Source organism: Aedes aegypti, chromosome 2 (genome assembly GCF_002204515.2).
Source record: "Aedes aegypti strain LVP_AGWG chromosome 2, AaegL5.0 Primary Assembly, whole genome shotgun sequence".
Lineage (NCBI taxonomy): Eukaryota > Metazoa > Arthropoda > Insecta > Diptera > Culicidae > Aedes > Aedes aegypti.
Window position 1 is genome coordinate 109,526,500 of NC_035108.1, and position 144,179 is coordinate 109,670,678.

General features: G+C 38.0%; 1 protein-coding gene, 3 long non-coding RNA genes and 1 pseudogene across 5 annotated transcripts; 2 read left to right on the forward strand and 3 right to left on the reverse strand.

The window, feature by feature from the left end:
- The first annotated feature begins 3,533 nt into the window (after positions 1-3,533).
- On the forward strand, positions 3,534-99,725 carry LOC5564737 (probable cytochrome P450 301a1, mitochondrial). Of its 2 annotated transcripts, none has more exons than XM_001649033.3 (7): positions 3,534-3,866; positions 45,266-45,681; positions 59,397-59,547; positions 70,378-70,490; positions 98,301-98,696; positions 98,757-99,171; positions 99,236-99,725. In XM_001649033.3, exons 2-7 carry the CDS (start codon positions 45,332-45,334, stop codon positions 99,557-99,559), a joined length of 1,749 nt encoding a protein of 582 aa, XP_001649083.3. In that variant the 5' UTR covers positions 3,534-3,866; positions 45,266-45,331; the 3' UTR covers positions 99,560-99,725. The 2 variants fall into 2 exon arrangements, with proteins under 2 accessions (XP_001649083.3, XP_021697602.1); XM_021841910.1 differs by lacking the exon at positions 3,534-3,866 and adding an exon at positions 45,134-45,151.
- On the reverse strand, positions 69,230-70,170 carry LOC110675907. Its single transcript, XR_002499904.1, has 2 exons — positions 69,983-70,170; positions 69,230-69,915 (listed from the first exon to the last, which is right to left on the reverse strand). It is a non-coding gene; the product is annotated as an uncharacterized LOC110675907 (long non-coding RNA).
- On the reverse strand, positions 91,466-92,556 carry LOC110675906. Its single transcript, XR_002499903.1, has 2 exons — positions 91,937-92,556; positions 91,466-91,878 (listed from the first exon to the last, which is right to left on the reverse strand). It is a non-coding gene; the product is annotated as an uncharacterized LOC110675906 (long non-coding RNA).
- On the reverse strand, positions 99,600-100,140 carry LOC5564739. The gene is made up of 2 exons (XR_002499905.1): positions 99,885-100,140; positions 99,600-99,826 (listed from the first exon to the last, which is right to left on the reverse strand). It is a non-coding gene; the product is annotated as an uncharacterized LOC5564739 (long non-coding RNA).
- A 38,468-nt stretch (positions 100,141-138,608) lies between these two features.
- LOC110676992 lies at positions 138,609-138,944 on the forward strand (annotated as a pseudogene).
- The last annotated feature ends 5,235 nt before the right edge of the window (positions 138,945-144,179 follow it).

Sequence of the window (144,179 nt, forward strand, 5' to 3'; positions counted from 1 at the left end):
TCAGCCAGATGGTAGATCAGCTGACTGACAAGTTGATCGGAAGGTAGCCGATACTCACTGCAGGAGACTTAAATGCCTGGGCTGTGGTGTTGGACAGCAGAGCGACTAACGCAAGAAGATATATTCTCTAGGAAGCTTTAGCGAAGCTAGATGTACGATTGTGCAATGAAGGCTCTGTTAGCACATTTCGGAGAAACGGAAGGGAATCCATCATTGACGTTACGTTTTGCAGTCCTGCACTGTCGTCGGCGACTATTAACTGGAGAATTTGTGAGGGGTACACCCTAAGCGACCATTAAGTGATTCGCTATCGCATCCATTAACGGAACCCTGCGCCAACAATGGGAAGAAAAACTAGCGAGCGGAAGTGGAAGAGGAAAGCCTTTAATAAGGAACTCTTCATTAAAGCACTTCGTCAAGGCAGCGATAACGAGGATGTCGACACCACCGAGCTAACACAAAGATGGTAACGGCATGAGACGCAACTATGCGAAAACAAGAGCCGCGACCAGCCTACTGGTGGAATGCCACGCTCAGCACGCTTCACGCTGCTTGCCTCAGAGCCAGAAGCCAGGCTCAGAGAGCAGGGACGGAATTGGAGAGATGGGAGCGAATGATGCCTTTTAGAGAAGCTAAGACTGCACTCAAGCGGCATATCAAGCTTAATAAATCTAATTGCTACAAGGAGCTGTGCCGAGATGCAGACACCAATCCGTGTGGTAATACGTATCGAGTCGTTATGGCAAAGATCAAGGGGTCTTCGACACCAGCTGAAATGGGCCCAGACAAGCTGAAGTTGATCGTGGAGGGTCTCTCCCCGAACCACGATCCAACGTGGTCACGATAGATGTGAAAAACGCATTCAACAGCGCCATCGCCGCAGCACTGCGCAGAATGACTATCTGTTGAAGATTCTGAATAACTACTTCCAGAGCAGAATCCTGGTGTACGAAACAAACGAAAGACAGAAGTCAATGCTAGTGACAGTGGGCGTCCCTCAAGGTTCCATTCTCGGTCAAACTATTTGGAATGGGATGTACGACGGAGTCTTAACACTGTGGTTACCCAGGAAGGTGAAGATAGTTGGTTTTGCGGATGATGTGTCAAACGGTGATGGGCGAGTCGCTGGAAGAAGTGAAGATGTCAGTTATGGACACAATCGACGCAATTGAGGACTGGATGAACGGAGTAAAACTGCATCTAGCTGACCATAAAACAAAGGTACTGCTAGCAATTGCAAGGCGGTTCAGCAGATGGAGGTCAACTTCGGAAGGTATGTAATTGCACCGAAGCGCGTGTTGAAGCACCTGGGAGTAATGATCGACGATCGGCTGAATTTTAACAGCCACGTTGATTACGCATGCGAAAAGTCAGAGAAGGCAATGAACGCAATGCCAAACTTAGACGGTCCAAGCAGCAGTACGAGGCGTCTGGTAGCTAATGTCGCGTCATCGATACTGAGGAATGGAGTTCCTGCTTGGGGCAAGGCGCTGGAAATGAAGCGGAATCACGGAAAGCTGAACAGAGTGTTGCGGTTGATGGCATTTCGAGTTGCGAGTGCTTGTGAAAAAAGTTATTATGCATTGACTATTCGGAAATTTTGCCCAATTTTATTATTATTGTTATTTCTTACATGTTAATCAACGTTACCTTGCCAATTGATTTTCATTGAATAACTATTCTCATTGACCGGATTGTTTCGCGGTCTTCGGCAATATTCTTCATCGTAAAAATACCTATCAAAGTCTGTGCTCAGAATTTTATAAATGTGAATGGACGACCTCTGGCGATTTTTCTTTGCAAAAGTAAGCTTCCCTATAGTAAATCCCGAACAAACTTTGAACGGCTGCAAAATATGGTTTCACCGATCGAGCTGAAATTTCGCACAGTTGTTATGGAACCCAAATGCAATCCAAAGTGGACTGGAGCGAGAATCTGAATTTTGTTCTGCACTAATGTCCATGTGGATTTTTTAATATGTAATATGTTTATGATCCATGAATCAATTTTATTAAAATGGTATTTTTCGTCATTGTAAAAAATGTTGTATTCAACTCGTTGCAAAACTCGATTTTTTCAGCACAAACTTGAAGATTTGCCTAAGTATTTTATCGATCCTGAAAATCTATCTTCGCATTACTGATATCAGGTGCAATTTTCATAAGCATTGTTTCGATTTTGAGCAAAACCACTGGAATTAAAAAATTATAAAACAATGATGGTTTATTACTCCTAACGAAACCTTTAAGGATGACATTTAAGGTCTTTGGAAAATAGGCTACCTACCTACCTGAGACTTTGGAGAACAAAGAATTCCCCAAGATTTTTTCATGGTGTACAGTATGGCCCATAAAAAATGCGAAAATTGTTTGAACGTGAATATAGCATCCACAAGCGTTAGTTTCATTGTTTTTGATAGTGAATTGTCGTATTTTTCTTACTGTCCTAGATAATGTTATAAAGCAAATAAGTTCAAAGGTTTTGTCCGCCCAAAGCTAGAAACAGCGTCTGATTGTCGTATACTCTGGTGATAAACTTTCCACCATAAAAAATCACACTCTATTGTTGAAAATTTTAGTTTGTTTGGTATCAGAGGATGGAGGAGTTCTTAGAGAACGTGTTTTTCATGATCACAATAAAATATTTTGTTGGGGTAATAGTTTTGAGGGCATTTGCGTCTTATAGGTTTGATATGCCTTTATTTTTTGTTAAGGTTGAATAAAAAACAAATACAGAGGCCTATAACAGATTTTTGAGGAAAATTTTTTTTGCATCGGTTAGAGACAACTTATATCAATACTAGCTCATAGGTTTTAAGCAAAACGGAGCCGCTTATCACACTTATATGAAGGTTCAATCAAAGCTCTGCAAAATCAGCCATTTTTTCGAAAATATGTTTAAGTCTCCAATTACCCAGGTATGAACCCATTCTGTCATTTGATATGGGCGTTTGCTGGAGACAAGGCCTGTGAAGAATCCCATGCCATCGTTGATGTTTTAGAAGCTTTCATCACACAGATATTGAACTCGACGTCCGCATGATAAAATTTGAAGGTATGCTTCCAATTCCTCTCTGGTAAGGTGAAAGTAACAGATAAAAATCATATCCAAAGCGAAAAACTGAGTCTAAATAGATTAAACAATACAAGTAATGAATAATATTTATGTTTTATTCACATTTTCTATGTAAAAACTACCATAAAACATGATAAGACGATTTTCGCATTTTTTTATGGGCCATACTGTAAGTAATTGATTTACAAAAATACATGCCGGAGTCAATCTTGAAAAAAAAAACAAGATTATTTTTCAACACACGGCAGTGAAGTTAATTTTTTTTCATAGTCACCCTTCTGACTACGCCTACGCCCAGCATCCATCCATCCGATTCGCATGAGAAAAAAAGCCATCATCTATCGATTGATTCGGGCAGCGCAGACCAGTGGAAGGAGAGGAGAAGGCCTCCAACCAGCGAAAAAGTCGAGGTGCGCCGCCGAAGCCGGATTTCTTGCATCAACCGAGCGGCAGTGGACCACCACGATCAAGCCTGCCAAGTTCAACGCGGTTCAGTCTTAGCTCAGCGTTCGTCTCGGTCGGTACCATTCAGTTGTACGGGGTTTTCTCGCGGTTTTCAAGTGTTCAACCAGCTCAATAAACGGGGTTCATTCAAGTTTTTTAGTGTCTTGTGTGTGTCTCGGTGTTCCTTTTCCTTTCTGTCCGGTGGAACTGGCCGCGAGTTGGTTTCTCTTGTAGGCCTCCGTTACGAAGCGCGCGTGTTTCCAGTGTGTTGATTCGGATCTTCAAGTTCTTCAACTACTACTTCTTCTTCTTCTTCGTAGTCGTCGTCATCTTCGACATCTCGATTGGTTAGTGTTTTGCTAAATCGCCTTTTTTCTAAGCATCAAGATTTTTTTTCTAATATTTCGGTGAGTGGAAGTTAATGAGCAAGTACCTAGCCATGGGCATAGGGTGCGCGGTTGAACACGTTCAGAGCGAGTTATCCAAGTCGACAAGTGATTCCATAGGCTCGAATGTGGAAGCAGCAGAAGAAAGGGGTGGCGACGTGGAAAAATAGTTTCGATTGACCCCGTTTGGGACAGCAGCGGAAAAAGGAATTGCTTTTTTATTATGGATTGTGAAACTGCGCTACGCTGATTATAGCGGCGATCGCACATTTGGATTTGGTTGATTCGTACGTGCAAAAGTGATATCTCCCCGCGAGGTGCTCTCGACAGGTGAACGCTGGATTTGTGTGATCGTGTTGCGGTTCAATTGAAAAGCGAAAATGAAGTGGAAATTATAATTCATCGCGTGAAAGTTTGGTATCACAAAACATGTTTGCCGGAATAACGAAAGAAATGCTGAATCAAACATGTGTTACGACAACTTAGAAAATGGTTGGGATAAGATTAATGCACTGAAATCTCCATTCACGTAAATTGAATTTTATTTACTTGTCAATGGAAATTCTTCCCTCAAAGTTCGGTTTGTATACGTAAATTGACATTCAATAGACTAAAATGAGTATATTGTGCGACAAAGTTGTAGAACAATATCAACTGTATGTTGATTTATCTTGGTTTTCTAGATCAGCCACGGATTCCGTGAAAACAGGTCTTCATATCTGAAAGCTCAACCTGTGATCTCTCGAAGATTTATGTACGAAATTTATACCCATAAAGGCAAATAAAAATATGTCTCGAGATCAACGACCGTTCAAGTTTATACAAAAATTCCTTTGAGCATAGGCCATCAGATCCACAAGCGCGACCGTTCAATGATCTCTCAGAGGGTTAACAACAAGGTTGATGGCTTCAAGTCCCTCAAAGGCGTTGATGTACCTTAAATCCCTACAAAAGAAGAGGAACGAGTTATCTTTCAGAACCTTGAGAACAAGTACAATACTTGGGCAGCCTCATATAATCATATCCTACCAACTTTTCAGTAAGTCGGTCTTTCAAGATCATCCAATACACTATAACCTCAATTTACGAACTAGATCGGGGGTGCGTAAATTTAGTTGGTGCGTAAATTGAATCAGTGCGAAACGAGGGAGCTCAGTTCGTAAAACGAGGTTTTGCCGTTTGGAGTCTACTTGCATGAAATTAATTTATATTGTTTAGAAAAAATATACTCTTTTAGCACCATTAACATAGTATTAATACATTGGGTTCTAAATCAGGCTAGAATGTATGCAAGTTAAGGTCTTCCAAGGACTCTTTGGAGTTTGGGCATATGATTCTACATGCGTTAACGGAGATCAATTTATCATTTCTATGTTGAAGAATGTCTCACAATACTGCACCCTAGAAGATTGTTATATTTTTAAGAAACGTTTGTATTGTCTGATCCAAGTTTTGGTAATTAAGTGAGTACAACAGGTGTTCTAGTTCATCCAAAAACTTCCTGGAATATATACCTGCAATGCACTGGCATATTTAGCGATCCTTTGATGTTGTTTTCATATGGCACAGGCCCCAGGTAACAATTTGAAGCTGCTCAAACGCTTTTATAGCTAATTCAATTCAGCCTTTGTTTGAACAAAAGCTGTTCATAGCCTGCATTCACTGTTGTTCAGCTGTTAAACATCTAATTCTGGCGATTTTATTCAGCCTGAAGCTTAATTGAAGCTATATAGAAGGCTCAATAAAGGTCTAGCATGCACTTATTCAGGCCTCTTTCAATAACCATAATTCTATTTTTAGAACAGATGGCAGCCTTCGAAAGCTTAACGATCGCTTATTCATCCATTATTCAACAATTAACCAAAAAAAAATGAAAAAGTATTTACAGGTTTATAGTTTTGGGTTTTATCAACACAACTAACAATTTCAAACACATAGTGTAGAAAAGTGCTGGAATTTAAGGATGAAGCTTAGTAAATATGTGTCATTGAGATTTGAACTGGGATTCGCTGATTTATAACCACTTACCTTGACATCTGCTCCACATGAGACTGTGTGAACATCATCAACAGCAAGGGACTAACATATTGTTTTGTCTGAATAAGGGCTATTTTAAAGGCTGCATTGAGGCTGAAGAAGTGATAACAGCGCTATGCAAAAACACTTGAGTTAGCTGTCAAAGTGTGTTGTGATTTTTGTTTGAGAATAGAGACCTAGGTAATTTTTAATTTCTGTTGTTCAATTGTTGTCAATGCAAGTTGGTAATGATTTCGATTCCGCACAGTTAGTTAAAAATGTTACGAAGAAATCTGCGTCATCGAGTGTAGTGTTCTTTCTTGTTGACAAATGATAGGCCCGTGTGCGTTTACAGCATGTCTGCTTCGGGATGTGAAGATTTTGAAACAGATTATAATTATTAATTTAGTGTTCGACCCAATGTAGGTATATATTTCGGTATGTCTATTTTTATCACCATACAGGTGAACAATTTTTCTACAATGGCTGTTGATTTGATTAAAGCTTTAAATAACCTTTGATCAATATCATTCAGGTTGGCTGAACAAAAGTTAAAACTGTAGATGAAAAATAGTTTGTTCAACTCAATATTCAGCTTTGAGTATACTGCTGAATAAGAGTGTTTAATAAGCTTTTCTTCAAATTATTGTTCAGCTGTCACGGTGTTCAGCCTTTTACACCATTGATCAGCCAATATTCAGCAAATACTCTTGCTGTTCAGCTTTCATTGTTACTTGGGGCCCCTATCTATTCATAGTAGTAAAATGAGTATTTTTATAATTTGTGCCGATGTTCTTGGTCCTCCCAGGACTCTATTGAATATAGGCCTTGGGATCTACGATTGTAATAAGAGATTGGAAGTTAGTTTTGTGGGCTTCGTGGCCGTGCGGTTAGTGTTACCCAGCACTTAGCCCCAGCGTGTCAAGGGGCGTGGGTTCGATTCCCGCTTCAGTCCGGAAAACTTTTCGTCAGAAATGTATTTCGACTGTACCACTGGGCGTTGCATGCTAGTCCGTTGTCTAGTGTGGTGCTTCCTTCAAATGGCAAATCGTCCACTGGAAGCATTAACGTGTCAGTGTCTTTTAAATACTCCACAGGCCCCTAACCATTCATGTGAGTAAACGGTGTATTGTAATAATTTGGGCGGATGTCCTAGGTCCTCCAAGGGCTTTGAATATAGGCCCTGTGGATCTACAAGCGTAACCAATTATCAATAGATGCTTTTTTGATATGGCACAGGTCCTTATCTATATGTAGCAGTAAAATGAGTATTGTTATAATTTGTACCGATATCCTAAGTCCTCCAAAGACTTCATTGAATATAGGCAGTGCCGTATTTGGGCTTCGGGAGGCCCGGGTCAGATCTCATAAAGGGGGCCCTTTATAAAAAATTCCACAAACTAACGTATTGAATTTGAGTTTTGAACGAGATGGTCCAAACATATGAGGGTCCTAAATTCAAAGTAATGTAACTGACATTTTCGTTAGTGAGCTTACATTGAAAAAAAGGTGTTTTGAGGTGATTTTTCCGTCCAAAGGGAGAAATATTATAATTCTTAGGAGATTGGCTCTTTTTTGGTTTAATAATTTGAATACAATGAAAAATAGCTAAAAATCTTCAAAGCCATTTTTCTCTAAACTTTTTTTTATTCTTTTCAATACAAGTTTCTATTCTCTGAAAAAAAAACAAAGTATTTACAGTACTTGCACAGTGCACAAGGCCGATTGATCTGAAAATTGAACAGCACGTTGGGAAAAAAAACTTCGAATTTGATTTTTAAATGAATCATCAAACTCTATGCAAAAGTATCTAAGTTTCTAAAATCCACTCATTTTGACTCATTTTGTGGTTTTTTTTTCGGTCAAACGTAGTGAAAGCGGAATAGTTATTTAATTTCCAACGTTTCGGCTCGTGGTTGGATAAAAAAATAACTTCCCTGAGGAAGACTCCAACCACGAGCCGAAACGTTGAATGTTAAATAACTTTTCCGCTTTCACTACGTTTAACCTAAACAAGCCACAAAAAGGGTTATATATGAGATGTAGTTCAAATTTCAGGTCAATCGGTTTGTTAGGAGGTTTTAAACAGTTCCCTAAACTTGACCAATTTTGTATGAAAGTCGGCCATCATGTACTTTATTCTTGGCAGTACTGTATATTCTATCAATTATATTCAAAGTTTACTACAAGCCTTTACTGAATTCAAATAAGTTTCTTCTACTATGGAATATAAAATAGAAAAGAATTTGAAAATAATCACAAAAGAAATGTTTTTGATAGAATTGTAAATAAGTTTAAATGTTAAAGTTCTGATAGGAACCAGATAAACCCTGCAAAAACGTTCAATTCAAATATTTTTTGAGAACTAACTAGAAAAAATTTCGAAGATTTTGGCTATGTTTTTTTTTCGTAATATATTGAAGGATAACAATTTACCAAACTGTGAGATTAAGCAATGAAAAAAAAAATAAACTAAAATATTGGAAAGTTGACTTTGACTTTAAAATCATTTGTCCGAATTGCTAAAGAGACTTCATTGTAAGGTATTGCAAAATGTTTTTTGTTCTTAATTTTGATTCCTCGGGGGGCCTCCTTCACCGAGGGGCCCGGGGCATTTGCCCCCTTTCACCCCCCCAAATCCGGGCCTGAATATAGGCCTTTGAATCTACCCAAGTAACCATAAGCACTAATAATAAGCCCTTAATCAGCATCATAGATGCGTACATGCATTATAATAGCACCACAAATGCTTACAGACCTTATAACAGCACTTCCGCTGCATAGAAACCCTATTACAGCATCATTAATGCTTCTAAGCCTGATGCCTACAGGCATCAAATAAGCACTATATTGGCTTTATATTCGAATACAGGGCATGTTTAAATGCCATCCAGTGTTTTGACAGATATACCACGTGCTTTGTTTTTGCATATAATGGTAAGAGGGAGTCAAACATAAATCTTCTCACTACTACAATTGCAGGTTTTATGACGGGGAAAAGTGATGGTTTAAATTGGTCACTTTTCTTTCCAATACTATTCACCTTATGTGGCCGTAGGAGCAAAGGAGCAGGACAACAACTCAACAATACGGGTGTCGCAGGTTCGAGACGCAAAATGAGGAATTTCATCATCATAAAACGAGGATCAAAATGTGGCAGTTGCAAGTCCTCAGAAGGATGAAAACTACCAAAACGAATATGTCTGATACGGAGAAGTACTTTTATTACATTTTTTGCATACTATTAGAGGTTTCCGGTTTCATTCATTCATTTATTTACCTCGTGTACCAGTTGCTTGGCCGCATACGCGACAGTTCTCTGGCTGCGTACGCGAAAGCACAAAATATTCGCCCTAAAAACCTGGCGAAAACAACTGACGTTTCTCACGTGGTCTTATATCAGCATTAGTGATGCAGAGAAGCACGATTATATCTTGGCACTATAATGGCACGCTATTTCGCCTTTTCTGGCATTATAATAACATTATATGCGTATATAAAACTGACATGCATCAAATGATTACCCTATATGCGCATATAATGCTGTTACCGTGCCGCATTATCGTGCTTACTGGTTACTTGGGTACAAACGTGATCAATGGTCTATAGGTAGTTTTTTAATATGGCACAATATCTTAACCATTCATTTAAGTCAACGGAATATTTTATTGATTTATACGGATGTTTTTGGTGCTCCAAGGACTCCAGCCTTTGGATCTACGGCCATAATAAGTGATTAGAAGACAGTTTTCAAATACTCCAAAGGCCCCTTACCATTCCTGTGGGAAACGGTGTATTGTATAAATTTGTGAGGAGGTCCTTGGTCCTCTAAGATATCTATCGAATATGGGCATTAGGATATACAAGCGTAATCAATCATCAATAAATAGTTCTTCAATATTGCAAAGGCCTCTTACTATCCATATTAGCAAACGAGGTGTTGTATTGAGTTGTGTCGATGTTTTTGAACTTCCGAGGACTCCACGATATATAGGCCTGAGTATCTTCAAACTTAAGTAGTTGTACATTGATGATACTTATTTATAGCATAAAATCTAAACTCTTAATATAAGCAAATGGATCAATGTACTGATGTTCATGAATTTCCTACGTTTAACAAGTGACATCAATTGTATTTGCGTAAAAACAGGCTTCGTTGATTGAGATTTTGGTGAATTGAATTTAAAAATGGCGTCAGACATCGACTTTCGTCAACAATATTCTCCAAACGTAGGTCGGCAACTTGGATTCCAAAATTGCGTCGGACATCGATTTTTGTCATCCCCTCGTCGTGCCCGTCGTTAGGAGGGACATTCCGATCAATGTTACAAATGTATGTTATAAATAAAAAAAACTATGTTATTGCTAATAAAAGTGCGCATTTGCATCAAATTGAGTCGGTGTCTTCAGCGGGGTTATTCATCGCAGTAGAAAGAATAAGTGCTCTGAAGACACCAACATGATTCGATGCAATCTCGCACTTCTATTCGCCTCTTCGCACTTATGAAGCCGCACTTCGCAGTCCAGTTGTGAAAGAAATACACAATAAATGGCTGATAATGTTGATGAATATTTAAAGTAGACCAAACACAGTAAAAATATTTTAGTTTCAACATAGCGTAAACAAAAGAAGATGGTAAAAGTAAACCAAATTCATCTCTTGATATAGCATCACGTTTAATTTTCAACTAAAGATGCTTGAATGTTAAATGATCGCGTAAATTTAAAGTGAATTCGATTGACAAATAATGGATTGGTTTTTGAAACTATGGTTCATTTTGATGCTCTAAATATTGAACTTTGCACGAATTTTTTTAGATTATATTGAAATTGTTAATTTGCTACACAGTTCAAACGAAACGTGTAAATTTTTTAGACATATAATGCACATAATTGAAGCGTGGAATATCATTGATATTTACATGATATGTCATGTAAACTTCAATTATACAGTATCGGACATATAAAATGCACCAAAGCCGTTTTTCCATACAAAATGGTCAACTTCAGCGAGCTATATCTCTGTCGTTTCTCAACCGATTTTTCTCATTTCTTCTGTGACGAACTACAAATTACCTCAATTTTTGATAACCATTGAAAAAGTTGTGTGGAAACTATTGATTCAAAAGTTACAGATAGGTTGAATTTTGACATAAAAAATGCACCAAGACGAAAAGTAATGTATCAGACAAACTATGCGTCGTATCCTTTCGGTGTCTTCAGTGCATTTGGTCCTTATCACGCAATGAACAAATGCGCTGAAGACACCGAAAGGATACGACGGATAGTTTGTCTGATACATTACTTTTCGTCTTGGTGCATTTTTTATGTCAAAATTCAACCTATCTGTAACTTTTGAATCAATAGTTTCCACACAACTTTTACGATAATTTTTGAAAATTTAGGAAATTTGTAGTTCGTCACAGAAAAAATGAGAAAAATCGGTTGAGAAACGACGGAGATATAGCTCGCTGAAGTTGACCATTTTGTATGGAGAAACGGCTTTGGTGCATTTTATATGTCCGATACTGTATGTCATGTAATCCAGCAGGATTCTGTGGGGTTATATGACATATACCATATTTTTACATGATTTCAGATTTAAATTTACATGAAGTCATCGCATGATGGAGTTTACATGACGTGTAATCTTCATTATTTTTAACAGTGTAGATACAATTTGCACACTCACTAAAATCAGCAGGCGCATGCTTCGAAAACTATTTATGACGTATCAAAATAGTTCAAGCAGTCAAATAGATTGAATCAAAATTTTTTCATTGTTAAGTTTGTTTGAAAGCAATCAGCATTGATGTAAAAATTATCCACCGTATTGCCAGCCAAACCCTACTAACAGATTTCTTTTCCCGACATATCTCGAAAACTTATTCATATAGACTCAAGTCGAAAAAGAATACAAACTTACTCTATCGATCTTACGTGTTTTGCAGACGAAATTCTACACGCTTCGCTCTGAACCAACTCGATTTTCACTTTTAGAAGTTTAATTTTCGGATTTACAAAACGACGAAAGTAAGATTTTCAACTTTCGCAACCTAACCACTACTTTCGCCGCCCCGCTGTATGGAGAGACAAAGTGACTTAACCACGAATCGAAACAAAACACTACTTGAGTCGATTTTACACTGGTAGAAGAACGTCGCAAGTAACTGAATAAAACGGCTTATCAGGTGATTCATTTTAAAACAGTTTTAGGCTAGCAAAAAACGATGCAAATGTTCATTTTACCTGCACTATGTGGGTAAAATGAACAGCTGTTGGTGGTAAAATGAACACCATGCAAAAAACGTGAGCAAAACGAATATTTTTGAAAATTTTTATTGCGTTCCCGAAAATATATCCGTCAAGGGTTGTAAACCATTCAAAAAGAAATCCATAGGTCTTAGATTTGACATCATACCATAACGATATTCACCTCACTGAAAAATCTCAAGACCTTCGAGCTAAAAGTTATGTCAGTTTCAATTTTCACACTTGGTTTTCTAAAATCTTTTCGTTGATAGTTTCACTTCAATTGACCTCCGTATCAACCCGAACTCTTCGATTTATGCTCTAAATCATCCGTGCGTGATAAAAATTCATTGAAATTTGTTTTCTTTCGGTAAAAGGCACGGTGTTCATTTTAGCACCACTTCCCCTACTAATCGTGGAGGATTTCCACAAAATTTCATTTTTTTCGGTACGGTGTCTAAAACATTAAAAATGGAGGTGAGATTGGGTCAAGGAAGAACGATGGTGAATGACATCACAAGTCTATTTTTTGTCGTTTTACGGTACCATGTGTAGGGTCGATGTACCAATAGCCGCATAGCTAAGAACAAATATTCGTAAAAAATCGAAAAATAACGCTAGCGTCATTATTTTTACATCATCTGAAAGCTTTTTATCTTGGTTTTGTGGGAAAAATATGAAAACTACGATGTATTTATTATCGCTTGTGCCACTATAGGAATACATGTGCCTATAGTAGCACTATTTCTAATTTCTGTTCCACTAGCATCACAGCGTTGGCTAAATACTAATCAAAACCGTATTTTTACAAAGCTTATATATTTTTCCTTCAAAGTGTGGATCAAAAGCTTACGTTTGATGTAAAAAATGTTCTTAATTCATTAATTTTTTTGTATAATAAAAAATAGTTTCTCTCAGTAGTGCTACTATAGGAACAATTGGTTTACTATAGGCGCAAGGGAGCTCAAATTTTAAGCAAAACTAATTATTTCGATCATTTTTTGAATAAAATCAAGCTGTGTATCAATGGTACTTAGATAAATAGCTCCTGACCTTCATGTCAAAAAATATTTTGAAAATATTTATAGCAAAACGGCCGTAAAAAGCCACTAGTGCGACTATAGGGGACTGTCCACTAAGGGAACACTGACCCTACTCTTTCTTCATTTAGATGTGTTTATTCTTTCTAAATACAGCATCGCTGAAACATCAAACAAGTCTGGTTGAGGATTCTGTGCATTGAATAACATTGCAACGCATTTTGACAACTTCTCAAACCAGCAACTGTTTTTCGTGTGCAACATCATCGTAATATTTTATCAAATGGATTTTTTTTAAATTTAATTATTTATTAGTGTTTTCATATCATAGAGACATCGCACGGAAGTACAAATGAGTTGGATTGCTTAAATTATGATTATGAACGTCAACATCTGCCTAAAATTTATTGATCGTGAAATGTCGCACCGAAATTTAACTGTTTGCGAAGGTTTCAAATAATCACTGTTTCTGCAAACCTTTGGGGAAACTGAGTAGACTTTATGGCAATAGGAATGGGACTTTGAAGACAATTTAAGGGGAAAAACAAAAACAATTGTGTAAACTTAACGATAAGAGCTGGGTTTGCATATATTTTCTCATAGCTCTTAAGTTGTTTGCTATAATCGTTCTTTAAAGTGAGTTTATCATACTTGTGAAACATCTTAGATGTCTTTTCGTCTTGTTTGCATCGTATTTCATCAATATTTTTTAGCTGTGAATGGTTTTACAATCATATTCTCAAAAATAATTACAGTGACCCATTGTCACCCCCTCTATGGGCGGCGCAATGAAATAAATATTTTTCTATAATTTGTTGGACAGTTGTGAAAGTACGGTTAAAGTACATACACATCAAATTTGAAGTTTATTGGAGTTAAATTGTGAAAGTTATTCAATAAATAAATCGTACATATCCTCTTTTGACCCATTCTTACCCCCAACGACGGTAGTTTCAAAATGATAGAATTATCGTCTTCGGAATCAGATCCGTTTCAGCAGATTCAGGACGTAATCGATTAGCGATTCGGCATACGTCCTAATGGAAGAACTTTCAACAACTTAATCTTAGTTAACCGTTATCTCAACACTTCATTTAGAGGTTTTAATTCTGCACCAGACACTGAAGCATTCTTCCGATGGCGTTTCCGGAAATGTACGGATTGCATTCCTAGAAAAAGTGAATTTGGTTTACCGGTGGGTAAGTCAGTTATGTTGGGAGTCATGTACAAATTATGTCACACTCCAAGTGGGGAGGGGGTCAAGCCAAGCGTGGCAGTTCTTACAAAAATTGTTGGAGGGCTCATACGAAAAGCGAGTCAAAAACGATGGGGGGGGGGGGGGAATTGAACGTGGCATAGTTTGTGTTCCATCGCTTATGCTTATCGTTCGCACTAAATCAAAATAAAGACGAAATAGGTTAGTATCGAAGCATGCTGTAAAACTGTAATGTGAGTTTAAATGTGTGGTGTGCAAATCCTCACTGTGCAAAAATTGTAAAATTCTCAATATGTGCATAAGATGGTTCTCTTTAAGTCGAGTCTAGTACAAGACAAACTCTAGTGGAATTAAATGGTATAGTAATAAATTCGGTGTTTTCATCTACTTATAGGTATTCTACTAAACAGCTCGAAGATTTATTATTTTCATCAAAGTTTATTATACTTTCGAAGCGGAAATAGTTATTTAGGAAACAAGTAGCAAAATGATGATTTTTTAGCACGAGTTGTACATTTATCCAACGAGGCTCGCCGAGTTGGATAAATACAACGAGTGCTGAAAAAAATCGAGTTTTGCAACGAGTTGCCTACAACATTTTTTGCTATTTCAAAAAATGCTATTTCAGCTGGATGAACTCGAAAAGCACAAACAACCATTTCAAGAGAACCCACATGGGCACACATCCATGCGTTGTATCAATTCAGTACTTTTCAATCACGTAGGCTGTGATACAGTATAGTACCTACCCATGAATGTCACAAGTTTTCACGCTCCCATCGATATCAGGTAAGACAGCACAGCACAAATGTTGGACTATTCGATTCCAAATCAGAATCGCCAGCCTGTGTGGGGTCGTCCATAAATCACATGGTCATTCATGGGGAGAGGGAGGGTCTGGCCAATGATCACGATTCATACGAATTTTATAAATTTGTATATGGACAAATGGCCGCGAGGGGGGAGGGTGGTGGCCTGGAATCCTAAAAAACTGATCACGTGGTTAATGGACAGCCCCTGTCGAAATCAGATCACACAAAGAATCTAGAATCAGATGCAATTATTCTTATTCTGCGCGGCATGTGAGGCGAGACGAGTCGAATGAGGGACAATTGTCGACTCGCTCCCATTGGATTAACATTAGTCGCCTCACATCACCCGAGGTGAGAACGACTCGTCTCGACTTACACGCCGCGCAAATAAGCACAAATGGCATGGAGAGACTAGGTTGTTCGGTTGATGCCTACCAAAACAGTACTGAAAAGTGCTACTTTTCAGCACCGAAAAGAGAATTGAAAAAATCGGTTTAATCGTTCAATTTCAATCAAGTTATGTCTGAAATTAAAGTTCAAGTTCTATTTAGCATGTTTGATGGATTAGATTACAAAAAAATTAGATAAATTGTACTTAAAATTTCATGTAAACATCAATAAAAACAGTGTTTTATACAACTTTGGCGACCTGTAGCTTAAAATTGTGACGTGCTGGATCATTTCTAATAATGGCATCAGATTCAGCAACTCCAAATCTACTAGATACACATAATTTGATCCTTGAGACACGCAAAAATGTCATTTTTGTTACGCTGTGTAATTTCCTTTGTGTTTATTCTCTGAATCGATCCCTTGAAATCGCTTGATGCAATATTCCATCGTCAAAAACATCGATTCCAGGACAGCTAAAATGATCTGTATCAATGATGCAACACTTTACATAAAATGATCATAGGAGCAATGAAATGCGAGGATTTGAATTTATCATTAGAAAATGAAATATGCCAAGGTATGCTTTTTAAATCTCTCTTATGCAATGATGATTTCGGAAGACTGGTCTAAATCAAGCTGAGACGATCATTTAATTACTTCCAGAGCAACACTACTTATTTGCAATAGAACATAATAGCCTGGATTACTTTGATATATTATTCCCAGCAGGATTTCCACTGTTGCCTGCCGAACATTTGATGTAGCATGTAAAATGCAATGTAATGCTAAATAACAATTTATCCTGACGTCCTATCAAAACGTGGTTTTCGGCAAAGTTGTAGCTAGGAAGATTTTACTTTAGGAGAGTAAGTGAACTTTTCCATATAATATAATGACGCAGAGCTATCAGAATATTAGGAACAAAAATAAATGGTCCTTTCCATAGTAATTTCCATACAATCTACAAACACCTGTGCACAGCTAAATTTCCTCTAAATCATTTCAAACTTTAGGAATTTGGTATTGGCCATAATAGGGTCCTACAATGTTTAATGAAATCTTGTTTTAATTTAATAACACGAAAGAGCATGTTACTGCAGCTATTTTAGCTATTTTTCCCGCCTAAATATCGGTTATATCATATTTATACATTAATTTAAAATTTTGGTCCATACATGAACCATGACACTTTGGATCATGTTTGACGTTCGCTTAGTCGACAAAAACACCACAGAGCTTTTGGTTTTAACTCAGGGGTTGTTCCTATCTGACATATCGGAAGGGACACGGAAAAAACATACACCCGAAATTTGAGTTTAAGGCAAGGGGTGTGACAAAACCTAAAGAAACATAAAAAAAATGTTTTTTGGACTTAAACAAACGAAAAACATTGAAAAATAGAGTAAACATGTGTTTTTGGCCTAAAATTAAGCGTTTGGCACTAAAATTGGGTGAGGGCTTTAGGACCCTATTAACATCGTTTAAGCATAGTCGAGCGAAAGATCATAAAGATTGAAGGCAACACATATATTTAATTTACATCGTATGAACACTTTTAACACAAACAAGCTCCATACAAATTGCAATACTCGACGCCCATTGAGTACACAGTGGCATTTGATACGATCTCTCTGACAGGCAGTGAGTGCGCGTTAAATCAACTCCGAGTAGTTTTAAGTAGCGACCGAAGATTTCCCAACGCTCCATGCGTCTTCTCGGCTAACATATGCCCAGATAGAGTCCAATGTTGGCCAACAAGAAATAACAATCAACATAAACCACAAGGTAAAAACACCTTTTTGTCGGGGCTGGGTTTCAGTCAGTTTGATTGCGAGAAAGCCGATGTTAGGCTTTGCAAGATGCGTTTTTTTTCTTGCTCCGAGGGATAGTCATCATCACCATCCAATGGTTGGCAGCGATCATCATCGTTAAACCATCAAATCCACGCCCGGTTTGGACCATGAGGCCATTTGTCAAACTCAGCTCGGAGATTATACATCCGAAAACATCACACTGCATTGTGAATAGAGAGGGACGTATGGGTAGAGCCAACATGTAGCATTTGGTTGAAGGAAAAAAAGTTGATGGAGATGAAACCGATTTATTTTGATTTTAGTCTTACCGTAGTCATTACCGGACAGCTATTAATTCAGTGACTCGACAAAGTCACAAGTTTTTGATCGGTGTAAGTTGATGGAGCATTTTCATTTCTTTTCTTAAGGTTGTTGAACTCATTTCCGACTGGACGTATGGCTAATTTTAATTGTGAGGAACTTCATGATTTTTTTTCGGTGAAGTCTCCCATATTGAATAGTGGATCATAACAGATTTTGTTACCCAGTAGGCACACTTTCTATTACAAAACGTGTCATAATTTTGACTTTATTTCACTTATTTAGATAACACCTAAACGAATAACACTGAATCAACATTTTCACGCCAAAATCCTCGGTTCGTGGCCGCATCTCTCCAAACTCGGTTCAGCCCCCCGCTCGCCAAATCGATACGCACTTGATCCGCCCACCTAGCTCACTGCGCTCCACGCCTTCTTGTATCAACCGGATCCGAAGCGAACACCATCTTTGCACGGTTGCTGTCCGCCATTCTTGCAACATGCCCTGCCCATCGTATCCTTCCAGCTTTGGCCACCTTCTGGACTGGGTTCGCCGAAGAGTTGGTCGAGCTCGTGGTTCATCCTTCGCCGCCACACACTGTTTTCGTCCTAAGCGCTCGACGTTCGAAGACTCCAAGTCCTCCTCGAGCATCGTCCACGTCTTATGAGCGTTTTGTACATGCTACATTTGGTGCGGATGTGAATCTTTTTTGACCGCAGCTTCTTGTGGAGGTCCACTGATGATGTGCCTCCGTATTTCACGGCAAACGTTATTGCCAGCCGACAGCAAGGATCTAATTCGTCGACCACTTCGAATCTATCCGCGTCTATCGTAGCACTGCTACCTAGGCGAGCCCTGTCGCGTTCGGCCCCACCAGCTTGCATGTTCTTTGACTTAGTCGCATCCACCACCAGTCCAACTTTCGCTGCCTCGCGTGTCAGGCTTGTGTACAGGTCTGCCACCTTTTCAAATGTTCGGCCGACGATGTCCATATCATCCGCGAAGCAAACAAATTGACTGGGTCTTGTAAAAATCCTACCCCGGCTCTTCACATAACACCTTCTAGCGCAACATTGAACAACAAGCACGAAAGTCCACCACCTTGTCGTAGTCCATGGCGGGATCCAAACGAACTGGAATGTTCGCCTGAAACCTTCACACAATTTTGCACACCTTCCATCGTCGCTCTTATCAGTCCCGTGAGCTTCCCGGGAAAGCTGTTCTCGTCCATGATTTTCCATAGTTCTACGCGTTCGAAACTATCGTAAGCCGCCTTGAAATCGATGAAAAGATGTTGCGTTATGTCCTGGTATTCACGACATTTTTGGAAGATTTGCCGTACAGTTAGGAACTGTTCCATTGTCGATCGGCCGTCAACAAAGCCAACTTGATAACTGATTTGCTTACTCACTCAAGATGGCTGAAGATAATCTGGGATAGCACTTCTCGACCAGTAGATTACAACAGAGTTGTAACTAGGGACGTTCCGATACTTTCGATATATTGGAATATCGATATTTTACTTTCGATATTCGATATTTTGGTATCGATATTTCCTATTCAATATATCGGTGATATCGATATTTCCTTCCGATATATCGTAAACTAATATATTGAAAACAAATGTAGGGTTTTCTAATGCTAAGCTAGCATAAGCATTAAACATTAGTAGGTGGAACAGCCCTAGACCGCTCTATGAGGGTTGCCTCTTTCTCGTCAGTTACCATAGACAAAGGTTTGAGACAAATCTGCCTCTTAGACGAAATTGACGGATCCTTCAGCAGCAGGCCATGTCCTGAGGTATGGGAAAGGGTAATTGACCGGATACCTATTTACACCCAGCAGAAAACTCGCCTGATGTTTACACAAAATCTGCATCCATAAAAATTGTTTAGCGATTTATCATTCTCTAAAACACTAGCGTTGTCGAGAATTTCAGAGACCTCTAAATGCTCTTAGTCAAAAACAATTGTATGATTTTCTCTAAATATAATTTATTTCTTGTGTAAATACAAGAAGCAAATTAGATTTTAAGAAAACCCAAAGCAGTTTCCGTTTGAAATGTACTAGAATGTATGTTAACAGAAGATATATGTGTAAATATCGATCAAAAGAGCAATAACTTTGAGTATTCAATGTTTTTTTTTTTGATAAGTTTTAGGAAACAAAACGACAGGTCCCTAAGTGATATAGCAATTTTGCTCCATTGAAATATATCATATGATATTCCGATATATCGATGTTTTGAATCAATATATCGGTGGTATCGATACTTTGTTTCGATAATCGTATCGAATCAAATATCGATACTTCGCAATATCGGAACGTCCCTAGTTGTAACCGATTTTGTTACTTGGTTAGCGCGTTGTTTCTAACAAAATATATTATAGTTTTGGCTGGTTAGTAGTTAAAATAAACAAAAATTATAGCACAATTTCCTCTACACTTAACAAAATTGATACAAAATATGTTATAATTTAAACAAAAATGTAACTCATTATGTTTATAATCAAACCAAAATATAACTCATTTTGTTATTTTCCTCAACTGAATTATAAGAAATTTTGTTATGAGCGATAGCATTCTATTTTTTACAAATTGTTTTATAATGTTTAAAATTGAAACAAATTTGGAACAGCCTTTGTTATAATAGCTGATTTTGTTTGACTTATGTTATAATTTCCACCATCAACTCAAAGTGCTTCTAAAAAAAGGAAACAAAAATTGTTATTTGTAATAAATCTTGATATAATTGTTGCTTTTCTTGTTGATGGGGCATATGACCCCTTGCTTCCATTCCTCCGGCATCTGTTCCGTTTCCCAAATTCTGACAATCAGCCGGTGCAGATAGGTGGCCAATCTCTCCGGGCCCATTTTGATGAGTTCAGCTCCAATACCATCCTTACCAGCGGCCTTGTTATTCTTGAGCTTGTTGATGGCATTCTTAACATCCCTAAATGTGGAAACAGATTAGTTTTCTTAATGTGCCTTGCTGATGTAGTCACTTCCTCTGCTGTCGTGACCCTCTGCGCCTGTATTCTCCGTGACATTCAGGGGTTCATCGTAGTGCTGCTTCCACCTTTCAATCACCTCACGTCCGTCCGTCTAGATGCTTCCATCCTTATCCCAACACATTTCGGCTCGCGGCACGAAACCTTTTCGGGATGCTTCTCGTAGAACTTTCGCGTTTCTTGTGAACGATGCAGCTGTTCCATTTCTTCACATTCCGCTTCTTCCAGGCGGCGCTTTTTGTCCCGGAATAGGCGGGTTTGCTTCTTTCGTTTCCTTATATATCGCTCCACGTTTTGTCGCGTTCCTTGCTGCAGCATTGCAGCCCGCGCTGCATCCTTCTCCTACAAAACCTGCCTGCATTCTTCGTTGAACCAATCGTTACATGTCCTCCTTTCCACGTACCTGACGATGCTCTCGGCTGCGTTCTTGATGGCTGCTTTTTTATTGCTCCAGCAGTTCTGAAGAGGAGCTTCGTCAAGCTCGCCCTTTTCTGGCAACGCTACCTCGAAATGCTGCGCGTATGCGGCGGCGACCTTCGGTTGGGCCAGTCGCACTAGGTTATACAGAGGCGGGCGTCGATACCGTACATTGTGGATGACGGATAGTTTTGAGCGCAGTTTCACCATCACTAGATTGTGATCAGAGTCAATGTTAGCGCCACGATAGGTTCTGATGTTGGTTATATCGGAAAAGTGCCGTCCATCGATCAAAACGTGGTCGATTTGCGATTCTGTCTGCTAAGGTGATCTCCAGGTGTACCGATACGGGAGGTTATGCTGGAAGCAGGTGCTACGAATGGCCATTTTTATTGGAGGCAGCGAAATCTATCAGTCATAGGCCGTTCTCGTTCGTCAGCCGGTGGGCGCTGAACTTTCCAATCGTCGGTCTGAACTCCTCCTGCTGGCCAACCTGAGCGTTCAAATCTCCTATGATGATCTTGTTGTCGTGGCTTGGGCAGCGGACGTACACGCGTTCGAGCAACACGAAAATGCATCCTTGGCATCATCAGTGCTTCCGGAGTGAGGGCTATGCACGTTTATGATGCTGAAGTTAAAAAACCGACCTTTAATCCACAACTTGCATATTCTTTCGTTGATCGGCCACCACCCGATCACGTGCCTGTGCATATCACCCATCGCTATAAAAGCTGTTCCCAGCTCGTGTGTGTTGCCGCAGCTCTGGTAGATGGTATGGTTAGTAACGTGGTCCTTTTTCGCAAAGTGTTTAGCTTTTCGGTAGTTGTTTAACTTCCACTCGGCTGGTTAGCCGTAAACCACGATTCATAATTAAAAACAAGTAATACTAAACAAGTTAAAACAAACAATTTTAACGGCACACCTAACAGCTAACAGTTAGACTTTGCGAAGAAATTAATATTTACACTAATATCAGCTAATTTATGCCTATCAGATGCATTTGAAGTCACTGTTGGCCTTAAGTGTTCGGAATATGAGTCAAAACGGTACTACAATCATCCTCAAGTTTTTGTGAGAAATCTTCTAGGAGTTTTTTTGCGTATTCCAGAAATTTCCCAAATAATACTTTGATTACCAATTTTTATGAATGTAACACGAAAATGCTTAGTGAATCTGATCACAATTTTCTATTTTCATTAAATTACTTTCGAGGTAGCAACAAAAAAAAAACTCTAAATGGATTTCACCAGGAATACTGGAATTGTTCCAAAAACTACTAAATTAAATCCTTCAGATTTTATTTATGTTCAAGGAATGTCTGGATAGAATCCTAGAAGAATCTCTGAAGAAACTTTTGTAGCAATTATCTGAGAAACCCCTTTCAGGAATGACCTCCTGCAAGGATCTCTAAAGTCAGTTGAGGACACTTGAAGAAAACTTGGTGAATTGTTTGGAAACCACATGATGAAATATTTGTAGTAATTCATGAAATATTTTGTTTTTAATGCTCAGGCAGAAACCCTGAACATGTTCCTTTACAAATTATTAGGACAAAAGGAAGAAAAATCCCTGGAAGTATCGCTGGTTAAACCCCTATAGATTTTTCATTAAATCGGAGATGAACTCCTTAAAGATTCAGTGGAATAATTCCCAAGAAATTACTTGAGAAATTATTGACATGAACTACTAGAGCCAAACTTGAAGTAAGTCATGGAGGAACTCCTAGCGAAATCAAGACAAAAAATTTCAATAAGTACACGTGCAAGTATTTCTTCGTGTATCTCTGAAAAAAATCTCAGAAATCATTACTGAAAAAAATTGTAGAAGGATTCCTGGAATAACCCCGGAAGATTTTTTTCTGAAAAAATAACAAGGTTTAGAGAGATCCGGAGGAATTTTCGTACCAATTATGAATTTATAGGTTGCGCTAGTTTATGAACATGTAATAATACAGTCAACTCTCCCTAACTCGATATTCAAGGGATCATCGAGTTGGGGAGGTATTGAGTTACAGAACACAAAACCAGTGCAAATGCGATTCAAGGGACCATCGAGATAGCCATGAAAACCAACTTTTACTATGGTTCTCTAACTCGATATCGAGATACGGAATATCGAGTAAGGGAGAGTTAACTGTATTAACAAAAGACATTTATTGAGAATTCGAGATTTTTGCAAAGCTGCTTGTAGCAGTAGCTTTGCGAAAATTCAAAATCTCAAATTCTCATTTCTCATGCTTGAGATATCCACGCTTGGGTAGTGACTCACGCAACTCAACAGCCAAAAAAATCATGAATGAGTTGGTTCATCCGTTTGGCTCATTCGCTTGCATTTCCACAGTTTTTAATTTTTCACGTGAAGCAGTTATTCTTTGTTTTTTTTTTCTGTTAGAAATATAACGAGCCTTTTTTATTTTGATGGGATGATCATGAGCCAGTGATTTTGCATAAACATTTCATGCGTGAGTTTTGTAAGGCAGATCTCAAATGATTTTGCTCTTGCGGGAGAACTCTATGATTAAGATTTTAGTGGCTGTACGCTGGCTACAAGATGATATTATGTACTATCGCTTTCAGTGGTTTTCAAAACCTTTTGCAGCATAGTTATAAAGCCAACATTATATGACTTTAAAAGGAACTTCATTGTATGATTCTATGCTTCTATTGAACCACTTTCCGTTGCTGAATGATTTGTGTATATTACAGTCACAATAAAACAAAATAATGTATCATATTTTGACATCATAAAGGCTACTACCAAGTCACTCGACTGTCGCTTGCCTTGTCATAATTCACCTTATTTATCCATTTTGAACCGGTCCTTTCTTCTAGAATTGCAGAGCAACCAATGACATCGCGGTGTAATGACGCAAAGAGCTGAATCAAATTGAAGAAAATGGTGGAATTTCTGAATCACACCGCAACTGCCAAATTTTTAAAATAGCTGTTTAGTCAACAGAAAAAAGTGAATAATAACTAAATTGTCTTCGGTTTGCATTTCCATTGTCGTCATCTATTTCTTGACAGAACAGTATGATGCTGTGGCAAAACTAATGCTTTTTTATCTAAAGCACAAGAGCTGCAGTTGGGCTTGTTTCCAATCTTGTTTTGTTTTGATCTTGATGGAAAATACCTATTTGCATAGACTGAATTATTTTTCCACATCGTAAAAGATAGGATGAACGAAATTTCTAGTTGGATCACCATTCATCTAGAAGAGTTGGCTTAAACGCGGTTACTATAAATGCTACATTGCTTTATTTATACGCAGGGCCGTATTTACGGGGGCTCCAAGGGGGCCATGGCCCCCGGGCCCCCACATTTTAGGGGTCCCCACAGAATACGACAAAATTGATCATTTTTTATCATTTAAGAATCACTATAAAAAGCGATGAATGTTGCCAACTTTTGAACTCACACCAAAAGATTTGAGAATTGGAGGTTTCTAATTTAAATTAGAGTGTAATCCTTTGGCTTACAATCTAAATATTTTTAGGCTTATCTGTAGTATGCAGTGTATTAACCCTATTCAGTTGTTGCTTGTTTCTAAGTCTTTTGTTTAGAATTATTTTACATAAATGTGCAAATTTATTTTGAAGATCTTGAAGGGGGTATTCTTCGTAAAAGTTGAAGCCATAATTACAAGGAATGTATAAAGAATAAAAAACAAATTTACTTGCACGAGTATTTTGTAACAATTGTAATTTCAGCGCCATTTTTAACCTTCCAGTCGTCGCGCAGTTTGTCACAGTCAAAACCATCACGCTGCTGTTGTGAATGAAAAGTGTAGTTTTTTCCATCAGTGTAGTACAAAATACAACAGTTCGAAGACAGAAGTGTCAACTTGCGTAGAAAATTACGTCACGTTTATGGTCTTGTCTTGTTTTGAAATCAAATTATTGCGCTAAAAACTGAATTATCATCAGGAACCACAAACTTTGAGTGCTGCTTACTTTCAATTAACATTTTGATTTCTTTACAAAATAAATTTTAGTTGGTCTAAATTACCCCTGTATATCTGTTTATCCGGGGTAGGTTAGACCTGCCAAAACAAACAATGGAATTATGAAAAATATCCACAAGTTTCAATCATTATCATTCTGACTAGTATATAAAAATTCAAACAAACAATATTTTGAAAAAGGATTCTTCAATTACTACGTAATAATTTGAGTGTAAATTAGGTGTCTCTTCATACAATTAACAATATTGTGATGTTTTCAAAACATGATGTTCAAATTTAGCCAAAACGAAGTTAAAGCTTTTGGTGAATTAAAATAATGATATGGATTCTTCTGTTCAGTCATACTTCACTAAACTTTTCTTTTTTTACTTACTGTTAACAGTTATTCCACCCAATAAGTTGTTTTCCGACAAACATAACTGTAATAACAAGGCATTTTTATAATTGCGGTCGTAGTTTATAGTTTTCCAATTCTATTCTTAGTAAAAAAAACTCATAAAAGTGAATGTTTACCATTTCATGCTCCTCTTAACGCTTTTAAATATACAATTTAAGCTAATCTTAAGTAGGATGTGCATTTCATCTAATGATTTTTTTCAAAAACGTTACATATTTTATGATTGATATGTTATTACATCAAATACGTGTCCAATATGGAATTTTAAGATTGATAATTCAGTTTATTAGTAACCATGAATATTTTGAGGTGAATTATTAAATTGAATCGAAATGGTCCCACTTTGTCTCAAGAAGCGGGGTAACTGAGTCTTCAAACTTTTTTCTACAGTTTCAATATTTCATAGCCATAACTTTCCATTAAAGCAAGCACCATCATGCTGCCGTAAGGTGAACTATTTGAAAAATATATCCAGCTTTTTACGCTAGCCATAAAAGTACAGGGGGTGAATTGGATTTGATGTTTCTTGCCTATAATTTTTATGACTCGATCTTAAAAGGCTGTGGCTTAAGATTGTTGATTGAACTGTCAAGAATTTTCACTATGGACCAATGCACGAGTTCATTATTTGACTTTTGAGCGGTGCCGTGTTATTTATGTGACCATGGCAACTAGTGAATACGGCACCGCTCAAACGTCAAATTGGTGAACTCGTGCATCGGTCCATGGATCAATGCACGAGTTCACTAATTTGACGTTTGAGCAGTGCCGAATTCACTCGTTCCCATGGTCACGTAAATAACACGGCACCGCTAAAACGTCAAATAGTGAAATCGTGCATAGGTCCATTTACATTTGTTTCGTGTAGCTAGGGAGCTTCAATATCTGAATTTAAACATTTTCTTTAAATAACTGCATTTCATTTTAGGAATCCGAGGAGAGCAATGTGGAGCAATGTTAAAAGTTTGGAACGAGTAAATACAGCATTAGCAACAACAATAATCTTCACAGTTATAGGCATGTTCGGAATAATACTATATAACATGGTTCATTTAAGTTGAAGCGTCTACACCGAGGTCTACACTAAATGGTGTGCAACGAAGCCAATACGGTTCCGTCCACAATTTTGCTGGTCTTTTATTTGAGATAGCCATTTGTAAACTTCTCAAGTATTCTGCGAATAATAGGAGCCAGCAAAAATCTATTCAAAACCAAATTATCCATTATTTCACAAATACTAGGCAAATGCGTTTTGAAATGTACAAAAACGTATAAGCGTCGTGATGAATGTACTTTATAAGCCAGTACATGCTTGGTTATGCTATGACAAAGCTTAAATTTAGGCCCAATCAGAACATTATTGGAATCATCATTTAGAAGCGAGAAGTTCTTCTTCTTCTTTTCTGGCGTTACGTCCCCACTGGGACAGAGCCTGCTTCTTAGCTTAGTGTTCTTATGAGCACTTCCACAGTTATTAACTGAGAGCTTACTATGCCAATGATCATTTTTGCATGCGTATATCGTGTGGCAGGTACGAAGATACTCTATGCCCTGGGAAGTCGAGAAAATTTCCAACCCGAAAAGATCCTCGACCGGTGGGATTCGAACCCACGACCCTCAGCTTGGTCTTGCTGAATAGCTGCGCGTTTACCACTACGGCTATCTGGGCGAGAAGTAATAAGGTTGATTATAGGGCCATTGTGGGAAAGAGAGGGAGGGAATTGTGTACCGTTTTGATTCATATTACGGACACTTAAGGACTCAGGGAAATATAACCCAGCATAGACCATACAAAATAAATTATTCTGTACGATTCCTTAGCGCTATCGAGCGTCGGAAGCCCTTTACTTTCGAACGGTGGGTGAAGAATTCGCTTCCGCAACTTCAATAATTTTAAATAAATCAAAATGTGTGGCCTTTTCATGATTCTTATTCCGGAAGCTTCCTCACTTTTGCATCATATTCCGGACACTTTGAATCGAATTCCGGACAGCTCATGATAATCATTAATGGAACAGTCAAATCATCAATCGAAATCGTTAAACCACCAAAGAGACATCTAAGGTAGTTGGGCATTATAAATTTTCAAAGATATTTATGGAAAAAGTTGACTAAAACGAGCCTTGAAATTGAGAACTTTTGAACAGCAAAAATTGAAACATTTCGCGTGAAATGTTTCTCATACAAAGTAGAGTGTCCGGAATTTGAAGCTGTCCGTAATATAAATCAAAACAGTAGGTGTTCCCCACAGTAAGGCTTAGTTTAAAAAAAAAACAGCAGTGCATCATCGTCGAACAAAAGTGATCAGCAATCGACATGACTGCGACATATCCATGTTCAGGTGAGAAATCAAACACTTTCTAAACCTTTGTCCTCTAAACTCTGCACTGAAAAAAATCCGTGGAAAGTCGTTCCAAATAAATCATTGCAGCAATTTGTCAAGAATGAATCCTTTTGACGTTTTGATATCAGCGTAAAATATTTTCAATACCAGTAAGCTTGCTTTGATCCTGCCATAAAACAATTAAGGTACAGTGGGGGAAGTGTATCAGTGGGGTAAGTGGATCATTTGTCCATATTAAGCATAAATACTTGAAAATGTTGAATGTTTTCGCACCATTGATTCGTTTTAGGTTATATTCTTACGTCCACACTGATACTATTGCAAAACTGGTACTATACATACATTAACACAAGCAAACTTGTTAGCCACAAAAATCAATTAATTTCAAAATTGTTTTCTATCAATCAAAAATCCATTGTATCTCAGTCTAAAATCAAATACTATTAGTTTTTTCAACACATGGTGAGCATTTTAGCTCTAATTGTGTGAATCACAATGAAAAATATGTGATTTTTATGAATAAATACAGATATATTGGACATGGTACACTTACCCCTACTTTTTCATGGGGTGAGGTAAGTGGATCACGTATTATTATCATATGTTGGCAGACTACAAACAAGAAATTAAATAAGTTTTAATATCCGCAAATGTTGTTTTCCTTTAACTTTTTTCATTCCTAGCTTAAATTTGTCAGAGTGATCATAGACAATTTGAGTTAATCCACCTTAAAGTTTTTTTTTGATCTTTCTGGTATAAAAAAACATAATAGAATTAATATTGCAAAATTCAAATAAAACTTTTCATGGTTTATAGTAGCTAAATTGCGAAAAAGGCAAAATATACAAATTTTCCAATTGAAAGTATATTATTGTACCTTATTTGGCCATATTAATTGTTCTAGACAGATGATAAAATTAAATTTAAAAATAGAATAAAAAGATTTTAGTTTGTTGAACACAAGTGAATGTTAATAATATTTTTAAACTACGAATGTTTTTCGAAAACATCGTTAGGAATAATCCTACAATACTTCTGTGCAACTGATGAGTATAAAATAGATGAATTTTCTCCAAATTATTCTAGATGCAGTTTTTTTTTGTTCGAATTAGTGTGAACTAATGTTTAAATATTTTCCATAACATTTCGATAAAATTAAGATGCTTTTTAATTTAAAAAGTATCATAATGTAACATAAATAGCACTAATAACAAGAACAAGTAATATCATTTATACTATACATAATTACTCCACATTTGCTTTGAGAATAGATTTTATTTTATTGGTGATCCACTTACCCCACCATGGTGGGGCAAGTGGATCATTTGGCGCAAATTTTCAAGTCCCTCGCACTCAATATATAACAATCAAAAAAATCAAAATCAATGATGATTTGAAGTATATTAGTCCATCATTTGTCATCCACAGAAAAAAGTTTGAATTACTTTATTAACTTTAGCTGTAAATAACAATGAAGTTGACTATTGATTTTTCTGTATCCACTTACCCCACGGTACCTTATAGTGTTGGCAAGAGAAGTCAGAAAGGGGTGATTGAGATTTTATGGCATGCAATCGTAAAAAGCTGGATAAGTATTGAACAATTTGTCTGAACTGCTAGTTTTAGGTCCCTTTTGCCCCGTAGTACATTACTGTTTTCAAGCTTTCCAACACTATTTTTAAGCGATATTTCCATCTCATAATATATTGAAACTCGTAAAAGATTTGAAGATTGATTGCTGAAAAACTTTAAAACTGTTCTTCTGAAGAGCAAGTTTTTGTCACTCACATCCATTGATCCCAACTTGCGCTTCTGAGGGTTGTCAGAAGTCTAAACACAACTTTTATTAATTAAAACCCTATCCAGAACATGGAGTATTAAAGTTATAAGACAAATTACCAAAGAGAACATACTATACCATAAAAAAAATTCTGAAGAAAGGCCCCCACAAGACTCTGGCCCAGGGCCCCTACATTTGTAAATTCGGCCCTGTTTATACGGCATAACTATACACTTCAAAGCATTTTATAGACTGAGCCAACTAGGCAGGTTTTGTCTGCAAAAAAATTTTCGTGGATGCTACGAGGATAAAACAACCATGACCATGGATTTATGGACAATAATTTAAAGCACCCTATTTGTTATTCATAAAACTTAAATTGTTACTTGGACAAGTAACAATTTAAGTTTTATTAATTACTACTGTTATCGAAAATTGTGTGAGACTTGGCAAAACAAACTTTTAATTAATTACTTTGAAAGTGCTTATACAACACTAAGCTAAGGAAGCATGCTCTATTCCAATTGGGACGTAATGCCTAAAAGATCTTTAATATGAAAAAGAGTTTATTGGGAAGAATAATTGGGAGTGCTCTGGAAAGCCTAAGCAAGACGGTTCATTTTTTTTTTGGGTTGTCAGAGTAGTTTTTGTCGCGCGTTTTGCTGGGCAGAGTGTTCTGAGGGGGTCCAAGTAATCGAGTTCGTTCTGTGCGCCTCTTCGAAGTCATTTAATATGTACATCAGCTAGTAGTGCGCTTAGTGTTGATGGAGATGAAATTGGTTTGTGATTGCTTCAAGGATGGATTAAAAGTTGGTGAGCTCGTTTCATGCTTTTTTCTTCTTTATTTGTTTTTTTTTCTTTCAAATGGGCAACATATAAAAACATATGCTTTCGTCCTGATAACGGTAAGAATTTAGCGTTTATGTAGTTGTTCAACAAACTTGGAACAGTTCATCACTCCAAGTGTCGGCATTAATTATCTCTCATTTTTTTTCGTATTTACTGAAAATATGTTTATTAGCATGTGTGTCTAATCACTTATCAAAGTGAATCCTGTGACCCAACGATCTTCCCCACTAACAAATATCCCTTCCAGTAACCTTTGTGGAGATGCAGAGGTAAAGATGACCTTCAAATAGCAAAGGTTACGCACTAATATTCCTTTCCCCAATCCCACCTGGCTGCAAGGTTGTGGCCGGCGCCTTTATTGACCCTGTATAAAAAGAGGTACTGAATTATGCACTCTGAAGAAGATTATGGCCTATCGAAGCCGAACTTCACACGAAGTTGATTCTTTATGCATCTTCACTGACTTAAGTCTAAGCTATGTTAAGATTATGAAAACGTTGTATTAATTCATCTTCGCCTTTTATAGTTACATATGCACTGAAGAAACTTAGGTGCAGTCTTGCATGTTAACCAGTCCTACTCGAATTGCGGTAACCTTGCATGTGCACAATCACTTTATCCACCACGATCCCACTGATCATTCAGAATATATGATGCAAAACAGCTCGCTCAAGCCATTCTCCAGCATATGATACCCGATACCCCTTGATGAGTGTTTTCAATCCATTCTACGTGCATTTTCAAAACAGCTCATTGACGATCGCTCTTCTGCGATCATTCAACACCGCATGGCAGTGCCTACCTACTTACTTGCTGGTTAAAGTGCATTCACAATTTCCAGCCCATACGGTGCTCGGTGCATATCTTCAACAGGTGTAGCAACCAGCACCAAAAATGTATGTCGAAAGCATCTCTCCGCCCGCCTCGAAGTGAAACCACATATCGCACACGTCATCTCGATTAAACTCGAACATTAAAAATAGGAACCGTGAACCGGGGGAAATTTATTAGCATTTCCGAACTTTCTGTTTTATCATCCTACTGATTACTGATATTGTTGAGCTCACTTCTAAAATATTAATAATTTGTGAATCTCTTTCAGTCAACGTAATTGATTTTTTGATAAAATAACATTCAACAATTAAGAGTAAATTCACAGTTAAATTATCAAATTCTAGGCAATTCCAGCCTAAGAAATGTTGATGTTGTAAGGTTTTGAAGTTTTCTTGTAAACGCCGAACAACTTTGGCGAAAGACTATCCTCATGATTTGTTTCCATTGCGAACCATTTCTAATTTGTCTGGCCTAATAACACCCTCTCAAAAAGATGGGAATGAGTCAATTTTCATACGTTCCCTATTCAGCGACAAACGAATTTCAAATATTTTTTCAGCATTTAAAAATGCATTATCTATAAATGTATTCTTATATTTAGAAGAACTGAGGTCTTAGGTACGTTTTAAAACACTTGGTCCAGTTTGGCTAAACACCGACCATTTCAAGTCAAATTACAAAAGGTTCAATCAATCAGACTTCATGCATTTTTTTTTGCCCAATCTCACCTCTAACGACGGTACTTCAGATGATAAGCTCGGCGGAACCCACCGACGATGACGCCGATGACCGACATGTTTCACTCACCCTTTTTTCCGATCGACCCGCAATTCTATTGTTCCCCATTCGTGTGGACTTCGTGGCGATCATTCGACGCAAAACCGGCATGCAGCAATGCTATGTGGCGGAAAGGCACTTTTCATTTTTACCCACCGCAACCTTGACTTTAAATTGCTTCACGGGCATGTGGAGCTGTGTATTGTGCTGTGCAGTGGCATGATTTTGCGGGACGCCATATCTGCATCACACCACATATTGATCGGTATAATAGGATTGGACTCCGCGCGATTAATCCCCCCTCCCCCTCATCGCTGTCACATGGCGCGTCGAAATCTCACTCGTGGATCTCGCTCATTGACGGACGGTTCGAGTTCGAAGACCTTGGGACTGCGCTGCGATCCAACGTCAGCCAACTCAGCTATGTTAACGAGAAATGTGATGCAAAAAGAGCGAAAGTACCGATCAATTGTGTAGCTGTTGTGGCTTTGTACGAAACCAGTTTTGCCGATCTTCGGTGCGTGTGTTGGAGTTTGGGTGTCCATGATCAATGGAAGAGTTGTTCTTGAGATCGCCACTATCCCATTCGGCCTACAATGGAATGTTAAAAAATATCGTTAACCGGTTTGCAATTGTGAATGTACATTAGTGGGCTTGCCACAAACCGAATAGAGTACAAGTTGGTAATTCATGGTAGGTAGGTACTTACAAATACCATTCACGAACTGTGACTCTTAGTCGAATGTTTAGTGGACATTGTCGATTTTTTTTTACGTTAACTACGTCTTACGGCAATACACTGGGTGTCAATTGAAAATCTAAAATGTTGCGACCGTCACGATATTATGTTAGAGTTTGAACTAAAGGAAGGCTGCAACTATGAAAATCGACTTAAATTCAAATGCAAAAAATACTTGGCGTAGTTAACGTCATGCAGTCGTGTCTTGTACACAACCCCCTCTGATTTTTCAAGTAATAATTTCTGTACTAACCTAACAATGCACTCTGCTGTCCATATACCTTCTTCTGCTGAAAAGCAGGCTCTGTCCCAGTGGGGACGTAACGCCAGAAAAAAAATACCTTCTTCTTTCTGGCGTTACGTCCCAACTGGAACAAAACCTGCTTCTCAGATTAGTGTTCTTATGAGCACTTCCACAGTTATTAACTGATAGCTTTCTTTGCCGATTGACCATTTTTGCATGTGTATATCGTATGGCAGGTACGAAGATACTCTATGCCCTGAGAATCGATTCGAACCCACGACCTTCAGCATGGTCATGCTGAATAGCTGCGCGTTTACCGCTACGGCTATCTGGGCCCCTGTCCATATACCATAACAGTCCAATGTTCTATGGGATTTCCTAAATACATGGGACTGTTATGCGAATATGGGCAGTATGGCCCAGGATGCAAATTCACGTGGAAAATGCGTTCACAGTTTTAATATACAGCCATTCCATGGAAAACCGATCTGGAAGGTCACCGAATTCCGTGAAAATTTGCTATTTTGTTCCTTATCCGATACAAAGATACACGTGTTTTTGAATTTTTTGATTAGGGTGACCATTTCCGAAATAGGGTGACCAAAAAAATCGCAATTTTGCAAGACTTTTATTTTTTAAAAATTATAACTTTTCAACCGCTTGTCCGATTTTCAATTTTCTTGGACGAAATGAAAGCTAAAAATTTTGACTTTTCAAGAAAAATATAAAATTTCACAAAATATTGTTTTTTACATGTAAACATATAAAAATTTCGTTTTTTGTGTTTTGAAGGCTACGAGACCAAATTTTTAGCGATGTACGTTTTTTAGTTTTTGAAAATACAAATTCAGTCATTTTTTATCGGCACACATTGTAGAAACATAAAACAGATTTCATTCCATAAAAGAGATTGGAAATCGGTTGAGCTGTTCAAAAGTTATGGTTATTTAAAATTAAAAAAATCTAATGCGCTGAGACCTACAGTGTGTGCCGATAAAAAATGACTGATTTTTTTTTTCAAAAAGATATATCTCAAAAACTAAAAAACGTACATCGCTGAAAATTTCAAGGTAAACATAAATTTTCATTTCATAAACTTTCAAGAAAAGAAATTAGAACAGTTATAGCCCCTTTGGTCCCGAGGCCTTCAAAACACGAAAAACGGAAATGTTTGGTTTTTTTTCATGTGAAAACAAACAATTTTTGTGAAATTTTATATTTATTTTGAAAAGTCTTTAGCTTTCATTTCGTCCAAGAAAATTGAAAATCGGTCAAACGGTTCAAAATTTATGATTTTGACCCTATTTTGGAAATGGTCACCCAAATAAAAAAATCCAAAACACGTGTATCCTTATTTCGGATAAGGAACAAAATAGCAAATTTTCACGGAATTCAGTGACCCACTAGATCGGTTTTCCATGGAATGGCTGTATATTTAGTTTTTAATATATTAGTTTTACTCATTGTTTCCAAATGCGGCATAGAGAGTTTCGATTAGACGTGTAATCACAGAGTTATGGACTAAACACTTTTATTTATTTTCCAGATCATTTTAGAATACTAAGACATATTCTATGCAGCCCACAGACGCTCAGACAATTGATTGGTCAAACCAAGTTGGTCAAACCGATTTATGTTGATGCAATCGTTTGACCGACTGTCAACGCTTTTTGCAGCACCACTATATTTCTACGCATGTTTTGAATCTCGGCAAGTCTAGTGGATATTTTTCGCATTCTGTGACGGCAGGGAAAATATTCCTACGTTTTTTGGACAATAATCGTAGTAAGGGAGAGAAAACATTTCAAAATTTAAATGTCGGAATAAATGGATATGGATGACGAATTTCAGCTATAATTCGTACGGAGTATTCCGGCTAAAATCTAAACTTTTGTCTGGGGGTCTCTGTATAACAAATTCTTCAAAGGTTCAAATATTCATTCAGGAATTTCTTCAGAATTCATTTTTTAACATTCCATCACGCATTACCCAGGAATCACATCACGAATTCTTTTAGATACTTATCATTGTATTCCTCCTCCAAGAATTTCACCAGGACTTTTTGCTTCAGCATATGTAGTAATTTTTCTACAGATTCATTCAGGGGTTTATACAAAAATTTATCTAGGGATTTCTTCAGTGAATAATCTAATGATTTTACCAAAAAAATCCTCCAAAGATCTATTTAAGAATTCCTCCAGCGAAACTTCAGGAATTTCTAAACAGATTTATCAGGATTTTTCTTGCCATTCCACCAGGAACTTCTCAAGAAATTTCCAAAGAGATTGCTCATGAAATCCCTTCCAAGAAACTGATAAAGGAATTCCATCAAAAATTCCACCAAGAATTTCCACCAGGAATGGCTCCTATCAAAAATCTTCCAGTGATTCTTCTTGTAATTTCCCTAGTAATTCCTCCTCAGATTCCTCCAGAAAATCCTTCACCGATTTTCTGTAGGCTTCCCAAGGTTATTGTCCGGTATTCTTCTAGGGAATCTTCAATGAATTCTTTTATAAATTCCACCAGTGTTTCCATCAGAGATTCTTCCTTGTAACTCTGAAGGGATTCTAAGATGCATTCATCCTGAGATTTCTGCAGGAAATTACTTCAAGAATCTACCAAAAATTTCTCCGAATATTCCTAAAGGAATGTATCATTTAATTTCTTCCAGTATTTCCAGAAGGATTTTTCCAAAGGAATCCTTTAGGAACTCCTTGAGTGAGGGATTCCTGTAGGAATTGCTATGTTGAATCCCAGAAGGAACTCCTGAGAGAGTCACTGGATTATATACTGATGAATTCATTGAAATCCTTATAAGAAATTCCTGGCGAAATCATTGGAGGATTTCCTGAAAACACTGAAGAATCCCTGGACATATTCCGCGCAAAACTCGTTGCAAAAATCCGAATGAATCCCTCGAGGATTTGCGGGGTTGATTCCTTAGAATCTCTTGATGAATTTCGCGAGAAATTCCGGAAGAAATCTGTTGAGAAATTCCGGTGATGAAATCCTTGCAATTAATTTCTGGTAAAATCTCTGGAGGAATTCCTAATAACCCTCGAGAAATATTGGAGATATTCCGTGAGGAGTTCCTTAAAGATTAATTCCTTGAGGAATCTTGGGAGGCATCTCTTGATTAATTCCGGGAGATATCTCTTTCGGAATTCCGGGAAAAATCTTTCAAGGAATTCCAGGATGACTACTTTGACGAGTTTCTGGAGGAATCTCTTGAAGAATCCCCTAAATAAACTCCTGGAAGATGTGGGCTTCGTGGCCTTGCGGTTAGCGGCGTCAATCGTCTAGGCGTATTGTGTCACGGGGTGTGGGTTCGATTCCCACTCCAGCCGGTGAAAACTTTTCGTCAAACGAAAAATTCATCGCTGGGCTTCTGGGTGTTTCGTGTTGTCCGTTGCCTAATGTTAGTGATCGTTCAGTCTGTGCAGCCTATGTGCTGAAGACGGTGTAAATCGTCTTTTTTTTAAATTCTGGTAGAAACCCTTAACAAATTTCGGGAGGAAGCTGTAATAATTAGCCTGATGAAATTCAGAATAACACTGAGGGATTCCTAAAGGAAACTTTATAAGAATTCCTGATATAATCTTTGACTTCTGATAAAACCCCAGAAGGTGTTCATGATGGAATCCCAGGAGGATTTTATAATGATATCTTAGAAATATTTCTAATGGAATCCATGGAAGAACTTCTGATGGAGTCCCTGCAGAATCTCCCAATAAAATCTATAGAAGAACTCCTGATGAAACCTTTAGAGAAGCTTCTAATCGAATACTTGGAAGAACTTCTGATAAAATCTCTGGAGGAACTCTTCACAGAATCATTAGATGAACTCTTGATATAATTTTTATAGGACTTCACAGAAGGATTTTTATAGGAATCTCAGAAGGAACTCCTGATAAAATCCCTAGAAGAACTCCCTATGGAATCCCTAGAGAAACTTTGGATGTAATCCGTAGAGGAACTTCTAATGAATACTCTGAAGGAACTCCTGACGGGATCTTTTTAGGAACTTCTGACGAAATCCCTAGAGGGATTCCTGATAATATGCCTGGCGGAACTATTTATAAAACCTCAAGAAGAAATCCTTATAGAATTCTTTGAGGAATCCCTTGAGGAACTCGAGTTACAATCTCCGATGGAACTCCTGATGGAATCCTTGGAGGAATTTCTTATGAAATCCGTAGAAGAACTCCTGATAGAATCCCTATTGGAACTCCAGATGAAATTCTTGATTAGATTCCTGGTGGAACTCCTAATATAATCTCTTAAAGAACTCCTGATAGAATCTTTTGAGGAACTCCAGAACAACCGATCGAATCTTTAGAGTAATGTCTGATGGAAACTCCGAAGGAACCTGTAATGGAATCCTTCTTGGAATTCATGATTAAATCTTTAGATTATGCTCTAAGTTATGGCCTTCAGTCTATTATGCTCAAAAACGGATTTTAAGTTTTCATCCGTTTTTTTGAGCATAATAGACTAAAGGTCATAACCTAGAACATAAATATCACAGTCGTATCCCCGAGTAAATCTTTAGAAGTACTCCTCATGGAATTGATGGACGAACTCGTATTTAATTCACTAGTACAACTTCTAATCCCTTTAGGAACATCTGATGGAATCTCTGCTAGAACTCCTGATAGATTCCATTGAGGAAATTTTGATGGAGTTCCTGATGGAATCCTCACAAGGTGTCCGGCCATTTAGCCTAACGCCGTTTGGCCGAATGCCGTTTGGCCGAACGCCATTTGGCCGAATGTCATCTGGCCGAACCGGTCATTTGGCCGAACTACGAACAAAAACATACCTAATCCAATTGCTACAACACTGATATGTAGGATTCAGAAAAGTGGCCAAATTACTGTGATAGGATGGGAGGCCATGTTTGTTGAGAATGAAAAAATCGACTTGTTAATTCAGAACGAAGTTGTGAACTTCACAGCGTTTCATGAATCTAAGCGTTTCTGGGTTATCACCGGTATGCTGATGTTTAAAATGATTTTAAATTATTTCTTCCGATTTTTTCCATCTTCTAAACAAAGGCTATTCATTCGAGTTTTACTGGTTTCATTACTGTTGTTATACTGTGGTTATACTGATCTAACGATTAGTTGCATTACATTTGCTTATGTATTCATAGAAGATTTATTATTCTTTTGAAAAAACGGTCGTTTTTTGAGAGAAAAGTATTGCTCATAATTATTGGCAATAAATTTGCTTATATTTTAATTGGGAATTTTACCTCCTTTAAATCATCGGCAGTTCTTCGTAGTTATATTAATATAACGGTGTTTGCAAAAGCTGCATGTTAATTTGATTGCTAGAACTAAGAAATAATTTACTAAGTACGATTCTTGAAGAATTTAAGCAAACCGATCCTGCAGAAGGATGAGTAAGTCGTAAACTATTTTAGTCACTGTCAAAAGTTGATTACAAACGCAATGAGAAAAACCTTCGTCCCCTTGATGCTACAACTAGACAACTCGAAATTTGAAATTTTCGACTTCAATATGTCAAAACATTTTTCTTAATTAGATCTGCAAAATATCCACAGGTCTTAAGCGTGTGATTCAAAATACACAAGTTAAAAATTATTTTTCAATCATAATCTCTGCGATTAACCATCACCTTGTTAAACGGTCATACTTTCAAAGTTGCACATCTCAAAATTTTGATTTTCGAGTTATCTAGTTGTAGCATTAAGGGGACGATTTAGAATGTTCTTCTTTAGCTCTGGCTGTTTCTTGAACTGAAGAGCTCATTATGATGATTTATTCTTCTTCAAAACTAAGCTGTTCTTTGAAATTCAACTTTGAAATTCATTTAAATTGCATGCTAACTGTACTGTCCATATTCGCATAACAGTCCCATGTATATAAACAATCCCATAGAACATAGGACTGTTATGCGAATGTGGGCAGTGTAGCACCCTATTGTTTAAATTTTCGGCCAAACGGCATTCGGCCAAATGACCCTTTCGGCCAAATGGCGTTATGCCAAATAACCCAGAACTCCTCACAATAATTTCTCATGGAAACTTTTGAAGTTTTTCTAATGGAATGCCTGGTTGAACTTTCTAAGGAATTCCTAGAAGAACTCCTGATGGAATTCCTACAGGAACTCCTGGTGGAATCCCATAATGAATTCCAGGTGAACTTTTGGAAGGAATTTTTACAGGAATTCCTTGTTAAATCTCTGGACAAAACAACATTCCTTGTTAAATCTCTGGACAAATTTTTTATTAAATTGCTAAAGGAACACATGGTGGAATCATGAAGGAATTACCAATGAAATCCATGATGGAATTTCGGCTGAATTCCTAAAGAAATTCTTGAAGCTATACCTGTAGGAATTCATGGTGAAATTCCTGATAGATTCCTTGCAGAAATTCCTGGTACAATCCCAGGAGGAATTTCTTATTAAACTATTTATGGAATCACAGGTAGAACTGCTGGTGGATTTGCTAAAGAAATAGGTTAAAGATTGTGGGCAATCACTAGTGGAATATGAAACATCTCAAGAGCGCACATCTGATTTTGGCCGATTGATTCGTCAAAGGTCAAATCGGTTTCACAAATTGTCCAATTGGTTCGTCAAGCAGCATCAAACACAATCAAACATAGCACAAATATGAGCGTCAACCTGGGGGCGGAGTGCAGTGTTGGTCAAACCGTCTGATCGTCTGTGGGCTGCATTACCGAATCCTTTGTAGAATGCTTTTCAGAAAGAAATTTTGTTCTTTCGTTTTTTTTAAGTTTAAAATGCTTTGAGCCACGGTTCAAAAAGGTTAGGCAAGGCTGCTTTAAACAATCCTTTCCCATATTCAAACTCCCAATGTTTTCTTGTGGAAGTGCAGAGGACTCCTTGGCTTCCATAAAGCAAGAAACCAGTAGCGTAGCTAGAGTTTTCAGAGCCCAGTACGGAGGCAAATTTGGGTAGAAGGGGGGGGTGTTATGAGGTTTGTGCAAAACAGCAAACAGTCAAACGGCATCGTAAAAAGTTTTAAGATAAAAATGTTATTGAACGTATTGAAAAAAAAGCAAAACTATATTTTTGGAACTCTGTCGAAATTCCCAAAACTCTTAGAAGATATTCATTAGAAACCCCTTGTGATGCTTCTTCTAAAAGTTTGAAAAAATCTGGTGGAATCGTTGAGAAGTGGCTGGAGAAAAGTATTGCTGGAAAAACTCGTTGCAGTTATTCCTGGAAGAATCCAAGAAGGACTGCCGGGACGAAAACTGAATGACGAATCCAAAAAGATTGACAAATTCTCGCAAACTTCTAAGATGAGTACCAAAAAGAAATACTCTGAAATATCTGATGCAGAATACTTGATATATCTAAAATAGTTCGTGTATAAAAACCTGAAACTATTAGCAAAGGAATACTTGGGAAACTCTTGAAGGAATCTCTGGGCGTTCTTTATTGGGAAAACTGCTTGGAAGTCTCCTCAGCAAAATTCTTGGTAGGATCCTTGAAAAATTTATGGAACATACGATAACTTGAAGAATCCTCCTAAAAAATTTGGATGGAGTTTTGAAGAAATTGGAAGTGGTTCTGCGACATTTCAACGAATTCGGGGACGGATCTGGTGTAGTGGTTAGAACACATGCCTCTCACTCCGAGGACCTGGGATCGAATCCCATCGCCTAGATAATCACTTATGACAAAAAAAAGGTTATTATGACGACTTCCTTCGGAAGGAAAGTAAAGCCGTTGGCCCCGAGATAAACTAGCCCAGGGCTAAAAATCTCGTTAATAAAGATAAAAAAATAACGAAGTTTTAGGGAAAATCTCTGGATATGTTTAGTTAAAAATTGTTTGTAAAATCTATGGCATAATCTCGAATAAATTAACAGTAGCATTTTCCAAAGAAATATCTTAATGAATTACTGAAAGTCACCCGAGGATACATTTGGATGAATTTCGGTAGCATTTTTTGAATTATTGAAAGAGAATACCTGAGGGATTTTCAATGTATGAGAAATTGCTAATATGAATCACTAATGATTTTTAAGTGACTTACTCTTTCGTCAAAATTGAAATCGTTTTGAAAATATCTCAGTTAAAATCGAAAATAATTTGTGCAAACCCATACCTATGCTTCAACTGCTCAAAGGTTGCTGTATCTAATCTAATCTAATCTAAGTGCTTGCACAGCCAGTATTGAAAAGCATCCTGGAAATACTGGAAATAATTCCTGTATTTTCTAGTCGACATCAATATTTGCAGCATATCGTTAATATCTTCTTCTTTCTGGCACTACGTCCCAACTGGGACAAAACCTTCTACTCATGATGTTCTTATGAGCACTTCCACAGTTATTAACTGAGAGCAAAATTCAGCAGCAAATGGACACCAGAGTTTTGAAATATGCTGAATGAGTTTTCTAGCAAACACGATTTTCAATTTTCATAGAACGAACTCAATCCCTTCGTAAGACATCACTTAGCGCAGCAACCCATCACATTTAAATTAAGAAACAATCCTCCAAATGTCAACCAACACACCATCACCTTGGTAACACATGATGTACCCGATAATCTACATGATTTTTTCACCTTCCAGTCGGTAGCGCGAAACCTTTGCGATTCCCAATGCTCAAGTAGTTTGTTTTAACAAAAAACGACTGATTTTATCTTTGATCTAAAGATTTCTCTCAATATCACTATTTCCCGTTTGAACTTAACACTAAACTGGAACGATATTCCGAACTGCAACACACGCGTCAACCTTCACTTAAGAATGAATTATCAACATTAATTCATATGCTTTCGTTGTATATTTAGCGTTTAGTTTCATCAATATTACCAAATATAATAGAGTATGGCCACTTGCAATGGTAAAACACTGAAATTCACGTGGAAACTTCCGGGAATTAAATAACCATCAGCCGAAATTCGGTTGACCGCGAAAAAGCACGAGAGCAGAAAAATGTGTCCGTTCACGCGCACAGCACACTACGATCTCCTAACTGATCGAAGGTTACTGTACAAGGATGGAAATCTAGTGATCATGATAAAACAAATGATGCATCGTGGTTGTTCTTTATCATGCGATCATAGCAACAACGATAAACCCTTAGTCGTCAAGCCATCATAACAAACTTTACTCCGCGAAAAATGAATCGCTCGGCATGTGTGCTAACGATCAATGGACCGATGCACGAGTTCACTTTTTGACTTTTGAGCGGTGCCGTATTATTTACGTGGCCATGGTAACCGGTGAATTCGGCACCGCTCAAACGTCAAACTAGTGAACTCGTGCATAGGTCCATTGTTCGCAAACCGAATTCATTAATGTTCATTAATACCATTTTTGATCCTAAAGTCAATCGTGCATGGAATGTGATAAAGTTTATCCGTGAATTTTAAATTGATTCGCATTAATCGCAACTTGTTATAACATCCGACAAACCCTTTGTCCTACGACAGTTTATCGGATGCTCGATATATCTATGATTAGCGCGCTAGGTGAGGTGTTGAACTCATGTTGCTGCAAGAGCGATGGCCCTCTTGGACCGTTCAAATACCGTGTTGTTTGTCGTTAAATCTGATTTTTTTCCATCCTAGTTACTGTATCAATTTTAACATGAGTTGGACCTGCTTGATTTTGATCGTAAAAAATTGATCGAATTCCATTTGATGCTCCCCATAGCTGCAGAAACCAGAGTTGCCCAATATCAATCATATCAGCTGATGGCTGATGGTCTAAAACTATCAATATCACTTGCGAGCTATCAATATCACTTTGATTTGACAACCAACAGCAGTGATGCGACATCGCACTCTAGATCATAATCACACCAGAATGAGTGATCACGTGGTCATTATCCATGCTATTAATGTTTTTCAGTGACCAACACAAAGTTTCAGTCAATTTGCAATACTGTCAAAAATATCGTACTGATAAATTGCCATTTTATCTGCTTAATTTAGAGCTAAACTTAACCCATCAGTGATATTCATAGTCTATCGCCATCAATGCACTGGTGATGGAGTAGACAGCATGATGTTGATGTGATATGGTATGTTCCGATTTGTATCGCAGTCGGCCTGTACAAATCAGCAAATTTTAAGCATTCGGAATCATTTATGAAGAAAGTATTCATGAATCAAAAGTCAAAAAGTCAGGGCCGCATTATTATAAGGAAATGCTTAGGACCATATCATGCGGAAAGTCGATTGAACAATATCAGTTCAAATGAGAGCAACTTTCAAAACTGTTTTTATGAAAGACCATAAAATACAAGTACTGCCGTTATACGCATAATTGTCCCATGTTCCTTTTTGTGCATTTTGACTTTTTGTCATCAAACAGTTTATTTCTACGCATAATTTTAGAAAACACTTACCAAAAATTAACTTTGTTCAGAAACTCAATGAAAAGCAAGCCAAATCAATTTGTCCCATTGTTGAATTTCCACGCATAACTGTCCCACTACTGTATTTCTACGCATAACTGTCACACTATACAATTCGCTGCGCTAATCTTGAACAAAATATTCAGTTGTCAGTTTTGAATTAGCTGGTGTTTGGGAAAATCGTTTTGAACATCTTTTTACGTTGGCTTTACATCCCATGTGGAACACAACCTGTTTTATGTGTTTGTATTATCGGGATGCGAGTCTGACGTCAAATTTGATTGAAATTTTTAATATCAAAATATTATTTCCCATCCGTTTTTCAATGTTTTTCAGTTGAATTTTCAGGGCCAATCACAGTTTTTTCATTTTTTTTTTTTGAACCGCCGTCACCGTAATTTTGGATTCATCACGAGGAGTACTGAAATAATCCCACTTGAAGAATCAGTAACCACTTTAATTTAGAGTCTATGGCTTGCGACAAATCAACTTCATGATTTAGCAAACCAAGTCCAAATAAAAACAGTTCGACCGTTTTTGGATGACTTGGCCATATGCTGGGTTGGTCTGAATACCGGTTCACTGATGGAAGTGGCCATTATATTGGCGAATCTGAAACCTGGCTTGCGACATATCAATTTTCATGAATTTGCTAATCAAGTCTACAGTTGGTTCAAATGTATTTGAATGACTTGAGCACATGTCGGGTTGTTCTGAATTCCCGGTTTCCTGGGGAAAATGTCCTCTAAACTTTCGGTTCTGAAACCTAGCTGGCAACTCAAATCAAGATGACTTGATAACATGCCAGGTTGTTTTGGATACCCTGTTCCCCAGAGGAAGTGGCCATTATATTGGCGGTCTTGAGACCTATCTTGCGACATACCAAACTTGCTGAAGTCAAGAAGAAGTCAAAGTCAAGTCAAAAGAATGACCTGGCCACACACTGGGTTATTCCGCATAGTTGATCAATGTACAGCAGCATACTTAGCACATAATTGGTAATTACTCTCAGTGGGACTGTTATGCGTAGAAATGCATCAAAAACCCCGTATTTCTAGGCATAACAGTCCCACTTTGAATTTCGTAGCTAAATTTACTTTATTCCCATAATACAAACTCTTGACTCTCATAAACACGCTATTCTTTATACTATTGTGAAGATTTTAATTTAATTCACCACACACTTGGTCAATACGAGGCGTAAATGTGTTAAAATCTTTAAACGCGTTTTTCTCGATTGCATATTTTGGAACATGGGACAATTATGCGTATAACAGCAGAGTAGAAGAGTCACTAGTAGAACAGCAAGAATTTCACACATTTTCTCACGAAATACGCTTGTTATAGCTCGGGGACAGAATAATACTAATATTCGAATTGGGACTTTACAGTGAAGTGTGAAGAGATACAGTAAACATAGACGTGGTTCACATATGAGAAACTGGCATCAGTCATCCACTAAGGAAAACCAAAATATTCTTATTGCGTAACGATGACCAAAGCACTTCACAATTCCTCTCAAATTTAAGCTGCGTCATTGCTGCGCAAAACATAGCGATCTCATGATGTAATTTTGCTTTTGCTTAATCGTTCATTACACGCCAAGTCTCTCTCGCACGCTATGACTGCATGATTTCGAATCTAATTAAATCGAAACGCGATTGAAAATGGTAAACCCCTCGGAGCTGATTGTAGACAACACCGAACTCCACATCCACCACACCCAACTGCACTCAAAAAACGAACTCTGCATTGACAAACATTTTTTCCTCTTTCTTCCTCAGGATTTGCATTCGTTGGTATCGAAATCCGAAAAGCTCTGAGTGCACCGGTCTTTGTCAGTGGCGAAAATGAACACCACTCGGCATCGGTTGATACGCGAGCTGAATCGATTAGCGTCGACATCGGCCACTTCGGCAGCCCCTTCGGCACCTCAGACCACTTCAGCCCAAAGCGCCACCGCCACAGCCACAACAAACAGCAAAACGCAACAGAGCCGTAAAATCGCCAGCTCCAGCTATGCCACCAGCACTTGTCCCCACATGATGGACGTGGACTCGGTTGCCGTCAATACCCGACTTCATCCCGCTCCGGCACACATCCAACAGCAGGCACCTCCGACGATCAAGCTGGAGAACGCTCGGCCCTACTCGGAGGTTCCCGGACCGAAGCCGCTGCCCATTCTTGGAAATACCTGGCGGTAAGTTCGGCTGACGATATGATTATTCTTTGTCGTTTTGTTCTTCACGATTTCTGATCAGAGTTGCAACATACAAACTCCCCAGAAGTCAAGTGATTTGAAGTCTTTTAGATGCACATAAAAGAAACAAGCCGAATGACGTAAATTTGTGTCGAATGGATTACCTGCTTTGCCCTTGTCCACAGTTGACCAGCAGAAGTTTTCTCGTTTTATTTTGTTTGAGGAAAGGCATCTAACTTCAAATTTCTCGTAAATGAGAGCATTAATCAAAAACATATTTGGTAGGTGGCGTGATAGTCATTATCATTACGTACAACTGGTACCAAATATTTTTTCGAAAAAAGTTCCCATTCTTGAGAAATAATGCGTTATGCATCTTCGCTACACAAATATTTTTCGCATTACCTTTTAGCGATTTGTCGTGCATAGACACTAGCGCATGTGCGTTACTATGTGGTGAGTAGCGAATCAGGCCATGCATGTAACCCATTGTTAGTGTCTGATAGAGGCAATAGTAACAGGTTGAGGAATAAAAAATCGCCAAAAAATAAAGCAAGCTCGTTGTTCCAATCTGAATACGTTATTCCGTTTATTTAGATCAACGATCAAAATCAATCAACGATCAACTGATGGAACATACACCTCGTAGTTGCTACTCTGTGATCAATCAGGATATTCATATTGCACAGGGAGCCACTCAGATGGAGTTTGGGTTTTAGCTTTTCAACATGTTCAATGAATGAATATTTGTAAAATTGATAACTACGCCGGCCACGTCCTTATATCCATCGAGGAGAAGAAGGAATGTTAATTAGATAGCCGTGTTTATTAGAAAAACAGAGAATCTACTGCATTTCCCACAGCTACAAACGGGGTAACTTGCAACAGGGGTGAAACTTGCAACACAACGACATGTAACTGAATTGACGTTTTCTAAGGCATTAAGTTAAATTATTCCAATTTGTTACACCGGTTAATGACCTTAGGTATAAAAAGGGAGGTTTTGGTGAGGATTTTGGTATTATTTCTACTTTGGTTGGTTTGCTGGAGGAGAAAATCAAATCACGCATTTGATCGTATAAAAACAAGACTGAAAATCGTTCCTAGTACCACACAAACGGAATATAAATATTATTCTAGGTATTTGCAATTCGTTACAGTATTTAATAGTGTGAAAAAGGACTATAAAAAAGTTTTGCTTATTTCACATTTAAACACTGAAAATAATTAAAAATATTTTTGACTACTCTTGTGGGGTAACTTGCAACAGCAATTTAAATCTCAATGGCAAGATGTTTTCTGCCGCTTGTCATCAAAAACATCTGAAAAAGCAAGATTGACTATTTATTTGTAGAATTGCATTAAAATTGTTGAACCTTTACAACCAACTTATTACACGTGTGATATAAAATATTAGAAAAGTTACTATAATTGCATTATTGTTGGAATTTATTATTTTTTCTTTGTGAAAACTATAATCAATTCTAGAAATCTGTTTCGATTGTAACTTTCAGATCTGTCATTGTGAACTTTTTGCATGTAATATAAAGATAGCTATTTTCAATGACCAACGGAGGCCATATCAAGACATGCTATCAATATATAATACGTTGCTCTGGTTGCATTATGAATAAAAAACAAGTTATGTGAAGCAAAACCTCAAAACCATTGCAGTTGATGAAAAAGTAACACTAAAACTTTTGAATGGCTTTCTACTAGCCGTCAAGGCTTGTGATTTGCTAGAATTTCCACTTGTGGAACCAATCAAATACAAAATCAGTTGATTTATTAATCGGATAGGGTCAATACTCATAATTCAATCAATAATAATGATTTTTCAAAAACTATGGTACCTACTTTCTTTTTATTGTCATACTTTTACTGCAGTTAATTATTTAATGATATAAAACACGGTATTGATAAAATTTTTGAAAGGAATCTTCAGTCAGCATTGTGTGTTGCATGTTACCCCACATCAGGGGTAGCATGCAAAATGCATATTTTCAGCCTCTCCTGATCCCAGGAAACCAAATTATAATAAAATAAATACCACATGGCATTCTTTACGTAGCGATTAAGATACCAGATTGTATTTGGTTCATCTAAGTCCTTGAATTTTTTGTCCAAATAGATTTAAAGTTGAAAAGTGTTGCAAGTTACCCCGTTTGACGGTACCTTGAAAAAAATGAGTGTTTTGTTAGGTATGGATAATATATTCGACCATATGGATACCACTGTCGAGCTCGACACTGAAGAAGTCTGTAAGTCGCAGACAAAATAGGCCTATCTGTCAAGATAAGCAACACTTCTTCTTCTTCTTTCTGGCATTACGTCCCCACTGGGACAGAGCCTGCTCTCAGCTTAGTGTTCTTATGAGCACTTCCACAGTTATTAGCTGAGAGCTTACTGTGCCTATGACCATTTTTGCATGCGTATATCGTGTGGCAGGTACGAAGATACTCTATGCCCTGGGAAGTCGAGAAAATGTTCAACCCGAAAAGATCCTCGACCGGTGGGATTCGAACCCACGACCCTCAGCTTGGTCTTGCTGAATAGCTGCGCGTTTACCGCTACGGCTATCTGGGCCCCATAGCAACACATATTAGAGTTTAAAGGTATTTGCTCGCCTTACTAGTGATTTTAGTATTTTATTTTTTGAAGTGTTAAAGTTCAATTTGTAGTTTTAAAAATTCAGACAAAGAAGTTTGATTACAAACTGTTTGTCATATTTTTCTACTCTTTTCAACGAAATTATTCAAAATGCTACGTCCACAAGTTGTAACCCCTCCCTCCCCCTCGTCACAAATTCGAGAAGACCACCCTCCCTCTATAATGCTACGTCATTTATGGACGACCTGTTCAGGCCAGCAGCAAGCCACCGGGGTGCTTCATCCAAGCACCGCACCAGTGGACGCAACATTCCTCATGCTGCCGGCCACAAACACGCAATTATCACTACACTGGCAACACTGAATACTTACCAGATTAGCATTCCAATCATTCATCATTCCTGAAACAAAACAAACAGTAAATTTAACATAATTGAAACATAAAGTAATCAACTTACCCATCGGTCATTCCAGATCGTCAATACAAGCTACAACAACATTGTTATTGTTTATCTTTTGCATTATATCATTGTCTGACAGTTCCAGAAGATTCAATCTATCAATTGTTACCTTTCAACACGTTATTGTATGCAACAATACACTTCTGGAATATTCCATACAAGTAAATAGGGAAGAGCGGAGTATAAATATGACACCATTACGTTGTACAAGTCAGTCTGAAATAAACCGTGAATGGGTTACATGCATCCCCTGATTCGCTACTCGCCACATAGTAACGCGCTTGCGCTAGTGTCTATGCACGAAAAATCGCTAAAAGGTAACGCGATAAATATTTGTTTGGCGAAATGCATCTAACGAATTATTTCTCAAAATTGGAAACTATTTTCGAAAAAATATTTGGTGCCGGTTGTGCACAATGCTGATGGCTATCATGCCTACCAAATATTTTGTCGATTAATGCTTTCATTTACGAGATATTTGAAGTTAGATGCCTTTCCCCGTACAAAATGAAACGATAAAACTTCTGCTGATCAACTGTGGGCAAGAGCAAAGCAGGTAATCCATTCGAACGTATCTCTCTTCGTGTAATTATTCCCTACCGGATCGTATACACGGGAACACGACCCCTAATAAGTCTGTTAAAATGTTACAAACATGAGAAAGGGATTGACCTAGGATTAAACCCACGATCTTCTGTTTGGCAAGCAGAACCGCTAGTCATTAGACTACCAACCCTGTCACCAAAGTTTTTTTTTCTATTTCACGTAAAAATAATCTAAGAATGATAAAAGCATTTAATTGAAAAAAAAAAACACTTCCTCTATTATTTAAACATGTTCCAGTAATAGTGCACTTTGCACACGTAACTACCATTATTTATTTTATTTTTATTTATTTACTTGTTCATATCTATGTAGCATAAGGAAAATTGCTTTTAAAGCGCTACAATTAGCTATTATTTGAAGGAATACATTTAACTTAATATTATGTTTCTGATAATCCGTAGTGATTAATTTTGTTGATTCCCCCTGTTGAACCATTTGACGCATTCTTGCTGGAAGCTTTTGAAAGTATTTAAGTTTTTGGTTTCATTTGGTAATTGATTCCAGAATACTATGCCTCTTACAAATAGGGTATTCGCAAAGTGTGCTGTATTATAAAGTTTCTAGTGCGATAGCTTTGGAAAGGGTTTAAGTTTTCGTACAAGTATGAAGGTGTTGCAAATCGAATAATATTGAACAAAGTTAGACATGATCGCATTTTGAAAAAATCATAAAATGGACATCCAATCAACTTGGGATGAAAACGTGACACATGAGAAAATCTTGACAAATTATAAACATAACGTACACAGCAATTTAATGCTATTCTGAGTCTGTCTATAGCTCTGGCAGAAGCATTTATAAGTAATACATCACCGTACATGAAATGCGAAAGCAGCAATGATTTGAAAAGTTGTAATTTTACTGAAATTGGTAACATATTTGATGAAATTCTCAACAATCTCAATCCGCTATAAATTTTGCTGCACATATTATTGACGTGACTGTCCCATTCAAGATTATTTTGAATTATGAAACCTAGATTTGATGCCTTATTAACGTACTCCAAAAGATCATTGCCTAGACGAAACGATGGCAAGGAGTAGTTATGAGTGCTTCTTGAAATAAACATCACTTTTGTTTTAGAAGCGTTGATTTGCAAAAGATTTTCATCCGCCCAACGTATGATGCGAGACAAGTCATCATTAATTAGCTGATACATAAGTGGCAAATCAACTTCTTCTAGAGCCAGATAGAGTTGCACATCATCGGCGAACATGTGGATCTTACAATATTTTAGAACGTTAGGTAAATCATTGATGAAGCATGAAAATAAAAGAGGCCCAAGGATTGAGCCTTGCGGTACTCCAGACAAAATATAACAGGTCTTGGAAAAGGCTCCACCAGCAAAAACTGATTGACTTCGATTTGATAAATATGATTGCATAAGATTTACTGCTGGTCTAGAGAATAAAAAATCATAGGATAGTTTTTTTAGCAGCTTGGTATGTGAAACCCTATCGAATGCTTTAGAAAAGTCTAAAAGGAAAAGAAATGCTACACCTTTTCTATCGATAACTGAAAGAATGTCATTGTGTACTTTTATAAAAGCGGATGTTGTACTGTGACCACGTCGAAACCCTGATTGGAAAGTATGCATGAGGTCAAAGCTTTCGATATGCTCTTGAATTTGATATTTCATAATCCGCTCAAAGACTTTTGATAAACCACATAAAATGCTAATTGGACGGAGATTTTCTAAATTTAACGTTCTTGCCTTCTTTTTTATAGGAATTATTTTTGAATGTTTCCATGCTTGAGGAAATTTTGACGAAGATACAATTAAGTTGAAAATATAATGTATGATTGGACAAATGGAAGGAAACAAAAGTTTAATAAAACGTAGGGGAATTTCGTCCAAGCCTACTGCGTTAGATTTTATAGAATTGATAGAATTTATAATATCATTCTCAGAAATTTCGGAAAATCTGAAACCATATACATTTTCAGGTGGCACAGATGGTAAATCGTCATCGAAGGTGAAGCTTGAGCTGAAATAATCGTTGATTTCGTCAATGCTGTTATCGAATTTTTCATTACGTTCAGAAGTCTTGGAAATATTTAAATTTTTAATTCTCTTCCACAAATCTTTGCTTGTACTAGAAGCTGAAAGGTTATCTGACACATAATTTGCCTCAGCATTATTAATTAAAGTAGTAGTTCTGTTACGAAGACGCTTAAATTGGTTATGATTGAAAGTAGATCTATTAGCAATCCAAAGACGATAAGCGATATTGCGTTCGACTATTGCATTTGCAATTTCTTGATTGAACCACGGATTTTTCTTTGGCTTTGTTGTACAAATTCATTAAACAATCTTAGTAGTTGTAGGTTGAAGAAGTTTAAGGCTAAATCACTATCACTCATACTATAAAGAAGGTTCCAATTAATGCCATTAAACGCATTTATTAGGTGAGGCACATTAATGCTACTATAATCACGATATGTACGAGTAGTTTCTTCACTAGATTTACTTATATTGATTGAGCAAAAAAGTACGTCGTGTTTCGAAAAAGCAGGTGCCGAAACTTGATTTAAGTTCAATACAAACTCTGGATTATTGATCAAAACGAAATCTAATGAAGAACTACCATTATGATGGAAATGGGTGTTCATTGAATTTAAGCATTTTAAGCCGTAATTGTCTAAGCAACTTTTAGATCGTTCCGTTTTGCTATCCGTTTTGTTCCAGTTAGTATTAAAATCACCTAATAATAAAACATTGCGGTACTGCAGAGAAAGATCACCCAATTTATCGAATAGGAGTTCCGAACAATCTGTTCCTGGAGGATTGTGGCATACGCATAGCAAAAATTTATCATAATTATGCATAATCTCTAAAAACATAAATTCAGTGCGGCTCATGTGACCATTTCCAACCATAGCTTCTGAAACAGAAAGAAGTTTACATTTTAAAAAACTTTTATAATATATACAAACACCCCCACCACGACTGTGAATTCGATCATTTCTAACAATGTTATACCCTTATATTTCAATGAGTGAATCAGGAATGTTATCCGTGAGCCAGGTTTCACTTATGACTGAATGACATATGATGTTAGTCATGGAACGACATATAACATGTTCTTGAAGATGTATTGAATAAATAAAAAATGTAATTTTGTTTTAGAGGACACGAGAACGATGGCATTGTGATTGACATTACCAGAATCAGACACTAACGTATTTAAAATACGGCATAAATTGATATCATTCGGCTCGCTTCTTTCATGTGCATCTAAAAGACGTAAAATTACGTGATCTTTTGAGAGTGTGTTGTATTTTCTAACTTCTGATCCTATGATAGTGACATTGATTTCCTATTACGACTCACGATAATAGGAACGCATCGCAGGAGCAAAAAGTTAGGTCTTTATTTGTTTTCTAATATTTCCTTACTGAATTCAAAGATTTTGTTTTAAGGGAAGTGGTGGTAAAATGAACACTGTGCCTTTTATGGGCATGAGCATTGATGACCGTACACTTCGTAGTTGCTACTCCGTGATTGACCAGAATAAACGTAATTGTACAGAGAACCAATAGATGTAGATAGGGATTAGCGAACCATATTCAAAGGACTCTAAACTAAGTGAAATCAATAACGACGTCGGCCACGTCCTTAGGTTACCTGGCAAGGGAAGGAATGCGAGTGTGACATCCATTGTTACTATAGACCGAGTATACCTCTGCATCTTCACCGTTTGAAAGCTACATGATCAGGATTGTGTAACCTCTTTGAAAGAAGTGATATATCAATGCGTCAACATCATAAACGTCCAACTATTCAAAGGTTTGAATCCAGAAATTTTATAAAACATGAATAAGCGCTTATGCCGACACTTGAAGTGACGAACCTTCCATAGTTTGTTTAACAAATACATGAAAAACAGTCACAATCTTGGCATCAACAACGCATAAGCTGGGATGTAAAATCACTCCGATCTCTCGCGAATGAAGCGCTTACTGAAAAAAAAAATCAATCCGACAGCTTGAGCCTTCGCAAAGCACTCCTGATACATTATTTAATATATTGTACATCTAAAATAAAAGCATGAAACGAGCTCCCCAAATTATTCATTCATCCTTGATTCAGTAGCTGTAAAGTACTTTAATCAGCATGTTCATATCACAAAAAGAAAATATCACTCCGTCGCCTCGAAAACCTGAATTATATTGCATTTAGAACGCGTGCAAACAAAACCGAGAAAAAAAAACTTCACCGATGCCAAATAAACGATTTTTCTGGTGAAGATGAAACGGAGCCAAAACCTTCAAGAGCACAAATCTAGAGAACCAGTCAGCGGTTCAAGCTGAAAACTTGATCGATTTGGTGGTGACCAATCGGTGATCGGTGTTCCGAATTCTCACTCACTCTCACGATAATGGATTTATCCCTCAAAGCAATTTTCAGCGATAAGCTGCCTTGCGATTTTATCCGTCCACAAAATAAAGCTAAAATAGATAATTGCACATTTCCACAGGGTTGGTAAATGGCTTGGTATGGCGTACCATTGGTACCTCGCGTACCTGAAGGAATGAAATAGACCCCTCTGTGCGGTCCTTAGCCTCTCTCCTATCTTCATCCTGGAACATCTGTGCTTCATGTTAGGAGTGGCTCACAACAGCGTCTGTTCCCCATGTCAGGGGCGGCTGACCATCGTGCCAGAGTGCCAGAGAAGGACTCTAAGCTAAACTGCGTACTATGGCCCTCCGAACATTTAGGGGGAATAGTCCTCCGGAAATCAAGGGGGTTGGTCAAGCCCTGCAAGCCAGCCGTAAAAAAATCAAGCAACGAATAATCAACGAGAGAATACGAACCGGAACAATCGGCAAAGACCACAGCGATGAAAAAGGACTAGCGATTGGAAGCTCGGTACGTGGAACTGTAAATCTCTCAACTTCATCGGGAGCACACGCATACTCGCCGACGTGCTGAAGGACCGTGGATTCACCATCGTAGCGTTGCAGGAAGTGTGTTGGAAGGGATAAATGGTGCGAACGTTTAGAGGTAATCATACCATCTACCACAGCTGCGGCAACATACACGAGCTGGAAACTGGTGATACTAAAGACGCTTTTTACGCGCAGCTCGAACGTGAGTACGACAGCTACCCAAGCCATGACGTCTAGATCATCATAGGAGACCTAAACGCTCAGGTTGGCCAGGAGGAGGAATTCAGACCGACTATTGGAAAGTTCAGCGCCCACCGGCTGACGAACGAAAACGGGTTACGACTAATTGATTTCGCGCCTCAAATAATATGGCCATTCGTAGCACAACCTTCCATACCGATACACCTGGAGATCACCACAGCAGACAGAATCACAAATCAACCACGTTCTGATTGATGGACGGCACTTCTCTGACAATATCGACATCAGGACCTATTGTGGCACTAACATCGACTCTGACCACTATCTGGTGATGGTCAAACTGCGCCCAAAACTCTCCGTCGTTAACAACGTACGGTACCGACGGCCGCCCCGGTATGACCTGAAGTGTCTTAAGCAACCGGATGTCGCAACTCCGTACGCGGAGCACCTCCAGGCTGCATTGCCGGAAGATAGTGAGCTGGATGAAGCCCCTCTTGAGGACTGCTGGAGAACAGTGAAGGCAGTCATCAACAATGCAGTTAAGAGCATGTGGGGCGGAGTCGACGGAACGATTGGTTCGACGAGGAATGTAGGCAGATTCTGATGGTGCAGCAAGGGACCCGACAGAACTATCAGAAGCTCAACGCATCCCGCAACGTTTTCATGCCGCGAGCCAAGATGTGCAAGGATAAGGACGGACGAGCGTGAGGTGATCGAAAGGTGGAAGCAGCACTTCGACGAACACCGCTGAGAACACAGGCAATGAAGGACAGGACAACGGAGGAAATGCTTTCGTCAATACCGCGGGCGATGGAAACCAACCAGTCCCCACTTTGAGGGAGATTAAGGATGCCATTCACCAGCTCAAGAACAATAAAGCTGCTGGTAAGGATGGTATGCGAGCTGAACTCATAAAGATGGACCCGGAGAGGCTGGTCATTTGTCTGCACCAGCTGATAGGCACAATCTTAGAAACAGAACAGCTACCGTAGGAGTGGATAATATGCCACATCTACAAGAAAGGCGACAAGTTAGATTGTGAGAACTTTCGAGCGATCACCATTCTAAATGCAGCCTACAAAGTATCAACCCAGATCATTTTCCGTCGTCTGTCACCTGTAGTAAACGAGTTCGTGGGAAATTATCATGCCGGCTTCGTTGACGGCCGATCGACAACGGACCAGATCTTTAATGTACGGCAAATCCTCCAAAAATGTCGTGAATACCATGTCCCAACGCATCACCTTTTCATCGATTTAAAGGTGGCATACGATAGTATCGACCGAGTAGAGCTATGGAAAATCATTAATGGTGGCTTTTCGCACTCATGCTGCTTGCACTAGAGCAGTGAGCTCAATTTTGCGCACGGGATCATCTACGCTTAATACCTTCAGGGCCGTTGGGTGACCACTTAGCGTCCACGTACGGACTTTAAATTTTTACCTGATTTTTTTCTTACCAAAACGAGCACTTTACAATGACTAACTTATAACATTTCGCATTTTCGAATAATAAGGGATGGCCTACCGTATAGGCCTGAGTGAAAGAAAAATTACTAAAACTCTCACCGCTTAGCGAATACTTAACGGATTTTAATTATTGTTTTGTCAGTATACTCGTACACATGTCTAGTTTCTAAAAGTAGCCAAAGAATCTCAGGAATGTTTCTGTGGCCGGAGTTATTGTGGTGGATCACTGGGTCAGGTCGGGTGACAGGGGTTTTGTGCTTCTGTGCCCCTGGAGGTAGGCAAATTTCAAGTCACAGATAATTTCCAGAATCGGAAATAATGTGGCCACTATATCAAGGAGTTTTAAGAAAAACGCATCAGCGTAAACCATCTGATAATTGAATTGAATATCGGATCTTAATGATTTATGCGAAATAAAATGAATGCCATTGGAAATAAATAAACATAACTTGGCATGTCCCAAAAAATCGCCCTTTTCTACCCGTCTTGACCCAGTGACCCACCGCATTAACTCCGGCTACAGGAGTATTCCCGATTTCCTCGGGCCATTTCTAGAAATTAGATATGTGGGCCAGTATACTTAGTAATGAGCGTTTGATTTAAAGGGTGAACACGAAATTATTACGACACATTCAACAGGGCATAACTTTTCTACCATTGAGTAAAAAACAACCAAACTTTGCACACTCTCTCATTGATGTGTATTGTTTACATGCTGTCAAACTCGAAGTCGTGTTTTCCGATTCAACGAAAATGGAGGTGAAGTAACGCGAGTCGAGAGAACAAATTCTTTCCAAACACCTGGAATTTCCTGACCTGTCGCACCGGCTGTTGGGAAAATGTTGAACATTCACCATTCAACTGTCTCCAGAGTGTTGAAGTGGTTCCAGGAGCGGTTGACGTTGGACCACGGCAAAGGAGCTGGAAGAAAACCCGGACCGGAGAACAAAAAGACGGAGGGAAAGGTGAAGCGGATGATTAAAGCAAATCCCAACGTCTCAAGCCGTGATTCGGTTAAAAAGATCGGCATGTCGCAGAGCTACATACGTCCAGAATGCAAAGAAGAGAGCTGGATTGTATACATACAAGGTACAGACTTCCAAAACTGCGATGAGCGGCAACAATCGACGGCTAAAACTCGGGCACGGAAGCTCTACTGCTGACAAAATATGGCTGCTGTGTGATGGACGACGAAACGTATATAAAAGCCGATTAAAGCAAATTCTGGGGTTGGAGTTTTTCACCGGCAAGAGCAAGTTCGATGTGGACGACAAATTTAAGCACAAGAAAATGTCGAAGTTCATTTAGCAGGCCATCTGCTCTTGCGGACTGAGGAGTGAGCCTTTCGTGACAAAGGGCACAGTAAATGGCGAGATCTACAAATCTGAGTGCCTCGAGAAGCGCCTTTTGCCGTTCTTGCAGCAGCACGACGAAGCTCCGCTATTTTGGCTAGATTTGGCGTCATGCCACTATTCTAAAAGTGTCCTAGAGTGGTATGAGGCCAATTATGTCCATTTTGTTCCAAAGAACATGAATCTGCCAAACTTTCCGGAGCTGCGCCCGGTGGAGCAGTACTGAACAATAATGAAGCGGGAACTTCGGAAGAGCAAGAATACTGTCAAAGACAAGAAGGACACGTTAAGAAAATGAAAAAAAAAAAAAAAACTGAGAAACTGGTACCGGATGACACTGTAAAGCCTTTGATGGAGGGCATCAAGCGAAAATGCCTTCAATTTTACACTCAAGGATCCATCGATTACCTTTTATTTTGAATTTTGAAGTAAATATTTGTACAAAACTACCCTAAAATTTTGGTTTGATTCTAAACATTATAAGAAAATTGGCATGACATTTTCGGTGTCGCAATAATTTCATGTATGCCCTTTATGTAGGAATATTATAAGTTGAGTGTTGGAAGCAAGTATGCAGAAAATATATGCAGACTTTTTATCATTTCGCTCTTAATTTTTAAGGATAACGATTCAAAATACAGATATTTTGCTTAGGGATACTGATATTAATACAAGGAAATAATAAAGATTCAAATGAAGCAACCCTGTTCGCAATGCGTTCTTTATGCGGTTGAGATATCCATAATTTGCGTCAGTCGGAAGATCGTTCCCGATTGTGGAAACCTGTTTAGCTTGTTTTCAAATGACGCCAAATTTCGGGAAATGTTCTTCCGAATGACGCTATTCGCACTGCCAAAAAGATCAAAACACCATCGCGCGCTGTGTTGCTCAAGGCTGGATCGCTTTGGACTCCCAACGGCCGGCGAACTCAAGGGGAAAGCATTATCGATGCGACTTCCTGAAAGGCGCAATCAGAGCGTGAAAACAGAGCCAAATGGCTGGCATGGCACGAGGCACGATATGCTTACGTGACGGGGTGATCGACTGACTAATCGATTAAAAATGTTTCCATTAACGAAGTATGTATGCTGTATCTACTCCTTAAAATTCAGGAAGATGAATTGCTTGAAGTTACGTCGTTTTGTAAATACGAAAATTAGAGGTCATGCACAAATTACGTCACGCTTCAATTAAGTATGACATAATTTGTGTACTATACCTTGAATGTTTTAAAAATGTAACACGAGTAGGTTCAGAGTGAAATGTGGTCTGCGGAATACGACGATTCAATAACCTATTGTTTTACTTTTCAGGGATAAGAAATTAAATCTTTCACTCAAATACAACGATGTTGAAAATTACAAAAAAAAATCTTCACGCGATATTGTTCTCTAGAAATAATACAAGTTTGAAAATTGTCTAATCTTTATCTCTTTGTTTTATCTGTTTACCGTTCGAAGAATAAATTCGATGCCCTCGAAAAGGTGTGAATTTAGAAATTTAATTGTCACATTGATTTGCTGTTTTATTCGCCCTCTATCTTCTGTTCGCAACTCTTTCACTAGACGTTGTAGTTGCCGTATCGATTCTTTATTCTCCAAACCTGGACCCGGTTTATCCCGATGTCTTACGAATTAATCTGACCAAATGCGTCAAACCAAACAAAACACAGCTGCTCCGGTACCCGTTTACGGTTCGCAACCTTGAACTTGCCCCAACTGCCAACTCTCATCCACGGAAAACCGCAAACTGGAATGATGTCAAAAACGTTGTCCAAAATGTTTGACCATTGACGCACTTTTGCTAACTGACCGACTCACCACTAGTGAAACGGATGCACCCAAAACAGTTGAAAAAACAAAAACTAGTTTTGTTTGCCCGGAACGGAACCGATCATCTATCATTCCGTTTGCTGGATGCGGTCCCAACAATTAACATCTGTCTAACCCAATGCAGGGGACAATTAGCGACTAGCTAATCCGTCTGACTACTGTTTAACCTTTGCACAGTTAACGTTCCTCCCTCCGTCACCAATATGGATTCGCGTTCATTGAAGATATCATCATTGTTTGTTTCCACTTCTCAAACACAACTTTTTTTCTTATAATTTCCATATCTTTTCAGCGTTTTCCCCATCATCGGTCAGTACAAAATTTCCGATGTGGCGATGATATCGTTCCTGCTGCACGAACACTTCGGCCGGATAGTGCGACTGGGAGGTCTCATCGGACGGCCCGATCTGCTCTTCGTATACGACGCTGATGAAATTGAAAAGGTAAGCCATGACCCGACAGCGGACCTGCATAATTTCACGACATGGACGTAGCCAGGAATTCCATCAGGGAGTTTGGGAGGATAGGAAAAAGTCTGAAGATTCGGTTGGTTGTCAAATACCTCAAAAGTATCTTCCAGTAATAGTTATAAAATCCTGTACAAATTGATTCTTAAAATGCCTCCAAGGAATCTGTCTAAGAAGAATTTTCCATTATTTCTCTTATATAATACTCCAGGAATTTAAACCTTTTAGTATCTAATCAGAGGATTTGAAGGAATTAATCCATGGACTTTTAGCGAAGATTCGTACATAAACTTTTTCGATGATATGTTGTTTGGAACTTTCCAAAGATTGTGCAAAAGTACTCGTCACTCCACTAGTGTCACTTCCCAGATTTGTTTAGCATGTGCTTCAATGCTATTGCGTTTTGAGTTTTTTCAGGAATTATATCTGGATCTTCTACACGGAGCCGCAAATCAACCCAACTTTGACTTCTTTCGACGCAATTCGGCTCTTCCGTGGGATAACCCAAATTTGGGATAACTGATATATACCTATCATTAGGTTGTTTCCATTTAACAGCGGCAAAACAAACAACTCAGTGCAAAAAAAAAATCTACCCAGCGTTAACTTTTGATGTCTCCGTGATGGGTAAAAACATCTTAACGTTAGGTAAACTCGAAAGAACCCAAATTTGGCTTATTCCATTGAACTTCGACGATGGGTCGGTGCATCTCTCTCTGTTTTTGATTACATTGCTGTTGCGAGAGAGGCAAAACAAACCAACCATGGGTAAAAACTAAATGCAGTTTACACAAATTTGAGTAAAAAAAACTTATTTTTTATTTAAGTTTATTTTCATGCACATATTTGGAGCATCAAAATAAACCTAAATTTTAACGACCAATCCATTATTTTTCAATCGAATCCACTTTAAATTTACACGATCATGTATTACTCAATCATTTTTAGTTGAAACTTAAATGTATATTCATTTAAATTTACATGATGCTGTAACAACACGCGAATTTGATTTATTTTTACAGTAGACTTCAGATTACATCACATTGAAAATTAAATATTTTTTTTTTCTGTGTACACCAAAGACAACACTACACCCCTATTCTTGTTTACGTTCGAACTGGGAGGGAGGCACCGATACTACACACGAAATTGGAAACAATTGTTTTCCAAATTGCAAGATAACTCCAGTTTGCCAACGACAATCAAAGCAGGCTTAGTGAAAATCGCTAGTTTTCAATTGTTGTGTGCCTTCGATCTTTCTGGACAAACATTGGAAAAGGGCCACAGTTTTCTATGCGTTTAATTTTCAGTTTTAATGAAAACATTAAAAAAAAGCCTCATTCCAATACGTTACATTCAATAAGAATTAACGGTGCTCTCGTGACGTTACTTTTAAATGTGCATGAATTGATTCTAATTCGATTTTTGCTACTTTTGATGAAATGGCAAAAATATGCTTAGGCTAATTACGCGCTTTTATCATGTTTGTCCATTGTTTAAGATCTGGGCTCACAGTGACAGTTCGTGACAGCAAAATCTCGGCTCACTGTGACGTAGTGAAATTTTGTATTGGTTTCTCCCTCCCAGCGTTCGAATGCTTTTCGATCGAAAACCGTTTCGCATTCCCGTTTAGGCCAGCAAAATCAAATGGGCCATGGATTCGAACGAATGGACCGATGCACGGGTTCACTTGTTGACGTTTTAGCGGTGCCGTGTTATTTATGTGATCATGGCGACGCGTGAATTCGACACCGCTCAAACGTCAAATTAGTGAACACATGCATCGGTCCATAGGATTTGATCGAAAGTTGAATCCGCCGTAAACAAGAATGAGCTCTTTAAGGTGAAGATGAATCGAAGCCAAACCTCAAATTTTCAAGAGCACAAATCTGGAGAACCGAACACCCGAATGGGCTGCAATCTTAATCGATTGCTCACCACCAGCTAGAGACCAATCGATTAAGCTTTCAGCTCAAATGGATGGTTGGTTCCTCAGATTTGTGCTCTTGAAAATTTGAGGTGTGGCTTTGATTTATCTTCACCTTAAGGATACATTTAACACTTTTTTCGCATGGAATACAAACTATGGGAGTGCACAAGGCGATTTTCGGTGATAGTTTCAAAAATTTTGCTGTTTATCGACCTGAAAAATTATCTAAAAAAAACACAACATTGCAATGAAAACAGCATAAAACGTTTTTTTTAGCTTTTTACTATTTTCGCCAGGATAACACTTAAAAATATAAATCGCAAAGTGCACTTCTTTCGGAAGAAAAAGGACCACGTGATTATTGAGCTGAAATCGAATTCAGGTTAACTTCTGCGTTCATGAGTCCTCTCATGGCGTAGAGGTAACGCGCCCCAACTAGAGATCGGGGAGTCGTGGGTTCGATTCTCACTGAGAAGACGTGTAACTTTTTCGCCAATCTTCACATCAATTTGTCCATCTAATCCAATTGCAAATTATATGTAATGTTTAGCTTTTCGGTAGTTGTTAAACTTCCACTCGGCTGGTTGGCCGTAAACCACGATTCATAATTAAAAAAAAAAACAAATAATTAAAAACAAGTATAATATCGAAATATTTATAGAATTTTAGTTTAATCAAATTCCTCAAGGAATATTTAAGGGTGGCTTCAGAACTTTTGCAAATCTTTTCGAAATTAGTCAAATAGTATTGTGGAACTTGTTCATACTTTCAAAGCGAATTCCTCCTGGCTGACAGCCATTCCTTCTATGGCTAGTTTGTATTAGCAAATTGATTCCGGAAAATGTTCTCGGATTTACCTGAAAAATGTTACTTTATCTTTTAAAAGTTCAGTTATCCCTCGCAATTCCTCCAAAAAAAACCATTGATTCTGTCAAATCTAATACAGAGATGTTTAACTGGCAATTCTATTAGAAATTCCTCTTTGAATTACTTTAAATAGTTTTCCCAAAAAAAATATCACAAATTCTTCCGCGAAGTTAATCAAAAGGCCTTTAGAAATAATTCCAAAATTATTTACAAATTGCGTCATAAATTCATCTACGTTTTTTTTTTTTTGATAATTTTGGTTCAAATCCCCGGATATTTCAAGAATTGGAAAGAAAATTATTTTTGATATGTCACTTGCCTTCAGAGATCTTCAGAGGAAGTTCGTTGAAAGCATCCTGGAAAAATTTTGCTTCCGAAATTAGCATAGCAGTGAAGGATTCTATAGAGGAACATGTAGCAAAGTAACTAGGAAAGGGAAAATTTATTAGGATATTCATAAATAAATTTGTATTGATCCTTCTTAAAACACTTCTTTGGAAAATACAATTTTTCAATTATTGTCAGAATCCATATTCTTGGTTTTAATTTTTGTGCGATACGAGTGCGGACTTTCTAGAGGCTTCCTGCAGAATTGTGGTAAATCACAAGTCAAGGAAATATAGACTTCAAGGATAATTTCTAAAGAAGATTCTGGTGGACCTCCTTGAGGTTTTTTTTTCAATTGGTGATTCATTAGAAAGGTTTTAACTATCCTGTAAATTACCTCTAGAGAAAAGATAATAAATTATCTTTCATTGTACATTTTGCCATCTATTGTTCTACCTGAGCAACCAATGTTTTTTTTCTCCTTCCTTCGCATGACGCTTTGAGAAACTTCGTACACAAATATTTCCATCCTCCAAAAAGCAACATTTCAAAGAATCCAAAAAAGGTTAATTATAAAAGTTTCGAAAAATTACAGAATTCTTATACGTATGGTTCTTGATTCCTGAAAGTCTATCAGGAATTCCTCAACAAATTTTCAAAGGAATGCAAAAGTTTTCACTAAGATTTAAATTTATTAAAATCTTACATTTTCGGGTTGAACTTCTACAGTACTACCAAATACTCGATAAGATACCATTCAAAAAAGTTTGTTTTGAATTTCTAAAAGTAGAAAAAAATGGGTTCTACATCAATATGTTTACCAATGTATCATGAAACTTCGGAGTTTATACAAAAAGTGATATTGCAATTTTAGAGATAACTTTCCGTTCTACGGTTGTCACATTACTGATTTTCACAAAGCATCATCTATCGGTTGCGATGATACCTTGGAAACCACGCTAATGACTGTTGTTTTCTTCTGTTTTCAAAGCTTTGGACTCTACTAGCATACTTTGATTAGATGGTCTCGTTCAATGATACAATGATTTTCAAACCTGTGGTAGAACTTTGACAGCTGCGGTAGAACTTGGCGGCTACCGCAGAACGGAAAATTTTCAAAAGAACCGTAATATAAGATTTTAGTCACAAATACTTTCAGTTGAAATTCCATCCGTTTCAAACACCGATCAAAAAAAAAAGCTAATAGTTTTTTTGAGAGGTACATTGTCAACAAGTTTCAGAAATTCTGAGCCTACATTTTCGAATTTTATTAATGAAATCTGGTTTGGAGTAATTTGTAGAAGAATTTATGAAGCAATCCCCAAAAAATATTGAAATTTTCTTGCAGTAGTTTTTGAACAAAAAAAAAAAAAAGAGAGTGGATATTTTTTTAAATGTTATTTATGAATGAATCTTGAGATTTCTGTTCGCAAAAAAATGGAGTTATTTCTAGATCCTGAAATAATACCTGATTGAACTTTTGGAGATTTTTTTGAGAAGAATTGATTAATTTCAAAATCTCAGTGCATCTGATGAGAAATTTCTTAAAACACCTTAAAAGAACGAGCGGTTGAAAGAAAACAATCTCTGGAAAATGCTTAGATGAATCTGTGATAGAGTGTCCATTTCCCGACCATTTTTCTCGTCCACTAGCATTTCGGTTGAAATGGAAGTACAAATTTAACAATACATTTTTTTGAATAAAATTTACAGATAATACAACTTTTCGAAATAATATGTCAATTAAATAATTTGAAAAGTCATAATATCTTTTTGTTATCTCAGCATATGCTTTTCTACTTTATCAAATAAGGTTGATGATGAGAAAAAAATGTCTCTAAGAAAACCCTGAACAAATTACTCAAGAAATCTAAGTAATTTCGTGGATGAGTTTTTGAAAGAACAGTTGAACGTATTCCTCTATGAAATCTATTGGAATGTGAGATTTTTTAAACATTTCTTCGTTATGCATTTTTTTAAATTAAAAAAATGGGAGAATTTTGAAGGAATGCGAGATGTTGTTCCTTGATTTAAGATAAATCTAAAAAATAATCATCTGTTGAAAATACAGATTGATTTGCGGAGAACTTCTCTGAGATATCATGAATAACATTTTCCCGATTGAATTGTATTTAACTGCTCAAGAAATTCTTGTGGAATATTACGAGGAATCCTCAAAGTAACACCTGTAAAACGTACGGAATTTGTGAAAATCGTGATTGCGATCGAAATTACTTCTGTAAAACAAGTATTTGCTAGGCCCCCCCTAGGCCCCCTCCAGAAAAAAATCCTAGCTACGCCAATGGACGTTCCGATATTGCAAGGTATCGATATTTGATTCGATACGATTATCGAATCAAAATATCGATACCACCGATATAATGATTCAAAATATCGATGTATCGGAATATCATTTGATACATTTAAATGGAAAAAAATCAAGATTAATGCTTTTTTGACCGACATTAAAATAAATGTCTTCTTTTTAGATACTTTTTAGTAAAATGTGAACGGAAAATGCTTCTTCAAATACAAAATAAATAATAATATATAGAGAAAACCCTACAATTGTTTTCCACTTATGAGATAATGTAGCAATCAGGCAAGTTGTTGGTAGGCGTAAATAAGTGTTTAATCAATTATCATTTCCTATCCCTTAGCTTTCGCAAGGATGTGGCCACGACAATTTTCGACTGCCAGAAAATGCGTCAATTTTGTCTAAGAGGCAGATTTGTCCCGAATCTTTGTCTATGGTAACGGACGGGAACTCTCATACATCCGTCTAGGACTGTACCTTAGCTTTTCCATATAATCTTAGTGACATAAGTTAGTAATCAAATACTATTTTTCCATAACCCAAGTTTGGAGATCTGTATCTCAGCTTTTGGTAGTCCAAATTGCATAAAATTTGGATGATGAACTACAAATAACCTCAAATTTTGTACATACTGAGATCATTCAATTCCAGACCTTTTCCAAAGTGTTTCAGAGGGTTATTCAAACATAAAAGTAACCAAGCGATTTTTCGATTTAATCGAAAAGCGATAAATTGGAATTGGTTGGTGTGGTATTCTGTAAGTTTATGTAACTTTTAAAACTGAACAACTTTGCCATCAATCAAACCAACTTACCATTTTTAAAGTAATTAAAAAATCTCTTGGATACTTACTTTTTCCTCTGAACAACCCTCTGAAACTCTTTGGGAAATGTCTAAAATTTAATAAGATCAGTATGCACAAAACTTCAGGTTATTTGTAGTTCGCCATACAAATTTTACCCAATTCGGACTACCAGCTGAGATAAAGATACAGATATCCAAACTTGGGCATTTTGTATGGAAAAACAGCCTTCAGTTACTAACTTTTGTCACTGACTGTATTAATGTACGATATATCGGAAGGAAATATCGATATTACCGATATATCGAATAGAAATTATCGATACCAAAATATCGAATATCGAAAGCAAAATATCGATATTCCGATATATCGGAAGAATCGAAACGCCCCTAAAAGTAAAGTTATATCCCAAACTCCGTAAAAAATTGAACAAAAAAAAAATGTTCTATACCCTCCGACCGATTGTTTTCGTTTTGGTTGCAAATGAAAGGGGGAAGTCATGGCTTTCTTGTCTCAAAATTTCAGACATGCCGATTTTTTTGTTTTGAAGTTGCTCTACACACCGTGTAAAAACACACAGCAGACGCCTGACTGATTTCTTATTCGACTTCTCCTGAAAAAAAAAATGGCGTGGCTTTATCTATGTTGGATTATGAACGATTTTTGTGGTGTACTTGCTAAGAATTCGTTAATCCAGTCTGAGATATTTTACCCTTTAAGAAATAACTAATAATACTTCCAAGAAGTTTAATTTTCAGGGGTCCGCTGAATGGTTTTAGAACTTTAAAGGGGGTCGCAGCTTCAAAAAGGTTGGCAACCACTGAGTTAAAGAATGCGAAAAAAAACAAATCCCACTAACATTTGTACACTTTGGCTAAATGCTTTGACTGGTTTAAGGCACCAACACAAAACAGAGAGTAAATTTGACTCAGGAATGCGGAAGAAAATTCTCACTTCACCATTCCGGCATTTGTTTTGCACCAGGTTTTGTTTTCCGCGGTAAACAATCCATCACTATCCCATATGAACGTACATGAAAACATACTCGGCAAATGCCACTGCCACCTCAACGGCAGCTGACCTCATCTGCTTCCCACTGACTGCTTAGATTGATGAACCTCCCTTCAAGAAACCTTGCACTAGACTTCGATTTTACATGACGTTTCGGCATACTACTACTGCTACTACACTCTTTACATGAAAATAAATTTCCCAGACGATATCCTGCAAATCATTAAATCTGTTTTCAAACATGGCCGGTTCACGACGTCGAGAGAGATTTCGTTTTCATTTATTTGAAAAGTTTTCATATGTGTTTAATTATCGTAATTGATAACGGTCTAGTTTTACTTAAAGTAGTGCGTGATTATTTTACGCGTGCGAAAGTGATGGAGATGGACGGAAAAATCCGGATGGGGAATATCATATAATGTATTGTTCTTCTGGTTCCCGTTCATGTTGCCACACGATTCCTGCAAAAGATGCTAATGGTGAATAGTTCAAAAGCTGATTTAGTGAATGGTGTGACACAAATAAATATTAATAATTATAGTGCCCAATGGTCTAATCGACTAATTATTTAGACATAATTGTGATATTGAAATGGGATAGGTCTTCATAGATGCACATAAAAGAAGCGAATGATTTGACATAAATTTACGTCCTTTCTTAAAATTACATGATACCAACAAAACAAAAAAAAAAAACGGCATGGCGTGAAATCTATAATGATCTACTTTTCAAGCCATGCTGTGGGTTTTGTTTTTACGGTTTAGTTTTTCTTTACGCAAATAAACGAAGAATAGGAGCACTCATCCACTTACCTTTATAATAAGAATTTCTCCTGTACTTATCGTACTGTATAATCGCTATTAAGTAATTAGATCCTTTTACGGGAACGCACAGAATTCTTCAATTACACACTTTTAAAAATAATGAGAATTACGAGAGACGTAAAGCTTTTTGCACTTAAATATTTTGTAACTGAAACATAAAAACGACTGAAATGTACACAGCAAAAAAATCTAAAATTTACATGGCACGTAATTTTTTATGATAATCAAGTAAAACGAGTTGCAACTGAACATTCAACGATGATTAATGTAAACTGTCTCATTGCATTCGAAAATGTTTGCAATCTTGAGTGAAACTGAAATATTTCATGATCTTACATCCAACATTTGCCAATATTGCATGCTTTCTTGCATCTTGAAAGTGAAATTGCAAACAAGAATGCTCAGTTTACATGATTCTACGCTGAATATTCTGTCAAAAATAATGCACATGGATGGATCGACGGCTTGTCATTCCATGTGCATTATTTATGATTGAATTTTCAGCGTGGAAATCATGTAAACTGAGCCTTTTTGCATGCAACATTCTTCGAGAGAAGACGTTTCGCGTTCAATTTTAAGGATTTTGGTAACAATGTTGTGTATAATAGATGTGTTTATAGGTTTTATCATTGAATAATACATGAGAAATGGCTTTGCATGATTGAGGCTAAAATAACGTTACGTGTAAATCTTAGATTTTTTTTATGTGTATGCTTCGTTACTGATGTACGGCAATCAATCTGATTCTTATGCAAATCGAACGATCACCACCAGTGTGGTTGCAATACTCAGTTGTAAAAGAGTATTGTAACCACACTGGCTGTGTTTGGTCGATTTACATAAAAATATGGTGATGGCCGAATTTAAGTAGTAGTAGGTCAAAACACCGTGTAAAATCGAAGTCTAGTGTGTGCTATCACATATAAAATATATAATATTTCATAAACATATGAAAATCTACAGTGACTCAAACCAGATAAAGTTAAAATAAATTTGATCATTTCAGACGAGGATGGGCAATGCAAACCCCCTACTCAACCTGCCTTCTTCAGGCTACGCCCATGTTCAACAACATTCAGATGAATAACTATGAATGACCCGGACCCACGTCGGCTCAGAAAGTATAAATATTCATAATCTAAGCACATATGAACCCCCTAACGGCAACGATGGAAGTTTTGAAGAACGTGGACTAGGCATGCCCATGTGTGACGACATGCAAAAATATGTGAATCAAATTTGAATTTTTCGGAGTTCGTCACACAAAAATAGTACCGGAATAACCGGTTTCGTGAGGCAAAATGTGCATTGTGAGGTTTTTGAACCGAATTTATGACAGCTGCTAGCTGATGATACAGCGATTTGAATGAATAAGAGGAATTTTGAATTCGGCCTCGAGATGATTTCACAGATTGGCTGCATTTTGGTATTTATTAATTGCATCGTGCTAAAAATATTTGCGGATGTTCTTTGTCTTCGCACATTGATGACTCTTCCTTCTTATGATTGGACAATAAATTGAAACTACTTGGTTAAAATCTCTAGTTTCATTTTTGTTGTGTATACCTTTGATCTTTACGAACATCAAAGTTTGTATTCCGAACATCGAAGGGCCATATTGCATTTGATTTCCATTTTTATAAAAGAATACAAAAAAGATACGTGTTCCATTATTGGTTTTTTATTTAAATCGAAGATTAAATTGTGAGGTTGCTTACGCATGTGTAAAAACTAGCTCATATCTGCTTTTCGACAACTTTAATAAAGTGCAAAAATATGCTTTAGTCAATATCACTCTTCTAACATGTAAGTTTATTGTTTCAGGAGTTGGTTCACACCTGACAATTGGTGACAGCAGAATCTTGGCCCTTGGACCCTTACTTGAGAGGGAGAAATTGTTACGTAATTTCTGTACGGCAAGGTGAGCCGAGATTCTGCTGGCACGAACTGTCACTGTAAGCCAGGATCTTAAACAATGGACAAACATGATCAAAATATATTTTTGCATTTATCAAAGGTGACAACAATTGATTAGGAATCAATTTATGCTTATTTAAAAGTAATTATATTATAATGTTTCACGTTGATATGCACACACAGAACATGTGTGAAATATACAAATTGAAGTTAAATTTGTTAAAAGATACACGTGCTCCAATGGGGATAGAATCCACGACTACCTTCAAGCTGTAGAGTCCCGTAAAAAATCCAGACGTTTGGGGGCGAACTGAGTTCGATTCGATAATCATCAAAGCATTTAGGACAGCTAAAATAATTCAAAGAAAATTATTAGTTTCAATGTTTCAATATAATTCCAAAAACTCCCGAGTCACCATGACAATGAGTAACACAACCTAGCCTGAACAGATCAAATCCGTTACTATTTTTATAGCCGAGAAAAATCAACACCAATAAAAACTAGGCACCAATTCACAGCCCGAAGCGAAAAACAATCGCCGAACGAGTGAACAAAAAGTCAAGGTTTCTCGCCGCATCTGGCCCGAGTGCATTGAAGTCACTGCCGCCGTATGCACGCGCAAGGTAAAAAGCAACCAACCGGTCTCTATTGTAAGCAAGCCATCTTTGAACTTGACTTTGGTGAACACGGGAGGCTGAGTTGAGGCTGAGTTGAGGCTGAGCTTTGGTGCAAACAATTCAATTTCGAAATAGTTTGAGACAATACCTATAAAATTTTGAATGACATTGTTCTTTTTTACCTATTTCTCAGGTCTACCGCAACGAAGGTCCTACCCCATTCCGGCCATCGATGCCCAGTCTGGTCAAGTACAAGAGCGAGCTGCGAAAAGATTTCTTCGGAGATTTGCCCGGAGTGGTTGGAGTGTGAGTATTGTTCGGAATTTGAGGGGGTGTAGCGTGTGATATGGGCTCCATACCTCATCTATGTGCGACTCAAGAGTCAAGACGAGTGTTGCCCCGGGGGTTTCTCTTTTTGTTTCGCTTGTTAACGACTCGAGGATGTACGGTAGAGTGGATGACGTGCCGCACATATTGATGTGACTGTGTTTTTAATTGCACTCATGTCCAGGTGAAAGCATATAAATATGATAGGTGACAACAAACTCGACGTCGTTGAAATGATATTTTGAACAATCCGCTTGCTCATGAAGACAATCATTTAGGGTTGAGATTTGATTAATTAAGAAAGTCTTAAAATTTGTTTGAAGATCGAAAGATCGAAAGCTTGTATATAAGACAAAGCTTCGGTTTTCTGTTAATTAGTGTATACAGACATTTTATATATTCGTTACATTTGACTTGAATACCCTCAATGTGATTTTTGAAAGTTAAATTCTTATCTAGCATGAGCCCTAGATACTTAACTTCATCTGACCAATTTCGTCCTTTGGCGAAGAGGCCTGTGTCATCCGCAAACAAGGATTTTTGACATCCCTGAGGTAACTCAGGTAAGTAAGATGTGAAAATATTGCTGCCTTGAGAAACAACAGCTCTTACAGGAAGTCTTTCAAACTTGGAGTTTTAACTTGATATGTACAAAATAATTTTTAATTTTTTATGCAATACATTGAGATTTTTGTTTTAATTTTCACAATAAAATTTTCATGATTAATACTGTTGAATGCTTTTTCTATTTCTAGAAGTGTATGCTTCAGATTTGTTGGAACGATTTAGATTCTTATCTTCTTAGACAAAAAAAAAGTTGGATAAGGTGGTCATCATTGAGGACTTCAAAGCAAACTTTATTTTGTTTGAGAAGTTTGGCAATAGCGTTCATTTACAATCTTTTTGAAAATATGATCATGAACAACTTTGCCGAAGACATTTTGATATAACTTTCATTTGAGCTTAGTAAATCGATTTTGAAACTAAAACTTAGGTTGCAAAATAAAAATTTTTGCTCTAATTTTTATGCGGAGCCGGTTTCATGGCGCCCTTGGCAAACCGCCGTTCGAGCGTCCATTATTCGAAACTTGACTGTTTTTTTTTAAATTGTACAATGTTTAGTTTAGCTTTTCATTAAGGAATGTTCTACCGTAGGCATGGTCATCCCGGCAAAACATTGTTTACATGAATGATTTCAATGATAAACAATGACAATAAAAAATGAACGTCTAAAGCCTCTATGGTGACTAAATGATAAAGCTAAGGTAATTAATTGAAGGCATACAAAATGTTTTTAAACTTTTAAAGGAGAACTTCTGATAGCCCGGAGATTGTAATAAAGATGTTTTAAGGTAAAGATTAATCGAAGCACAACTCAAATCTTTAAGAGTACAAAACTAGAGAACCAAATAACCGTTGAGGCTGGTATTTGGTCAATACAGTGGGATTCCGTTTTTGGCATTCTCCGTTTTTGGCATGCTCCATTTTTGGCACCCCCCGATTTTGGCAACAAAATGGATCCGTTTTTGGCAACATTTTTAAATACCACTGACATTTGTAAATTTTAGTAAATATTATTGTGTTTGTTGCTTTAGTCATTTGAATACCAAGTCAACTACCCACCGACTACATTCCAGAGCTCAATTTTCGTCGAAATTCCCCCAAATCCTACCAACCACTAAGGGCTCTCGTACGCGCCTATTTACTTCGGGATGATCCTTGGTCACACGCAACATTTAATGAGGCCATAAATCTTCACAAGTATAAGTATCTCAACTAGAGAACAGTTATTTTTCCTAGGCATTTGTACTTAGTGACCAGCCTGCTTGAGCCTGTCAGTAAGTGATACACTTATTAAAACCGCTTTGCTTCAGATTTGGATCAGCTTGTTTGAACAAAGCATAAACACTGATACAAGAGCAATAAAAAGTCTATAACTCATACATATTTATAAATTTCGTCTCACCTTCCTAGTTCACTGTTCTTATTATTATGGAGTTGCATACATTGCGTATATAAAAACACACTACAGTAATAGAAACAAATAAAACAAAATGTCATGTATCATAAGTTTCAAGGAATTTCATAAAATAAATTGCGTTATTCTAGTGAGTTGCAGAAGTGTCAACATACAATCCAAAAAACGTCTGCATATTTTACTAAATTATATTTCATTTTTCAAGAATTACAATGAGCCTTTCAATACCATTGTCTTGATGACAAATGCGACCACAGTCCATACCACACTTTATTATGAATAATATCATTGAAGCGTGCTATAGATACGCTTGAGAGTATTTAAACTTTTTGTCTGTGGTATTAATATGTAAAATGATCTTTTGCGTCAACTATCTAGAATTATTTTTCCGCTTTGTTAGAGATTCTGTTAGACGTTTGATTTGTTAAAAGACGATCCAACATTCTATACAAGTTCTTTAACCAAGGATATGGGCCTCATAACATAATCATTATGTTTTTTTACGAGCTGGGTCATTGAGTTTCGTAACTATACTCCGAACCGGATTCTTCGGAGGTTTTAGGGGATTTCGTGGTTTTAGGGGATTTCTCAGTTATTTCAACGTATTCTTGAGGATTTCTGCAAATTCCTAGCGGAAACTATGGGTTTCTTGCAGGATCCTGAGATTGTATAATTGATTATTGGGTATAATCTCCAAAATCTGGTGATTCCTAACAAACTCTTAAGATTTCTGAAGCTTCATGTGAATTCCTAGCGCGATAATATGGATTTCTAGTGGCATTTTGAGTATTTATGGTGAAATTTTGGAGGTTTTGTAAAGGTTACCAGAAAAATTTGGACAGTGATAGTTCTAGAATTATAAACCTTCAAAAACTTCAATCGGAGGATTTAAGAATTTTCAGCAATATCGTAGTAAATCCTAAACGAGATCCTGAGAATTGTTCCTGCGGAATTTCTAGCAAGATGCTTCAGAGCCCAAACGTGTTCCTGTAGATTCCTTATGCGCACCCAAAGATTCTTATAAGGCTCTTCAGGTTTCATAGCAGGATTCTGTATATTCTTGTTGAGTAGTTTTATAACATATATCAAGCTCAACCACATGATAATAAGCTTGTTTGTGTATTCTGCAAAATTACATGCCATATTTATGCATGGAGCAAATCTAAACCTGATTTTGTTAAATTTTACGCTAGAGCCTAAAATATGAACAGACTTTCAATATTCATTAAATAAAAAAACTCATTCAGTTTTGTAAGTCAGCGCTTGTTTTATAAGTACGTCTATGTACAAATATAACAATACATTTCATTTTTTAATATTCTTACACAGTTTTAAGGAAATGAATAAAGGTCCATGAATAAAGGTCATTTATGCGATTATTGATTTTACATGACCCTCACATACAAAAAGTGTGCACAAAGCTTCTAAAATAATAATTGAAGACATTTACGTGGTAAAAAGTATGTAGGGTGTTTGTCACAATTAACATTACGGGGATTGATGACATAGTCCTTCTCAACGAAAATCTGCTTCGAAGTGAACCGTTCCGAAGTCTCCATGCCGTATGATTCCATAAGGATGATGTAATAACATTCTAATGATGTTTTCAAATCCAAGAGCTGAAAACTAAAAATAAAAAAAAAATGGGTTTCGATTTTGGCAACTGAAAATTTCGACTTTGTTGCCAAAAACGGAATCCCACTGTATTAGAAAAAATATTTTCAGTGAATTTCTTAGCCACAATTTTGCTAATTTTCGTAAGTCAGAATTGTTGAATAGAAAATCAAACTTAACACCTACAGTATGATCATACATTTTTATAAGAGGCTTGCCCAACCTTTTCGAACTGCGGTACAAATCATGAAACAATATTTTGTTAAAGTACGATCAATTCCAACATTCTCTTAAAAACGTGAAGCCCGTCAGAGGAAAAAGGTTTCTTTTAATATCATCAAAAAATATATTTTTGTGCATCACTTCTGTGGTGAACTTGCCTAAGATTCTTGTGAAAATATAACCATGATAACGTCAGTCTAGCTTAGAATTATTCATATATCTTGCTTTGGACTTTGTGCGAATGATGTCAAGAATTTTCTAATGAAACTTTTCAAAGCTCTGTCGGATATTAGAGAATATTTTGTCAGACTTTTACCAGGTATTATCTGAAAATCTTGCCCGAGTCATTTTTTTAAGGACACCGACACGCTAATGCTTTCAGTGGACGATTTGCCCTTTGAAGGAAGCACCGCACTAGACAACGGACTAGCATGCAACGCCCAGTGGCACAGTTGAAAAACGTTCCTGACGAAAAGTTTTTCGGACTGAAGTGGGAATCAAACCCACACTCCTTGACCCACGAAACCCACAATTCAAGCTCAACTCTGGTTCCTCATAGTCTGTCCAAAGATTCATTTTAGAATCGTATTTCTAAAAATTAAGGATGCTGTTCAAGATTCTAGCACAAAACTTAATAAGAAATTTACTTAATATTTTTAGAAAAAGCCTCCCAGGAGTGCCTCTGATTCGATGATATTCATGGGTACGATTCTGTGAAATCATGCCATGTTTAACATTCTGTGAGAATCTTCCCAAGTTGTCCGTGAAAATGATGTCTAGAATCTTGCGAGAATCATGCCCAATATTTTGTAAAAAAATCTGCCTAATCTTTATGAGAACCCATCGTTGATCCCTTCCAGAATTGTTCAAAATTCAGAGCCATGATTCAGTGATATTGTGTTTAACGGATTTAGCCGATTTTCTACGAAATTCGTTCAAGCTTGATAAAAATATATTTTATTATTCGGATCATTCATTCAATCAGGTAAATTTAGAAGATTAAAGATATATAATTTAATGGATAATTCAACTGAAATACTTGCTCAAAATTGAGTTAAATGTTTGTATAACTAGCTTTCGTATACTTTAAGTTGGTGGAACGATCTGGATGTGACCCGTAGGCCATACGTTGAGCAGCCCTGATGTAAACTGTCTATAGTTAGACAACGTGACGTTACTTTTAAGAAAAAAAAAATCTTGTTTCCATATCGATGACGAGATATCGATGATGTATAGCCTCGTAACAATATGGAATCATTTCAGTTGAGCAAATTTTGAAAGACTAACTAAAAATATTTTAAACTTGCTCATGTATTTTTCAATGAATATGTTTTTCTCATTCGTACATTTTTAATTTATTGCTGATCGGTTGTTTCTCAGATTTTTTTGATAGCCCAAATGTGAACAAGCCATCGAAATTTGATATTGTGCAATGCGTGAAATAAGGAACCATTTGTCTTGTTTACTTCAAACAGTTGTTACCTTGCAAATTTGATGTCGACAGCTTTATTCGAAATATGTTTCAATTATTCAATTTGATGATAGCCATGCTGCTTTAGTATGTAAAGTCTTCAACTACAACAATACATTCATTGTTCAACCTTGTGTTCAAATTTCAGGACATTTCAAAATTGAATTTGTTACATGTTAAAATGCTGCGCAACTAATAATCCTAATTTTCAAATGTGGCTTCAAGAGGTTGGTAATTCACATTCATTCTGCACCTTAATTCAAACAATCCAAAATTTAATAGTGCATCCTGTTTTATGATTCTATTCAAATTTTATTTCAAACCGAATTGGAACGGTGAACATGTTTCCTGCTGTTAGCCTCCTTTGTATTATTTGAATATTTGTATTTCATAAAGAACTCGATATGATTTAGTAAAAAAAAACGTCAAATTATCAATCTGTTATCGAAATGATTCGAATCGTGAATCGTTGAATTTATGAATTTATTTCCAGCGTATGATCCAAGAAATGTGAATTATAAATTCCTAGGAAAGATTTAGGTTAGGAATATGTAGTCCATAATTTGAATTAAATTTTACGTACATTTGGTGATTCACATCTGCTTTGCGGGTTTGATGATCTCGCTATTTATCATAATTCTTGATCGTAGTCTGTTTGGTGATAATTAATGCATTATAATAAATTTCAATTTATGACGATCAATTTCTTACCCTAACATAGGTTCAACAATATGATTGCCGATTGTTTACCCTAGGAAATTCTGATATTGCATGTGACCTGTAGTTTTAAGTAAATTCATTATTTTAATTTAGATTTAAGCGAATCCAAATCCTCACTAGCGATTAATTTACCTAGATTTAGCCAACTAATTATCAAATTTCAAAGAAAGAATATTATATTGAACTTATAGCACAAACAACGTGAGGTGTCTTCTCTAATGCCCTTGCTAGACCGATCTGTCAGAATAGACCTATTGGTCATGGTTCAGCTCCCTACGTGCGACGATCCTTCGCTTGGGGCATGGGTGAGTACTTCATGAACAAGGGGCTTGCGGATTGACTAGGCGCTCCAAACACAATCAATATGACGTTTTTTACCCAATCACATAGAACTCAAATAAAATACAAATATGATATCGCCGACACGAATGCCAAACGAATGGTAAAGTGTCGCTAATAAATAATAATAATAATAATAATAACAAATATGATATACGCCGATCTGTTTCCTCTAATAAGAAGGGACCATGACCCTCCTCAAGACTGTTGACTATTTACGCCTATGCTTAAATTATAAATTAATTTCAAGAATTTTTGTCGAAATAGTTCGAAGATTTATTGTATTGCTGTTTGCATTTCAGGTGCAAATCTTGATTAAATGTCCTCCACATGCGGTAACGCAAACCAATCGAAGGACTCCTAGCTTACTTACTTTACTTTTGCTGGCTCTACGTCCTTCAAGACATGACCTGCGCCACAATGTTACGCCAACTAACTCGGTCCATGGCTGCTAACCTCCAATTCCTCGATCGCCCCACACTTCCAAGATCCTGCTCCACTTGGTCAAACCACCTAGCTCGTTGCGCTCCCCTTCGTCTTGTACCGGCCGGATTTGAGTTGAACACCATTTTTGCGGGATTGTTGTCCGGCATTCTCACAACGTGTCCCGCTCATCGTACCCTTCCAGCTTTGGCGACTTTCGTGATACTGGGTTCACCGTAGAGTTGCGCAAGCTCGTGGTTCATTCTTCTCCTCCATACGCCGTTCTCACATACTCCGCCGTTCAAAAACTCCTAGCGCTTGCAGGTCCTCTTCGAGCATTGTCCACGTCTCATGCCCGTAGAGGACTACCGGTCTTATTAGCGTCTTGTACATGGTACACTTAGTACGGAAGTGAAGTTTACCAGACCGCAAGGTCTTGTGGAGTCCATAGTAAGCACGACTTCCGGCAATGATACGTCTTCGAATTTCTCTGCTGCAGTTGTTATCCGACGTTATCAATGATCCGAGGTAGACGAATTCGTCCACCACCTCGAACTCATCCCCGTCGATCGTCACGCGTCTGCCTATGCGAGCTCTATCGCGCTCGGTTCCTCCAGCCAGCAGATATTTCGTCTTCGACGTATTTACCTTCAATCCAATCCGATCTGCTTCACGTTTCAGCTTGGTATACTGTTCAGCAACCACCTGGAACGTTCTTCCGACAATGTCCACGTCGTCAGCGAAACAAATGAACTGGCTGGATTTATTGAAGATCGTGCCCCGCATGTTGAAGCCCGCCCGTTTCATAACACCTTCTAGCGCAATATTGAACAGGAGGCAGGAAAGACCATCGCCTTGTCGAAGTCCTTTGCGTGTTTCAAACGGGTCCGATAAAGCACCCGATATCTTCACACAGCACTGTACACTACCCATCGTTGCTTTGATCAGTCTTATCAGTTTCCCGGGAAAACCGTTCTCATCCATAATCTTCCATAGCTCTTCGCAGTCGATGGTATCATAGGCCGCTTTGAAATCGATGAATAGGTGGTGCGTAGGGACTTGATATTCGCGACACTTTTGGAGGATCTGCCGCAACATAGAGATTTGGTCTGTCGTCGATCGCCCGTCCACAAATCCGGCTTGATAGTTCCAGCCAGTGGCGATAGACGGCGGAAGATGATCTGGGAAAGCACTTTATAGGCTGCATTAGGGATGGTGATCGCTCGATAGTTCTCACATTCTAACTTGTCACCCTTTTTGTATATTGGGTATTCTATTCCCTCCTTCGACTCCTCCGGTAGCTGTTCTGTATCCCAGATCCTGGCTATCAATCGGTGCAGACAAATGGCCAACCTGTCCGGGCCCATTTTAATAAGTTCCGCTCCAATACCATCCTTTCCAGCTGCTTTGTTGTTCTTGAGCTGTTTGATAGCATCCTTAACTTCACCTATTGTGGGAGTTGGCACGTCTCCTTCATCCGCCGTACTGATGAAGCCATTCCTCCTGCTGTCTTGATCTTCCTCCTATGCGCCGTTTAGGTGTTCATCGTAGTGCTGCTTCCACCTTTCAATCACCTCACGTTCGTCCGTCAAGATACCTCCATCCTTATCCCGGCACATTTCCGCTCGCGGCACAAAGCCTTTGCGGGATGCATTTAGTTTAGAACTTACGTGTTTCTTGAGAACGACACAACTGCTCCATCTCTTCGCACTCCAACTCTTCCAGGCGGCGCTTTTTATCCCGGAATAGATGGGTTTGCTGTCTTCGCTTCTGTTTGTATCGTTCCACGTTTTGACGGGTGCCTTGCTGCAGCATCATCGCCCGCGCTGCATTCTTCTCGTCCAAAACCGTCTGACACTCCTCGTCGAACCAACCGTTCCGTCGATTTGCTTCCACGAACCCAATGGCACCTTCCGCTGCGTTGTTTATAGCTGCTTTGAGACTACTCCAGCAGTCCTCAAGAGGGGCTTCGATGAGCTCTCCCTCTTCCGGCAACGCTGCCTCAAGGCTTTGCGCGTATTCAGTTGCGACTTCGGGTTGCTTGAGTCGCTCCAGATTGTACCGGGGCGGGCGTCGGTACCGAATGTTGTTCACAACGGAGAGTCGTTGGCGCACTTTAACCGTCACTAGGTAGTGGTCCGAATCGATGTTTGCGCCGCGATAAGTTCTGACGTCGATAATGTCCGAGAAGTGTCTTCCATCAATCAAAACGTGGTCGATTTGCGATTCAGTTTGTTGGGGTGATCTCTAGGTGTACCGATACGGGAGGCTGTGCTGGAAGTAGGTACTACGTATGGCCATGTTTTTGGAGGTGGCGAAATCAATCAGTCTAAGGCCGTTTTCTTTCGTAAGCTGGTGAGCGCTGAACTTCCCTATAATCGGTCTAAATTCCTCCTCCTGGCCAACCTGAGCGTTGAGATCTCCGATAACGATTTTGACATCATGGCTTGGGCAGCCGTCGTATTCACGTTCCAGCTGCGCGTAGAAAGCGTCCTTATCGTCATCGTCACTTGCTAGGTGAGGGCTGTGCACGTTGATTATGCTGATATTGAAGAAACGGCCTTTGATCCTCAACTTGCACATTCTGTTGTCGATTGGCCACCACCCAATCACGCACCTCTGCATTTCGCCCATCACAATAAAAGCTGTGCCCAGCTCATGTCTGTTGCCGCAGCTCTGGTAGATGGTATAACCATCCCTATACGTATGTACCGTCGACCCTTTCCAGCAAACCTCCTGCAGCGCTACGATGTCGAACTTGCGGACCCTCAATAATTCGGAAAGAATGCGGGTACTTCCCAAGAAATTGGGAGACTTACAGTTCCATGATCCGAGTTTCCAATCGTTAGTCCGTTTTCGATGCCTGGGTCTATGCCGATTGTTCCGGTCCGAATTTACATTGTATGCTTCCTGTACTGATGATTTTTACGGCTGGCTTGTAAGGCCTGCACCAACCCCCTGTCTCGCCGGAGGATCATCGTGCACAACACTGTTTAGAGTCCCACGCTGGCACTAGGACGATGATTAGCCGCTCCTAACATGGAGAACAGACGCTGCTTTGAGCCGCCCCTAACATGGAGAACAGACGCGGTTGTCAGCCAGTTTGGAATATTAGTTTGGAGAAACTAAAAATTATTGTTGTTACGAATAACACCCAATTGCATGTTCTCATTCAAATGTACTTCATTTTGCTGAAAATCCTATTCAGATTTTTTTTATAATCGCGCTTAGGATTTCATCAAAAATTTCATAAGAATTCTATGAGAATTTGGCTCTTGGATCCATCTGAAACCCATCCAATACTACCAAAGAATCCTGTTCAAATGTCTGTCCTAAACTCACATAATATTCTTTATTTAGCTTATACGTCATTAAAAATTTAATATTCAATAGACATTACGTCCCGGGTTGTGTGAAATCAAAGCCAATAATTCTGTAGAGTCGAATGTTGACGTGCCTAAACTGACTTCGAAATCATTGCCATGAAGAAGTATTTTGAGAAAATCTTCAATGAATTTAAATTAATAGATCTAAGAAAATCTCTCAAGAATTTCCAACATCTTAATATTTCAAATATATTTTGTTAGAATTACAGGATGTCCGCAAATTATCCGTACAAACTTTGAAGACCTGGTTCTATACAATCAAGCATAACATATTCAATATTCTTGCATGGTTTTAAACATTGACTTATTATATTCTTAAGAAATAAGTTTGACACATTTCCGATTTCAAATAATTTCAAAACCAACCCAAATGTATTGATGTGTCTTAAAGAGAGCTGTTTTCCGATGTTTATGACGGAAGAGAAATATCCATAGAACTCACAGGATTTGAACCGTACAGTTTTCTATTTCCATTCTAACTTGAAGCCATTAACCTGTAGATTACTTCAAATAATAATAGGACATTTGGGTACATCTCGTTTAGGTTTTTGGGCCAACACATCCCCAGTATGACTAGCGGCCCTCAGGAAAAACGTCTCGGAAAAAAATAAATTTGCCTATCTCAGTAACAAGCAATCATCTTGAAATTTTTTAAAGTTGTATTTCGTGTTAACACATAGATGTATTATAAAAGGTACATGGACATTGATTTTTCATTGTTTTCAATGTCAGATCATCTTTCCAATATTTTGCTGTTCGGATAATTTGCGGACACCCTGTAATTCAGGATTTATTTTAAAAGATATTTTTTCTCGAAACTGAGGCTTAAAAAACAGCTTTAATAAATATGTATCTCCAAAAATTTGGCCAAGTCCAGTCAAAATTTGAACACACACGGCCTTCCTTTCCAAGAGTGTAGGCTCCTGTGATATCAGTTAAGCAAAAGTTCCAAGCTCGTTAACGCCAACTGGTTGCAACATTTTTTGACCTACTGAATACCTTTGCCGAAGATGCCATCTTTCTAAGCGCTTAGGATCATGAGACATCCACAAAACAAAAATTTCATGCATACTAGTACTGCCTTGTGGCGGAATTCCGTATCTCAATGACCACCACGTGTTGTTGTTGTGATACTGAACAACATTTTAGAAGACACCAATCTAGCGAACCATCAGGTTCTACAGATATCATATGTTACAAAGGTTCATAGAGAGCAAGTTCTTAAAAGCGCCCCTACCGGCCAAATTCTCAACTAACAGGATGATTTTCAACTCCTAAAGATAGATTTTACATACTGCCCTTCTGCGCCTACTTGTCCGATGTTCTATGTAAACCTTATGGACCGCATGGCAAAGATGCGTAGAACAGCAGCTTAGAAAACGTCCATTAACGTTCAACGCTCCGCCATCGTATTCATCGTCATCATCAAAACTTCAAAAGCAGTTTTTCTGTTCAAAACTAAAAAATATTCGATGAAAATGTGTTCATTGTGTTTCGGTTGAAGAATAGAATACAGTGAACATATTTTCCTGTAAACTTTCTTGATTTTGAACGAAAAAACTGAATGACCCCTCCCTCATCATAGCATATATTTTTCCTATACCCAATACATGATTCGTCACAAAATCTTAGACAAATATTACAAAGACTGATAAATTTTACCCAGGAATATAGTACTTAAAAAAATAGTTTTGGTATTGATTCAGTATTGTGTGAAATGGGTCACATGCTTAAAAACCAGGAAAATTGAGCCTATGTTCAAGCATGAACAGGAGTAGTAGTATTTTCAATGTATAAATCATGCACATCTCGATATATCTCCCTATGTCGATGATGTTTTCGATCCCTTTATTCTGCATACATTTTCACTCTCCATATCTCGATATCTGCCTAATTCGATGTGATTTTCATTCCCGTTTTTTTCTCCGTATGTCGATATGAACATTATCAAAGGTTACTAGACCAGATATAATGATTCAGAACAATTTGGAAACTCTAAATAAAGTTTTTTTGTGTGTTATTTTCCTAGTAACGGAGTGATTTTCAATCTAGTTTTCATTAAAAATTTATTCTGTGTCTCGATCTCTCCCTATCTCGATGGTCTCTTTGATATCAAGATGTGAAGAGTCGACTGTAAAACAAACGATAACGGCAGAGGCTGCGTCCGAATGCAGGTCAATTTGGGGAGGGAATTGCTAACGTGTTATTTGCTTTGTGGAAGCCGAGTAGTCCTCTGCACTTTCACAAGAAAACATTAGAAGTTTGGATATGGGAAAGGAGTCTTTTTGAGTCTTTTTTTGGTAAACGACGAAGATATAACTTGAAGTGAATACTTGAGCATATACATTTTTTTTTTTTTTTGAGCATATACTTATTTTTCAAAAGTTATTAAAACCACAAATTCGTGTGCTCTAATGAATTCAAATCCCATTGAAAGAGAAACCTCAAAGTTTGAGCTTAAAATTTTAAGAATGACAGGTGGAGCAAGCGTCTTGAGGGTGAATTTTCAAGTTATGAAAAATGGCCTTCAGTGAAATCACCATAACTTCGTTATCTTCAAATCAATTTTGAAACTTACAGCACCATTATGTTCAAAATAAATTTACGAAAACTTTGTAGAACGTCAAATTTTTCTAAAATACAAAATAATCTGAGTTAAAAATTATTTTCTCCAATTTTTTCCACATTTGCCAAAAATAAATATTTTTGTGTGATCATATTTTCATAAATTTTCAATCAATTCCAATTATTTTTACAAGTTTTTGAAGAAAATTTGGTTATTTTCAAACTATTTCATACAAGACATTTTTCTAAAAAACGGTTTTGACTTAATTATTCAACAAAAACTAACCAAAATCATTAGTTTTTAATGAAAAAAAAAAATCAAATTTCTTTGGATTATTTAAGTTTTTTCGCCAGAAATTTATTTTTTTTATCTATAAAATTTAAGTTTATAAAGCATCTTGTTTTAATAACGTGTCGAGTAGTGCATATATTTTTTAACATGTGCAAACATATTTATGTTTTAAAATTATTTGAAAGTTGCTGCAAAGTCCTTTTCAAAGATTTAACAAATTAGAAAAACCAGTTTTAGCTGTAGAGATAATATTCAACTGGCAAAAATTAAAAAAAACTTTTATTTTTCGTTGAAAATTCATGTTCTGTTGAATAACTTGGTCAAAACAATATTTTAGTGAAATTGACAGTTTGAAAACAATCAAATTATCTTCAAAGGCATGTTAAAAGATTTAGAATTGGTTGAGTATTCATGAAGTTATGGTCAAATAAAGATTTATTTTTTTTTTTTGATAAAATGAGAAAAAATTTGGAGTGAACTACTTTTAACTAAAACTAGTTTTAATTTAAAACAAATTTGGAATTCTACATTGATTTAATTTTGTAGAAAATGATGCTAAAAGTTCCAAATTTGGTTCAAAAATACCAAAGTTATGTTCACTTCACTGTGGGTCATATCTTATAACTTGAAATTTCACTTTCAAGTCGCTTGCGCCACCCTAAATGTTAATATTTTTGGCTCAAATTTTGAAGTTTTTCTTTTTATGTGATTTAAATTCTGGAGAGCACACGGATTTTTGGTTTTGAGAACTTCTGAAAAATAAGCCGCATCGGCACTCATCGTTAGAATTCCAATTTCATGTCACTGATTGCTAGTTTTCGATAAAACTTGAGGGTGGTCCTTTTGGTTTTCTAAAATTGGTGGACCCCTCGTACGCCAGCTAGCTGAACAGTTTGCGAAAAAGCCTATTTTTTGATAAATCTTGGGTATTTCTTCACTTCATGAGACATATATTTTTGCTTGGAACACATAGCAAACTTAGTGACATCGTATAGAGAAAAGATATACAGTCGACTCTCCACATCTCGATGTTCTACATCTCGATATTTCTCCCTATATCGATGATTTCATAAGTCCCTTCAGTCAGCATACATTTCCACTCTCCATATCTCGATATCCTCCTTATCTTGATATCTCCATATCTCGATGTATTTCTGTTGATTTTTTGTTCTCAGTTTTCTCTCCGTATGTCGATATGACCAATATCGAAGGTTACTAGACCAAAGTTTTGGGATTCAAAACAAATTAGGAGCGCAAAATGACGTCTGTTTGTGTATTACTGGATTGGCAACGGAGTGTTTTTCAATCTAGTAATCATCAAAAATTTGTTCCTTGTCTCGATCTCTCCCTATCTCGATGGTCCCTTTGATATCGTGATGTGAAGAGGCGACTGTAGCTTTCATTTAAACTTGAATAAACTTTGGCGGCCATTTTGAATTCGGCAGCCATATTGAGTTTTGTTGGAAAAATCGTTTTTCTCCATTAGCACACCGCTAGTTTTGAATTCTGAGATCACCATCAGAAAGCTGAGGAAAAATTGCGTAAGATAGGCTACAGAAACTAGGTGAGCAATGGTATTTACCCTATCAAACAAACGATTTTGACGTATAGGGCGAGTGCAATCAATACTAACCATTTTTTTTTCATTTTGTACAACAAAGAAACAAGTTAACAGCAAAAAATCTGTGTGTTTTTCGAACAATTAAAGAAGTTTCTTGTAGCAATTATTACAATTGGTTTCCCAAGAATTTCACTATACATATTCTCAATCAATTTTCTCACGAGTCAGAACTTTTGGAGGTCATGCTCAAGCCATGTTATGTTTTATTTGGCAAGAGAATACAGTGAAAAACCTTATCAAGTTTCCATCCTCCATAAAAATAAGTATGACGTTGATCGAGTTTGTATGTATACGGAACAGATAATAAACAGTTCAGTTTATTTTTCAAGCTATTTGCTAATCTTGATTTTTAGTTGAATTGTGGGTAGGACAATCCTTTGACTGTCTTACCCAGGTGTTTTTGTGCGTAAAGATTGGACTCGGAAAAAATGCGGCATTTTGTTTTAGGTGTAACTATTCGTCGCGTGTGTAAAAAATAATTAAGTTTTGAATAATACTGATTAATAGTGTTATGTTTATGTGTGCAAAATTTTATCGTGATCTGTCAAGTAGTATTCAAGATGCATTCGAAACAAAAAGAGCTACGCCAGCAAATCTTGGGCTCGGTGATCGATAATTCTGGTCAGTCGCACAGATGGATCGGCAAAAGGCTTGGAACCCATCATTCCATCGTGTCCTGCGTTGTGAAGATGTTCCAGGAGCCGACGACCATCGAGCGGCGCGCTGGAAGCGGCCGAAAACCGAAAACGGAATACCCAAAGGCGCGGAAGATAAGGCAGAACCTTAAGAATGACCCGAGACGTGGCCAAAAAGGTCAATGCGTCGAAGTGGTTCATTCAGCAGACCATGAGGCGGGCTAGGCTAGTGTTTTTAAGGTCAGGAAGTCGCCAAACCAGACTGACAAGCAGCACACGGCGGCCAAATTGCGTGCGCGGAAGCTGTACCATGAGTGGCTGGTCAAGCCAGGCGGTCTCGTCATGGGCGACGAGACATACGTCAAGGCGGACACCAAACAAATTCTCGGCCTCGATTTTTTTTGTCGGTACGTCCCGCATGGAGGTTCCGGAAGAGGTAGATGGACAAATCCGCGAAGAAGTACCTGTTATGGCAGGCGATCTGCCAGTATCTGCCAGTAGCGAAGCTAAAACAATTCTTCCGCACATTATCTTAAGAAGAAAAATTAGGTAATTGAATGTAGAAGTGTAACTAGCGCATAAGAAACTCTCTGTAACGGTCTACAAACATGATTGACGACAATAAATAAATAAATAAATAAATAAATAAATAAATAAATAAATAAATAAATAAATAAATAAATAAATAAATAAATAAATAAATAAATAAATAAATAAATAAATAAATAAATAAATAAATAAATAAATAAATAATAAATAAATAAATAAATAAATAAATAAATAAATAAATAAATAAATAAATAATAAATAAATAAATAAATAAATAAATAAATAAATAAATAAATAAATAAATAAATAAATAAATAAATAAATAAATAAATAAATAAATAAATAAATAAATAAATAAATAAATAAATAAATAAATAAATAAATAAATAAATAAATAAATAAATAAATAAATAAATAAATAAATAAATAAATAAATAAATAAATAAATAAATAAATAAATAAATAAATAAATAAATAAATAAATAAATAAATAAATAAATAAATAAATAAATAAATAAATAAATAAATAAATAAATAAATAAATAAATAAATAAATAAATAAATAAATAAATAAATAAATAAATAAATAAATAAATAAATAAATAAATAAATAAATAAATAAATAAATAAATAAATAAATAAATAAATAAATAAATAAATAAATAAATAAATAAATAAATAAATAAATAAATAAATAAATAAATAAATAAATAAATAAATAAATAAATAAATAAATAAATAAATAAATAAATAAATAAATAAATAAATAAATAAATAAATAAATAAATAAATAAATAAATAAATAAATAAATAAATAAATAAATAAATAAATAAATAAATAAATAAATAAATAAATAAATAAATAAATAAATAAATAAATAAATAAATAAATAAATAATAAATAAATAAATAAATAAATAAATAAATAAATAAATAAATAAATAAATAAATAAATAAATAAATAAATAAATAAATAAATAAATAAATAAATAAATAAATAAATAAATAAATAAATAAATAAATAAATAAATAAATAAATAAATAAATAAATAAATAAATAAATAAATAAATAAATAAATAAATAAATAAATAAATAAATAAATAAATAAATAAATAAATAAATAAATAAATAAATAAATAAATAAATAAATAAATAAATAAATAAATAAATAAATAAATAAATAAATAAATAAATAAATAAATAAATAAATAAATAAATAAATAAATAAATAAATAAATAAATAAATAAATAAATAAATAAATAAATAAATAAATAAATAAATAAATAAATAAATAAATAAATAAATAAATAAATAAATAAATAAATAAATAAATAAATAAATAAATAAATAAATAAATAAATAAATAAATAAATAAATAAATAAATAAATAAATAAATAAATAAATAATAAATAAATAAATAAATAAATAAATAAATAAATAAATAAATAATAAATAAATAAATAAATAAATAAATAAATAAATAAATAAATAAATAAATAAATAAATAAATAAATAAATAAATAAATAAATAAATAAATAAATAAATAAATAAATAAATAAATAAATAAATAAATAAATAAATAAATAAAGTACGGACGGTACAGCAAGCCATTCGTAACAACCGGCACTATAAACGGGCAGATTTATCGAGAGGAATGCTTGCAAAAGCCCTTGCTGCCTTTTCTCCGCTCTTACCATGGTCACACACTGTTCTGGTCGGATCTAGCTTCATGCCATTACGCCAAGCCTGTAATGGATTGGTACGGAGCGAAGGGCGTTAATGTGGTCCCGAAAGAGGCCAACCCGCCAAATACACCAGAAATTTGTCCGATTGGAAGGTTTTGGGCGATAATGGAGAAGAAGTTGAAGAAAATCGGAAAAACATTCCAAACCGATGAAGCTTTGAAGGAAAACTGGGATACATTGTGTAAGAAAGATGGGCAAAGCCTCGCCTCGCGGAAATTCAATAAATAAATTTTGCCGAAACATAGCTAACATAAAGTTATTTAATCACTGCAAAGTATCTCATTTAATATCATTTTTTGGAGATCATTTTTGTGTGTCTCATTTTTCCGAGTCTAGTCTTTACTGCCGTTATACGCATAACTGTCCCATGTTCCAAAATATGCAATCGAGAAAAACGCGTTTGAAGATTTTAACACATTTAGGCCTCGTATTGACCAGGTGTGCGGTAAATTAAATTAAAATCATTACAATAGTATAAAGAATAGTGTGTTCATTAGAGTCAAGAGTTTGGATTATGGGAATAAAGTAAATTTAGCTACGAAATTCAAAGTGGGACTGTTATGCCTAGAAATACGAGGTTTTTTGGTCAATTTCTACGCATAACAGTCCCACTAAAAGTAGTGACCAATTATGTGCTAAGCATACTGTTGTAGATGACCGTTCTTACGTATATATTGTACCGAATGAAGAGGACGTATAACCTCAGGACTATGTTAAGACATCTAATGTAGGCTCAAGTGACATGTGCCAAACGGAGCCACGTGTGGGGAAGTGAAGAAATACGATTTTATAGTATGGGATGGAAAGCAAAGTTTTCTGTATGTGTGATAATGAGAAAATGTATGAGTTAGTAATAGAAAGAGTGGATGTGTAAGTTAGAGAGTTTCTTCTTCTTCTTTCTGGCGTTACGTCCCCACTGGGACAGAGCCTGCTTCTCAGCTTAGTGTTCTTATGAGCACTTCCACAGTTATTAACCGAGAGCTTACTATGCCAATGACCAATTTTGCATGCGTATTTCGTGTGGCAGGTACGAACATACTCTATCTGCCGTTATACGCATAATTTCCCATGTTTCAAAATATAAATCCGAGAAAAACGCGATTAAAGATTATACTACATTTATGCTCCGGACTGATAGAGGTTAGTTTAAATTTGAAAAATTTCTTCTCAATAATATGAGTAAATGTGCGTTCTTTCGAGTCAATGTCGAGTAATGGACCGCCCCAAAGTGGAGCCGTATCAGGGTATGTATATGATTGTGGTTAAAAAGGCGCTTAAATGCAAAATTGTGGGAGAATCGTATGGGACAAGGGGGAAAATTGCGAATATGGATAGAACGAATTCACTTATTTGAAGTTTGCCAAATTCACTGAAGAGAAAAGGGTCTGAAGCTCGTTGTCATGGTTAAAACAGTGCAAAAGTAGGCTATGGACCTATGCACGGGTTCACTATTTGACGTTTTAGCGGTGCCGTGTTATTTATGTGACCATGGCAACGAGTGAATATGGCATCACTCAAACGTCAAATTCGTGAACTCGTGCACTGGTTCATTACAAATTATAGATCAATGCACGAGTTCACTAATTTGACGTTCGAGCGGTGCCAAATTCACCGGTTACTATGGTAACACGAATAACACGGCACTGCTCAAACGTCAAAAAGTGAACCCGTGCTTTGGTCCATTCTATTGGTTGTTTTTCATTTCGTTTCATTTCATACCAAAAATCTGTTTGCTCTTGCTTTTACGTTATTTTACATTTTCATTGTTACCCGCGAAATCGTGCTCCGTAATGAATTCCTTAGATTTGATTAAAGCTTATGAAAGTGACGGTGACTTTAGCGGTTCGGAAGATGAAGGCACGAATAGAATACAAAGCGGATGGGGAGAAAGTTATCGATGATCAACTGGTTTTATCTATTGACCTGCAAAAAGTAATATATATTTATACTTAACTAGTGGTCCCGGTAAACTTCGTCTTGCCATCAAGTAGGCTGATGAAAACCGCTACGAATCGTCCCATACAAAATGATAGTTCCGTTCACTGTCGTTTTTCCGGCTTTCCCGGTGAATGTCCTGGAACTTTTATACACACAAACACGTCGGAACCCTTGACGAACAAAATGGAGAAAGAATCATCCAAATCCGCTAACCCGTTCGTAAGCCATTTCGTGACATACAAACACCATTCCATTTTTATTTATATAGATAGAAGATAGATTTAAAAATTTTCAATATATTTCATCATTTGCAGGTCATACAATTACCACGTCTCGATGGATTAAAAACGGTTGTTTTTTCCCAGAGAATGTTGGCGTACAACGAGACGTTTGCTCCGGTTGGAGCATATACCCGTAATTTTTCGGTTATTGCTTGCCTGTGGCCGGAATATATCAGTGGCCGCAGTAGTAACGATATCCTAAGCTGCTTTCACCGCGTGTTCGTTTACTACGGGCATCTTAAAAAGCTAATTTTGTGGCTCGATAATTGTTCCGCACAAAATAAGCACTGGAATTTGTTCCAGCATGTCGTGCTGCTTTTGAACAACCTAGACATTGCGCTTGAAGAAGTCGAGTTAAAGTATTTTGAACCAGGTCATACGTTCATGTCAGCCGACAGTTTTCACGCAGCAGTTGAGGCGTCCATGCGACAAGAACGCATAATAACATTCGAAGACTTCAAGACTGCAGTAGCCAAGGCCACGAAGAATGCTAAAATAATGGATATGGAGATCAGTGACTTTTTTCAGACAGAATTAACTGTAAAACAGCCCGCATAAACAAAAACTATATCAGTACAGTTTCCCGAAAGGTCCACAACCATTTGCAACAATATCTGAATGATTTTGGTTACAATGAAAAATAACAATATATCCACCATACCCGGAACGTTTTTAACAGTTCGACAAACGGTAAATAGGAAAATCACAATGTGGGGAATAGGCGGTTAAGTTATGTAATCATTTGAAAACGTCGATTTTCTCGAACAAAATTTCTCATCAACAGTTTTCCAAAAGGTAGATATATTGTCCATTTTTCGGCAAAATCAATGTAAGCCAAACAATGTTGATACATTTGAACCATATGTTACTAAGGGAAATAAATAACGTATGCATAATTATTGGATTACGATGCTTTATTGTATTTTTACCCTATCCTATTCTGTTATGTAATATAATGCAAGCACTAGGATAATTCCAGAGGCTTTTTTCTCGAGGAATTTGAGAAGAAATTCTTGAAGAATCAGATGAATAGTCACGTAATCAACCTCTTAATATTGCACTTTTTAAAGACTTGAATTAAAATAGAGAACCGGACCCGCTACCAGCCCTGCGATGATTCAATTAAAGTTAAATATCACCTCAAGGATATTCTTTCTGAAACTCACGGAACATCGCCTTCCAATGCATCCATGTATTGATCGATTCCCTTAAAAGATAGCATCCAGCAACCGGAAGCAGCGCTGCAATCACTCGCAATCTTCCACTTGTCGCCCTGGGCTGTAACCGTGAATGTCTTCTGGAAGGGTTTGGTAGAATTGTCCTGGTAGATGACCGTTCCCGAAACTTTGATGATGAACGTCAGCTGCTAGGACACAGCGTCGCCAATGATCGGATGAGCGACCAGGGTGTTCATAATGTGTTCGAAGCGGGGCAGTTCCTGGAAGTACTTCTGGATGTTGTCCTTCCCGTTGGCACCATTTCCGTTCCACACCAGCAAACCGTTGTCTTGGCTACTTTTTCGTTGTACAGTTTGGTGAATTCCTACTCCATCTGGCAAGCGGTATCGATTTTGGTGCGCAGTTCCTACGGGGATTGGGTTTGAACCAAACATCCAACAGATTGGCGAAAGATATGTACTTACTGGGTCGATCGAAGTTGTCATTTTTTATGTGAATTGCTGTTCTGTAAACTTAATTTCAGTCTAACTCGACTTTTATAAATTGCTAGCTTTGAACAGTTTTAACAGTAGAATAAGAAGTAAACAATACAGCTTGACAGTTTTCCTTTGACGGCAATCCGACGGCGATTTTTTTCTACACTCAACGCTAGATTAAATGTCGCCTTCAAATACCAACAAAATGTAACTATTTGTCGAACTGTTAAAATGTAGTTCAATATTGTCAAATGCAAATGTGTGAGTGTGTTGCACAAATTTAAACAATAACGATTTGCCGAATGGTGGCGGTATATTTCCACCATATCTTGCTTGAATCAATTCTAATATAATTTAACAATATCAGAACAGTATCATATATTGTTACTGATAGGTATGGGTTGATCTTACTGTTTGAAATGGTGAATAGCTTTGAAGTCCATATGGTTATACATAAAAACAACTATTTCTGAAACATTAACAGTAACCGTTACAAGATGTTTATTGTTCTTAAAGTAAGACAAACTGTATTTTGCTATGCAGGAGTATACGTTAAACCAGAAGCATCCTCGACCGTATATTGAAAATATTCGAAAAATAGTTTTGCAGAAGGGAAGATATGAAGTTGGATATTCAGATACTGTGGATGCAACTGAGTTGGTATATTGCTCTCTGTTATCAAAAAAACAGCAAAAGCGTAGAAATTCAGTAGCGGGACAGTTATGCGTAGAAATTCAACAGTGGGACAAATTGACTTGGTATGCTTTTCATAGAATCTTCGAACAAAGTATATTTTTTTAAATTGTTTTCTAATAATATACACTACCCGTCATAAATACGGACTCACTGAAATAAGTATTGCAACACTCAGCTGAATAATGAATCACCCCCAAAAAGTTTAGCATCACCTCAAAACAGGTTAATTCACATTGCTATATCTCGAGATCCTTACGACTTGCAAAGAAGCGATCTTCAGCAAAGTTGTTCAGGGGATCAAGGTCATCCGGAAAGCGAACAGTTTAGTTCGCGATATTGCCGCTAGGTGGAACTAGTTTAAAATGCTCAATTTTACATGCTCACTAGCGCCACCTAGTGGCAAAATCGCGAACTAAACTGATCGCTTTCCGGATGTCCTTGAACCCCTGAGCAACTTTGCTGAAGACCCGAACTTTCTATCTCTTATGGATCACAAGCTAGAACTAGTTCAAAATGCTCAATTTTACATGCTCACTACCCAAGTAGCACACGAAACATCTCCCAAAGAGATGCTTTTCAAAAATGGTTTCAATCGCGTATCAATAAAAGCATCTGTAACTTACATGGTTCTAGTTCGGTTGCATATCTATATCAAGGCTCATAAAGTTTCATTTCCGTTCCAATAAACATGCATTTCCCTTCTTGTTTGACGTTCAATATTTTTGAAACGACAAGATTTGCTGCAAATGTCCTTTGCAAATAGCAATGAAGTCAAGTTTGTCAAGATGTTTCCAGCAACTTTTCAAACAAACTCTTGAAACTTCTCCCAAAATGCCGGTTATAATGTTATGTTTCAAATTACTTTCATTTAAAGCATCCGCAACTTGCATTCAATTTTCGTTTCCATACCCATAACTCAAGAAGATTCATCCCAGTTGCGACCAAGTTGCACTAAACTACGTGTATGACAGCTAGAAGTTTGTTTGTTTGAATCGAGTTGCAATATGGTTGTTGGATCATCTAACAACGAAAACATGGTCTAGCAACAGTTTGTTTGTTTGAATGGTGTTTCTCATATGTTGCGCGAAAGTTTTTGCAAAAAGTTTAGATTATTTCAGGCGTGGTCTAATTTCGACAGTAATGAACTTGTATTCCGAAGGGTGCAGTAAAGTTATAAGCAACAAGCTTTGATTAATGGGCCATGTGGTCGCTTTTATAGTGCATTGGCGAAGCAATTGTTCGAAGAGCTGGTGGAGTAGTGAGTAGAGGAGAAGATTGGTGATCTTGAGGTCGGAAGTTTGGTTCTCGTTCATATTTTTGTTTTCATTTTTTTTTCTCTCAAGTATTTTGCCACAAATAAGCAATTTCGATATAACTTGAATATGTTGCAAACAGACTCCACCTCTTGCGCTTTTTGCGTTGCTAATCAGTGCAATTGAAAGTCATATTTTCAACCATTGACAACTTGGATTAGTTTCAAGAGATTATTTTATTATTGAGTTGAAACAAACTGTGCTGCTTGGGTAGCGCCACCTAGCGGCAAAATCGCGAACTAAACTGTTCGCTTTCCAGATGTCCTTGATCCCCTGAACAACTTTGCTGAAAATCGCTTTTTTGCAAGTCGTACGGATCTCGAGATATAGCAATGTGAATTAACCTGTTTTGAGGTGATGCTTAACTTTCCAGGGTGATTCAATATTCAGCTGAGTGTTGCAATACTTATTTAAGTGAGTCCGTATTTATTACGGGTAGTGTAGGTTAAAATAGACTATTTGGCTACAAAATGTTAAAAACGACGAAAAGTAACATGGGACAATTATGCGTATAACGGCAGTATAGTACATGTCCTACCTGTCCTACCCATTCCCGCGCCACTGAGCTTGAGTGATCAATTACTACATGCTCAAAAATCAGGAAGATTGAAATCTGAATTTTTTTTTTACAGTGGTCATTCCTTTTTTTTCGGTAAACAAGTTGATCATCACCAAATTGTTTTGTGAGATGGGTCACATGTTCCAAAAACTAGGAAGATTGAGCCGTTAAAAGCTGAGAGAGAGGAGACAGCTCACTGACAACTGGCTTGTTTTCTTGGATTTCTTCTTCTCATGTTTGGATCGTGCACAATGGTTCGGAGAGCCCAAACTGGGTCAAAACCATTTTCACATCCGATTTGTTATCAAAATGATCATAAAATTAAAAAAATTCAACATCAATTTGAGTCCAATCGACAAAATATAAATATTCAACAATTTTACATGCGAGATCACAGAAAAACAACCTGAATTTTCAATCAAGGCCAGTTTTAGTTTGGCCAAATTTTGACGGTTTTTCACGATCTGCCCTTCGAATGTGCGGTTTTTTGAACGGTATAATTGAACTAGAAGATCCATTGGTATTGAAAATCATGAAGAATGAGTCGCATGTCTTGTTTTGGTGCTGAAATTTAATGGTACCATGGAACGGGTTTTCCAGTGGCCATTCCGTTATTCAAAAAGGACCAGAATAACCATCCATTCATCCTTTTGGCAAAAGACATCCAAAAATAAAAACTATAAAGTTTTTGGTGCATAAATCCGAGAAATTTTATCAAATTGTTCAGATTGGCCTCCCTCCGGGACTCCAGGAACTAGTTCCACATGAACCATATTGGAACAAGTCACAATTTGTAACTTCAAACTTTAGGGGGGTCTGTAGCCTTGAGGTTACGCTTTTGCTTTATAAGCGGAAGGTCATGGATTCGATTCCCAGCCCCTCCACAAAAAAAAACGTCCAGCCACCAGAAGACGCCTCACGGAGGACCGTGCTTTGGGGAGCACATCCATCCTCCGTCAGTATCAGATGGTGACTGAGACAAACTGACCCTCTTCGCAGGCAGCTAGCCTCACTAACAGCAGAGCTCTCTCCTACCTGCTCGGTGTGAGAGTAAAAGAGTAGGAGAGAGTGAAAGTAGATGTAAATATAGATAAGTTTAAAATAGATCTGTATCGGTAAAGAAGTTACAGATCAACTTATTCCGGCACAGTAGTGGCCACAAGCACAGAGTGACTTAAAAATAAAAAATAAAAACTTTTGGTTGTACAAAAATGTATTTTTTTTTTAGAAAACAAAATAAATGTCAGAAAATTTCAAATTGCTAGGATATGCCAATTAAAAGTTATAGCAGATACGTTGATTTCTTCAGTGGATACGAGATGGCTATAATCGGGGCCGTAAATTCGGGTGAAATTGATCACTCGATTTTATTTCTTGCTAATGGAGCACAACTATCAATGTAACCTGCAGTGAATGAACATTGTTTGTCGTAAGTATTGTCAAATTGTATGTTGTGAAGTTTTTTGCGTTAAAGAATGTGTATTTCTATGAAAATAATGAAAAATTCCAAAATAATGTATGGTGCAGTATTGACTAACATCTCTAAACTTCTAGTTCTAGGCAAGGATTTGAACATGGTATAATCCTGAAAGTTTGTGAGAATAATTAAGGTATATACCCAAACCAGATTTCATAACCTAAACTCGTACCAATTCGATCATTTGGTTGAAATAATAGAATTTCTGTTAGATATCAGGAAATTCCTTAGGAAATTGCATACATTTAGGCGTTTTCTGCGTAATTCTTGAAATTTAATTATTAATTATATCTATAATTATTGTATTGTTAAGAATTTAGCAAGCATATTTGGATTCCGGAAGATCAAATTTATTATGTAGAGTTGTTTTGAAAACTACCAATAATCGCATTGATAAGTGATCAATTTCACCCCGAAATGACATCACCCGATTTTTTTATTTTAGAAATATTTTTTAGCACTAAAATTACTTTTGTTAGAAAATTTCGGTACTTGAGCCAATGAGGCTCACCTTTGTACTTGTTTTTGTGCATTCAGTTGTTTGGCATTGCCAACATTATAGAAATCAGACAAGAAAAACCCTGAAAAATGATCAATTTCACCCGAAATTACGGTAGTTGAAATTACGATTACCCTTTCGTACTTAGGACTAGTTACAGCATGCTTGGAGCAATAACTAGTCTTCAGCGGATGTTCAATAGAGTTGCTGCAGCGTTTGACTACCATATTCCTTGACAAACCCCACGTCGTAGATTCTCTAGCCATTTTTCCACTGCTATAGATTTGGCTAAAATTTTAACTGAGTTGATATGTTAAGTAAAATCATGTATATGCATTAAGTTTTACCATCATTGGGGTTCTGGTGATGTAGAAAATAAATAGAAATGCGCTTATCAGTCAAAAGATATGCAATTGTAAAATAGAATGGTACAATACTCAAATCCAGGGTTGGAAAAAATCTGAAATACCGTTTTGTCTCAAATTCCGAACAGACTCATATTCCGAACACTCGTTTTTTGTATGGCGATGTGGTTGAAATGTTTCGCTGAAATATGTCATCAAATTACTAGGAAATGGCAGCCAATTAAAATGCAATTGAATCATCTTCAAATCTACTTTATACCTCGGAAATAGTGATGATGCTCTAGTTCGAGACAAGTAGAACTCGCTCCGATAAATTTATTTGCAAAATTATTCATTTGAATACGATTTATTTGTGCTGTTCGGAATTTGAATCAAGGTGTTCGGAATATGAGACAGAATGAACACAGTGTTCGCCATTTGAATCAAAATGTTGTTCTATACTCTCACGTAAAATCAATACTAAACAAGTTTAAATAAACATTTTTATCGGCCCATCCAACACCTTACGGTTGGACTTTGTGAAGAAATCAAAGCTTTCACAAATATGAGCTAATTTATGCCCACCAGATACATTTGAAGTCACTGTTGGCCTTAAGTGTTCGGAATATGAGTCAAAACGGTACACTCTACAGTAGCCAAACAAAACTAATCACAGTCAGCGAAGTCAGTGAAACTCACGCCCATCGCTGCTGTAGGCAAAAAGCCTTGAAAATTTCAAAACACCCGTTGCTAAAGGCAACCCAAAATAACAGTAGAAGAATGTTCTATTTCCCGCTGCATTTCCCGCATTTAGAGCTTTCAATGACACTAACGATTTAGAAAATTCATTCACCCAACATAGGCTACTTGATGAGATTCACGTTTTTGAACTACTGTACTGGGAAGAGCCACGTGATTTTAGCGAAATTCAAGCCTACTACTATTACCATTCCCAGCACTGCTCAAATCTACTTTCTTGTTCTTTATTGAGATTCTGCTCCGAAGGTTTGAATACGTAAAAGAGAGAGGCTATCGGTTCAGGGACTCCCAGGTCCCAAACGGACTGAAATGTAATAGATAATAAAAAACTCGATTTTTACATCACTAGTCGTAATTTCGACGGAAATGTAAAAAAAAAATTCTGCAACTTGTTGCATAAGTTAAATATGGTTAAGTTTTTGTGAAAACCACGGTGCACAAATATCAAAAAACTAATATGTTACAAGGATTTCCATATACTTTTTAGTGGAAAAATCATGCTACTGGTAGGGATAACAACAAAGTTTGAAAGATTAATAGTATTACACTATAACTATAACATTGGCATCCTCAGACAGAAACTTTTATTAACCTTTAATTATACAATAGAAATAATCACGAATAATAATTAATAAACATGCCATTCTATCAATGAAATTTGATGCCTTCAAAGTTCTAATTCCATATTTTTCCTCCCCCCAACAGTCACGGAGAGCCATGGCGCGAGTTCCGTTCCCGTGTCCAGAAACCAGTCCTCCAGTTGTCCACCGTCCGGCGCTACGTAACACCACTGGAACAGGTTACCGAAGAGTTCATCGACCGGTGCAATCAAATGTTGGACCACAACAAAGAACTTCCGGATGACTTCGATAACGAAATCCACAAGTGGTCCCTGGAGTGCATCGGTCTGGTGGCGTTGGACACCCGACTCGGCTGCCTGGAACCGAACTTGACATCGGATTCCGAACCCCAGCAGATCATCAACGCCGCCAAGTACGCTCTGCGCAACGTAGCCACGCTGGAACTGAAGGCACCCTACTGGCGGTACTTCCCGACGCCGCTGTGGACCAAATACGTGAACAATATGGACTATTTCGTGAAGTATGTCAATTTAATTAGAAACGAATGAAGATGAAATTGACAGATCGTTTTTGCTTGTAGGGTTTGCATGAAGTACATCAAGAGTGCCACAAAGCGTATGAACTTGGGTGAAGGACGTGCTCTGGACGGGGAACCTTCGTTGCTGGAACGAGTCATCAAAAGCCAAAAAGACGAACGGCTAGCGGTGGTTATGGCCTTGGATTTGATTCTGGTCGGAATTGATACCATTTCGATGGCAGTGTGCTCAATTTTGTACCAGCTGGCGACACGACCGGCCGAACAACAGAAGGTCTACGAAGAACTCAAAAGGATCATGCCCGATCCGAAGACTCCACTCACGTATCAACTGTTGGACCAGGCTCACTACCTGAAAGCATTTATCAAGGAGGTTCTTAGGGTTTACAGTACCGTGATTGGAAACGGACGAACACTGCAGGAGGACACCGTTATCTGCGGATATAGGATTCCCAAGGGGGTGAGTATTCGCAACATGATGAAGCATATAACTCAGCTGATCAACCACTTTATCCTTCTTCCAGGTACAATGCGTCTTCCCGAACCTGGTGACTGGCACGATGGAGGAGTACGTAACCGACGCCAAGAGCTTCAAGCCGGAACGTTGGCTCAAGCCCAGCCAGGGTGGAACCGGTGACAATCTGCACCCGTTCTCAACGCTGCCATACGGTTACGGAGCGCGGATGTGCCTCGGACGTCGCTTTGCCGATTTGGAGATGCAAATTCTGCTGGCTAAGCTGCTCCGCTCGTACAAGCTCGAATTCCACCACAAGCCGCTGAAGTACGTGGTGACCTTCATGTACGCGCCCGAGGGTGCCCTCAAGTTCAAGATGACGCCCCGAGAGTGAACCGACGATGGCGCCAACTGGTGATGGACAAACGACAAGCTTCCTTAGGATTGTTAGGTTTATTATTTTCTACGCGTAGATACGAGCTTAACCAATTTACTGTGTACATAATCAACTAATGTTATTTTTATACTCTATCTTATGAAATAAAGTTTGTGAGATGAGACGCCATCCGTGATTTTTTTACGCTGGAATGGGACAGTTGGTGATGTGTAATCGTAAGTTGTTGCAGCTATCGCTGTTGGTCCAGAACTCCGGTAAGCACATCTAAGAAAAGATATTAAATCAATATTGCAACTCATACAGAATACCACCTAGCAAATACCTTGAACATCTCCATGTTAACACAACTCACAAAAATTGACGCCGCAGGCCGACAGTGCTTACTGTCAAGCGGATGTCCAGAATGATTGCCCATAACAAGTGGCGTCAGAAAACATTTGACACAACTAGCGACCATAACCTGTGTCAAATCGGAACTGACTCCTGCGGTGCGAGTTGTGATAAGCTGCACAATTTTCGGCTGATCCAGAACTCCATTGACGAGCGTTCCGGTTGAGTTCATGGCGCACTCGATGAAGCACTGCAATTAGTTGGAGGATTAGGATCTGAACCTTAAATTAGTTTTTATTCATACGAACACTTCCTCTCTCGTGGATCAACCCTCGGGTCAGATGTTCCCCACCGTGAAGTTGCTTGCAGCCGTGTAACAGGTTCTCATCCAGTAACGGTGGCATGTGGCAGCAGTCCTTTGGGTGCTTGGTTGTTCATGAATAGAAGAAAAAATGAAAAGATTTTTCGTAAGAATTTTAAGACTTTTAGAACTACGTTGAAAAGTAAAGATCATGAGCATGAGCATCGATGACCGTGCAATTCGTAGTTGCTACACCGTGATTGACCCGAACCAGAAGCACGTCCACGTTCAAAACCATGGGTAGGACAAATATCTTATGCTTAGTGAAACTAAGAAAAATGTTAACCCTGAAAAGTTACTATGTTCAAGGGGCTCAAATGTGAAGGAGTGTTAGTGACAATTTGGTCAGGTTTGAGTTGAGTTCAACTGTTTCCAAGCGTTCTAACGATATTTTCAGGTGATTTTTACGCTCAACAGGAAAAAATAACATAATTCTTTTCATGATTTTCTCTAGCAAATTCATCAGAAATTTATTCAGGTATTTGCCCAAATGTTCAGATATTACTGGGAAAATATCTGAAGGAGTTCATTTAGTGATTATTTCATAAGGAATTCCTCCATAGTAACTTTTCAGGGAAATCATCTGAATTCCTCTAAAAATTGTTCGAGAAATTTTTCATGAAAGTCCTAACTTCCCCAAGATGTTATCTAGTGATTCATCCTTCGATTTCCTTGGGCATACTCCAAGATTCCCGGTTAAAACGTCTTCTAAAATTCAATCAATAACTTTTCCAGAAATTTCTGGTGATTTTCTTAAAAAAATATCTTTTAGTATTAATATAAGATATCAACTAGGAATTTATCAGCAATCCTTCAGCAACTGCACCAAAGATTCCTTCTAAGATTTCTACAGAAATTTCTCCAGTAATTCTTTGAGATTTTCTCAAAAAAGCCTTTTTTTTCAGGGAAATGCCAAGAAAACTTTTCTGAAAAATAAATCCGTGAGATTTTTCAAAGAAAATCCTAGAGTAATCTCTGATAAAATTCTTGGAAGTTTTAAATTCACCCATAATAAACAAGGAACTCTACAATATCTCCTTTTCGTTCTCAATAGTGAATGTTTCAGAAGATTTCCTAGATAATTTTATAAGATAATCGAAAAAAAAACCAATTGAATCTTGCGATAGAATTCCGCATGGTCTTCTAAAGAAATTTCTCGAAAAACATTGGAAAGAATCTTTATAGAAATTTGTGTAGGAAATATCGGAAAAATTATCTGGAAAATTGCTGTAGTTTCAACTTGCGTGAGGACTTAAATAAACTTTTGAAGATTGCATGGAAAATTTCCATACTACATGAGCAAATTACTGGAGGTAGTAGCTTTGGAGTTGTGAAGTATTTCCTACAGCAAATTATGGAGAAATTGTTTTAGGCATCTTTCCAAAATAGGGGTTAAATTTAAGGGAGAATTGGTAGAGAAATCTCTTGAAGAATTTCTGGAGAGATCCCTGTAAAAGACCATGAAAGCACTCTAAAAAATCACTATGATTATTTTTGAAGTTTTCCCTCAGGGAATCTGAGACGAAATTTTTGGAGAGCCTGCTGAGCCCGTTATAGTCTTTTTTAAAGCAATTTTTTTGAACAAATTTTCCAAAAACTAGACCAAACTGCTTGTTTTTACAGCCAGTGAGGTTGTTTTCATTTCCTTACCTGTATTTAGATAACAAATAGTTTAAAAGCAAAAAAAAAATGTTTGTTTTTTTTTCTTTCTTTACACCGAAGTGACCCCGCAAAAGTTATTCAGTACAAACTGAAGATGCTTTAAAAATGTTCAATCGCGCAGAAACTCCATCAAATACAGTAACCCCACGCAGTTGAATCACCCACAATTTATGAATCAGCTGATTTAAGAAGAAAAATTTATTATCAAACTTATCACAAAACATCACAGAATCATTTTTACTGATAAGCAACACATAGTGTTCAGCTATTTCAAGCCTTCTTATCTCAGTAAAAAAGCTCTTGATCACGGTATGAACCAACAATATTACTAAATTATTAAATTATTGTCTTCAATAATCTTTTGATAATTCTCTATGAATGTTCCAGAAAATTCTCAAGAATTACTTCCAGGAATGCTCATGGAAATTTGTCCAAGAAAATATACAGACAGTAGATGTATTTTAGGGAACCATACATTGATTCATTCAGAAATTCCATAAAGGATTGCTTCTTTTTTTTCTAACGGTTAAAGAAGTTTCTTACAGTTGGTTGCATAGTATTTCCCCTTTAGATATTCTCAATCGTTCATCTCACGAGCCAAAACGTTTGGGGTCATGCACAAACCATGGTACGCTTCACTAGACATGAGAATACAATGAAAACCCTTATCGTGCCTTACATCCTCCATAAGGATAAGTACGACGTTGTTCGAGTTTGTATGTATATTGAACAGATGAAAATTATTTTAATTTATTTTTCAAACTTTTTACTGATACTTTTTTTTATTTTTTTCGTGAATCGTGGGCAGGACAATCCTTTGTCTGTCCTACCCTGGTGTTTTTGTGCGTAGTACATGTCCTACCTGTCCTACCCATTTCCCTCGCCACTGACCAGAACAATCGAAGTTGCACAGAGATCGATGAATGGGGCTTGGGATTAGCTTTTCATTCTCAATGTGCACAAATCGAGAGCTCAAAATTTAAAACACAATAACGTCGCCGGCCACATCCTCACGGTCATCGAGAAAGGGAAGGAATGCTACACGCTCAAAAAAGAGTTCTGGAAAACGTGAACTGTCAAAAATACACCATGAACTACCACCAAAGGTCACATAAACATGATCTAGTTCACGGTATATTTTTGCTTGTTGACGAGTTCACGTGTGCTGTTCACGGATACGAGAACGGATTTTTTTTTCTGTGTAGTTAGACAACCATTGTAACTAAAGACCGAAGAATCTTTTGCATCTACACAGTTGACATTGAAACGATATTGGGTTAGTGGGATAAGGTAATGATCTGGGAATCACCTTATTCTGCTTCTTCTTGGCATTAACGTCCCCACTGGGACAGAGCCGGCTTCTCAGCTTAGTGTTCTTATGAGCACTTTCACAGTTTTAACTGCGAGCTTTCTTTGCCAAAGTTACCATTTTTCGCATTCGTATATCGTGTGGCAGGTACGATGATACTCTATGCCCAGGGAAGTCAAGGAAATTTCCATAACGAAAAGATCCTGAACCGACCGGGAATCGAACCCAGACACCTTTAGCATGGCTTTGCTTTGTAGCCGCGGACTCTAACTTTCGGCTAAGATAGACCCCATGTTACTTATTAAATGTTGATATTGAAACCCTCGGTTAAGATTATAATTTACACTTAAAATTAATAATATATTTACACTCACTATATCTAGAGGTGGTTTGGAGCAGTCAACCGTAGACGCATTGATCCGGACAATCGACACGTACACCAAAATGAATATCAAAACATCCGATCTTATTCTCGAAAGACACTTTCTAAAATAAGTTCCCAAACTAATAACTTGAAACAAATTCCCGGATGAACCGAAGCGATCGTCGTTAAGCAGCATGTTTCTCGAGCAGAACCGATTGATAACTGAACAATTTCGGTCCAGGGTTGCACAAACCGATGGCTCCAACAACTGTGAAATTGCGTGGTACGCGTAGGTGACGTTTGGAACGGATAGGTCATTTTTTTTTTTTGTGAACGAACAATAACAATTCCATTCATGAGCAAACTCATAACAGCCGTACATGAAGTTTGATTTTTTATCGCTTGAAATTGCGAAAGAACAGTTGAGGTAATGAATTGACAAATTTACACACAAAGGGGTTTGAAAGTTGCATGGATTTTATATTTAGATTATGATCTATTTTAAGAACGCATTGAGCAATGTTTTGTGATTTCTGTTTCGGTAAAGGTCCGTTACCCGTTGTAAGTTTATTATGATTTAGAAGTAGACACACAGTCATAAAATAATAGGGGTATTCACTTCAGGTTGCGTAAAATAAGAAATTGCTAATGAAATATTTCAAATGAAATATTCCTATTCTTGTTCAATGCAATAATCTAGTTACCCAATAATCAAGTCAAAGCATACAATTTTTGACTGCATTTTGCGCTGTTCGGTTGACCGTTTTCTTCACGGTACTCAAAATTGTTCCCGCCTCATGATCAATGGACGAAAATTTGTTCAAAAGCTAAAATAGCTGCTGAAACTGCATCGTTATCGTCAATTGGATCTGTCTGCCACGAGGTCTGTTTCATGGTGGCGATCAAAGTGTTTCAGAATCAGATGTTTAGCATGTTCAAAATAACGAAAAAATCGTGTGGTTTATAAAACTCCAATAGACAAATGCGAGTTACTCTCACTGGTTTAACGAAATTCGATCACATTCAATACGCTTTGAGGTGTATTAAGTTCAAATTAATCATGGATTTATAAACTTTATTTGCATACATATTTACATGAATTTAGACAAACAATTCTCCCGTTCTGTCACTGGTACCTTTCTTTACTCGTTGTGACAACATTGTAGATGAACAGGAGCATCAACATCCGGAATTCCCAGTAGTACATCTTGCCTGTAAGAAAATAAAATGGATGAGGATTCCAAACTTCTTGTTTCGAAGAACTAATACTGTATATAGTGTTGCACAAGTTACCACTCTCCAGCCGCTTTATACACCGTGCCTGCGAATCTGTGAACAACCCTCATGATGGCTTTTTGGATGTTCGTCGTGCCTAGTAAGATCACAAAGTTGAAATCCATAAAACGAGATTTGTACTAACATTTCGCTTTCGAAATTGGAATAATGTTTGTTTATAATGCTTCTGGTGACAGTTGCTACAACGACCAAAGGGATCTTGGATTGGTCGACTATCGAATCTCAATAATTTGAAATCTTTCGTTCGTAGTTTACGCAATTTCATGAAAGATTACAAATAATCAGTTTACCGCGATATACACGGCGAGTTACGCCGATTAGTGAATACCCCTAATAAGAGGATTCACTTAACAGCGTAAACCACTGCGTAAGTCATACTAAATTGATTTACCGTAAAACGGGGTAACTTTGATAATCCGGGTAACTTTGATAGTGCGGGTCCCACAACATACTAAACGAAATAACAAAGTTTCTGTTAATCAGTTAAGCAAAATGAATACATAAGTAAAGAGTATTAGTATGCCACTTAATGTCAAAGCTATTTTCGTTGGAATCAAGTACATTTGATTACATGATTTATATGCAAATATTAAAAATTTGTGAGATTTTAGCATTTTTGAAACGCTCTGAAACAATCTGTTCTACGACCACTATTTGATGAAGTCATAACGAGTTTGTCACTTATTCTTGACAGCCAAGTTGTAGTAGAACATGAATTCGGTCTCAAATCTCTTAGTGAAAACCATTTTTACAAACTGGGGCCATTTTTGTAATCTAAGTAATAAATTTCCATACAGCGTTAAACGCCTAGAGGTATGCAACGCCCTATAAATGTTCCGTAATGCATTCAATTTTGTTTGATTGGTACTCCATTATCAAAGTTACCCCAAAGCAGAAAACCGACTTTCGATTATATGAAAAATTATATATCCATTCAGAATAAATCTTTTGGCAATCTGTCAACTGCAATCGATAGTTAGGATGCCAGTATTTGTTTTAAAAATATAAATTATAATTCTTTGAAACAGCATGCTTAAATATTCAAGTTTTCTTCGAAAAAACTATCAAAGTTACCCCGTTTTACGGTACTGTCAATGAAACGTTTCAGAATCTTGTAATCTAATGGTTAATCAATCAAAGAGCGCCTTGATTTATCTGACAAATGGTAATGAGAAAACTCCAAACAAACAATCATTTTCCTTTTTTTTTTTCTTATGAACGGTTGCGAAAAATTGCTGAGAATTAAAGGAAGGACATTAGAAAACTGGGGCAAATAATGATAACCAATAGGGAAAGCTAAGTAATTTTGAAATGTGTATAGCGCATTACCATGTGGGGTATTCGTTGTCTATAAAGTGTCCATTAACTTTGGTCTAGGGTTTTGTTAACGTAGTTCAACCGTGAACATGTAACCTCCGTGAATAAATGTATGGAACGAGGTTTGGTTTTACAATTGTCTAATAGGTTAGGTTAGGTTGACACGTCAAATAGCGTTTGAAGGCGAAATGCTGCAGATCAGGCTGTCTTTTCCCAACAGATTACAACCAAAGAAACATTAGAATTTGAGTTTCAGTTTTTTCAGCTGTAATATGCTTGAGAGTGACTTGTTCAACTCTCAATCCACAAAAATGTTTGTTTGGATGAGTGAAAATATCCGATGATCCGGAGCTAGCTGCAAGTACCCTTCGAATTATTTCTGAAGGTGCATTTGGTCAAACAATACTGCACATCCAACTTGGTCGTTTCTGGTAAAATTTTGGTGAGCCAACAGTTAATTATTCAAACTACTCCAGTTTGACAAATAGGCGGGACGATGAGTGCTTGTATTTTAATGATTAGAATTTCCAAAATGAACCTAAGAATTGAAAATTTTTGACCCCCCCCCCCCCCTCCGTAACTCTTTTTGTATGAAAAATTTCAAATTTTTGTATGAGCCGTAACGCTTGAACCAACTCCCCCCCTCCCCATAGAACGTTACGTAATTTGTGGATGCCGCCAAAGAGAAATCTAAAACATTTTATTGGGTCAGAACAACAACTTTCCAATCGAATGGTTGACGTTCTCAGCGGATAACTAGATCATTAATCTCACATTTGACATTTGAAAAGGAATATTTCATGCGAAATATTTCATTGCTAAAGCGAAGTATGCACTTCAACAGAAAAGTAATCGCCTATCTCGATGCGTGGGAAATTTCTTGCAAGAAATGCTCAAGAAAAGAATTTTTCTTTGATCGCAGTACGCAGTTGAAAAGGAATGTCAATTCAAATGGAGCTCACTGTAGAAAATTTCTTGACCATTTCTTGGGCAGAAATTTTTACTTTTTTTGAGCGGAACAGCATACTTAGGCTGTGAACCGTTTCACCAGTTCGTTTAACTATTAGTTAAAATTTGACATTTCAATAGTTATTTTCCCCTCAAATGGTTAAATTGAACATCGCAGTCGACCCATTTGAGCTTTGACAGTCGAGTAGTTATTTCAGAACAAAGTTGACAGATGGTTAGTTATTCTCAAATTCACGGGAGCAAAAAATAACTTTCGAACTGTCAAGTTTAACCATGCTCCAGAGCAGGGTTCTTTCAAACCGGAGAGGAAATAACTATCGAGCTGTCAAATTTTAACTAAAAGTTAAATGAACTGGTGAAAAAAAAGGCTGTGAACCGTCTTAGCTTAAAGCCTGATTTGCTGCTGAACAGGAATCACTGAAGAAATTTTTCGCCGATTCCTTGCAGAAATTTTCTACAGCGACTCCCATTTGAGCTGACATTTCTTTTCAACTGCGTACTGCAATCAGAAAAAAGTGGTTCCTTGATCGATTCCTTTCAGGAATTTTCCATGCATCAAGGTAGGCCAAGAAATTACTTGTCAGCAGCGAATCAGGCTTAAAGATACGCAGAATTACATTTTACGCAGCTTTAAGAGAATACCCCTAATGGCTTTTTGTAATTTATCATCGTAATAGGCTGTTCTTCATCACGCCAATCTGTGAATGTTAATGAAAGCAGAAATTCGTTATACCAAATTAGGATGATAGGATGTGATCATATCACAACAGTTTTCAGAGCTTGTGAAGTAATGTTGAATGCATCCCGATATGGTTTCTGATACCCTCAAGTGGTCTTCTAACAGATTGCAAAAAATGTTGTAATTCGCAAATCGTTGCAGAGCTCGATTTTTACAGCACTCATCGTATTTATTCAACTTGGCAAGCCTCGTTGAATAAAAGTACGACTCGTGCTGTAAAATCATCAGTTTGCAACTTGTTGTGTTAACTATTATTACAGCTCCATTAGAGTTTTCAATCCCGGGAGCATTTCCCGGGATTCCCGTATTTCCCAGGTAGTTCTATTGAAAAAAAAACAAAAATGAATTGACCATCTACTTTCAAGCAAAAACTTTCGCACAATTTACTTTTCATATCACTGTAACTAATGACCTCACTAGATCACTATATGTCGGTGTTGATTAGTTGTTGTTTGTAATCAAATAGTTATTGATAACATGAATATCGGTTTGACGATTAGTTTTTCCAAAGAAGATTACAAAATATCTACACAAAATAGAGGATTTTTCGAGGGGTTGTTTCCATGGATTGAGTAGGCTTATAAAGTTTTCATGAATGTAACAGTCACAATTTTCAACATAAGACTCTGGTTCTTATTCTAGTGCTGGAAAGTATTTATTCAATGTATGTCAATATTATTTGAACTTCATACGATTTGCCAAAAAAAGCTTCACATGGATTTTTACTTAATGTTATAAACTTAATTCTTGATTTGAGGCATAGCGTTTAAAACGAAACAAACTTTTTTTTTGAAAAACATGAATGAATAACTCATAAATAGAGAAATAACCATACACATTTACTGGTATAAAACAAATAAACATAAAATACGAATAATAAAAAAAAATCCATCAAATTTGCTATATTTTCACGGTTTTGAGAATTTTCCAGAATCCCGGGATTTCCCAGAAAATGGCAACTTTATTTCCCGTTTCCCGGGAATTCAAATCCCGGGAAAATTGGGAACTCTAAGCTCCATGTGTAAGAAGGATCCTGCTAGGTCCTCTAAATTCCAGCTTAAACGCCAGACGACGCAAGTCGTCTGCTAGAATTCACTTTTGTTTGCCCAGCTAACTCAGTGTCTAAACCTATGCAGAATCCACCTTGTGTCGTCTCCCAATAATCCCAAGACTTCTTTCCCAAACTGGTGTTCCTTCCCAATTAGAAAAATTCTAGTTTTAAAATTCATTCGAAACTGATTATATATTCGCAAAATTCGCAGTCCCCAACGTTAAATTATATTTATTGAAGCTGATGAGAAGAACCATGCATACAATTTTACAACTTTTAAAAGAAAGGGTTTTTAATCTTCAAAGCTACTTTCGCATTAGATTTATTGGCTGAAGTTGCATGCAACATTTGTAGTTTTGGTTTTGTGTAATTCGTTTTCCAAAAAAAACCTACTCGTGACGTCACGTTTCATAAAAAACTCCATCGTGAGCGGTTCAACTAGTACTCTCTCTCTCTTCTATTGGTTTCTCCCTGCTACTACTACTACTACTACTACTACTCTTACTACTACTTTTCGGTTTGTATTTCGGTTCTGTAGGGGAAATTGGTTTGGTACTTACAGCTCGTCATAAAGATACCCCCACCATGCTCATCGTGTTGTAGTAGACATCGACTGTGGCCCGGTCGTCGTTCCTCGCAGCCAGACGAATGATGACTTCGGCTGGGGGGCGTCTTAGCGTCGCTTCGAAGTGGCGTCGCTGGGCCGTCGGGTAAGATCCCGACCACTTGTTGATTCTGGTCGATCCCAACAACAACCCGATCGTGGGCCGGTTCGTGGGGTGGTAGGAGGTTCGATCGAGACGGTGTTTACCATGGATTTTATTCCCGGGACGTGAGTGTAGGCGAGCCGCTCTGGCGATGGCAAACTTCCCTCATTTAGATCTCTCGCGAATTTCGGCAACCACGTGGTAACGGGTGGTGCTCGCGAGGCCGAACCACTATTCCGATGACCACGCTCTCTGGGTGTACCCTTAGTGGCCCACAGCCACGAGGCAAAGGGTATATCCAGGGGACTCACCTCCGTCTGATCGCAAGCACTCGATAACAGGCAGATGCTTTTTTTTCGGGGGCTGGCGACGATGGTACTCGCACGCAGATGTGTCTCCCCACTCTCCACACCACCCAATGGGTTGTGGTCACGGTTGGTGACTGCGAAAGCCAAAACGAATTAGCACCACAATTTGTAACCAAACCAACATTTCCAATTACCTCACTTTCAATCAATTCACTTTTTTTCCTTATAATTTCTGGATATTCACTCACGATAATGGTTTCCTAATACATTAATATTGATTAGCTTAGTAATTCACATGTAAAATATTTTTTCTTACTTTTTTCAATTTTTTTCTAATTCACTCACTCACGATTTTAAAACTTTGATTACTTGATATAAACTTTCTGAAAATAGCTTTAAAAATTTTAATATGAAATTTAATTTAATTAACAGCAATTACTAATTACTTTAATGGTATTCACTTCTAATCGGCTTCACTAAGAATCACTGGTTTTCGATCTTGTTAGTTCGGCGGTCTGAACGGGAAAGATCGACTTCAGTTTCTCCCCGACCAAAGACCCCTAATTCTTTTGGCATTCTCAGATTTAGTTTCCGGTTTCTTTCTTGATGAAATATTCCTTTGTATACTTTTCTTTCTGGGTTTCCTGGGTAAGTATTACCAACGACTCGTTATTACCATTATAATATCACTCCCATCCCTTCTACTGTACATCATTTCATCATTATTGATTCGAGCACTTTTTATCTTGTTGCCTACCTCGCAGGCACTAATTTAAACACAAACTTGGGATGTCTATGAGACGGTTATACAACCGTTTCACATGTCATATTAAGATACTTCCACTTCTGTAAACTGAGTGTTTTCTATACCGTAAAATAATGCAAAATAAAAATTGGAAATCTACCAGCTGCTATAAGATTTCTAACATTTCTATCGTCCAAATGTTATCGAAGTCGAATCAACCATTCAAACATTTTACATATTAAAAGATTTTTTTAAGACTACGAGAACGCGAGAACGAGTTTAGTATTAATCATGAATGACCCATAATTTATTAATAACTTTATACATCGACGCCTCCAGACATACATAAATCGCCTAAAACTATGGTTTAAGCAGCACGTGACGATTACCTACTTGATTTCAATGTGAATGCACGAATCACTTAATTAAATCGTTAATAGTGCACGCTTATAAATTGCTACACGAGGTTGTATGCAATTCACTTATAATCGACAAGCAATAAATTCACAGTCGGCCCGCAGTCATTAATTAAATAACAATCATTTTTCAGAAGGTAGAGCACGCTATGTCTAAACCAGCAGATTATGAAGATCGAATTTACAGTCACCCCACAGTTATGGATCAGCTAAGGGTCATTTTTGACGTTGGATAACGTCTTACGGCAACATACTGGGGTACAATTTCGAAAAACGAAAAATCGCTCGCGTCACGAAAAGTGGTTAGATTTTGACTGTTAATAACTTACTAATGCCCGGATAGATTTTCTAGATTCTTGCACCAATCGATTGGAAATCTTTCTACGAATCTACTCCAACAATGAAAACTATTGATTCTCATGGCTAAACTATTGAAAAATTGAGAAATATCGAAGCATGTCTTATTTTTCGAAGAAAAGCACATTTTTCCTGTGTATTCCTGACACAGACATCATTGAGAGATATCTTAGCCACTTTCGTCTTTCGAAGGGAAACGCCCCTTTCGGTCTTCTTCTTACTTCTCTCTATTATCTCGTGTTCAGTCAAAGCCAATCAAATTCCACTTCACGCGCACGCGCACGACCGCATTTTAATTCAATCGTCTTCGGTAATCTTTTGGTGTGTTTCTGTCTAAGAATGGAATGAAAACCCAGTTCCATGGATTGTGACTACCACCAACCGTCCTTATCAGGACGACAATTTAATTTTGAAAGAGAGTTATGAGAATTTTACACCGTGAAGAGCGACATTACTGGTGAATGGATTCATATTTTGGTCAGTCATTTGTCACATGCATGCCAAAGCGATCAGTATAAACTTGTCAAATTGAAAGCTAAAACTTATCAGCAACAGCTTTGTTGATGATTTGATTTGGTAATAAATTGTCGATCGAAACCAAATAAGCGCACAGAGAAAACTGCAAAAATGCTACCGCCGCCCGACGGGAACCTAGCTAAAACTTTGTTTGCCGTTGAAAAACTAATCATCCGAAATTTAAATTGGCAATTAAATAAATTAATTAATTAATAATAGGTGAAATATCTTAAGCCGTAACTCTTTTACGTGGAATACATTGTTGTGGCTCTGAAAAGGGCCGTTTTGCTTGAAATTGCGTCCTAATTCAATTTAAACTCGTTCGCCACGGATACGACGAGCCAGCTAGAAGGCCTTCGGCATGATGGTGACACGCTTGGCGTGGATCGCGCACATGTTAGTACCCTCAAAGATAGGCCTCGCTCGCTTCCTGCTGGGCCATGACGCCAAGCTGTGTAATCGCAAATCGCTCTTGAAGTCCTGAGCGATTTCACGGACCAGGCGCTGGAAATACAACTTGTCGATCAGCAGCTCCGTAGAATTCTGGTAGCGACGGATCTCACGCAGAGCGACCGTTCCTGGCCGATAGCGAAACGGCTTCTTGACTCCTCCGGTGGCTGGGGCGCTCTTGCGAGCGACTTTCGTGACCGGCTGCTTGCGAGGGGCTGCTTTCCAGCCATCGTCGTAGTGGTGTTCTCTGGACGGATTGAAACAAACGAATGATTGAATTTGCGCGGCTGCCGGTCCCTTTTATGACCTTCTCTTGCGAGCGAGCGAGACGAACAGCGAACAGCGAGCGAGCAAGAAGAATTCATCCATCGCGTACCGCATAAAAGCAGCCGAGCCGGCGGCCGAGCATCAGTTTTGTTACAATCGTTGCCGAAGTTAGACCGGCCTCGGAAAAGAAAGCGCCAAGCGTGACAACATCCAGTGCATCATCACCAAGCCCGCCATCCGCCGTCTGGCTCGCCGTGGCGACGTCAATCGTACCTCCGGTCTCATCTACGAGGAAACCCGCGGTGTGCTGAAGTCATCCAGAATTCTGTCGGCTACGCTCTGAAGTGGCAGGGCCATACGCTGTACAGATTTGGAAGCTAAATCGTCCCCATCACCGACAGCAAAACTACCACTGAATTCACAAACCTGAGCATGAAATGGCGATCGACGATAAACCAACCCAACCCGACCCAACCGTCCTTTTCAGGACGACAATTTAATTTTGAAAGAGTTTCGAAAATATTTCACGCAACATTATTGGCAATAGTCACAGCAACAGAACTGTCGGTGAATCAAAAATAATAGTTTTGGTGAAATTTTTAGTGATTTGCGGTAAACATTTTACCAAAATCAGTAAAATTCCAACAATATCTACAAATTTTGTTTACCGAATGTTCCACTGCTGAGTTATTATCAAAATTCGTAACTCACCCTTAGTGTGTAGACAAGAAAACCAGCATCAATAATTTACAATCATTAAGGTGAAGAATAATCGAAGCCAAACCTCAAATTTTCAAGAGCACGGATCTGGAGAACCGAAAACCCGTTTGAGCTGAAAACTTAATCGATTGGTCACCACCAGCGAGTGACCAATCGATTAAGTTTTCAGCTTAAACGTATGTATTGAAAATTTGAGGTTTGGCTTCGATTCATCTTCACCTTAAGCTGCTGCAAATCCAGTGTCCGGTTTGTGAAATCGCTGGCTACGAGATGGCTGAAGAAAATCAGCTCAAGCCGCTTGTTCAAGCGCCCATCATCATCGCCACCGCAAATCTTATCGGGCGAGGAGGATTTCAACCTGTTCGCTGGCAAAATGTGTCCGCGTTACTCGATTCTCACAGTTCAATCGGCCCTTTTCAGTGCCAACAAATGTGTCCTAAAGAGTTATTTGTGTAATATTTGCTAATGTGTTTACCATATTCTTACATTTATTCATCTCGTAGCATCATACAATATCTGATTAGTTATGAATAATTGACAAAACGACAAATCGAGAATGTTTCCGAGTCGTGCTGGCGGAATGCAATAAATATATTTTCTATTGTTAAGGAATGATTCAAATATTACATAACCCAAAATGTGCCAGTTCTAGACCCCCTCCTTCCCCATGTAACAACTTTTGTATGGAAGATTTAAATTGTGTATAAGGGCTGTAACACTATGGAAGACCCTCTCCCTCCCCCTGTGACGGAACGATATATTTGAACGATAAGGCCTGATGTCGTCACTGCGTTCGCATGTTTTCCAATCTCCGTTGTGATGCGCCGTCATTGCCAAAGCCAAGATAAAATTTTCCTCAGTACCGCCAGATGCAAAAGTTATCTTCTTTTTTTTTTCATTGGGATGTCTAGTTAGACGGCTAAGACCGATCACGGTCCATCTCGCCAATTAATCTTCTTTAATGATGTCTATGATTGGCTATAGAAGGGGAGGAGCCTAGGTCCAAATTTTGGGTGTATAAAAGATACAGACATCATCTGTTTGCCATCAGTTTCGTTTCAAGCGTCCGAGATGACGCAACCTGGAGGTCCCGTCCGTAAGAAGCGCGTGACTTTTGATCGTAGAAATCTTTCTACGATCAAAAGGAAGGCACGCCAACGGAAAAGGAAGAAATACTTACAAATGCAATTTGTAAGTATCGACAGGACAGTCTTCCGACGCGGTAGTAACATCCTTGTTACTATCACGTACGGAAGAGTCTAAGAAGAGCTTTCAAAAACGGCCCTTTTCAGGGCCAAAATTACGATTAAAGAGTTGTTTTGGACAGATTTCAGTGATTATATTATTAATCAGTTAAGGACTGTTCACGTTTTAAAGCGGACACTTTGTTTAAGCTATATCTTTTGACGTAGGATGACGTCTCACGGAAACATACTGGGGTACAATTCCGAAAGGCGAAAATCGCTCGTGTCGCGAAAAGTGTTAGATTTTGACTGTTTATGACTTACTAACGCCCGGATAGATTTTCTAGATTCTTGCATCAATCGATTGAAAATCTTTCTTCGAATCTACTCCAACAATGAAAACTATTGATTCTCATGGCTAAACTATTGAAAAATTGAGAAATATCGAAGCATGTCTTATTTTTCCTAGAAAAGCACATTTTTCTCGTGTATTCCTGACACAGACATCATTGCGCGATATCTTAACCACTTTCGTCATTCAAAGGGAAACGCCCCTTTCGATCTTCTTCTTACTTCTCTTTATTATCTCGTGTTCAGTCGAAGCCAATCAAATTCCACTTCACGCGCACGCGCACGACCGCATTTTAATTCAATCGTCTTCGGTAATCTTTTGGTGTGTTTCTGTCTAAGAATGGAATGAAAACCCAGTTCGATGGATTGTGACTACCACCAACCGTCCTTATCAGGACGACAATTTAATTTTGAAAGAGAGTTATGAGAATTTTACACCGTGAAGAGCGACATTACTGGTGAATGGATTCATATTTTGGTCAGTCATTTGTCACATGCATGCCAAAGCGATCAGTATAAACTTGTCAAATTGAAAGCTAAAACTTATCAGCAACAGCTTTGTTGATGATTTGATTTGGTAATAAATTGTCGATCGAAACCAAATAAGCGCACAGAGAAAACTGCAAAATGCTACCGCCGCCCGACGGGAACCTAGCTAAAACTTTGTTTGCCGTTGAAAAACTAATCATCCGAAATTTAAATTGGCAATTAAATAAATTAATTAATTAATAATAGGTGAAATATCTTAAGCCGTAACTCTTTTACGTGGAATACATTGTTGTGGCTCTGAAAAGGGCCGTTTTGCTTGAAATTGCGTCCTAATTCAATTTAAACTCGTTCGCCACGGATACGACGAGCCAGCTAGAAGGCCTTCGGCATGATGGTGACACGCTTGGCGTGGATCGCGCACATGTTAGTACCCTCAAAGATAGGCCTCGCTCGCTTCCTGCTGGGCCATGACGCCAAGCTGTGTAATCGCAAATCGCTCTTGAAGTCCTGAGCGATTTCACGAACCAGGCGCTGGAAATACAACTTGTCGATCAGCAGCTCCGTAGAATTCTGGTAGCGACGGATCTCACGCAGAGCGACCGTTCCTGGCCGATAGCGAAACGGCTTCTTGACTCCTCCGGTGGCTGGGGCGCTCTTGCGAGCGACTTTCGTGACCGGCTGCTTGCGAGGGGCTGCTTTCCAGCCATCGTCGTAGTGGTGTTCTCTGGACGGATTGAAACAAACGAATGATTGAATTTGCGCGGCTGCCGGTCCCTTTTATGACCTTCTCTTGCGAGCGAGCGAGACGAACAGCGAACAGCGAGCGAGCAAGAAGAATTCATCCATCGCGTACCGCATAAAAGCAGCCGAGCCGGCGGCCGAGCATCAGTTTTGTTACAATCGTTGCCGAAGTTAGACCGGCCTCGGAAAAGAAAGCGCCAAGCGTGACAACATCCAGTGCATCATCACCAAGCCCGCCATCCGCCGTCTGGCTCGCCGTGGCGACGTCAATCGTACCTCCGGTCTCATCTACGAGGAAACCCGCGGTGTGCTGAAGTCATCCAGAATTCTGTCGGCTACGCTCTGAAGTGGCAGGGCCATACGCTGTACAGATTTGGAAGCTAAATCGTCCCCATCACCGACAGCAAAACTACCACTGAATTCACAAACCTGAGCATGAAATGGCGATCGACGATAAACCAACCCAACCCGACCCAACCGTCCTTTTCAGGACGACAATTTAATTTTGAAAGAGTTTCGAAAATATTTCACGCAACATTATTGGCAATAGTCACAGCAACAGAACTGTCGGTGAATCAAAAATAATAGTTTTGGTGAAATTTTTAGTGATTTGCGGTAAACATTTTACCAAAATCAGTAAAATTCCAACAATATCTACAAATTTTGTTTACCGAATGTTCCACTGCTGAGTTATTATCAAAATTCGTAACTCACCCTTAGTGTGTAGACAAGAAAACCAGCATCAATAATTTACAATCATTAAGGTGAAGAATAATCGAAGCCAAACCTCAAATTTTCAAGAGCACGGATCTGGAGAACCGAAAACCCGTTTGAGCTGAAAACTTAATCGATTGGTCACCACCAGCGAGTGACCAATCGATTAAGTTTTCAGCTTAAACGTATGTATTGAAAATTTGAGGTTTGGCTTCGATTCATCTTCACCTTAAGCTGCTGCAAATCCAGTGTCCGGTTTGTGAAATCGCTGGCTACGAGATGGCTGAAGAAAATCAGCTCAAGCCGCTTGTTCAAGCGCCCATCATCATCGCCACCGCAAATCTTATCGGGCGAGGAGGATTTCAACCTGTTCGCTGGCAAAATGTGTCCGCGTTACTCGATTCTCACAGTTCAATCGGCCCTTTTCAGTGCCAACAAATGTGTCCTAAAGAGTTATTTGTGTAATATTTGCTAATGTGTTTACCATATTCTTACATTTATTCATCTCGTAGCATCATACAATATCTGATTAGTTATGAATAATTGACAAAACGACAAATCGAGAATGTTTCCGAGTCGTGCTGGCGGAATGCAATAAATATATTTTCTATTGTTAAGGAATGATTCAAATATTACATAACCCAAAATGTGCCAGTTCTAGACCCCCTCCTTCCCCATGTAACAACTTTTGTATGGAAGATTTAAATTGTGTATAAGGGCTGTAACACTATGGAAGACCCTCTCCCTCCCCCTGTGACGGAACGATATATTTGAACGATAAGGCCTGATGTCGTCACTGCGTTCGCATGTTTTCCAATCTCCGTTGTGATGCGCCGTCATTGCCAAAGCCAAGATAAAATTTTCCTCAGTACCGCCAGATGCAAAAGTTATCTTCTTTTTTTTTTCATTGGGATGTCTAGTTAGACGGCTAAGACCGATCACGGTCCATCTCGCCAATTAATCTTCTTTAATGATGTCTATGATTGGCTATAGAAGGGGAGGAGCCTAGGTCCAAATTTTGGGTGTATAAAAGATACAGACATCATCTGTTTGCCATCAGTTTCGTTTCAAGCGTCCGAGATGACGCAACCTGGAGGTCCCGTCCGTAAGAAGCGCGTGACTTTTGATCGTAGAAATCTTTCTACGATCAAAAGGAAGGCACGCCAACGGAAAAGGAAGAAATACTTACAAATGCAATTTGTAAGTATCGACAGGACAGTCTTCCGACGCGGTAGTAACATCCTTGTTACTATCACGTACGGAAGAGTCTAAGAAGAGCTTTCAAAAACGGCCCTTTTCAGGGCCAAAATTACGATTAAAGAGTTGTTTTGGACAGATTTCAGTGATTATATTATTAATCAGTTAAGGACTGTTCACGTTTTAAAGCGGACACTTTGTTTAAGCTATATCTTTTGACGTAGGATGACGTCTCACGGAAACATACTGGGGTACAATTCCGAAAGGCGAAAATCGCTCGTGTCGCGAAAAGTGTTAGATTTTGACTGTTTATGACTTACTAACGCCCGGATAGATTTTCTAGATTCTTGCATCAATCGATTGAAAATCTTTCTTCGAATCTACTCCAACAATGAAAACTATTGATTCTCATGGCTAAACTATTGAAAAATTGAGAAATATCGAAGCATGTCTTATTTTTCCTAGAAAAGCACATTTTTCTCGTGTATTCCTGACACAGACATCATTGCGCGATATCTTAACCACTTTCGTCATTCAAAGGGAAACGCCCCTTTCGATCTTCTTCTTACTTCTCTTTATTATCTCGTGTTCAGTCGAAGCCAATCAAATTCCACTTCACGCGCACGCGCACGACCGCATTTTAATTCAATCGTCTTCGGTAATCTTTTGGTGTGTTTCTGTCTAAGAATGGAATGAAAACCCAGTTCGATGGATTGTGACTACCACCAACCGTCCTTATCAGGACGACAATTTAATTTTGAAAGAGAGTTATGAGAATTTTACACCGTGAAGAGCGACATTACTGGTGAATGGATTCATATTTTGGTCAGTCATTTGTCACATGCATGCCAAAGCGATCAGTATAAACTTGTCAAATTGAAAGCTAAAACTTATCAGCAACAGCTTTGTTGATGATTTGATTTGGTAATAAATTGTCGATCGAAACCAAATAAGCGCACAGAGAAAACTGCAAAATGCTACCGCCGCCCGACGGGAACCTAGCTAAAACTTTGTTTGCCGTTGAAAAACTAATCATCCGAAATTTAAATTGGCAATTAAATAAATTAATTAATTAATAATAGGTGAAATATCTTAAGCCGTAACTCTTTTACGTGGAATACATTGTTGTGGCTCTGAAAAGGGCCGTTTTGCTTGAAATTGCGTCCTAATTCAATTTAAACTCGTTCGCCACGGATACGACGAGCCAGCTAGAAGGCCTTCGGCATGATGGTGACACGCTTGGCGTGGATCGCGCACATGTTAGTACCCTCAAAGATAGGCCTCGCTCGCTTCCTGCTGGGCCATGACGCCAAGCTGTGTAATCGCAAATCGCTCTTGAAGTCCTGAGCGATTTCACGAACCAGGCGCTGGAAATACAACTTGTCGATCAGCAGCTCCGTAGAATTCTGGTAGCGACGGATCTCACGCAGAGCGACCGTTCCTGGCCGATAGCGAAACGGCTTCTTGACTCCTCCGGTGGCTGGGGCGCTCTTGCGAGCGACTTTCGTGACCGGCTGCTTGCGAGGGGCTGCTTTCCAGCCATCGTCGTAGTGGTGTTCTCTGGACGGATTGAAACAAACGAATGATTGAATTTGCGCGGCTGCCGGTCCCTTTTATGACCTTCTCTTGCGAGCGAGCGAGACGAACAGCGAACAGCGAGCGAGCAAGAAGAATTCATCCATCGCGTACCGCATAAAAGCAGCCGAGCCGGCGGCCGAGCATCAGTTTTGTTACAATCGTTGCCGAAGTTAGACCGGCCTCGGAAAAGAAAGCGCCAAGCGTGACAACATCCAGTGCATCATCACCAAGCCCGCCATCCGCCGTCTGGCTCGCCGTGGCGACGTCAATCGTACCTCCGGTCTCATCTACGAGGAAACCCGCGGTGTGCTGAAGTCATCCAGAATTCTGTCGGCTACGCTCTGAAGTGGCAGGGCCATACGCTGTACAGATTTGGAAGCTCAATCGTCCCCATCACCGACAGCAAAACTACCACTGAATTCACAAAACCTGAGCATGAAATGGCGATCGACGATAAACCAACCCAACCCGACCCAACCGTCCTTTTCAGGACGACAATTTAATTTTGAAAGAGTTTCGAAAATATTTCACGCAACATTATTGGCAATAGTCACAGCACACTGAGAAAAATCTACACGTCAAGGTCGTGTGTTTTACTTATAGATTTGCGCAATGAGGAAAACCACATGATTTGAGTGTGGTAGCCATATGGATTTCATCATTGATTTCACGGTATAATAACATGTGTATCAACATTAGGTTGTCATGTGAAACAAACATGAATTTCCAAATATTAAATCATGAAAACCAACTGATTTGCTTATTGAATTCGAAATGTAGTAGCTTTAGATAGTCATGTGTGATAGAACATAAATGTCATGGGACTGAAAGAAGAAATTTGGTAGAAATACTTTTGCTCCCCAAAATATGGATCCGAGGCTCCTCTGCTTGTCGCAAGCTCTCTTGATTTTTTTTTTCAAACCCGTGAGCCAGCAACAAGCGGGGCGCCGCAAATCCATAATTTGGGAAGCCAGGGATAAGCATATTCCATTTTTTTCGAAACTGAAAGCCAGGAAAATCTGTTAGTGGAATCCGATTTTTCTACTAAACTATACATTATAATCAATGTTTTCTTATAGAAAGGTAGAATTCTCGTATATCGGTCAACTTCACTAATAAAAGAAAAATCGAATTCACAAATTTTCATCTAACACTTTCAGCTTCAAAATTTGCTTCTTCTCTTTGGAAGCATGATGATGACTGTCGTTCGACACGAGGTCCAACCGCAATTCAGTTCACTATGCATCCCATGGGTTGATCACAAACAATTTAGAAGCTTTGAACATGGAAATCGATAGCATAGCTCATGGATTTCATCATAACAATCTCATTGCGCAAATCAATGAATGGACCAACTTGAACATGATGATTATGACACAAGATAACCATAAGCAAAACACACTGAATCCGTGTTGGAGTGATGATCTATGCGTCCATAGGTTGACACCTACGAATCTGAAGAGAAAGCTTCGGGAACTTATGTGGAAAAAATATGGAATCCCTGTTGTCGGTTGATGAATCAATCCATGAAGCAAAACACAGGAATTTAATGTGTAACACACACGAAGTTTGCAAGAAAATCATAGCAAATCGATATGGACGTTCATGAATCGATCCATAATTTTAAACACACAGATCGAGCGTGTGGATTTTTATCAGTGCAACAGAACTGTCGGTGAATCAAAAATAATAGTTTTGGTGAAATTTTTAGTGATTTGCGGTAAACATTTTACCAAAATCAGTAAAATTCCAACAATATCTACAAATTTTGTTTACCGAATGTTCCGCTGCTGAGTTATTATCGAAATTCGTGACTCACCCTTAGTGTGTGGACAAGAAAACCAGCATCACTCTTCGCATCTTGAGTTGGCCAATCGCGACGACGAGAAACTGACTAAATTGCGGTCCGGCGCGAACCAGCAGACAATCAATTGCCGGAGAAGCAGATTTAACTCATCCGCTAGCATTAAGGCACACGGGCAAAAACGGGGAAGCCAATTTTACTGCAAATTTCTCTCTACTATTGACATAACTGAGAATTCTGATTACATAACACTGCTCCAGTTTGAATTTTTGGTAGTGCGATTTATTTGTATTTTGAAAAAAAATATCAAATGCATTTGTTACCTTGTTAATTAGAAAACTAATCCTTCAAATTGATTGCATATTTATCTACGTGTCAATGCCAATGCAAAAAACTATGGATTACTTGTTATAGGTACACTATTGAAAATTGCTAAAATTTTGGTAATAGTGATCATTGATGGAATTTTTACATGGCGTACAATACAAATACAATTTGGTTTATGCGACCATAAAATTTAATAATTTCACTAGGGGTCATTCAAAAATGATGTCAATCATTTGGGGGAGGGAGGGTGAAACCCCGAAAAACGATGGCCGTCAAATTTGAATCTTCCCCTAGCGCGAAGCGCCAATTTGGCTGCTTTTCACTCAGAGCCAGTGTAAATGGTGCATTTATCAAATTACTGAATAAATATTGATATCATTCATAAAATTCGTAGTGGATCGAATCATAAAAATGTCATACATTCCTCTTCTTGCCTAAAAGTTCAATGTGATTATTAACAGCTCCCAAATCTGCCTCTCTTGAACAATAAATAACATAAAAGTAGAACTATTTCACCATAATCTATTGCACGCAAAAGGCATATTCCCTATCACAGACATCAAATTCACATACCATATCAATAAAGGATTTGTATTTCACCTTATTTCGTACAATTTGTTGCGAATGTTCTCGTGATAGTATCATTCAAAGTTGCGTGATATTTTTTCAAGTGTAGTTTTGTGAAACTGTGAGTAGTGAATTCAGAATACTATGTCTGATCATTTGGCTGCGAAGTATATGCGCAGTTCGCGGAAGCGTATAAAGGAGCAGCAACCGGACGAAGCACCGAAGAAACAACCGAAAACTGATGCAGAAAGGGCTCGGTGTTATCGAGCCAGAATGAGAATGGCCAAGGACGACGCTGCTTCATCTGCTGCTTGGGATGCTGGTGAAGGGACTTCGCGACAAGGTAGGGAATTCGCTTGTTACTCTGATTACACAGCGTAACAAAAATGACATTTAGGCTTGTCAAGAGAACCAAATTGTGTGTCTCTTGTTGATTTGTGGTTGGTGAATCTGATGCCGTTCTCAGAAATTTTCCAGCACGTCACAATTTTTAGCTACAGGTCGCCAAAGATGAATAAAACACTGGTTTTATTGATGTTTACATAAAATTTAAAGTATGATTTATCAAACTTTTTTGTGATCTTATCCACCAAGCATGCAAAATAGGACTTTCACTTTCATTTAAGATATAATTTGGTTGAAATTGCACGGTTAATTTTAGATTAAATTGATTTTTTCAACATGTAAAGCCATGTTTGCAGTCACCATACAAAATTCTTCGTTTCTCTGAAACGGCACAATACAATTATTTTCAGAACCATCAAAAAATAATTTTTGAGCGCCGACAATATTATGATTTTTTATGATAAGTATTGTTTAACACATGAAGTTTGAATTCTGTGGCAAATTAAGCAAATAAATTTCCATACAAGCTGTCAAACTTGCATGCAAGTTGGCTGATATAGGAAAATTTGCATTTTCAACAGCCAATGTCTCAAAAACTAGACGTGCTGTGATATTTTTGAAAACGGCAATAGACTGAGCAACTCTTAGTTAAGTTAATAGCGGTATTTTGATGCTTGAGACAAAATCGTGTTCCGCAGTGTTATTTATCATTAATTGTTATTAATAATTCGTACCGCTAAAAGGTAGTTGAGAATTCCCGACTAGTTCTATCTAGCATATAATATTCAAAAGTATAATTAATAATTATATAGAAATAAATAAGGATATATCTTATGTTCGTTTCACTGAATTGAAGTGTAATGTTATTCTGTAAATCTGGGTTTCCGGCTTTTGCGTTTCATTCAAAGCGTTAAAAGTCTAATCGCTGAAATTATGATACAAGAATATACATTTTTGAAGGATTTTCTTTTAAGTAATTTTTTGTTTACTGTAGGACCCTGTAATTCGATATTATTTGTTACTTTCTTTCCTGTGTCTGGTAACGGTCTGTAAGTGCTTTACTTGCGATAATTTCAATCATATTTTCTATTTTCAAATATTTATTTTGATTTTGATTGATTTGACGTTTCTATTTTCGGAACACATACTTATGGGTGGTTAATGAAGAGTGAGAGGCTTGATCACGAAACCCATATACTGGAACAACCGATTAGGTGTTGTTTTAGTTGCTGCAATCGATTAAAAAGCTTTTCACATTTACACGTCTTTCTAATCAATCCACAGTTTTCACTCTGATGTAATAAAAGGTAAAGGATAATAAGTTTATTGAATAAATATTATATAAATACTGAATAAATGATTTGGAAATATTGTATTAATCCAATTATATTTTATTAATATTTGGGGTCAGAGCTGAATAAATTCTTAAAGTTATATCTGTTTAATTTATCAATTGAATTGTACCCTACCAGTGCTGCAAACATTCGACACTTTGCGCGACGTTCGTTTCGTTGCCATGATTAGCAGTCATTTTATTTTGCTACTTTCATCCGCTACCGTCACCTCTTACACACAGCACGAGCGGTAGAATGAACATCGAGAAACACACGACAGCCTATTACGAAAAATGTCAGAAACAAACTAAACCTTAACATTTCCTAGCGAAATGGTCGGGGTCGGTGCATTCAATTGACATTTTTCTTTCCGACATCCGTTTAATCGCTTGTGTCGTGAATGTTTAAGGAAAGCGCTGCCGAATATCAGTGAAAACGTGGCGAATACAGTGATAGCTTACAACACGGATTATACCACTTACTCCCATTAGCCGTTGAATACTTTCAGTTAATCAGCTATTCGAGTAATTTTGAAATAAAATATTCAAGAAGATGCGGCTTGTTTTGTCTGCATCGTATAACATCGTTTCTTAACAATTGCTTTAAATTTTATCATTTTTATTGTGCTGTCAAAAACTGTGTCTAAAAGTTATTCTCCTATCACGTTCTACTCGAGGAGAATTCAACACCACTCGTACGATTCCGGTACGCACCCCATCACCACGTTATGTTCGAGAACAATCAAACGTCGGTGATATTCCAGTGGTGCTTGACGCATTTCGTGATTCCTCATCGTATCCCATGGAAGAAGAAGCCAATGATGTTCCTGTTATCCCGGAAGAAGACGATGGCGATGATCGCTATGAAGATGAGGATCCTTCGCTGTATTTAACTCAGGGAGAACCCAACTTGGATCGTGCTGATCGAGAATTCGAGAAACGTTTCATCGAAAACGAGTTCGGCTATGCCTGTGACGTGTGTGCACGAATTTGGTTTCAGAATGATCTCAAACCACTTAGTAATGCCGATGGTGCCGTGTTGATGGCAGCGAACTATTTCGAAACTGTTGATGGATTCTCAGCGTGTCTTACTTGTCGAAGCAGCTTAAAACGTGGCCTGATCCCTACACTGTCCCAGACGAATGGCTTTACATATCCAAAATTTCCGTCAAATCTGCCTCCACTTGATCCAATCACCACCAGACTGGTTTCACCAAGAATCTGCTTTATGCAGCTGCGCCGTCTGCGGCATGCAGCAGGTTTGTAGTTTATAGTGGTATTTTTATTTATAGATATATTTTATTCATTTTCCTGTATAATTTTTGTTAAATAGGTAGTTTGGCCATTATTGGTCAAATTATCAACGTTCCGGTGGATGTGTCTGCGATGGTGAAGGAGCTTCCACGGCAGCTTGACGACGACTGTGCATTCAATGTGTGCATCAAGAAGCACATGATACACAAGTCAAGCTATTTGTCCGGGTACGTCAAGAAAGGTACGGTTAAGGCCTGGCTTAACTACCTTGTCGCCACACCGCTGTATAGGCGAAACGGCATTACGTTTAGTGAAGAACATTTGGCGGCCATCGAGCCAGTACAGCAACTTGGAATACCCCAAACGGCAAATACATCTTTCGATTTGGAGGTTATCGACGCATCGAACGAGGTTGAGCTTCTCATTGGTCAACAGCATACCCTGTTGTGGAATGAGGACAAATGTCTCGAAATTGCGCCAGGCCAGAACAGAACTCCACTATCCATCATCTATGATGAATTTGCGGAAGAGTTGTCCTTCCCGGACATATATCTGGGATATCCAAGATCCTTCAATCCTGAAGTTCGCGTAACGCCATTCATGATGGCTACTAGCGAAATAAGACGCCGTGATCGACGAGGAGCAAAGCCGGAGCATATCCTCTTCATGGCGATGAAGATCATGCGCTTGCGAGTTTCCGAGGGATTGAAGAACACTTTCAAATGCATGGGTACGGCCAACATAACTCGCGCTCAGCTGCAAGACCGGGAGTTTTTGGAGACATGTATCGAGCGTAATCTGTCCTTCCTTAAATCCATCCCTAACTCGATCCAGTACTGGCAGCAAAGGAAGCGGGATGTCTTTGCCATGATCCGCCAGTTGGGGAAGCCAACCATGTTCCTCACATTGAGCGCAAATGAAATTCGATGGCCGCATTTGCTCACCGTACTGCATAAGCTGTCAAACGGATCCAGTGACGCCGGTGTAGCAGATATCATGCAGCAGCTGACTGCGCTACAGCGTGCTACCCTCGTAAGCGAGGATCCCGTGACCTGTTGTGTATATTTCAACAAACTGGTGAATGTGATCATGCAGCTGCTCTCGTCCACACGATACAGTCCGTTTGGGAAGTACTATGTTGTTGATTATTTCAAACGCATAGAATTCCAGCACCGTGGCAGTCCGCACGCTCACATTCTTCTCTGGTTGGCTAACGATCCTCGGGAAGACATGTCAGAGAATATGCCTGCCACTGTTCAACTGATCGACATGCTCTGCTCCGTCCGTGCAGATGACCTAACTGAAACTTATGGCAATCAGGTAAATTGAAAGTATGTATAGTGTGATGAGTTATTACTTATGAGTATAATGTTTTCTAGGTCCATAAGCATACGTTTACTTGCTTCAAACGCAATGATAAGCGGTGCCGGTTCAATATACCATATTGGCCGATGGATCAGACCAGGGTACTACTCCCGATCACAACAGGAGATGGCCGACTTGATCAGTTGCGCAGAGCTGCTGTGAGCATGCGGGATGCTCTCGAAACCAAGGCATACGATAGCATGGAAGCGTTCCTTGTTGACCGCAACTGCACGTACGAGTACTACCTTGACGTGATCCGTTCCTCGATTCGGCGACCGACAGTCATGCTGAAACGCTCCATGTCAGAACTCTGGACCAACCCTTTCAATCCCTGGATTGGTAAGATTCTGCGCTCCAACATGGACCTGCAGTTTGTCTTGGAGGAGTTCTCGTGTGCTGCTTATGTTGTTGAGTATGTCAACAAAACAAACAGGGGCATAAGCAGTTTACACCGCGAGCTGATAAAGCTTCAGGAAGAGCATCCCGATCACGACTATAATGGATTGCTGAAGAAAGTTAGCATCAAAATGCTCAACAGCGTGGAAATGTCCGCCCAGGAAGCTGCGTGGTATTTGCTCAGGCAACCGATGTCGGAAGCTAGCCGTAAGGTACTATTTTGTTTGTTACATATTGGTGCAGGTCATGATAATTCTCACTTATTTTATCTTATAGGTGGAATTCATTCCGACGATGTGGCCACACGAGCGGATCAAGTCGCGGAAACGGACGAAGCAAATGGACGAAGAAGAACTCGAAGAAGACTCCACCGATGTTTGGACCCTCAACATTATACAACGCTATGAGGCACGTGAAGGCATGGACGAGGTGTGCTTGGCGGATTTTGCAGCACTTTATACGGAGGAAAGAAGGGCGAAGAATACGTACAAGATACGCAGATTTCCCCGTATATTGCGTTGGTGTGGATACAACATGTCGGAACTAGTTGAGTACAAACGGGAGATGGTGCTGCTCTTTCTGCCATTCAGAAATGAAGTCTGCGATGTACTCGATCGCAATAAGTTCCTCATGTTGTATGAAGACAACGAGGCTGCTATACTCGCCAAACACAAGGAGTACGACTGCGAGCTGAACTTGGACCAGGTCGTAGCCGAGTATATCCGTCTGTCTGATGAAGATGACGTACAGCAAGAGGTTGCTAACAAGAAGCGCGATGAGTACGTTCGCACCATCAGCATGGAACCGAACGATGACGACATAAATAACTTGCCCAATGGACCCATGGCGGCAGTCGTCAAGCAGCGTGCAAACGTCATGTCCAAGCAGGAGTACTGTGAGATGGTACGTGCAACAAATGCGGAGCAACGTGATTTGATTTTGCACATCATTCACAGTTTGCACAGCTTCGATGACAGTATCAAACCCGTGCAGATATTCTTCACAGGCCCGGCAGGTTGTGGCAAGACGTTCACTTTGCGAATACTCATGGAGACCGTGAATCGCTTTAGCCAAGCACACAATTCCCAGAATAATGCGTATGTTGCTTGCGCATCAACTGGGAAAGCAGCTGTGGCTATCGGAGGAACTACAGTGCATTCCGCCTTTCGGATCACCATGTCTCGGAGGCAAAGTTCGAAGCTAAGCTTTGAGGCATTGCAGTTGTACCGCAACGCTTTCGCAAACGTGAAAGCTATCATCATCGACGAAACCAGCATGCTTGGTGCTGATGTTTTGAACACCGTCCACGTTCGACTCCAGGAAATCACCGGGAATTATGATGATCCGTTTGGTGGAATGCAGATTGTATTTTGCGGTGATCTTCGTCAGCTACCTCCAGTAAACGCACGCCCAGTCTTCAAGCCGAGTGTCAACTCAATGCACGGTGCCGTCTTATGGCAGTCTCTCGAGTTCTACCCGTTGGTCCAGGTTATGCGACAAACCAATGAGCAATTCTCCACCATCCTTACCAAAATCGGTAATGGAGAGCAGTTGTCTCCGGACGAAGTCGTCATCATTGAGAGCAGATTCCGTACAGCGGAGTGGTGTCAGCAACACGTGCCGCGTGCAATCCGCTTGTTCCATCGAAACGTCGACGTGGAGCGATACAATTCCATCGCATTAGTGGATCGGGAGGCAGCTGAATGTACGGCGGATGACATTTATTCCGGTTTCAAGGACAACTCTCAGCTGGCTGGTGCTCGCACAAAGGTGCATAAGATGAGTGTAGCAGAGACTGGTTGCCTGCCGTACCTACTGCGGCTTGCTGTGGGTACTCCGTACATGTTGACGACCAATGTCGACGTTGAAGACGGAATCGTTAACGGTGCGATCGGAGAACTAATGTTCGTCGAACGCGACGAAGACGATACTCAGCAGCAGATTACTAGGTTGTGGATAAAATTTGAGAACGACTCCATTGGAAGAATGTTGAGAGTGAAGGCCAGACCACTGGTATACTCCAAGCCTGGTGTTCTGAAAGCTGAGTGGACCCCAATCGCCAAGCGATCAGCGAACATTAGCCTCAATGGTGGAGTTAAGTGCAAGAGGGTTCAATTTCCGGTTGTGAGCGCTTGTGCCCTTACGGTACACAAATCGCAAGGAGGCACATTCTCAGAAGTTGTGTACAACTACGAGAAAAGCCAGGAGCAGCAACTGGTTTACGTTGGCCTTTCAAGGGTTACTTCCATCGAAGGACTGTACCTGACGAACCAGAGCAACGATTTCAAGTTTCACCACGGAAAAGCCGCTGTAACGCCAAGAATCAGAGATCTCCGAACAGAGCTTGGACGTTTAAATAACCACCGTCTGCGTACCATCGGCGAGGATGTTATGGCAACAATAGCATCAAACACGTCTGCTGTTATGTTGATGAGTATAAATGTGCAAAGCCTGAACGCACACTCATTAGACATTACAACAGACCGTGTTCTCAGTGCCGTGGACTTGCTTGCACTGAGTGAAACATGGATGGACAATGGCACACAGGCGGTCCTGGCTGAATTTGACTGCATCACCCAGGAGAAACGTGACGAAACAAGAGCTGGCGGTGTGGCCATTTACCAGAACACAGCAGCATCCACCGCGGCCGTTTCTCACGCCATCGACAAGCTCAGTGCTAGCTACGATGCAATGTTGGGTGAAGCAGACAAGTACGGTGATATCTGCGCCGCCGAAATCTCGGTTATGGGTACTCGCACGTTACTGTTTTCGTTGTACATTTCACCAGGTATGACTAAAACGGAGTTTGTGTTTCTCATTTTCATAATAAATTCTTTTCTTTTACAGGCACCACGATCAAGCAAAAGAATTTTTTCTTGGCGCGTAATCTGGTCCTGTACAGCAAAACGTCCATGCCAATCATCGTAACGGGGGATTTCAACATCGACGTGTTGAAGCCGGAAAACCTTGAGTTCATCGATTTCATGAGGACATACCTGCACCTAGATTTGGCCTCAGATCGATCTCAAGCGACTACCATGGGAGGGTCATGTCTGGATCTGACGTTCACCCGGAACATTCGCATACAGTGCAAGAGATACTGTGCGTATTTCTCATACCACCGACCGATACTCTCAGTGCTTGAGATTTGAACGGTCTGCAAATTGAGAATCTCGGCCTGCCTCCAGTTGAGCTCTGCCTTATTCTGAGTTCTACTCCCGTCGTTGACTTCGTTCTCACTCCGTCCATCAATGCGCTTTCTTCATGATGTTTCGTGACCCGCGATACAAGGCTCAACTATCTGGTAAATAGTCTTTTAGGCTAAGATGTACAAAATAACTAATTATTTTCGTTCTCTTCTACATCGTTCAGCGTTAACAGTGAAACATTGTCCAGTAAATGGTTCCCATCGACAACTATTCCTGCAGCCAGTGCATTCATGACGGTAGAGTGTCGGCTTTCCTCCCGTTTTGCTGTGCCTGGTTTTGAAATCTCCAACCCGTCCATCGATATGCTTTCTTTGGCAAATCCTTGCATCGTGAGAGAAGACGTTTCGTAACCCGCGATTCAAGGCTCGATAATCTGGTAAATGTAATTTGATGATGTAAGGTTTGCATAATATGTGATTCGTGTCGTTCTCTTCCAAATCGTTCAGCACCAACAGTGGAACATCGTCTATTCGAAGGTTTCATAAACTGCAGTTGAGCTCTTCCCAGTGCACAGTCTGTTTCTGTGACGAAGTACCGATTAATTTTGGATATCAGATCATGGCTACCAACCTATCGCAATATTATGCTTGATTCTTTTGTTGATGCATTCTTCAAAATATCATGGATGTTTTGCAACCCGTGATATAAGGCTCAACCATCTGGTAAATATAATTTAACGCAAAACTTTATGAAATATATAACTCTTTTCTCCCACTCTTTCAGAGTCAACAACGAATCCGTCCTGTCGAGTCATCTGATGGGCCTCGACCTTCCTTCAGTCACACCGTCAACATCATCTTTCACAACAAACGGCCTTTTTCAAGGCCACCAACATTTTGATAAAGAGTTAGCTTAAACGATATTTCCTATTATATGTATCACAAATATCACTTTAATCCTCCACTTCGACGTGGAGAATGGTTTTGGTAAAATTGAAAATAGGTACCTGTGGCTAAATCTATATATGCACTCAATTTAAAGAAAAGATCGTCAAATTTCGGCTTGTGAGAATTGTCAACATACACAGGGTTGGACAAGTTTTACACTCTTTATACCATTGGTTTCCCTAACACAGACATCAAATCAATATATCCAGCCAATTAATGAACCAACATCTAAAATCAAGTGGCTTGTGTACTGCATTCTGTACTTGTGAACAATCATGTCCGAAGTTTGGGAGAAGGAACCGTGCCCTTCTGAGGTCTTTGACATCCTGGAAATCGTTGAAGCCATCGAACGCTGCAAGTCTGCTTGCAGATTGATGAGCTTAAACGTTCAAAACCTCGTGGAACACGCATCCGATATCTCTGCCGATCCTGTGCTGATGATGGTGGATATCCTGGCCTTTTCCGAGGCATGGGATGGTGCTCAAAGCCACACGGTATTGAATGGATTCACCTGTATCACAACTGCTAAGCGTAATAACGTTAGAGTTGCAGGTGTCGCTATATATCAAAACAACTCAGCAACAACGATGGCTGTGCCGCACACGATCCGCAAACTCTGCACCAGTTATAATGTAGAGCTGGGCTTGTCAGATGATTATGGTGACATCTGCGCTGCTGAGATCACTACAATGAATTGTCGGACACTACTGGTTTGTCTCTACATTTCCCCGGATACAACGAAGAAGCAGAAGAAGTTCTTCATGGCGCGGAACTTGTTCAAGTATCACAAGGAGACTATGCCAATCATCGTGACAGGCAACTTCAACATCGATATGAGCAAAGAGAAGAACATGGAGTTTGCGGACTTCATGGAGAAGTACCTCAACCTCAAACTGGCTTCGGATCCCACTAAAGCAACCAATCTTAGTGGATCATGCGTGGATCTAACGTTCACCCGGAATATTTGTTTGGAGAGCAAGATTTACCGCTCTGGCTTCTTCTTCCATCGACCGGTTCTATCAGTGTTGAAATGTTAACCAACCAACAAACAAACCAAACGGCCCTTTTCAGGGCCACAAAATCAATGCAAAAGAGTTATTTTGAATTATTCGCACCAAATTAGCAATGATGAAGTATACACTTAAAAAACAATTCTTCAATATAATCGCCTAAGCTTCTGAATACATGTAAAGTGATTATTTTGTATTAACACAAAATAATAACACACAATGTCTATAATAAATCAGAATTGACATGCAACAAATAGTGTGAAAATTAATTGGATTTTTTGCAGTAGAAATGTTTCATAAGTTTGTGACAGTCTCAAATCAGGAAATAGAAGAGGCTAACGTTATCCAACGTCAACTTAACGGTCGTATCTCGGAAACAACCTCTTACTTTTTTACAAAAATCGTACTTCATTAGATTGTCTTATGAAAGCCAACGATCAATGCATATGATTACCAAAAAGAGTTTCTTATAAAATTATGTCTGTTTATGTTATGAGTCTTTTATGGAATATTATAAGATTCTCGAATGAAAAATCAGAGCGGGTTGTGTACAAGACACGACCGCATGACGTCAACTACGCCAAGTGATTTTTTGCATTTGAATTTTAGTCGATTTTCATAGTTGCAGCCTTCCTTTAGTTCAAACTCTAACATAATATCGTGACGGTCCCAACATTTTAAATTTTTAATTGACACCCAGTATATTGCCGCAAGATGTAGTTAGCATCAAAATAAGAATGAGCGAAGAAGCTGAAAATGGTCTGCTTTTATAGTGCGCTTCCCAGCCCAAAACATTCGTGGAAGATAATATGAACGAGTTTGGTTGCGTAAGAAAGGGGTCGACATTTTCCCAATTTTCGACAGTCTGTCGTCAAAAATCAAATGTTTTCTCCATTTGAGTAAAATGTTGTATAAATCTCCGACCGATTGGTGGGAAAATATTGAAAATCTACCGATAAATGGCTGAGTTATTAGTATTTAAAATCTTACATAATTTCGTGACGGTCGCAACATTTTAGATTTTCTATTGACACCCAGTATATTGCCGTAAGACGTAGTTAACGTCAAAAAAAATACTTCTCATGTCGTTATTCCATAAGAAAATCTTATGTACCTCATACGTTCCATTTCCTCAGTGAATAATATTACTGATAGAGATTCATAAGCGTGCGTATGACAATGATTAGTAACACTTGTGAAAAAGAGTCAACTTCCTATCAAAATGTAGGAATTTCATACGAATTTTTTATGGAATAAAGACATAAGAAGCAGCTAATGAGACTCATAAGAAACTTGTGAAGTTCCATCGATCATTGCGTTCATAATACAAATGAGTATAATATCATGAGATACTCTTATGAAAGATCATAGATTTCAATTATGAAATTCTTTAGGATTATTATGTATTAGGAGAATCGCTCTTTGAATTTAAGCAAAGAGAGATTTTCATAAGATCGCTAATGACAACGAGAAGAATTTCTTGTGATTATCGGACGTTTTGTGTTTCAAAATAATCTTATGAAAGAGGGAAACCCAGTCAAGAGAGCAATTCACAAGCGTTCTCTTATAGAATTCGTACGTAATTTTTGGCTCCGTGTAGTGGGAAGCGGAAACTAAAAATGTGCTTGAACGTAATTGGTTAGATAAGAAAGGGGTCAACATTTTACGATTTTTCAATAGTTTGTTGCTAATAATCATTAGTGTTCTCCATTTGAATCAACGCGTAGGTAAATTTCCGATCGATTGATGGATAAATATTGAAAATCTATCGATAAATGGCGGTCAGAACCTGACCATTTTTCATTACATGCTCAATTTTTCGTTTTTTGGAATTGTACGAGGGATGTTATCCAACGTCAAAAACATTTGTTAGAAAATTTTGGCACATGAGTCAAAGAAGTTGACCGTCGTACTTGTTTTCCTGCATTCAGTTGTTTGGCATTTTGAACATAATTGAAAACAGACAAGAAAAAGCATGAAAAATGATCAATTTCACCCGAAATCACGGTACCGTAAAACGGGGTATCTTTGATAATGCGGGTAACTTTGATAGTGCGAGACCCACCACATACCAAACGAAATATCATAATTTCTGTTAATCTGTTAAGCAAAACGAATGCAAAACTAAAGTATATCAGTATGACACTTCATGTAAGAGCGGTTTTCATTTGAAACAAGAACATTTGAGGCTTTTTATATAAATATTAATAATTGACACAATTTTAGCATTTTTGAAACGCTTACAAACAATCTGTTCTACGATCACTATTTGATGTAGTTTTGAATAGTTGGCCACTTATTTTTGATAGCCTAGTTATCATAGAACTTGAATACGGTCTCAAATCTCTTAGCGAAAAGCATTTTTACAAACTGGGACCATTTTTGTAATCTAAGTCAGAAATTTCCATATAACGTTAAACGCCTAGAGGTATGCAATGCCCTACAAATGTTAGTTATTCATTCAATTTTGTTTGAATTATGCTCCATTATCAAAGTTACCCCAAAACCGAAAACCAACTTTCGATTATATGAAAAATTATATATCCATTCAAAATAAATCTTTTGGCAATTTATCGACTGCAATCGATAGCTAGGACACAAGTACTTGTTTTAAAAATGTAAATAATAATTCTATGAAACAGCATCCATAAATATTAAAGTTTTCTTCGAAAAAACTATCAAAGTTACCCCATTTTACGGTACATGTAACTTCAAAACGTCAAAACCTTATAACAGCAAGAAAAATGTGACATGCCTCGATATTTACCTATTTTTCAATAGTTTTGTCATGAAAATCAATAGTTTTCATTATTGGAGTCGATTCGTAGAAAGATTTCCAATCGATTGGTGCAAGAATCTTGAAAATCTATCCGGGCGTTAGTAAGTTATTAACAGTCAAAATCTAACCACTTTTCGTGACGCGAGCGATTTTTCGTTTTTCGAAATTGTACCCCAGTATGTTGCCGTAAGACGTTATCCAACGTCAAAAGTGTTGAATTCAACCTTAAAAAAAGTAAGAGGTTGTTTCCGAGATACGACCGCCAAGTTGACGTTGGATAACGTTAGCTTCTTCTATTTGCTGGCTTGAGACAGTCACAAACTTATGAAACATTTCTTTTGCTAAAAATCCAATTAATTTTCACACTATTTGTTGCATGTCAATTCTGATTTATTATAGACATTGTGTGTTATTATTTTGTGTTAATACAAAATAATCACTTTACATGTATTCAGAAGCTTGGGAGATTATATTGAAGAATTGTTTTTCAAATGTATTAATTCAAAATAACTCTTTTCATTGATTTTGTGGCCCTGAAAAGGGGAAATTAGGGAATATTACACAATCAACTCTTTAAAACACATTTGTTGGCTCTCAAAAGGGCCGATTGATGAATTGTTGAATTTGCGTAACACGGACACATTTTGACGGCGCACTGGTTTCAATCCTCGCCCGATGAGATTTGCGGTGCGGATGACGATGTGCGCTTCAACAAGCGGCTTTGGTCGATTTTCTTCAGCCATCTCGTACAACAGCTTGCCTCTGGTGGCGAGGAGCTGAGCAGGTTTGGAGGAGCTCTTACCAGCTCGAAAGCGAAAACAGAATGAAACCAGATTCAACGAAGGAGGAATGCTTTATACCCTTAGAATAGCAGATGATGCTCCTCCTTTCATATTCTTCGTTTTCTTATCTGGGAAATAGGCTATATGAAACTGATGTCTGGGTAAGGGATGTACAGATTAGCATTATGCTGTTATTGCAACCCGACGGCACTGCAGCAGCATCCTCGGAAACAGCTCCAAATTGCCGTATTGTCAATTATTCGTAATAAATCAATTATTGTATGATGCTATGAGATGAATTAAGAGATTATAGCAAGTATGTGGTAAACACATTAGGGAATATTATACAAATAACTCTTTAAAACACATTTGTTGGCTCTCAAAAGGGCCGATTGAGTTGTTGAATTTGCGTAACACGGACATATTTTGACGGTGCACTGGTTTCAATCCTCCTCGCCCGATGAGATTAGCGGTGCGGATGACGATGTGCGCTTCAACAAGCGGCTTTGGTCGATTTTCTTCAGCCATCTCGAACAAATTAGGGAATATTACACGGACGGTGACGGCTGTGCCGCTCGATCTAATGAACCAGAATGACCGCGCTAGCCTCCCGCATGGCAATGACAGCGGAGCACTGGCTGGTAGCGACGATTTCTGGCCGAAAACGATTATGCTGGCTGGTGCACTCAAATGAGCGGCTTCAGTTGCTGCGGCTCCGAAATGCATGGTTCTTCGGTTCTAATGCGTGTTGTATTCGCGTCCTATTGAAAACTGAACTGAGGACGCGAATGACTCTCGAAATTTGCTCGCCGACCGTGTTCACAGTCTGACGGCAAAAAGAAGAATGAGGGAAGAAGCAGGGTGCGGTGCGCTTTTATAGTGGGAAGCGGAACCGAAAAATGTGCTTGAACGTGATTGGTTAGATAAGAAAGGGGTCAACGTTTTACGATATTTCAATAGTTTGTTGCTAATAATCAATAGTGTCCTCCATTTGGATCGACGCGTAGATAAATTTCCAATCGATTCATGGATAAATATTGAAAATCTATCGATAAATGACTGAGTTATTAGCGGTCAAAACCTGACCATTTTTCGTTACATGCTCAATTTTTCGTTTTTCTGAATTGTACCCCCATATGTTGCCGTAAGACGTTATCCAACGTCAAAAAAAGAAGATAACTTTTGCGTCTGCTAAGAAGAAATTGCATCTGGCGGTACTGAGGAAAATTTTATCTTGGCTTTGGCAATGACGGCGCATCACAACGGAGATTGGAAAACATGCGAACGCAGTGACGACATCAGGCCTTATCGTTCAAATATATCGTTACGTCACAGGGGGAGGGAGAGGGTCTTCCATAGTGTTACAGCCCTTATACACAATTTAAATCTTCCATACAAAAGTTGTTACGTGGGGAAGGAGGGGGTCTAGAACTGGCACATTTTGGGTTATGTAATATTTGAATCATTCCTTAACAATAGAAAATATATTTATTGCATTCCGACAGCACGACTCGGAAACATTCTCGATTTGTCGTTTTGTCAATTATTCATAACTAATCAGATATTGTATGATGCTACGAGATGAATAAATGTAAGAATATGGTAAACACATTAGCAAATATTACACAAATAACTCTTTAGGACACATTTGTTGGCACTGAAAAGGGCCGATTGAACTGTGAGAATCGAGTAACGCGGACACATTTTGCCAGCGAACAGGTTGAAATCCTCCTCGCCCGATAAGATTTGCGGTGGCGATGATGATGGGCGCTTGAACAAGCGGCTTGAGCTGATTTTCTTCAGCCATCTCGTAGCCAGCGATTTCACAAACCGGACACTGGATTTGCAGCAGCTTAAGGTGAAGATGAATCGAAGCCAAACCTCAAATTTTCAATACATACGTTTAAGCTGAAAACATAATCGATTGGTCACTCGCTGGTGGTGACCAATCGATTAAGTTTTCAGCTCAAACGGGTTTTCGGTTCTCCAGATCCGTGCTCTTGAAAATTTGAGGTTTGGCTTCGATTCTTCTTCACCTTAATGATTGTAAATTATTGATGCTGGTTTTCTTGTCCACACACTAAGGGTGAGTCACGAATTTCGATAATAACTCAGCAGCGGAACGTTCGGTAAACAAAATTTGTAGATATTGTTGGAATTTTACTGATTTTGGTAAAATGTTTACCGCAAATCACTAAAAATTTCACCAAAACTATTATTTTTGATTCACCGACAGTTCTGTTGCTGTGACTATTGCCAATAATGTTGCGTGAAATATTTTCGAAACTCTTTCCAAATTAAATTGTCGTCCTGAAAAGGACGGTTGGGTGAGGATATCGTCGATCGCCATTTCATGCTCAGGTTTTGTGAATTCAGTGGTAGTTTTGCTGTCGGTGATGGGGACGATTTAGCTTCCAAATCTGTACAGCGTATGGCCCTGCCACTTCAGAGCGTAGCCGACAGAATTCTGGATGACTTCAGCTCAGCACACCGCGGGTTTCCTCGTAGATGAGACCGGAGGTACGATTGACGTCGCCACGGCGAGCCAGACGGCGGATGGCGGGCTTGGTGATGATGCACTGGATGTTGTCACGCTTGGCGCTTCCTTTTCCGAGGCCGGTCTAACTTCGGCAACGATTGTAACAAAACTGATGCTCGGCCGCCGGCTCGGCTGCTTTTATGCGGTACGCGATGGATGAATTCTTCTTGCTCGCTCGCTGTTCACTGTTCGTCTCGCTCGCTCGCAAGAGAAGGTCATAAAAGGGACCGGCAGCCGCGCAAATTCAATCATTCGTTTGTTTCAATCCGTCCAGAGAACACTACTACGACGATGGCTGGAAAGTAGCCCCTCGCAAGCAGCCGGTCACGAAAGTCGCTCGCAAGAGCGCCCCAGCCACCGGAGGAGTCAAGAAGCCGTATCGCTATCGGCCAGGAACGGTCGCTCTGCGTGAGATCCGTCGCTACCAGAATTCTACGGAGCTGCTGATCGACAAGTTGTATTTCCAGCGCCTGGTCCGTGAAATCGCTCAGGACTTCAAGACCGATTTGCGATTACACAGCTTGGCGTCATGGCCCAGCAGGAAGCGAGCGAGGCCTATCTTTGAGGGTACTAACATGTGCGCGATCCACGCCAAGCGTGTCACCATCATGCCGAAGGCCTTCTAGCTGGCTCGTCGTATCCGTGGCGAACGAGTTTAAATTGAATTAGGACGCAATTTCAAGCAAAACGGCCCTTTTCAGAGCCACAACAATGTATTCCACGTAAAAGAGTTACGGCTTAAGATATTTCACCTATTATTAATTAATTAATTTATTTAATTACCAATTTAAATTTCGGATGATTAGTTTTTCAACGGCAAACAAAGTTTTAGCTAGGTTCCCGTCGGGCGGCGGTAGCATTTTTGCAGTTTTCTCTATGCGCTTATTTGGTTTCGATCGACAATTTCTTACCAAATCAAATCATCAACAAAGCTGTTGCTGATAAGTTTTAGCTTTCAATTCGACAAGTTTATACTGATTGCTTTGGCATGCATGTGGCAAATGACTGATCGAAATATGAATCCATCACATCCATTCACCAGTAATGTCGCTCTTCACGGTGTAAAATTCTCATAACTCTCTTTCAAAATTAAATTGTCGTCCTGATAAGGACGGTTGGTGGTAGTCACAATCCATCGAACTGGGTTTTCATTCCATTCTTAGACAGAAACACACCAAAAGATTACCGAAGACGATTGAATTAAAATGCGGTCGTGCGCGTGCGCGTGAAGTGGAATTTGATTGGCTTCGACTGAACACGAGATAATAAAGAGAAGTAAGAAGAAGACCGAAAGGGGCGTTTCCCTTCGAAAGACGAAAGTGGCTAAGATATCTCTCAATGATGTCTGTGTCAGGAATACACAGGAAAAATGTGCTTTTCTTCGAAAAATAAGACATGCTTCGATATTTCTCAATTTTTCAATAGTTTAGCCATGAGAATCAATAGTTTTCATTGTTGGAGTAGATTCGTAGAAAGATTTCCAATCGATTGGTGCAAGAATCTAGAAAATCTATCCGGGCATTAGTAAGTTATTAACAGTCAAAATCTAACCACTTTTCGTGACGCGAGCGATTTTTCGTTTTTCGAAATTGTACCCCAGTATGTTGCCGTAAGACGTTATCCAACGTCAAAAGCGTATTGAAGGACTTAAACTTTAATCAACTCGTGGGGCAAAACGGCCACACCTATTTCATAACACCAAAATAGCCGTTCGAATTCAAATTCCAGCAATCGTAATGGCACGCTGTAGTTACGTGCCAATTCGAACCTTACAAATGCACATTTTTCGAATCAGCATGTATACTTTTATCGAACAATAACATCTGATCAAACGCCCTAATATATGCAACTTATTTGCATGCATGATTGCGCATGCGTGCGCGCGAACGACTAACGCCGAGATCAGGTGGCGCGTTTTACCCCGCAAAAAATAAAAATGCAGATAAGCAAGCATTTTGTAAAAATTGATTTATTAACTCCAGAAAAAAGGAAATGGATGGCTGTTTGTACTATTTGATAGAAAACATGTTTGTCTATGAGATAATGAATAAAAAATGGATTATAATAATGTTCTTCATAGCTAAAAACGCTTACTTCCTTAGAGGGCGCGTTTTACCCCCAGTTACCCTATTTTTATTTGGAAGCAGAACGTTCAGCGGGCGTAGAGGAGGCTGTAGTATGGTTAGCTGTTTAACTTACAAGTACCGTTTTGTCTCAAACTCCGAACAGACTCATATTCCGAACACTTGGTTTTAGTATGGCGATTTGGTTGAAATGTTTCGCTGAAATATGTCACCAAATAACAAGGAAATGGTAGTCAATTGCAATTCAATTTTCACGTCTCCAATATAACTTATTCCGCGGGAGTAGTGATGATTCTCTAGTTTAAGATCAGTAGAACAAGCTCAGATAAATTTATTTGCGAACTTATTCATTTGAATACTTTTTATGCGTGCTGTTCGGAATTAGAATCAAGGTGTTCGGAATATGAGACAAAATGAACACAATGTTCGGCATTTGAATCAAAATGTTGTTTCATGCTTTTACTTAAAAACAATACTAAAACTAACTAAATCAACATTATTATCGGTACACCCAACAGCTAACAGTTAGACTTTGCGAAGAAATCAAAATTTACACAAATATCAGCCAATTTATGCCTATCAGATGCATTTGAAGTTACTGTTGGCCTTAAGTGTTCGGAATATGAGTCAAAATGTGACTTCACATATTTACAACCAAATTCGATGTTTACACCAGAAAAGAGCCTGCCTTGTTAATTTTCATGCCGTGCTGTTGTGTATATATCACAGCCTACCTGATTGAAAAGTACTTAGTCTATACTACGCATGGATGTCCACGTGGGTTTTCTAGTGATATGTTTGTGATCTAAGTAACAATCCGATTAAAATGGCATTTTTCGTAATTGCAAAAAATGTTGTATTCAACTCGTTGCAAAACTCGATTTTTTCAACTTGTTACATTAATAACTATTTTGCATGTCTCAAGGATCAAATTATGTGCCTCTAGTAGATTTGGGGTTGCTGTATCTGATGCCGTTCTCAGCTCAGTTCCAGCCCGTCACAATGTTTAGCTATATGTTGCCAAAGTTGTATCAAACACTGTTTTCATTGATGTTTACATGCAATTTAAGGTATGATTTATCAAACTTTTTTTGTGATCTAATCCACCAGACATGCAATATATGACTAAAGCTTTCATTTCAGATATAATTTGGTTTAAATTTCACGATTAAATTTAGATTAGATCTATTTTTAGAACATGCTTGTAATCCTCATACAAAATTCTTCGTTTCTCTTATATGGCAAAACACAACACTTTTCGAAACCATCAAAAAATAACTTTTTAGCATCGGAAGCATTATGAACTTTGTTGGTAATAATTGTTATAAACACACATGACTTTTGAATTTTTTGGCAAATTAAGCGAATAAATTGAGGTACAAGCTGGCAGACTTGCATGCAACTTGGCTGAAATAGTCAAATTTTGCATTTTTCACAGTCAATATCTCAAAAACTAGACGTGCTATGATATTTTTGAAAACGGCAATGGATTCAGCGACCCCTTATTTAGTATATAGCAGTATTTTGGTGCTCGAGACAAAAGCGTGTTCCACAGTGTAATCGATAGGTTTCAAAATATTCTATCGGTGACATTTATTTCATACATTTTATATGGTCTGAAATGCGTGGGAAAGCGTGATTTTGATGGGCTGTATATGGAAAAATAGCTAAGAAGTGGAAAAAATTAAAATTTCACCCATGAAACATTTTAAAACCAACTGATTATGAAAATATAACTCATATCCTGAACTCTAGCGGAAAAAAATCCGAAATACCGTAATCCGGGGTATCATTGATCAGCGGGGTAACATTGATCGGAATGACTCATCTCGTAAAAAGTTCGTATCATCCTATATTGATGGAACATTTCCCAATCACGAATGGTGCTTCTCTTTCTTATATTCATGAGCTAATGTAAGTGGGGATTTTTGCGAAAATTCCGTTTACATTATCCGTAAATTTGTCAACTTTTCGAAACAATGATTTCAATGGGTAAGGATGACACAACCGAAGATTCATATCTCACATAAGTTCTGCAAACGATATGAGCAAGGAAAATGCGGTTCTTACTAAAAATGGCATCGCTGAAAACGATTTCGCTGTCAAAACTTTCATAAATATGCTCAATTGAGCAACATTAACGAATTACTGTAAACAATATAGAATTCCCTTAGGAAATTGCCTTCCTTTAGGCGTATTCTGTGGTTCGAGTTGTTTTTAATTTAAAAAAAAAAACTCAAAAAGTAAATGACTTGTAAGCGTTTGGCTTTCATATTCGGCTGCGGGGGCCTTGATTTAAGTAAGTAACGATATTTTTAATATTACCGAACGTTATTTACATAGGTGATCAATGTTACCCCATATCAGCTAAATCAAAAAATCACTTAAAACATTTTTTTAAACATACTTAAATCTTTCAAAAAATAAAATGCAGTATATAGTCACAAGCTATGGGTGGCAGTACTTATTTTAAAAATATAAAACTTGCAACATTTGCATTTTCAAACAAAATATTTAAGAAATATTCAAAAAAACGATCAATGTTACCCCGGATTACGGTACATTCGATCTTCATAATCTTTTAGTTTAGACATAGCGTTTAGGGTAAATGATTCAATAGTTGTGGTGGCATTAATATTAGCGCTATGAGCCGAATAATGAAATCCCCGCACTAAAGCAGATTTCTGCACTGATTACTCCTAATAACAATACCGTCACCGTGTTGACGCTCCCCTGACCGTTATTATCAGAAAAAACTCAATCAAATCTGTGCTCACCAGTAGTTTTCTATAGCTAAGCTGCATGTCTGGACAAAATAAAAAAATCGTAGGGCCCGTTTTAAAGCTAATGGCTCCGTAATGACAGTGCCTGAGCCTTTGTAAAATTAATCAATTGTGAAATCAGTGCGCATCGTACCTTCGTGCTGTGCGTACACGAATTATCTCTGCTCTTGGAAGTTTTTAAAAACTACCTAAAGCAATAAAACAGTACTTTTCAGAACTACAAATGAACTTTAACACTTTACTTTTTGCAAATGACGAATAGTATGTAGTTTTAAACATACTCTAATAATCCCTCCCAAAGTTTAATATAAAAAAGTGTAGTACTTTTCAGTACTATTTTTTCTACTATTGATCCCTTTACGATCCTTGTTTGGACCCGTGCCTTCGATTTTTCGTGGGACCCGTTGGCGACATTTTTCATGTCTTCTACAAAGTTGTTAAACATGTTAAAACGCGTGTTTTTGCTGAACATCGAACCTCTCTATCTCTTAAAGTAAAAGAATTATCAGTCGAATTCGTTTTAATAAAGCTTATTTGTTTGATAGTTAAAACCCAAGCAAAGACGCTTATAGACAAAAGTTTTTATCAAATTCCGAAAGGGAAGATATGGTACTTTCATCATTTGTAAGAGTTGTCTGCGCCATTTTGCGCCGAAGCCAGTTATAGAGGCCTAAACTACCCCATGAAAAAAGAGTAATTCATGAATTACTTTGTTACTTTAAAAGATAGAGTGATGATATGTTCAGCAAAAACACGGGTTTTTCTATGACAAACAACTTTGTAGAATACACACAAAATGTTAAAAATCTTGGAAAAATGTTATGATGAAAAGTATGATTTTTAGGGGCCATTCACATACAACGGCATATATCTCAAAAAGTATATGTTCGCGCAAATGTGTTGTATTCATGAATGTTACTTGTATCACCATATACGTATGTCCTTTTGTATGTATTCTGACCACTTGAATAGAAATAAATCAGTTGCAACTCTATAACTGCCATGGCAGGATGTA

Coding starts and splice junctions, on each gene's coding strand:
- LOC5564737 (XM_001649033.3), top strand. CDS start 45,332: ATGAACACCACTCGGCATCGGTTGATACGCGAGCTGAATCGATTAGCG. Junction 98,697..98,756: donor AATATGGACTATTTCGTGAA/GTATGTCAATTT, acceptor TTTTGCTTGTAG/GGTTTGCATGAAGTACATCA. Junction 99,172..99,235: donor GATATAGGATTCCCAAGGGG/GTGAGTATTCGC, acceptor TCCTTCTTCCAG/GTACAATGCGTCTTCCCGAA.